Source organism: Peromyscus californicus, unplaced genomic scaffold (genome assembly GCF_007827085.1).
Source record: "Peromyscus californicus insignis strain IS unplaced genomic scaffold, ASM782708v3 Scaffold_7__1_contigs__length_154581171, whole genome shotgun sequence".
Taxonomy (NCBI): domain Eukaryota; kingdom Metazoa; phylum Chordata; class Mammalia; order Rodentia; family Cricetidae; genus Peromyscus; species Peromyscus californicus.
In genome coordinates, this window is record NW_026294595.1 from 107,295,348 (window position 1) to 107,439,526 (window position 144,179).

At 42.1% G+C, this 144,179-nt stretch overlaps 1 protein-coding gene across 5 annotated transcripts; it reads right to left on the bottom strand.

Annotated features, from left to right (window-relative positions):
* Positions 1-60,322: 60,322 nt before the first annotated feature.
* Gpcpd1 (glycerophosphocholine phosphodiesterase 1) lies at positions 60,323-118,035 on the bottom strand. Of its 5 annotated transcripts, none has more exons than XM_052722596.1 (21): positions 117,866-118,035; positions 111,631-111,703; positions 108,318-108,414; positions 104,485-104,569; positions 97,696-97,771; positions 95,878-95,919; positions 92,816-92,939; positions 88,225-88,456; positions 84,415-84,577; positions 83,784-83,916; positions 82,013-82,067; positions 79,778-79,870; positions 78,108-78,128; positions 77,297-77,374; positions 76,438-76,477; positions 74,943-75,004; positions 73,141-73,206; positions 70,785-70,921; positions 70,061-70,196; positions 69,351-69,511; positions 60,323-62,014 (listed from the first exon to the last, which is right to left on the bottom strand). In XM_052722596.1, the coding sequence occupies exons 2-21, from the start codon at positions 111,677-111,679 to the stop codon at positions 61,825-61,827; spliced, it is 2,040 nt and encodes a 679-aa protein (XP_052578556.1). In that variant the 5' UTR covers positions 111,680-111,703; positions 117,866-118,035; the 3' UTR covers positions 60,323-61,824. The 5 variants fall into 5 exon arrangements, with proteins under 5 accessions (XP_052578556.1, XP_052578557.1, XP_052578558.1 ...); XM_052722597.1 differs by having other exon boundaries at positions 111,631-111,706; XM_052722598.1 differs by lacking the exon at positions 78,108-78,128 and having other exon boundaries at positions 117,866-118,034.
* Between the last annotated feature and the right edge of the window lie 26,144 nt (positions 118,036-144,179).

The following is a 144,179-nucleotide window of genomic DNA, read 5'->3' on the forward strand; positions in this document are numbered from 1 at the left end:
TCCCCATGACACCATGCCCACAGGAAATAAAAGCTTCCAGAAATGTAATAACCCCCCACGAACTGAAGAGCCAGGATTCATACCCCTTCTGTAAAACCACCTCTCCACTGTGCCCCTTCCTTGGAACCAGGAAAGCCAATGCGGTCATTTAGTTTAAGTCCCAAGGACTAACAGTTAGGGGACAGGTGGTGTAAGTCCCCGATCTGAGGGTCCATGGGCACACCGATAAGATGGCTACCTTAGCTAAAGCAAAGACAGCAAATGTCCTCTTCCTTCACTGTTTTGTTCTCTTCAGACTCTCAGTGGATTGGAGGATGCCTACCATGTTAGAAAATTAAGATAGCAGAGCCAGGTAGTGGTGGTGAAACCCTTTCATCCCAGCACTTGGGAGGTGGAGGCAGACAGATATCTGAATTTGAGACCAGCCTGGTCTACAGAGCTAGTACCAGGACAGCCAGGGCTACACAGAAAAAACCTGTCTTCAAAAACCAAACCAAAACCAAAAACCAAAACAAACAAACAAACAGAGACCCTTTATTTATTTGACCAGTTCAAACACTATTCTCTTCCAGAAGCACCCTTACAGGAACACCCAGAAAAAAAATTATCAGCTACCTAGGCACCCCTTAGCCCAGCCAAAGTAACATAAAATTAAACATCACAAAGTTGCTGTGCTGAGCCTTTTGCCACTTCTGACGCTGTCTGCTGGACAGAGAATCAAGATCTTGGCTGGATAGGACACACATTTGAACCACACTCTCCCTAACTCTGCCTCTGGGCCCCTGGTCCTTCTCACCAGTCAGCTCATGTGACCAAGGCTTTGAGAGAGGCATCAGAGAAAGCTGTGCATCCAAACCAGAGAGAAGATGTCATAAGTTTCTTTTGCAAGGAACCATATCAAGAATTCCTGCCATGCTGCAACTATTCCACACCCCTGATTCCAACTTAAAACACAACGGGAGCCTCTGTCTGCTGCATCGGCCCTTGGCTGGTACACACAGACCTGAGCCATCTGTTGGGCAGTTTGCCCAAGTCTTATCTTGCTGCTGGCAGCCTGTGTTTATTTACAATAGGACTCTCTAATGTAAGAGTTGACTCTGCTCGAGACCAAAGAAATAGAATAGGAATTAGGCTAAGTCTCCTTTGATATTCCAAGATGTTTTCAAAGAGAATCCTCATTTTTGGACCCTCGAAGTCTGCAAAAAACTTCCCTTTTCCATACTGTGTTTACAAACATCAGAAGGGGGAGAATGGGAAACTTGAGAGTCTCTGGTAGCTGGGTGGGGGACGGGAGAGCTCATCTTGTCTGTCCTGTGATGGTGTACACTCACTGTAGTACTCAGAAGCAAAAGAGAGCTGGCCAGTTAGCTCCATATGCTGACACACAGTGCTAGAGCAGTATTTCTCAACCTGTGGGTCACGACCCCTTTGAGGGCTGAACAACTTTTTCACAGAGGTTTCCTATCAGATATCCTGCTTATCAGATATTTACATTACAATTTGTAACAACAACAAAATTACAGTTATGAAGCAGCAATGAAATGATTTTATAGTTGGTCACCACAACATGAGGAACTGGATTAAAGTGTTGCAGCATTAGGAAGGTTGAGAATCACTGAGCTAAAGGCTTAGAACGAACTTCCATGAAACTCTCCTTCTCTTCTTTTGCCATTTTCTTTATTGAGGCACACTAAGATAATGGCTTGGAAAACAAAACAAACAAACAAACAAACAACAGAGCAAATGTGAGGACGACTTCTGGTCTCACCAGAGTGTTACTGAAGTATTAGGGGCAGGATTCCCACTTTCGTCCTCTTTCTGTACCTCGATAGACACCCCACACTGTCGTTCCCATCCAGCCCAGCTGACTCCTCTACCATGGAGTAATCCCCAAATGTCCTTTGTCTAAAGGTCTGAAGAGGACTGATGCTATGGTTTAGCAACCCATTCTACCATGTCCTCCTCTGTCCAGACTCATCTTCACCAGGCCTCCACTGTCAACCAAATACATAAAACAGAAGAAGACTGAACTTTATTCCGTGTCTCACAGTGTTTCTCTCCTAGATAAAGTGGAAGAGAAGTAACCAAAGGAAAAGCCCATGACGAGATGGCATGGCTGTTGGACCCCAGGAAATCTGACACTAAGCACATACATCTCCTGTACCCAGTGATGAAGGATCAACACACGGAGCCCAGGGATGGAGCCTGGACATTTCTTTCCCAAACCATACGGGTATGGGGCTCATCCTTCCAGAACTGTGAAATCTGAGTACAGTTTTCTGGGTGCTTCCTCCTCCCCTAGCCTTACTCATCTCTATGAAATGTGGGAATTGCTAACAGCTTCCCTTTGTGAGGGTACATTTAAAATTGTTCAGTTTTTGAGTTTTGCATCTCGATCTAAATGTCACATTTATATTATGAAAGAGCCTTTGCTAGAGTGAGTCCTCCTCCTCCAGGACTGTATCTAAGAGCTGTCAGGATAAGCAACTCCATAAACGGTTGCTGCATCTTAATCTGGACTCTGCTCACAGTAAGCTACGAGAAACCATGGTAATGAGGAAGGGTTAAAGGACAGGGAAGGATAAAGGGCGATGGGGAGAAAAGGAAGCCCACTCCAGAATCTGGTTATATTCCCTGATGCCTGGGCATCAGACACTTCAACAGGACTCATGGTCCTCAGACATAACACTCAGTTTTCCTAAAAATGATACAAACAAGGATACTAAATGCAGCAAAGAAACCATGGTTACTCGGGGCCAGAATGGTTGTGATCTTACCTGTGTTTGTATTCCTCTCTCATCCCTAAATATAAAGACTGTACACCATAAAAGCATCTTAAAATTTCATTTACAGGAGGAAATTCCTTAAGATAAGAGAAATAAGTCTATTTGGTTGTATTTTTTACTTGATATTTCAACTTTGCTTAACCCTTAACTTGGGGTAAATTCTATCCTTCAAGCGGTGTAAATGAGAAAGCCACAGATTCATATATTAATGTACAGCCATTTTGAAGACATCTGTGGCTTGCCCTCCTTCCCTCCTTCTCCCCCCTCTCTCCCTAGCTTAAAATTATCTCTACTTAAAAAACAAACAAAAAAACCAATCACTAATTTTAGTTTACTCTGACTTGTCCTGAAATTCTTTTCTGAGATGAAGCCAATCAACATTCTAGTATGGATAGGAGAGGAGCTCATGAGTCTGTACCCCTAACTGAGAAGATATTGAGGATTCTGGGAGAGAAGTGATTTTCTTTAAGAGTGTGGCCACCAGTAGGTTGCCCAAGCTCTGGTGGATGGTGCCACACCCATGGACACAAAGGCATCATTAATTGGACTCATGTGTTACACAAAAAGAAAGAGGATCTTAAGGGAGGGGGACATATTGGAGGGACCAGGAGAAGTGGGAAGGGAGAGTTGGAGATGTCTATGATCAAGGTACATTTTATACATGTATGAGACTGTCAAAGAATACATTGTAGAATTCTAATATTTCTAATAATACTAATAATGGGGTTTTACTTTTAAAACTAGTCAAAATACCTAGATAAAATATTTACTGTTAATATAATCCTAAACTTTCCATTCACATTGACACACCTAAAATCATTATTAAATGTAATTCAATGATCCTAAAATTCATATGTAGGTGGTGTATGAGAATCTTCTTGGGGGAGATGGCAGACAAACACACGCTCACCATGGATAGGGCACCAAAGTAATGATTCCTCCAAAATCCAACGTCTTAAACCAATGAGTTTTTGAGATTGTTTATAGAGTGTGGGTAAGGAGTTTCTTACACAAGCAACTTAAAGATAGCTGCATTACCAAAAAGCCCACCTTAGCCTGGGCCATTACTCATGAAAGCCACAGCCCATTCTGGGCAGCTCAGATGGTTAGAGAATCTCCTCCCCTAATAACTGTCCATTACTTCTATAACTTGGGGAGGGACTTTGTGAATCTTGATAATTTCAGGAACTTCCTGAGATTTGTGAGTTGTTTACCTCCAGATATTCATAATCCTTCCTTCCTAGAGCAAATGTTTCAATTAGGAGGAAAAATGTTACACAACAGTAGGATGGGAAGTTTTCTGTTAATAATTAAAAGTTAACTATTAATGTTAACAAAAAAGAAAAAGGTTCTATCGTAAATGCCATCAGTAAGCTTTCCATACCTCAAATATTTTTATATTAAAAAATCATGCTTGTCCAATATTGTTTATACAATCCATCAACTATAATCCATGTTAGGGCCCACCTCCTAGGGAAATGTTTGGTTTCTGACCACTGTTCTTGCATCTCTACATTATTTTTTTTCCTGGGAAAACATAACTTTAGACATTTGCACCACACTAATCCTCCTCCACCACCTGCAGTAAACCCCTCTAAAGAGTTGTCCCCTGGCTGAATCTTCTTCCTTAGGAATGCACTGCTTTTCAAAACTTACACATTAAAGGTTTCCCACCTTGTCACCTGCATTTACAAAACTGTACTAGTATAATCCACAACGGCACGAATCTCATTCAATCCAAATTATGAGACCATTGCCAATGTTGTGATAAAATCACATTGGAAAGCAAGCACGGTGGCACTTGCCTGTGTTCTCAATACCTGAGAGGCTGAGGCAGGAGGATTGTTAATTCAAGGCCAGCCTGTGCTCCATGGTAGAACCTTGTTTTAAACAAAAAACAAACAAATAAATAAATAACTATGTGGCGGGGGGTTGGGTGGGGGTGGGATTCTGGCATATATCAGAGCAACAAGGTCAAACTTTGGATGCATTTTTCTCTAAGCTGGGTTTATGCTTTCAATCCCAGTACTTGGGAGACTGAGGAAGATGTGTCTCCAATTCAAGGCAATTCCTTTCTGAAGGAAGGAAGGAAGGAAGGAAGGAAGGAAGGAAGGAAGGAAGGAAGGAAGGAAGGAAGAAAGGGAGGGATTTTTAGCTCCTGATAGTTAAACAAAATTAAACTTTAAATAAATTGAATTTTAAAAGGCATCCCTCTGATTTCCAGGAATACTAAGGATTTTTCCTGAGAAGAGAAACTGCAAGCTTGCATGAAAATGTACTTGAAAACATTCCTTATGTTTCTAAAATGTGGACCAAGTGGCTTGGATGCAGGTTGCCAGCTACCTCTGCTCTTTACAGGGGGATTTCTGAGGATATTTTCATAAAGTGGTAATTTTGCAGACAATATAAGGTTCAAAAACACCAAGGAGGTGCTTGGCACAAACATGCCAACCGTGTAGAAAAGCTTCTGGCAGTTTCTCCTTGGAGGCCTCCTGTGCCAGCATCATTGAGATAAAACAACAGTACCCTTCGCAGCAATCTTCTTAAATGCATTAATTTGACACTATCTGAAAGTGATACTTAAGCTGTGGCAAATCACATTTAATTGCAGCAGTCTGCTCTCTGTTATTTGCTATCTCTTCCATTTCTCCTTAAACTCTCAAAACCCCAAAGAAAACAAAATATTCCTTAATTCAAGTGCTCTCATCCTCAGTGACTTTTTGCCCATCTCTGTCATCATTTTGATATATGCAAAAGCAGTAACCGTCACATTAAAATGTCAAGGAAAGCTAAACACTGCAACTGGGTTCTAAGAACTCAGCATTTGGATGTCTGTTCAGAGGCAACTTCCTGAAGTCTTCATCTTGTCTGAGTCACTCTGTACCTATACAGTTCCACAGCCAGCAGGGTTTGAGTAATGAGTTCCTAGAGGGGCTATGACCCATGTGGAGTTCTAGTGGCTGAGAGAAAGGCAGGGAAGGCAGCAGATGGTTAAGAGAAAGGCAGGGAGGTCACCAAGTCATAAGGCAGTTGGCCAGGCCACCAAGTCTTAAGGCAGTTGGCCAGGCTACAGAGGCTCCTGTTTGCTGAGGGACTTTGTGCTGGAGCTCAGGTGGCTCCTCCATGTTCATTACGTGTGTGGGGAGGGGAGGGGGGAGCCCACGGGGGAGGGTAACTTGGGTTAAACCCAGGTCATTGCATATAATTGGCAAACATTCTCACACTCAACTGTATCCTTAACCCCTTCTTCTTCTTTTTTTTTTTTTTGTTGTTGTTTGAAAACTTTTAAGACAGAGTGACAGTAAGTTACATAGATAGGGTCACACTAAGTTACCCAGATTGACCCTGAACTTAAAAGTAAATTTTAGGCTTTTAGCTCACTCTGTAGCCCACGAAGGGCTTTAACTCATGACTTTCCTGCCTAAGGCATTTGAGTATTAAAGGCCTGTGCCACCAGATCCAACTTCATAACCTGTGGTGATATTTTATTTATGCTTTGATAAATAAAGGTTGCCTGGAGATCAAGGGGAAAAGGCCAGCCATTTTAAGTAAACAAAGTCCAGCAGCACATGCCCTTAATCTGATCACTTAGGTCTCTGTGTGTTCAAGGCCATACTAGGGAACAGAGCCAAGTATGGTGATATTTTATTTGTATTAAAATGTTATTTGTATGTTAATAAATAAAGTTGCCCGGGGGTCAGAGCTATTAGCAAGCCATAGGAAAGCAGGGCAGTGGTAGCGTACGCTTGTAATTCCAGCACTTGGTAGGCAGAGCTGGGTAAGTCTCTGTGTGTTCAGGGATACAGCCATTATTGGATACACATGCCTTTAATCTTAATATCAATCATGGAAAACCTGGAGGCCTATACAGACAGGCTGTGAGGAGGCGGTCATGTGGTTGGGTTTACAACCAATGAGAAGGCAGGACAGGAACTCTATATAAAGACTTTAACACAGGGGTAGCTCTGGTTCAGAGAGGTAGGACCACCGCAGGAGGAAGGGTAAGGTTTTAGCTCTTAGCTCTGACCTCTTGGCTTTCTTCTTTGCATTGGTTCTGTGTTTCTTATTTAATAAGAAGGTTGGATACATCTACAGCCAAGTGTAGTGACACATGCCTTTAATCCCAGTACCAACCACAGAGACCTGGAGGTCTGTACAGACAGGTAGTGACAAGGAAGTGAGGTACCTGGGCTAAGAGTCAATAATAGGATAGAAAAGCAAGGCATATAAAAGCGTGGGTAGACAGGAAGGAACTCGCATTTGGAAGCTACAGAGTTGGTGAGGTAAGGTTGGCTGGTGGCTTTTCTATTTCCCTGATCTCTAAGGCTTTCATCCCTGTATTTGGCTCTGTGTTTTTTATTTAATAAAACCACTTAGAAATTCGTCTATAATAACCATTCTTCCTCACTTTATCTCTCTGTTGCAGAGAGAGATGAAAAGACAGAGGTTCAGAGGAGTTAGTGGATTTATTCAGATTTTCACAGTCTTGACAGAATGTGGAGGTATACAGCAGAAGAGAACAGAAGTGGATAGAGGGCAGAAGTTGATATGGCAGCATAAGCAATCTAGAAATTATAAGGAATCAAAAACTCTTCTTAGTTGTAATAATTAATGCTTTTCTTCTTCTTTGATAATCAAAATGATATTAAAATTGGAAGGAATCCTAAGTCACCTGGACCATCTTCTATGCTTTGTACCATCAGCAGAAGTTTGCTAAAAATCATTCTTCATTGCCTTCAAGGATAGTGCTCACCCAGTACTTGGGCTGGGGACCCTTGGCAAATTCTGCAAGCTATGGGGTCATTTATCCAAATCAGTTTGCAAAGAGGAAGCAGAAAGCACCTAGTTGCCTGAGTGTGAGGATTTCAACACAGACTTGAAGAAATAAGGTGTTCCAGGTGGCATCATACGAAGTGTGGTGTCCTGACCAGCTCTCAGAGCCACCAGAAAGACCCATTGTAGACACCTGTGAGGAAGAAAACAGTGGATGTTGGAACTGGGGTTGGAAAGGAAAATATAGAAGATGTAGAAATGGTGTCCAGTGGAGGCCTATTTATATGACTGGGCAAACATTAGCTCAGTGGAAAAAAGTAAGTGCCAGGCAGTCTGTGACACTCTAGACATCAAGATCATGGGAGTACATGACAAGACCTGTGTGGCAGAGGGATGTAGAGAGAGGCTGCGGGGCTGTGGACTGTAGGTGGGGCTCACTCTCTAACCTTCTGCTTCTAATTCCCAATTCTTAACAACCTGTCACACAGTGAATTACAATCTTACTTCACAGTATTTCATGGGGAAAGTGGCCCTTCTTTGTCCTCTCCCAAATCTGCTGTGGCTGTTCCGAGTCTCCCTTCTCCTGGCTGTGGGACCCTTTCCCTCTATTTAGGTATTTCAGGAGCCCCTGAATCTCTAACAGCAAACATTTTTCAGGGGAGAATGGCCTGTTATCCAGGGCACTTTTATCTCCTTACAGGTCCTCACTTCTCACCACTTTGAAAATGCAACCTGACTCATTTCCAGCCCAGTTTGTGAACAGCATTTCTGGGAAAAGGATGTGGAGACTGCTTCCCCAGCTACTGTTAATTCTAAAGATGTGAGGAGGAAGACCACTGACCCAAATCATCATGACCAAGTTAATTAAAGCAAGCTTTTCTATTCCTGTACACAGACTGCCTCCCCGCAAAGTGGGATTCTAGAGGTCAGCATTGGATGTGAGGAAGACAGGCATTTATAGATGGGGGAGGAGAGTTTCCAAATGGGGGATTTGGTGGAAAAAACTAGGCATGGTTTAGGAGCAGAACATAAGCATAACAAGTTAGTCCTACACAGGCTTCTGAAACAAAGACATGGAGCAAGATGGGCATAACAAGGTAGTCATAACAACAGGTGGTCATAGAACCTTTTGAAACAAAGGTAGGGTTGCAAGATGGTTATAAACAACCTTTTGAAATAAAGACATGATTTTCATGCCTGGAACAGGAAGTACAGAGCCATTTGTAGTTAAGGTTACAGGTGGGACATAGCCCAGTCCTTGAAAAACAAGAGGTTTAATCATGAACAGGAATACACCTAACTTGTCTTTACTGTAAGATGGCTTTTGAGCCTAGGATGGGGGCATGCTGATTCTTTATTCCCCCTTTGTCTTGCGTGTCCTTGTCAAATCCTTGATAGGGTCTTATATTCTTTATCTGTGGGGAAATAACATTTTTAATGCATCAGAAGATTCGTTACTCCTTCATAAATTATATCTGTTTGGTTATCATAGATAGAACAAATATTTTAAGGTCATATAATCTTGGTATGCCCATAGGTATGATAGGTAGCCATTTTGTCCCCTTTGCCAGGGAATTTCCTTGGACCTAATATTCCAGCCCTTTGTTGAGGACAAGGGGCAATATATTCTCCTCTGTAACTTCTTCCTGCTAATTTACGATGTTGTTGTCAGGGCCCAGGAAGACTGGAATATTAGCCAAAGGCCAGGAGGAAATTAGGGCAATGGGGCAATCATCAGAAGCATCTGGCTTGCTGACCCAGCTGAAGAGACAGGGAGCAACCACATTGACTGGACTGGTTTATACCAGCTTTCAGCAAGTCTAAGGCTTTCTGATCTTGTAGGACTACTTAGGACGGGCATGATTGAGATCACCTTTGGAGCAGTTTGTAGTCCACGACTGATTTCTGAATGGTGTCTACCAGCTGAGTGACACTCTGCCAAGACAGATACAGACTAGGGACAGAAGTTAAAGAACTTAAAGGAAACTTTTATATTTGGAGCTTTTCCCTCAGGGATAGGCAATAGGCAAGGAAGCTTAGATTGTTGATTGACAGGAGTATGTATCTGAAGACCATTTGACCTGTGAGAAGCGGATCCAAGTCTTATGATTTTTTTTGACTCCCTGAAGCTTACATTCCCATTGTTAGTAATTTGTATTGAAATCTGTATTGTAGAAAAAGCAGCCAACAGGTATTTGTAAAACAGCTGGAGTAGAGTCATGCCTTTGAGTCACAGCAAAAGCTATGCTTTGGGTTAAAATCATAAACAGTTTTTTTCTCTGTCCAGAGAGCTGAATATATAGATGAGAAACATCTTTAAGTCTATTTAGAAGACAATCAGAGGAAATTTAAAATCTTGAGCTTGTGGCTAATAGTAGTAGTCAATGCTTTACCAGTTTATCAGGACTCCATTGATTAATGTTAAAACTTTGAGTTTTTGAAATCTTAGTATTAAAAACTATCATAGAGTAGTTTTGTATTTATATACCTTAAGTCATTTTCTTAGATCTTCATAACTTATTTAGGCTTTTTATATCCTTAGATGTTTGTAACTTAAATTATTTTAGACCTTTGTAATTTATGTAAACCTTAAACTTTTTAACCTATTATTTATCATTAAATATACATACATAAGTGGTTGATAACTGAGAGCAGTCTTTGCAAAGCAAAGTTTAAATAGTAAAAGTTATATCTGTTGCTAAATTGATGAAGTTATAGTTAGCCATCAACACTGTCAGAGATCTGGGAAGGATAAATTATAGCAAGAAGTGTAATCCAAATGTCCTATGTATGAATTAAAATGACAGAGACTTACCCATTACCTAGATGGTTGCCCTAGGTTTCCATGGTCTTGATGGCTTCACTGGGGGCAGTGGTTGTAGGTCTTTGGTGGTCATACAAGGCAGCATTAAATCTTCAGCTACCATATGGGACAGAATCAGCCTTTGGCTGTCAGGCACACGTCTGAGAGATTTTCTGTAGAAGAGTAACCTAGGGGACTAACCTTACTTTGACAAGGCAGAGTGGAGCAGTCAACCCACTATGCGAGCAGAGTCCTGGCAGCAGGAGAGGCATGGGGCAGTTTTGCTCAGTAATTAGCAATCCACGTAGAGTTGTTGTATCCCATTTATCTCCTTTGGAGACCTTAGGGTCACTGCTAGGAGCTGGGGTCTCTGTCTGTCACAGTAAGATTTTCCCATTAAACATTTTAAATGCTATATTCAGTAGATCTCTAAAAATTTTTGAGGGCCATTTATTAAGTATACCTGATTTTAAATAAATTTTACTTGTTCTAGGTTTAACCCTGAAAACATATACAGGAAGCTAAATAAAGCTTGTCCTTATAAATAAATTATATTTGTAAATAATTTGATCATTTATAAGGTGACTATTAATCTGCATGTCTTAATTATCTTTATCAGTTTATAAAAAGTTAGTAGCTTTTTATAAGATTAGGAATCTACAGTTTCATCCCCATTAAGCTTAGCCTTAAAAAAATTACAATTCTTGAGTTGAAGCTCCTTTTATTATCAAAATAAAACTTTAAATCATAAATTCAGTCCATAGGAAGACTAGCAGCTTTACTCTCCTGGTCCTCTTATAGTGCGCCATTACAGAATGTCATAGGTTTTTTGTTTTTCTTTTTTTGTATGACTTAGTTTATCAAAATAGCTAAAGCCAACCAAATTAGCAAAGACAAGGAGACTAGACATACATTCTTAAATGAGTCTGTGAGCTTGAACAGACCTGAGGTAAGACGAGACATGTTATAGGCTCTCTGTCAGACTGCGTGGGTCATTGTCTTGCTTCATCATAAGATAGGAATACCCCAGTTTCTGGTGTTTAGTAGTTGTGCTCCTAACTTTAGTTGGCCGGTGACTACACTGGTTGTTTGGGATTCCAGTGTAGCCTTGAGCCTTTTTCAGGGCAAGCCTTTGAGCAAAACCGTGTTTTGAGTTGACATATTTCAGTTAACAGAAACAGTCAGGAGCAAAACTACAGGGGTTAAAAAGCAAGGTTGGCACATTTGAATATTTGCCCAGAACTATAGACATTGATGGATTAGGTCTTTGGTTTATGATTATCTATGTAGCCTAATTATTAACTTTGTGTTATAAGTTTTAAGTCAACTTTTGTTACAGATTCTACAGATTTTCACCCATATCCAATAAACTTATAAATCCTGAAGTACAGAAAGTTTATATAATAGTCTTACAGAGACAAGGCCCACATCCCAGCAAAATTTTTAGGCATCTGAACCAACAGTTCAATCCTCCCAACTGCTCTGCCTTGTCCTCTTCCTTTTTTTTCTGCCACAAAGTCAGGTGGCACCCCCAACATAAGACAGAAATCTTCCAACTCCAGAGACAGCTTTTCAATATAACAGAATAGTATAAAACAATATTTCAACACCACCCATACCCAAAAGATATTTGCGTCCTTGCTAAATTGAATCCAGTGACCACAGAGCTCAGAGATGAAGAATTCTGAGCCTTGGCTATCAAAGCAGCCATGGTTAAGTGGTAGTAGATTTGGGCCTGGGGGTGGGGGTGCACAAAGGGTACATACAGGGTAGCATGCTGGTGTATGTATGTGTGTGTGTGGGGTACCTGCATTGCCCCACTGTGGCAGCATGGGTGTGGCAGCAGCTAGAGCTTGGTCCAGCTCCTAAGTCCACTTGTAACTGGCACAGAAACACATACAAGAAACAGAGAGTAAAAACAAAACCAATACATAGAACTCACCCCAGGAGGAATGCATAAAGATAAGCCAAACCCAAGACAAGAGCAACATACCAGCGACAATGACAACTGGGGTCATTCAGAGGTTCACCAGTTTGACCAAAGAAACATTCGTAACAAATAGGAGGCTTTTTTCAGTTGCCTCCCCACACAACCCAGATGCTGGGAACCCACCAGAGGCTTCCTAAGTGCCACATTTCCCTGGTTCAATTAGGCCAGGCCTTTTCAAGATCCTCTTGACTCAGTCATGCCAGACATCCTGCTCTGGGCCTTTCCAGACCCTAGGCTTGGCCCCTAGTGTCATGGGAGTTCCTTATGGTTCCTCAGCTCTGTTGTGCAGCCTAGGCATTGGAACCCTGCCAATGGGCACTCAGATGCCAGGCCTCTCTGAATTTCTCAGCCCCCAAATATCATCAGGGCATCCTCAGGGTCCCAAGACAGGTCAGAAAAAGAATTGGTGACTCTGGCCGAACTCCCAATTAACCAGAAATAACCAGAGGGCTATGGGACGTCCCCCTTTGCCCTGGACAGAGGAACGTCGGGCCCTGTCAGACCCCCTATATCCCAAATCAGGATCCCACAGAACCAAAAACCAAGGTCATAGAAAAAAAAATGTAAGCTTCTATGACTTACCAGAAGAGGCCTCCATGAAAAAGAGAAAAGGTACTTGATGTTTTTCTCTTTCTTTCTTTCTTTCTTTTTTTTTTTTTTTTTTTTTTTTTTTTTGATATGGCCATTAACTCAGGCAGTCTGATGGACTGAAGGTGTGTGCCTTGGGGCACTGGAATATCCCCTAGGTGCACACCCCCTAGGGAGCAGCTCTTCAGTCCCAGAGGGCTAGAGGGAAAGGTCCAACTTCTGAATTTCTGAATTTGGGTTGGGGTCTTGATCTCGTTGAGGAATGGAAGAAGAAGGACCACTGAGCCAAATCATCACAGCCAAATTAATTAAACAAGCTTTTTTTATTTGTGTACACGGGCTGCCTCCCCTTAAGGTGGGGTTTGAGAGGTCAGCATTGGATGAGAGGAAGACAAGGCTTTTCTAGCTCAGGGGTAGGGGTTTTCAAATAGGGAATTTGATGGGCATATTAAATAGGCAGTGTTACAGGAGCAGAATATAAGCATAACAAGTTAGTCCTACACAGGGTCTTGAAACAAAGATATGATTGCAAGGTGAGCGTAACAAGCTAGTCACATTCATAACAAGGTGGTCACAGGTGGTCATAGAACCTTTGGAAACAAAGGTACAGTTGCAAGATGTTTATAAACAACATTTTGAAACAGAAACATGATCTTTACCTGGAATAGACAGTGCAGAACTATCTCTAGTTAAGGTTACAGGTGGGGCCTAGCCCAAACCTTGAAAAACAGGTTTAATCATAAACAGGAATGAACCTAGTTGTCTTTACTATAAGATGGCTTTTAAGCCTAAAATGGGGGCAGGCTGGTTCTTTACTACCTTATAGAGGTTCAGCTTCCTCTGGAGAACAGCAAGGTGAGGGAGTTTGATCTCCACAATTCTTAGAGCCAGGTCAGATTTGGTAAATGCCCCTTTCCTTTGGCCTATTTATGGATCTTCCAAGGTTTGACTCCCCCAACCCCACATACACACTGAACTCACTGCTACCATCTGCATAATGCTTCTCTGGTATAAGCCCAGGGTGAGGGATGCCTTCTAGTTAGCAAAAAAATTAGCTTTTGCCTATCTATGTGTGTTTCATTTTGATCATGTGCTCAATATAACATTTGTAAACTATCCGTTGAAGTTCTTTGTGTCCAAGATTGTTACCTTCTTTGGAAGAAAATTTGCTTTGCTTTGGGGAACAAAATCTAGGTTTGAATTAATCTAAGAGGGTTTTTCCACAAACAGCACAGAAATATTTTAACACCTGGTACAGTTGTACAGACAGTTTCCAAAGAGTATTGTCCCTGAATGCTTCAGATGCCCTTGTTAATATCTATATAGAACATTTTATCCCGAAATTTAGGTTTTGAAACAATACCATTCCCTCATAGTTTGAGTAGGTTGGAAGTCCAGATGGAGTCCAGCTGATTGGCTCAAAGGGGCATGGGTCATTGTGGGTTATGTGCAGACATTAGGATTCAAATCCAGGTTCATCTTTTGGTAAAACTCTTGTACTGATGGAGGAGAAACGGACAACAATAAACTGATGTTGTAGAAAATCAACTACACTTGCTTAGGAAATAGTAAGCTACACAAAGCAGAATTTAGTTGAAGGAGCAGTCCTGGTTCCCTGATTAGGAAGAGTGGAATTCTGCCAGGCAGACAAGACCACCCTGTTTAACAGCTGTCTGGGACGAGCAGCCCTGGTCTCGGGATAACTATAACAATATTTTACATTGTGAATCCCCCATCTGTTCAAACAACCAAACTCTGGGATTTCAGGCTCTATGTTTAATTCTTCAAAGTGTAACCTGGGGCCATGAAACTACATAAGCTGGTTGGGATTTCTGTTCAGGGCCAGTTCCTTTTAGTGCATCAGCCAGAACCAGTAGTAGCACACTAGTATTGAAGAGTTTTTCCTTTATTCATCTCCAAGTGGAGGAGTGATTGATTTCTCACTGCAAAAGCATATTAATTCTATACTAGTACTTCATCCAGCTCCCCAGCCCCACACCCGAGCCAAGGCACTCTTAATTCGGTGGTGGTTCTGTTGAGTCTGTTTGATGGTGATCAGCAGAGGCTGGGACCTTTGAGCGTGGTATGAGGTGAGGAATCTGGGTCAGTGAGCAAAGGGTGGGTCCGAGAGAAAGAGTGGGGGACCAGGTTAACCGCCGCCTACATTGTGCATTTAGTTTGCTACCGCTGGCACCAGCAACCAGAAAATCTCTGTGGGTGAACTTCTGAGTACTCCTTTATGCTGCTAACAATCCTCCACAAAGCTTCCCTCGGATGGGGCTAAGTTTTTCTTAGGCGGTGTGAGGCTGGCAGAATGGAAATTGACTTGTTCCTGTCCCAGAAAGGCTGCAACCTACTGAGTTTAACCTGAGTCTCAAGGAACCATCCAATCCTGCCCGATCCCCCAGGGTTTGCAGAACAGAGTCTCAGTGGGAGGCTCTGCGGCAAGGGAACAGTGTGCCGCTCCGCTCTTTCTCAAGGTTGATTCTGTACCGCTATTTAATAAGTGCTCCTTTGGTGGTGTCTCCGGGTCCATTATTTAAACTTGGAAAAATCAAAGCTCTGTGCCTTCTGAAGAAAGATCCCTTGACTCGCCGTGGGAAACCGTATAAATATTGATTTACATTCCCATGACAATGGCCAGGGGGGCTGTTTTTCACCAAGTTCAGTTTCCATTGCTTTGAAAGACAGCCCTCAGCTGAGGCTCCGGGAAGCACAGCTATTTTTCTGGCTACCTGCAGACCTCTCTTCATTCTTTCTTCCTCTTCTTCCTCCACCCTCCTTTCATTCCTCTTCTTGTTGATGCTTCTGACACTGTCAATAAATGAAGCCCCGGCTCAGAGCTCAACAATAACCCCTCTCTACCAGCTTGCATCCTTTGGTTGTTTTCACAAATGTTGTCTAATTTGACACAAGTTATAACTCCAAGGAGCAGATAGGACGAAAGCTTCTCCCCACAGAGGAGAAAACAAAAGCCCCCTACCAGGACAGTCCTCTCTCCCCTTAAGAATTGCCCTACACTTATGGAGGACATTTAAATCTGCTTTATGAACGCAACACTTTATTTATGGAAAGCTCTGCTAACTAAACTGCTGTGAGGCAGGGGCTCAGTAGCAGAGAGCTCATCTAGCATGCCAGAGCTTCTGGGTTTGAACCTCAGCACCAAAGGGGAAAGGAAGGAGGGAGGGAGAGAGAGAGGGAGGGAGGAAAGGAAGGAAGGAGGGAGGGATTGCCATAGACCAAACTGGTGCTGAAAAAGTCTGGCTTTTCTTTTTGATTAAAACACAGGTCAAACAGAGATGACAGAAAATAAGTTAAGAACGAAGCAGCCAATGAGGAACCTGCCTGGTTCCATTTTGAAGGCAGGAGCCATTATGCTGTATTGTTAAAAATACGTTTCTATTTACTGAGTTGCTCTCTGTTTCCTGGAACCTGACCTTCCCCAACCAAGGAACTAGGAAGCCCAGACAGGAGGGAAAGGGCTGTGACCCCAGCAAACTTGCTGGGAAGCCCGTGTCTGAGTTGTCAGGAGAAATGAGACTTCCGGGGTGGGGCCTGGCCAGACAGAGGACAGGGCTAGCGCAAGTCTGCAGGTCTGCACTCTGTTTCTCCTCTTGTGACCTCTGCCCTTTCCCACCTCTTTCTCTGCGGTCCAACTGTCCTCACTGTTTACCAGAAACACCCACCTTCCAGACACAGCTGGGGCTGGCCCTCCACCTTGAGCTGAGCAGCTGGATTCCTGACTGCTGGTGTACAGTCTGGGCTCTGTGCTGGAATCCAGCTCCAGTGGGGTTCGGGTTCCAAAGAGGAGGTGTGGAGGAGACTGACACAATTTGAGGGCGAATCAGGATGGCTGTCACTTTATTGAAAAAAGGCTACACCTTTTATACCCTATAATTGCAGAATAGTTTAGGAGACTCAATGATTCAGGGACGAAAGTGGCCATTAACTTCTTTATATAAATTTATTTCTTTATTTATATCCCGGTTGCAGTTTCCCCTCCTTCCTCTCTTCCTTGTCCCTCCCCCACCCTACCCCCATTCCCACCTCCCAGTCCACTCCTCTTCTGTTTCTGTTTCAAAAAAGACAGGTGGTCTCCCATGAGTATCAACAAAATATGGCGTATCAAATTGTAGTAAGACTAAGCACCTCCCCATGTGTTAAGGCTGGGCAAGGTGACCCAGTATGGGGAGTAATAGGTTTTCTAGCACCCCATCCCCCTGTACCCCATAATAGGTTTCTCAGCCGATGCAGTAAACCCAATCAAGCTGAATTGAAAAAGTATAAGAACAGGTTTATTTGGGCAAAGCAGCTCCTGGTGGGTTCTCCAGTCCCAGAGATCGAGGCAGGAGAAGCCACGCACCTGAACTAAAGCAGGGAGATTATATAGGTTGTCGGCGAGGGGTGATGATGTGTCTGTCAAAAGCTGGGTTTGTGCCCAAGTATGGTCAAAAGCTGAATGCTTTGGGTGGGGACTTGGGTGGCCGGCAACTTCAGGGGAGGAGCTGCCATTGCTGCCAGGAATGTGTGCAGAACTAGGCTTTCTGGTGCCTTCCTTTTGTTTGGAGATTCTCTGAGTTGGTGGGGTTTGGAGAGACAGGATTGGGGCTTTCCAGATCATGCAGGGGAGAGCTGGAGGTTCCAACCAAACAGGGAGTAGGGTCACAAAAGCCGGGAAAAGAGTCAGAGATGGCCCCTCTTCCCACTGTTAGGAGTCCCACAAGAAGACCAAACTACACAACTGTAACATATATGCAGAGGGCTAGGTCAGTCCTCTGCAGGCTCCCAGGTTGTTGGTTCAGTCTATGCACGTGGCCATTAACTTTATTACAGAGTTTCTCCTGAGACAAAAGCTTTAAGTCCAGCAAGTGTCTAAATGCCTATTGTTCTCTAAGGTTCAGTAACTCCTCCAGGCTCCCTCTTACATCAATGAAAGGATCACAAGTTCCTCCTGCCAAAGATAAAGAGAGTGACTCCCTTTAGCAAGCAGGAACTTTCCTCAAACCCCTGAAGGAATGGAGGCCCCTATTCAAATGCCTGACCTTGGGAAAAGAACTTTCTGTGAGGAACAGACACTCCACTATAGAATATTGCAGTTTTGTGTATGGCTTGGTTTATCCAAATATCTAAAGCTTAAAGTAAGCAAAGACAAAGCTAGACAAATATTATCATGAACCTGAGTAGACCTTAGGAATTTATAAATCTTGATCAAATCTACTGTATTTATTAAACAAATCTTATGTTGGGCTGGAGCCTCCAGCTCACCCCTGCACAGTCCAGAAAGCCCATTCCTTTCTCTCTCTCTCTCTCTCTCTCTCTCTCTCTCTCTCTCTCTCTCTCTCCAGACCCTGCCCACTCAGAGTCTCTGAACAAAGGAAAGGCGCCAAAAAGCCCAGTTCTGCGTTCTTGGTGACTATTGTGACTCCCTCCAATGATGCTGCCAGAAGCCCAAAGTCCCCACCTAAAGCATTCAGCTTTTGACCACACTTGGGCAAAAACCCAGCTTGTGAGCATGTCATCACCCCTCGCCTACAAGCTATATAATCTCCCTGCTTTAGTTCGGCATGCAGCTTCTCTGAGAAACGAGAACCAGCCTGGGGGTTGCTTTGCTCAATATACCTGCTGTTATACTTTTTCAATTCAGCTTGATCTGGCTTACTGCATCAGTGAGAAACTTATTATGGGGTGGGGGAGAGCATAAAACCTATTATCTTATTTATCAAATATACTTTATTTATCAAGCATATGTTACTTATCTAAAATTTCTAGCAGCCTGATATTAACTTGTATGGGAGTAGGCAGAGTTATTACGCTATATGGTTCTACGGTGGTGGGGATTTTTTTCCGAAGAATTATTTTGTTTAAAGATGCTGCCATTTTATACATTTAAAAAAAAAGATTTATTTATTATGTATACAGTGTTCTGCCTGCACATATGCCTGCAGGTCAGAAGAGGGCACCAGATCTCATTACAGATGGTTGTGAGCCACCATGTGGTTGCTGGGAATTGAACTCAGGACCTCTGGAAAAGAAGCCAGTGCTCTTCACCTCTGAGCCATCTCTCTGGCCTCCATTTTATACATTTTGTCTTTCAAATCCCAGAGGAAAAGGTGTAAGGGACAATCACTAAAAGTAAAAGGGTGCTGGAGAACTGTGATCCACAAAGTCAAAATGCTGGCACTTTGTCAGGCACCAGTGGTCACCACGTGGTCCAGACCGGCTCTGGTGCAGCAGCAGGGGGAACCACCCCATCCACAGGAGCTTCCCAGAGTTGGAAAACCTTAAGGGAGCCAGAGAGAAAAGTGCTCCATGGAAGACTGTGAGTCTTTCTACAGGTCAGTCTGGGGCCTCAGTGGCAGAAGCTGGAGAAAGAGGGACCAGAGGTGCCTAGCAATGACAATAGAATCCCAGTAACTGGAGCTGGAAGGAAGAGCTGGGGGAAAGGCAGGAGTGTGGGGGGCGTATTTAAAGAGAAGCATGAAGCTTGTCTTTCCCGGATTAGGGTTTGGGTAGAAGTTCAGGCCGCTGACATCAGGGAAAGTAGTGCTGTAATGTGTGTGTGTGTCTACATGTGAGTGTGTATGTGTGTCTATGTATACAAGTATGTGCTTATTTGAGTGTGTGTGTCTATGGGTGAATGTGTGTGTGTGTGTGTGTGTGTGTGTGTGTGTGTGTGTGTGTGTGTGTGTGTGAAAGAGTGTGGGGGGTGGTGGGGGGTGGCTGGAGTTAGGATGGTAAGGGAAAGTTTCTACATAAAGTCAGAAGAGCTCCAGCACATCCTTGGGTGAGATGAGGGCAAGCATGCTCTCTCGATGTAATCGGTGAGTGATGACGGTGCTGAAGGGGAGGCAGAAACAGGAGGCAGTTGGGGAAGTGCCGTAGAAGAAACAACACCCTGACAAATCATCAAAGCAGAGAGGGGGGACTCGGCCACAGTTCCAGGTCCATTACTGTGGGGAAAACAGCAACAGAAATTTGAAGCAGCTGTCAAGAACAGAGAGAATGAGAATTGTGCTGTGTGGCCTCACTCTTTGCTGAAGACGGGACTAAGGCTGAGCCCTTTACTATCTAGTCTCCAGCCCCCAACTCCTACACTCCACGACTCCCTCATGCAGCCCTCCCCATCCCAGAAGCTATGGCTGCATGGACCCATACTTCCGGATGCTTTTTGTTTTCAGCCTCCCTGAGCATTTCAGCCTCAGGCACTCTGTGGTTTCAGGATGTCACAGTGTCTGGGTTAGGGTGTCTATTGCTGTGAAGAGACACCATGGTCACAGCAACTCCTGTAAAGGGAAAACATTTAATTGGGTGGCTTACATTTTCAGAGGATTAGGCCATTATCATCATGGTGAGACATGGCGATGTGCAGGCCAACATGGTGTTGGAGAAGAAGCTGAGAGTCCTACATCATGACTTGCAGCCAATGGGAAGTGGTCTGACTCACTGGGAGTGGCTTGAGCATTTATGAGACCTCAAAGTCCACTTCCACAGTGACATACTTCCTCCAATAAGACCACACCTACTCCAAGAAGGCCACACCTCCTAATGGTGCCACTCCCTTTGGGGGCCATTTTCTTTTGAACTGCCACCTTCCACTCCCTGCCCTCCTGAAAGGCTTGTAGCCATATCATGATGCAAAAAAATGTATTCAGTCCAACTTCAAAATTCCCCATAGTCTATATAACAGTCCCAAACTTATTTAAGAGTCTAAAGTTCAAAGTCTTTTCTGAGATTCATTGCAATCTCTTAACTGTAATCACCTGTAAATCAAAATGAAAAAGCAGATCACATACTTCCAACATATAATGGCACAAGATATACATTATCGTTCTAAAACATAGGGAAGGGAGCATAGTGAGGAAATATTGGACCAAAGCAAGACCAAAGTCCAGTTGGGCAAATTCTAAAACTCTGTATCTCCATGTCTGATGTCAAAATGCTCTTTAGATCTGCAACTTCTTTCACCTTTGTTGACTACAATACACTTCTTTCCTGGTTCCACTCCCTGTGAGCAGCTCTCCTTGGCAAGTAACCCATGGCTCTGGCATCTCTAACATCTTGGGGTCCTCAAGACAATCCAGGCTTCAACTTCATAGTTTGACACAATGGCCTCTCCAGGTCTCCATTCAGGGAACATCCCTGACACACGCCTGGTATCAGTGGCTTCCTTAGTGTCAGAGGCAAATTCCACAGCCCCTTTCTTCTGTTCTTAACTCTAAAGCCAGAACCACGTGGCCAAAGCTGTCAAGTTCTGCTGTTTGCTGGGGTTGGAACATGGCCCCCCTCGTTCAATTACGTCTTCTCCAGCTTTCTGCTTTCAATGGTTACCTTCACTGCCCAAGCTTGGCCATCCTGAAACTGAATCTATGGACCAGGCTGGCCTCAGAGATCTGCCAGCCTCTGCTTCTAAATGCTGGGATTAAAGGTGTGTGCACCATCACACCCAGCTCTAAGTTTTTCTTTAATTCCTTTTCACAAGTTGGAAACTTGGCTGGGTAGGATCTTGCCCTGAGGTCACCACTCCCTTTATTCCATTTCTTAATGTTTATCTCCTTGAACACAGGATTTAGCTCCAGTCCACTTTCTGGTGCTCCTTTTCTCCTCAAATGTTTTTCCTTGCCCTGATTGCTCCTTTTCATCATAAATCTTCATTAGAGTTGACACTAGTAACCACACATACAACAGAGTCTATACTAGGCTGTTTTGAAGTTTTCTCTGCCAAGGGAATTAATCTAAAACTCTTCACTTTAGCCTCAGGCAGACTCTTCAGACAAGGGCAAAAAGCAGCCACATTCTTCTCCAAACTATCACAAGACTAGTCTCTAGGCCACATATAACATTCTTCTCTGAAACCTGTTGACCCAGGCCCCACAGTTCAAATCACACTCAGCACCACTGTCTTCCATGTTCCCACTAGCATGACCCATTAAACAGGACTTAAAGCATTCAACTGCTTTTCTAATCCATAGTCCCTAAGTCCACATTCCTCCAAACAAAAATATAGTCAGATCTATCACAGCAATACCCGACTCCTGGTACCAACCTCTTCTTAGTTAGGTTTTTCTATTACTGTGAAGAGACACCATGACCATAGCAACTCTTATAAAGAAAAAACACTTAATTGGGTGGCTTACAGTTCAGAGGTTCAGTCCATTACCATCATGGTGGGACATGACAGAGTGCAGGCAGACTTGGTGTTGGAGAAGAAGCTGAGAGTCCTTCATCTTGACTCGCAGGCAACAGTAAGTGTTCTGACTCACTGGGAGTAGCCTGAGCATATATGAGACCTCAAAGCTTGCCTCTACCATAACACACTTCCTCCAGCAAGACCACACTGCCTAATAGTGCCACTCCCTTTGGGGGGCCATTTTCTTTCAAACCACTACACCTGGGTACGACAGAGGAATGCAGTGTATCAAAATGGACTTCTCCAATGTCACATAGATGCCATTCTCACAGCGCAGCTCCCAACTGAATTTAAAGCTTGTTGGGACTGTGGGTGTGTCCTGAGCTAGGACCAACTGCCAGTCAGAGCAGCCCTGGCTTACTCCGTGGAAGAGTCTCTGGTTCTCCCCCTCTGCCTCATAGCTGGGTAGACTGGTTCCTCCATTTTTGCTGCTTAGCTGTCTGTTTCTTTGGACACTCCACTGTCCTGTGATCTTGTCGGATCTCTTCCTCTTTCTGTTTTTGGTATAGACTGTGTCCTTTGTTTTCTGATTTTTATCAACCCCTGTCCACACAAGCACACAGAGGCTGCTTCTAATTTGCCGTCCTCATGTGATCCCTGGGATAAAATGTCCTGCACAGGCTTGTGTGTTTCAACACTTGGTCTCTAGCTGATAACATGGTTTTGAGAGGCTGTGGAATCTCTGGGATGTGAGACCTGTCTTGCTGATGTAAACATCCAGGGGCAGATCTTAAGGTTATCTTACCTCTGGTTCAGTCTAGATCTCTGCTCCCTGACCTGTTGAGAAGTCCGGCTACAAGCTTCCACTGCCATAGAGCAAGCTGCTCCAACCACCAAGTCTTCCTGATGATGCCCCAAAGCCGTGGGCCAAAATAAGTCCTCTGTTCCTTTAGTCACCCTATTAGGTATTTGTCACAGCTGTGGGAGAAGTCACTAATCCATCCCCTCTCAAAGTATGGCTCCTACTGAATACATGCTGCTTTTTATTTTCAACCTACAATTTAAAAAGGGTTGATTTCATCCCCTGGATCCTACAGAAACCAGACTCTCCTGCTGGTGCCTTCGTCTTCTGCTGCCCTCTAGTGGTGACTCCTTTGGCTTCCCTGTCCCTCATGAGCATCCCAGGGACTAACACTGCAGGGATGCATCTTTTTAATTACCTTTTCTGCTTCTGGATGTTCCCTAGACCAATTAATTTAGTGATATTTATCTGAGTAAAGGAAAAACAAAATAAAGCAGAAATCAAACCTCAAATTAAGCAGTTCTTAGAATCAGGGCAAATTCAAAGAACTCTAGAGAGCAACATGACCAGATAGCATCTTAGAAAACTGGAGGCGAGGAACAGAACGCAGCTTAATGGGGGTACAGCTTAGTCAGCCGCTCAGCTGGTTACTACTCAATGAATCAGCTACAAGACCCCCTGCACTAACCACTGCACAATGGCTGTGATTAAACTGAACATCAATTGGGTTTTTCACTGCTTGGGTGAGAACCTAGGCCAAGTTCCAAGGACTCCTTGTGAATTTTATGTAATACCAATAAGTTACAGTGTCTTACTTTTAGCCCAGACTGGCATGGAACTCACCACAAAGCCCAGGCTGACCTTGAACTCTTAGCAATCCTCCTGCTTCTGCTTCCCAAAATACTGGGATTAGGTGTGTACATCCAACTCCCAGAAATATTTTTCTACTTTGTTCCTGAAACCCACAACTTTGACTATCATGTGATCATATTGTGCATTAGTCAAGCTTTTCATTGCTGTGATAAAAACTTCAGCAAATCCACTTGAAGGTTTTTTCAGTTCAGGGTATTAGAGCCAGGGACAGGCTAGCCCAGCACTGTACCACTGTGCCACATCTCTAGGTGCTAGAGAGCGTGTCCTTCTGGACTCCCTGTTAGAGAGAACATCATGGGAGTGGGAGCTTGTGAAGGAGGAGGTTATTCACCTCATGGCAAACAAGGAATCAGGTACAACCTCCACACACCTCCTGTGACCTGCTTCCACCAGCTGGGTTGCCATCTATTTAAGTTTCCAATCTCATCCCAAACAGCACCATCAAATGAAGACAAGCCATTCAACACAAGAGCCTACAGAAAACATTTTGTGTGAAATCCACAACAGAATACATCAAACCAAACCCACTTGGCCATCTCCTACCCCTGGAGAGGTGTCATTCTTTGTGGAGTTAAACCTCTCAGCTCTCTATTTTCCTTGGCACTGTTCCTGTTTGGCTGTTTGGATACTTCTATAAATAACCCTCCCAATATTTTAGCCTCTTATTCCTTCCTCTGATTTTGAACTTTTTGTTTGTTTATTTTGGTTTTGTTTTTTCGAGACAGAGTTTCTCTGTGTAACTTTGGAGCCTTTCCTGGAACTCACTTTGTTTTTTTTTTTTTTTGGTTTTTCGAGACAGGGTTTCTCTGTGTAGCTTTGCGCCTCTCCTGGAACTCACTTGGTAGCCCAGGTCAGCCTCGAACTCACAGAGATCCGCCTGGCTCTGCCTCCCAAGTGCTGGGATTAAAGGCGTGCGCCACCACCGCCCGGCTCCAATTTTGACTTTTGCCTTTACTTAGCCATGCTCACCCTTGGTCACACCAGAGAACTTATTCTCATGACTTCCATCCTTCAAGACTTCTGGTCTGAAATGTCTCCCTCTTGAGAACAGATGGTTGGACCTTTTGTTGGGGAAACCAAGTCACTGTCGTGCAACACAGGTGAACCTTTAGTTTGGTGAAGGAAGGGCTTCCACTAAAAAAAGTCTTACAGGACAGGCATGGCTGCACACCCCGTTAGTCCCAGCACTTGGGAGGAAAAGGCAGGAGGATCCCTGTGAGTTCCAGGCCAGCCACAGCTACACAGTGAGACAGTCTCAAAATAAATAAAGAAAATGAACAAAAGCTTAAAGGAGTTAGCTCTAACTAAAAAGGTGACTGTGCGATTCTACTCAACAGAGGGAGCAGTGGGCTCTGTTTAATTTGGGGAAAGAGGCAAAATTCTGGTAATGGGCCTGGCTTCAAAAGATGTTTTTTCGGGCCTTTTTGATAGCTCTGTGGGCAAAAGCACTCACTGCCAATGACATGAGTTTGATCCTGGGAACCCATATGGTGGAAGGAGATGCCTCAGCACATGCATATGTGTACACACGCACACACACACACACACACACACACACACACACACACACACACTTGCATTTGTGTGCTTTAAAAACTGGGTTCTTTCTTGTAAACAATCAGGACCTTGAGGCTTGTAGACATAATGAATGGCAGCTTAATCCAGGAGTTGCCAGACCCTTCCAGTTGCTGCCATCATCTTGTGTGAGCATCCTGGCGTCATAGTTTGGTCTGGACCTTGTGCTTGTGTTGATGAGAAAGCACAAGACAGAGTAGAAGAAATGTGTTCATTGCAGTGGTCAATAGGCCAAATTAACCCTGTGGAATAGTCTTGAACAAAAAATTTCCCAAATAATCATGTCTACATGTGGAGCTAAGCAGGGCCTGACTCAAATGCTGAGGCAGAAATCGTGCAGACCTGATGTGTAAATGGATGTCAAGTCTTCCGTCAACTGTCCTCATCCATCAGAGATCTGTAAACCCTGCTGAAGAACGCTGTCCTTTAAGTTTCTGTGGTCCTTATAACCCAAACATCAGCGGTGGAATCAATGCCAGTGGGGCATTTATGATGTGTCGTTCAGCTGTATGACCTCCCAAATCAGCTGGTTTTCTTTTTTAACTTAATTAAGAGCAAATGAAACTGGAGGATTTCTTTGGTAACAATTCTCCCTTGCTGCTCATCACTATTTGCATAGCCATGCCAGCGTTAGCTTGGCCTAGTCATAAAAGGCTCCTAACCTGTGGATGCTCTGTGGCCAAATGCTGTGGGATGGTCTTTCTGTATGCTGTCAATGTGTTGCTACTATTGGTTAATAAAGAAGCTGTTTTGGCCTATGGCAACACAGGATATAGCCAGGTGGGAAATCCAACAGAGAATTGGGGAGAAGAAAGGTAGAGTTAGGGAGATGCTGTCAGCCACCCGGGGAGCAAGATGTAATAAAACACAGGTAAAGCTACGAGACATGTGGCAATACATAGATGAATAGAGATGGGTTAATTTAAGATGTAATAGCCTGAGCCATAGACCAAATAGTTTGTAATTAATATTACGCCTCTGAATGACTATTTTATAAGCTGCTGGGGTGGGGGCAGGCAGGACACAGAAAAACTTTGGGTTACATTTGGTGCCCAACATGGGGCGAGAATATCCACATAAAACCTGATAGCTTAAAAAAGGTTCTAAAACAGAGCCAAGAGCAGTTTCCTAGTTCCTGTCTCTCATTATGGGCCACAGTATAGAGCCAAGTCCCCTGGCCGTGGCCTCAGCTGAACCTGGAAGCTCCCAGCAGCTCCCTCTTTCTTTAATGTTGCCCCTGGAAGCTTCAGAACCTGGCAAAGTCCCTCCATCAATGCTGGCAACAACCTATAGCATAATCCGAGAGACCTTGGGAAGATCTACTGTGTGGCTCCGCCCTCCACCTGTGTCTTCCAGTTCACTCTTCCCCATACACAGCCTTTTCACTTCTTCCTCTCAATCAATGTCACTGCCAGGTGATACCCTGCTTCCTGTCTCTCAGATTCCAGAAACAGAAGCATAAACCTTCCTTCTACCCACTTCAACGCCTCCCAGGAAGTGGCAGAGATCTGCTCCCTGGGGAAGCACAGCTCCTTCCTATGGGGCTTACACCCTGGAAATGGGTTGTGCTCTGAGGCCAGCCTTCGACTTCTGCTCCAGTGTTTTCTCTAGACTGTAGCCTATACCCTCCATCCCTCTCTACTCATCCACATATAATCATACTATTAGCTTTCTCACATGACAAAAAAAGAAGTAAAAGCCCATGCGAGGGTCTGAGGAGGTGGCTCAGCGATTGAAGTATTTGATGTACAAGCATGAAGTCTGGAGTTCGGATCCCCAAAACTCAAGTAAATGTCAGGTGGGCATAGCAGCCCACCTGAAATTCCAGCACTCTGAAGGTAGAAAGATGGGATTCCAAAGCAAGCTGACTAGCCAGACTAGTCATCTATGGGTTCACTCAAGAATAAATAAGGCAGAGAACCAATGAAGAGTCCTGACATCAATCCCAGGCCTCCACATACAGGGTAACCATGCACGGGCATCTATACACACACACACACACACGCACACCACACATACTCATACAGGAGAAAAGAAAGCCCATGTCTGTACTTTTCACAGTGACCATCCACCTCATTGCTCTGCACAATTTGACATTTGACAGCACAATTCCTTCAGAAAATTATGTGTGTGTGTTGTCTGTTTCTCCTCATGCTAGTCCGTATTGACAATGCGTTGTTTTAATTTTATTGAGATGTTATCCATATACGTGACTCACATATATAGTATTATACACACAATTGCCCATATCAATCATAAAGGTACATCTTGATGGATTTTCACAAACTTAACCTACTCATATAACTAGAACTAGAGTTTTTTAAAAAATGTACAAAAAGCCAGTTCTCCAAACTCAACAATAGAAAATCCCAACAGCTCTACTCAAATCCAGGCAAGAACCTGGATATTTCACCAAAGAGTATAAAAATGGCCAAGCATCACATGAAAAAGAGCTCAGTAAACCTTAGGAAACCGTAAATCAAAACTAATGAGGCTAAGTTTGGTGGCGCAGCTTGTAGTCATAGCATTGGCTGAGGCAGGAGGATCACCAGCTCAAGGCCCTGGGAACCCATTATAAACTCTGTGGTATAAATCATGTCCTGCAGGGAAGCAGTCAAAGGTTCCATTTCTCCACATGCACGTGGGTATACAGCCCTCTCCTTCCTTAATAGCATGCCAGACTGAGGGGCCTTAGCCTGAGCTGAGATGCAAAGCCATCACCCTCCTGGGAGGTCTCTACGCACATGAAGGAGACTTGTTCCTCACAGCAGCTGCTTTGGCAGGGGAAGTGCTTAGTGAAGGTGACTAAGCTCCAACTGAAGCTCAGAGTGCCTCCCAGATCCTCCCCTTCCTGCCTGACACTTCCGGGTCTTCTCTGCCTGAGGTGTCTTTAAGCCACCTTGCCTTCTTGGGGGCAGGAATGGAATGGGGTTTGCAGAGATTCCAGCACCTTCCTGAGCTAGTACATGTCCTCAAAGAGTAATACCCAACATTTAAAAACTCTTCAGTTGGTAATTTTGAGGACAGGGTAATAGCTGACGTGATCTCTTCTCATGCAAAGATGGAACCTGGTGGTTTATGTGGAACTCTGCAAGAAGCTTTTAAAGATAGCTCTGACTCTGGACACTGTATGGCCTTGCAGAGAAGAGCTGCATGCTCTCTAGGTCCAGAGACAAGTCTATCAGGCATCTACCAGACAGCTTCCACCCCTCTCTTCCTCCTGCAGTCTTCATGGGCCTTCCAAAGAGGCAGCTGGTGACCAGTTGCTGAGCCCATCAGAATCATCTGGCAGTTGGTTCCTTGGAAATGGAATCAGTTAAACTGTCAGAGCCCCCATTAGACTGTCTAGTGAATCTCCTGAGCCAGTCTAGACACCAGGCTGAGGAAGATAACCAGTGATGAACAGGCTCAAGCCATCCAGGCACACCATGTGAGTGTGCCCAGCGCCTTTGGGGAATGAGATGGGCTGTTGGCAGAGAGGCTTCCCTGGGTGGGAAGCCACTGTGCCTGGTAAGAGTGATACACCACAGTAAGGTTGCAGCATGCCAGCTCCTTCTGGCTCAGGCCATGTCCCAAGGATAGATGTTTCTGAGCAGCCTGCCTTTTTATTTATTATTATTATTATTATTATTATTATTATTATTATTATTATTATTTAGAGCAGTTGGAGGCAGGTTGTAATGGGGAGGAACTGGGCATTGGGAAATGCTGGAATCTGAGCAGTCAGAGAGCAGAGGACCCCTGTCGCCCAGACAATGACGTCAAACCATCAGAGGCTTATGCTGCAGTTCAGTGTCTAGACCCTGACTTTGCATCGTGGCCTCAAAGGACAGACAGCTGGTGCTGAACTCAAGTTCAACCTTAAAGGCACAAACTGCATGTAAAGATACAGTCAGACAGATATAGCCAGCCAGACACAGTCAAACAGACACAGGCAGCCACAGCCACAAGAATACAGATCCACTGTACTGTAGCTGAAGTTTTCCTGCCTGGCCCACGGTCAGGGCAAATCTCTCTCACCTGCCAGTCCCACAGCCGCTCAGACCCAACCAAGTAAACACAGAGACTTATATTGTTTAAACTGTTTGGCCATGGCAGGCTTCTTGCTAACTGTTCTTACAGCTTAAATTAATCCATTTCTATAAATCTATACCTTGCCACGTGGCTCGTGGCTTACCGGCATCTTCACATGCTGTTTGTCATCGTGGAGGCTGGCAGTGTCTCTCTGACTCAGCCTTCCACTTCCCAGCTTTATTCTCCTCCTTGTCCCGTCTATACTTCCTGCCTAGTCAATGGCCAATCAGTGTTTTATTTACTAACCAATCAGAGCAACACATTTGCCATACAGAACATCCCACAGCACTTTCCTGTGCAACAGAAAGCAGATGTGGCAGGCCCGCCTTCAGGAAGCTCTGGGGATCCATTTGGAGTCCCATCCACACTAGAATGAGCTCTTGGGAGCTGGGTAGTTAGGAGGGCAGTACGAGAATCAGAGTTGCTTTAAAGCTCAGACTCAGAGTGTATGTGAGGCTAGGACAATATGCGAGCTGGAAGAGGGGATCTCACGTGGAAATGGGGCTCATGACTCATCTGCATCAGGAGGCTGTGAGCATATAAGTCAAAAACACTGCCCCGCACAGAGCAAGAACTCATGCCCTGCTGCCCAACCCTCATGTCCCTGTTTCCATATAGATTAATGGTATAGATTAATGGAAATGGATTAATTTAAGCTGTAAGAACAGTTAGCAAGAAGCCTGCCACGGCCATACAGTTTGTAACCAATATAAGTCTCTGTGTTTACTTGGTTGTGTCTGAGCAGCTGTGGGACTGGCGGGTAAGAGAGATTTGTCCTGACTGTGGGCCAGGCAGGAAAACTCTAGCTACAGTGCTGCTCAGCAAAGTGATGTCATATTTTCCTGCAGTCATCGGCTGTGGCTGCCTCTTACGTTGTCTGCACTTACAGCCAGGCCTTCCTTCCTCTAGGACGGCTGCCCTCTGCAGTACTTTTTCAGGGACTGACACCTTCCCCTTCCCTGTACCTCTCATGAGGTTCAGATGAGGACAGAGGTCCAAATCCACAGATGATGGGGACTTGGGACCAGAAAGGAAAGCCAGGTACAGCCATCTGGTCCACCTGGGTAGAGAGACTGGGAAGGTGGCGGGACTAGGGGAAACTGTGCTGTCCCACAAGTCATCAGTGTCCAAAACCCAGCAGCCTTCTTAGATCCCAAGGACAAGCATGCTAAGAGAGAACTCAAGGAAACAATTTGATTTGCAATTGCAACAACAACAAAAACAAAACACAACAGCAGCAACAACAACAAAAAACCACTTGACATAAAAACTCAGTCCCTAAGAAAGTAATAACATCCAGGAGTGATGCTGCATGACTTTAATCCCTACACTCAGAAGGCAGAGGCAGGCAGATTTCTGAGAGTTCAAGGCTAGCCTGGTCTACATAGTGAGTTCTAGGACAGTCAGGGCCATGTAGAGAGACCCTGTCAGTGACCTGATGGAAGGTTGACTATGTTGGACCACTTCCTCTGTGGGAAGGACAATGCTTTGTCTTCACTGGAGTAGATACTTGCTCTGTTTATACATTTTCCTTTCCTGCACATAATGCTTCTGCCAAAGCCAGCATCCACAGACTTACAGAATACCTTATCCATCGTCACGGTACTCCGCAAAGCATTGCTTCTGACCAAGGAACTCAGTTCACAGCCAGAGAAGTTTGACAGTGGGCCCAAGATCATGTAATCCACTGGTCTCAGCATGTTTCCCACCATCTTGGAGCAGCTGTGCTGATAAAAAGATGGACTAGCCTTTGCAGTTAGAACACCAGGTAGGTAGCAGCAGCCTGGAAGGCTGGGCAGGGTTCTCTAGAAGTCAGTATATACTTTGAATTATATATATTACCTATAGCATTCAATGTATGGTACAGTTTCTCCCATAGCCAGGATCCATGGATCCAGGAATCAAAGAGTGGAAAGGGGAACAGTTCCACTCACTGTCACACCTAGTGACCCACTAGGGGTATTTTTTTGCTTCCTATTCCCACGACCTTAAGTTCTGGTTAAGGTTTGGTTCCAGAGCAGGGAGTGCTTCTGCCAGGAGACACAACAAACATTCCTTTGAACTGGAAGCCCAGACATCCCCCTGGACACTTTGAGCTTCTAATGCCCTTAAGCCAACAGGCTAAGAAAGGCATAACAGTGTTCAAAGGGGTGACTGATCCAGACTACCAGGGGGAAATTGGACTGCTTCTTCATAATGGAAGTAAGAAAGATTATGTCTGGAGTGCAGGAGATCCTTTAGGGCAGTGGTTCCCAACCTGTGGGTCACGACTTCTTTAGGAGACCAGTAACCCATTCACAAGTCACCTATATCATTAGAAAATATAGATATTTACATTACGATTCATAACAGCAGTAAAATTACAGCTATGAAGGAGCAACGAAAATAATGTTATGGCTGGAGTCAACACAACATGAGGAACTGTATTAAAGAGTCACAACATTAGGGAGGTTGAGAACTACTGCTTTGGGGCATCTCTTGGTGCTGCCATGTCCTAGGATTAAAGTCAGTGGAAAACTACAACATCTTGATCCAGGCAGGATGACAAAGGGCACAACCCCTCAGTAATGAGGGTATGGGTCACTCCTCCAGGAAAAGACCCAAGACCTGCTAAGGTGCTTGCTGGGTGGAGGAAATGCAGAATGGGTGGTGGAGGAAGGTAATTATAAATACAAGCTAAGGCCATTTGCAGAAAAAGGATTATAATTGACATAAAATATTTCTATCATTTTTGTTAAGAATGTGTTTGGGCATATATAAACATTTTAAGTAGATATTTATATTTTCTTCCTCAATTTCTTTATCAAGTAATATGAATTAAGATCATATTAGTGGTTATCATAAAGTTATGATACCCTAAAAGAATGTCCCTCAAGGGACATTGATACCTATTCTAACACACACACACACACACACACACACACACACACACACACACACACACACACGATGCATTTGAGGTCGTACATGGTATAGTCATGCCATGTTATGATCTGGTGAGGCCTTGTGGAGTGTGGCCTTGTTGAAGAAAGTGTGTCTCTGTGGAGGTGGGCTTTAAGGTCTTATATGCTCAAGTCTGGCCAGTGGGACACAGACTCCGTCTACTGACTGCAGGTCAAAATGGAGAACTCTCAGCTTCTTCAACACCATATCTACTTGCACATACATGTCCCATCATGAAAGTAATAGATTAAATCTCTGAAAGTGTAAGCCAGCTCCAATTAAATGTTTTCCTTTATAAGAGTTGCCGTGGCCAGGATGTCTCTTCACAGCAATAAAACCCTAAGACACATCCCTTGATTTCTTTATCATGTAATGTAACTTCAATTAAGAGAATATCAGTGGTTAACATATTTAATTTTGAGATATTAAAGAAATGTTCCTTAAGAGACATTGTTAACCAGTCTAAATTTATAATGTATTTGTGGTTGTATGAGGGATAGTTATATCATGTTAGACATAATTATGACCTGGTTATTGTTTTCATCTGGAAATTAAGCATGACATAAGAGATATGATTTTGTGTGGTGTTGACAACGAATGCACTTGTAATGGCCATTCTTGGTTGTTAACTTGACTACATCTGTAATTAACTAAAACCCAAAGGGCTGGGCACACCTGTGAAGGAATTTTTTCTTAATTAAATCATTTGAAGTGCGACGACCTACTTCTATAAAATCTAGATCTTTGAGGTGGAAAGACCCACCTTTAATCTAGGCCACACCTTCTGCTGGCAGCCTGTATAAAGGACATGGAGGAAGGAAGCTTGCTCTCTTTCCTGCTTGCTCTCATTCTCACTAGCAAGTCCGTTCCTTCACTGGCATTAGAGCCAAATTCCTCGGGATTCAGTGTAGACTGAAGACCAGCTGAGACATCCAGCCTTTGGGCTGAACAACTGCTAGATCCTTGGCCCTTCTGTTGATAGGCAGCCATTGCTGGACTAGCTGACCACAGCCTGTAAGCCATTCTAATAAATTCCCTTTACACACACACACACACACACACACACACACACACACACACACACACACACAGAGAGAGACAGAGACAGAGACAGAGACAGAGACAGACAGGGAGAGACAGAGAGAGGAGAGAGAGATTCATTCTATGAGTTCTGTTTCTCTAGAGAACCCTGACTAATACAAATAGAAAAGTGTGTGACAATTACACAGTGTACACACAATAGAACATTTTTCAGCCATAAAGAATGAAGTCATGCCATCTGCTGGGAAATGAATGTAACTGGAGATAACAAGAGTGAGTGGATTAAACCAATTCAGAAAGTTGGTGTGGTTTTTCTCCCCTCAGTTTCTAGATTTTATCTAAAATATGTGATACATAATCATGTATGGAATTCAACAAGAAAGTAGAAGTAAACTGTGTAGGGGAGAGTGTGAGAGATCTCAGTGGTTAAGAGAACTTACCATTCCTGCAGAGACCTGGGTTCAGTCCTTAACCCCTCCTCAGTGCCTCACAGCCATCCGTAACCTTAGTCCCAGGGGATCTAATGCCTCTGGCCTCCACAGGCATTCACCCATACCTTTGGCGCACAATACCGCATGCAGGCACACATGCACACAGACATTCACACAAATAGAAATAAAATAAATGTGTTTAAAAAGTAGAACCATCTGGGGGCTAAGGGAATTAATGGAAGGGAAAGAGATGGGGGGAAAAAGGAGAATAAGGGGTTATGAGAGTAAAATATGCTAAACATGCAATTTATCCACGCATGAAAACCAAACCTAACCTGCCAAAGACCATGAGCTCTCCCTGCCTTTCTGCAGCCCTTTCTGCATGCAGGTAGGGAGGCCTAGCTTTTCACCCCTAACCTCATACACACCCACCAGAGCACACTTGTCCCCATGCCTAGCTGGTTCACATCTTGGCAACCCCCCTACCTTTCTGCCACTGGCCTTGAGGACCATATGTCCTGTCCTACACCTGCCTTACACCCCGCCCCACCCTCTTCTTTATGTAGGCCATCCCAAATTCTTATGGAAAATTCCACCAGTGCTTGTTAACATGAGGGGAAGCCCTGAGCACCTCTCCTGACTCCTGAAGATTGAGTGTGATGATCCTATCACTCTACGGAAGGTCTGCTCCTGGGATTAGAAACCCCTGAGCTGGGACTACTCCTGAAACCCCATTTGAACATCAACACTGAACCATCCAAAGACTGAACCTTAAGCGCCAGAGATCTGGTCAACCACCTGACAAGTTAGGAAACAGCCTCACTCAACAAATGGAAGACATGATTCCATATCAAGAAACAACACCAATGACCTAGTTCCAATTGCTTAGGTCCTATCCCAAATATACAAACTTAAAACAAGTCTGCACCAAAAACTAGTACTCTCATAGTAACGACCTCCTGCTGAGAAAAGCTACTTAGATGATGTACAAGACGATTTTAAGATAGCAATAAGCATGATAAAAAAAAGAACTCAAAGAGGATATTAATGGATGCTGAAGTACAGATGCAAAAACACAGTTGGATGAAAAAACTACAATGTATAAAAACAAAATTTAATGAAGAGAATCTCTCAAAAAAGCCAAAATGTACGCTTGCCCCAGCAGCACATATACTAAAATTGGAACAATACAAAGCAGACTGCCCAAGGATGATGTGCTGGCTGCTTTTATGTCAACTTGACACAAGCTAGAGTCATCAGAGGAAACTCAGTTGAGGAAATGCCTCCATGAGACCCAGCTGTAAGGCATTTTCTCAATTAGTGAGCAATGGGGGAGGGCCCAGCCCATGCGGGTGGTGCCATCCATGGCCTGGCAGTCCTGGGTTCTATAGGAAAGCAGGCTGAGTAAGTCATGACAAACAAGCCGCTAAGCAGCCAGCACCCCTCCATGGCCTCTGTATCAGTTCCTGCCTCCAGGTTCCTGCCCTGCTTGCGTTTCTGTCCTGGCTTCCTTCAGTGAAGGACTACAATGTGCAAGTGTAAGCTAAATCAACCCTTTCCTCCCCAACTTGCTTTTTGGTCACGGTGTTTCATCACAGCAATAGTAACCCCAACTGAGACAGATGACATGCAAATTCATTAAGTGTCATAAAGGAAAAAACTCGAAAAATCCAGGAATTCAGATAAAATACTCAGAGGAACTTCTCACCGATAGATTGGGTGGAACAGAAGAGAGAACACTGGGTCTTGAAGACAGGGTGTTGGAGGAATTGAACTACGCAGGTCAAGAAAATGTCAAATCCAAAAACCTCAAGCATAGAACATGCAGGTTCTGGGACACTAACTACAAAAGACAAAGCCTGGGAATAATGGGTGTCAAAGGAAAAGAGACCCAAGTCAGAGGCAGAGAAAATATTTTCAACAAAAATCACAGAAGAGAATGTCCCTAATCTAAGGAAAGAGATGCCTATCAATATCTAAGAGGCATTAAAAACAAAAACAAAAAAACACCAAATGGACAAAACCAGAAAAAAAACTCCCCACGTCATAGTCAAAACACTAAATGCACAGAACAAAGAATATTGAAAGCAGCAAGAGAAAAAGATGAAGGCACATAAGAATCCAGCCAGCCCAACTGAATCACAACAGATACAACAGATGTGAGGCCTGCCCTTTCCTGAAGAGAAAGGAAGAGGAGTGGAGGGGGGTAGTAAAGGAGAGGGGAGGTTAGGGGGAAGGACTTGGAGGAGAGGAGGGAGGGAGGGTGGGAAAAATATTATAATTTTTAAAAAGATGAAAAGGGGGACATTACAACACACCCTGAGGAAATTCAGAGAAGCATAACATACATAAAAAATCTCTTTCACAAAACTAGGGATTTTTAAAAACTGGACTAATTTCTGGATATATGCAACTTACCAACATTAAATCAAGATGAAGTAAATATTATAAACATACCCATAACACCAATTAACTAGAAGCAGTAATTAAACATCTCCCAACCAAAAAACTCCAGGTACAGACGGATTCAGTGCAGAATTCTACCAGACTTTCAAAGAAGAACTAATGCCAATACTCCTCAAACTATTTTGTTCTGCAAAATAGAAAAAGAACAGCCCAAATTTCTGAAGTCAACATTACCCTAATATCAAAACAAGACAAATATTCAACCAAGGAAAGAAAGAAAGAAAGAAAGAAAGAAAGAAAGAAAGAAAGAAAGAAAGAAAGAAAGAAAGAAAGAAAGGAAGGAAGGAAGGAAGGAAGGAAGGAGGAAGGGAAGGAAAGAGGAAATTACAGGCAAATATCTCTGGTGAACATGTATGCAAAAATTCTAAATGAAATACTTGCAAACTGAATTCAAGAACACATCAAAAAATTATCTGTCACAATCAGGTTGGCTGCATCCCAGAGATGCAGTGTTTTACTGTAAAGAAACACCATGACCAAGGGAACTCTTAGAAAAGGAAGACATCTAACTGGGGCTTGCTTACAATTTTAGAGTTTTAGTCCACTATCATCATTGGCAGGGAGTACAGTGGCACACAGGCAGGCATGGTGCTGAAGAAGTAGCTGAGGGTTTTACATCCTGATCCACAGGCAGCAGGCAGAGAGAGAGAGAGAGAGAGAGAGAGAGAGAGAGAGAGAGAGATAGAGATAGAGATAGAGAGAGAGAGAGACTGTTCCTTATGGTGATATTTTATTTGTATTAAAATGTTATTTGTATGTTAATAAATAAAGTTGCCCGGGGGTCAGAGCTATTAGCAAGCCATAGGAAAGCAGGGCAGTGGTAGCGTACGCTTGTAATTCCAGCACTTGGTAGGCAGAGCTGGGTAAGTCTCTGTGTGTTCAGGGATACAGCCATTATTGGATACACATGCCTTTAATCTTAATACCAATCATGGAAAACCTGGAGGCCTATACAGACAGGCTGTGAGGAGGCGGTCATGTGGTTGGGCTTACAACCAATGAGAAGGCAAGACAGGAACTCTATATAAAGACTTTAACACAGGGGTAGCTCTGGTTCGGAGAGGTAGGACCACCGCAGGAGGAAGGGTAAGGTTTTAGCTCTTAGCTCTGACCTCTTGGCTTTCTTCTTTGCATTGGTTCTGTGTTTATTATTTAATAAGAAGGTTGGATACATCTACAAATGGCGTCCAACGTGGTGGCAAGAGTTTCCACCTAAAAACTGAGAAAAAAAGATTCTAAAACGGAGCTAAAAACAGCTTCCTAATTGTCTCTCTCAAATGAGCGGCAGCTGCCGGTTTGAGCTACTTGTGGGTTTCTGTTGTGCGTGCTCGACCTGCAGTTTGGCGGGAATGAGGCCTCTGCAAGTGGCACATTAAGCTGCATGGTGGATTTAGCCTTTGCAGGTACAAAACAAAAAAAAAGAGGTTTCTGGGCTACACGCTGCTTGGATAAAAGCATAGAGACCCACGATAGCTCCCAGAGCTGGTGGAAAATGCCATGTTGGGAAGCTAAGGTGGGTGGAGCCAGCAGCTACAGCTGCTGCAGTTTAAGGCAATAGATTCACAATAAGACAGATTCAGATGTAATAGTTTACAATATGTGTAAAATATACGTAGGCTTAAAAGAGACAAAAAAGGTGATATATAGAGTTATAGAAACAAATACATAGTTTTAAAAAATAAAGTCTTTAAAGAGACAGTAAAGGTAGTATAAAAAATAAGCCACGTAAAAATGGATATTACACAGAGAATCTGCATTGTCTTGTCTTTGGGACTTTTAACTGCAGAAAAACATTTCATTGTAAAAGCTGTTGAGTTACGCCAAAATGTATATTTTAAAGGTATCTTGACTTCAAAATTTGAATATAAGGATATGTTACTTTGGAAAGGAGACTCTGCTTTTGTTCCCACAGAAAGCCAGAGGCTATGGATTTGTTCCAGATTAAGATACATCAGGTTTGACCAGCCAAGACCCCCTGAAAGGTCTCCGATGACACCATGGCCCAGATGATCCAACATCCAGAATGGTTTGAAGGCAACTGGCTCAGACGATACACCCTCATGGACTTTTCCATGATCCTAAAATTTTCTTTGTATCCCCATAAGATACAGCGCCCCCCTCCAGCAGGAAGTAGTAAGAGAAGCTACGCCCAAATTCCCAAATTATATGTAATTTTACTTTGTTAAGGTTAAAACCTTCCTTTTTTTTTTAAAGAAAAAAGGGGGGAAGTGCTGTGGGATGTTCTGTATGTCAAATGTGTTGCTGATTAGTCAATAATTAAAACACTGATTGGCCATTGGCTAGGCAGGAAGTGTAGGCGGGACAAGGAGGAGAATAAAGCTGGGAAGTGGAAGGCTGAGTCAGAGAGACACTGCCAGCCGCCACGATGAGAAACAGCATGTGAAGATGCCGGTAAGCCACGAGCCATGTGGCAAGGTATAGATTTATAAAAATGGATTAATTTAAGCTGAAAGAACAGTTAGCAAGAAGCCTGCCATGGCCATACAGTTTGAAACCAATACAAGTCTCTGTGTTTACTTGGTCGGGTCTGACGGCTGTGGGACTGGCAGGTGAGAGAGATTTGCCCTGACTGTGGGCCAGGCAGGAAAACTCTAGCTACAGTTCCTTGTATGGACTTTTGAAACCCCAAAGCCCATCCAGGGACAAACCACACCAACAGAAACATACCACTTAATCCTTCCAAACAGTTCACCAACTAGGGACTATACATTCAAATATATGAACGGGGGGGGGGGGGGGGCATTCTCATCTTAACCACCACATGCAGGATGCAGGTATGTATGGCTCAACATACATAAATCAATAAATGCAACTTACCACATCAACAGAGTAAAGATAAAACTCACATGATCATCTCATTAGATGCAGAAAAGTCCTATTCATTTTAAAAACTCTGAAGATAATAGGGATACAGGGGACCTATCCTAACATAATAAAGACAATACATAGCCCACAGTCAATCTCATCCTAAATGGAGAAAAACTCAAAGCATTTTCACTAAAACCAGAAACAAGGATGTCCACTCCTTCCCCTCTTTTTCAATATAGGCTTGAAGTCTTAGCTTGAGCGATCAGACAAGAAGGGTACAGCTCAGAAAGGAAGCCACTCTGTTTGTATTTGAAGATGCTATAATTCTAGACACAAAATACTGTAAAGTCTCCGCCAGAAAACTGCAACTGATACATTCCACAAAGTAACAGGATACAAAATCATCACACAACAGTAGCCTTCCTACACACAAACAACAAACCACCAGGAAAGAAATCGGGAAACAGTAACATTCAGAGCCACCTCAAAAATATTTGTGGGGACTCGGGCTGGAGAGATGGCTCAGCAGTTGAGAACACTTGTTGCTCTTGCAGAGGACCTGGGTTAGGTTCCCAGCACCCACATGGTGGTTCACAACCATCTGTAACTCCAGTTCCAGGGACTCCTGTGTCCTCTTCTGACCTCCACGAGCACCAGGCACACACATGGTGGACATACATACATGTAGGCAAAGACTCATATACATAAAATAAATCTGAAAATGTATAATTAAAAATATTTTTAATTATATTTTTAAAATAGATCTAACCAAAGAAATGAAAGACTTTTACAATGAAAACTTTAAGACACTGAAAAAAAAAATGAAATGATACCATAGGATGGGAAGGTCTCCTACACTCATGGACTGGCATGATCAATATCATAAAATGGCCATCCTACCAAAAGCAAACTGCAGATTTAGTGTAATCCCATCAAAATTCCAACTCAGTTCTTTCACAGAAGTTGAAAAAAAAATCTTAAAATTCATGTGGAAATACAAAAGACCCAGAATAGCCAAAGCGATCCCAAACAACAACAGAATCATTAAAGGTATCATCATCCCACATTTCAAGTGATACTGCAGAATTATAGTAATGAAAACATCATGGTAGTCACATAACAATGGACATGTTGGTCGATGGAATAAAACTGAGGATCCACAAATAAACCCACACTCCTACACTCACCTGAGTTTTGACAAAAAACCAACAATATGCTTTGGAGTAAAGATAGCCCCTTTAACAAATGGTACTGGTCAACCGGGGTACATATACATAGAAGAATGAAACTCGATCCTTACCTCTCACCCTGCACAAAATTCAACTCCAAGGTATTAATTGTAGAGAGCCGTGCACGGCCGTGCCTCAAAGATGGCGCCGGCGTCCGGCTTCTGCCTTCCCGATGGCAGGTGCTCCTTATTTGGCTAAGGCTAGGATCTGGCTTGCTTCCGCACACCTGGACCTAATCTGGCTTGCCTGCGTATGTCTGACCCTATCGGCATTGTCCACGTGGCACTATGGGGTTGATTGCCTAGTGGCTATAAAGGGCGTGGGCTGGCTTTCCCCAAGAGAGATCGGAGGAGGTGGGGAAGAAGATGGCTCTCCCCGGGGTCAGAAGATTGTTTCAAGGTTCCTGAATAAACTGCTTGGAGAAGAGCCTGGTGTTGCGTCTTCCTTGCTGGTCGAGGCGGACGCAACAATTAATATCAGGCCTGATACCCTGACTCGGTAGAGGAGAGGAGAGACCATGCTTGGAGTCATCAGCAAAGGAACAGACTCTCTGAACAAGACCCTGGTAGTCCAGGCATTAAGACCAACAATTAATAAATGGGACCTTATGAAACTAAAAAGCTTCTGAACAGCAAAGGATATCATTGCTCAAGTAAAGAGGCAGCCTAAAAATGTTTGTTTTTTTTTTAACCAGTTATATGTGTGACAGATGATCATTGCATCTCTCAACCCTCATTTGAGAAGCTTGTATTTGCAGTAGGTGGTGATCAGCACAGAAACCCCCAAGGGGCCGAGATGCAGAGAATGAGAGACTGCAGAGTTCTCAGTGCTAAAGGGAATGTACTCATCCCATTATCCCTTTCGAGACAGGGATCACTGTAGAAGACAGGTGGAGACAATGTAACACCCAGAGGCAGTGGACGGCTACAAGGAAATATCTTCTGCAAGGTGCGTAGTTTCACTAAGAACCCACAGCAGTTATGATTGCATGCACAAGACCTGTATAAGCCCAAGCCAACCCAAATTCCAGTATGGAGCAGTGAACTGGGCATGTAGTCCTACCCCTAGCTGAGGAGTGATTGGCAATTGTTAGCTAGTAAAGAAGCAACCATTCTCCAACGTGAGACCACACACCCAGGAACATCCGGGGTAGCACAAATTGGTGTTGAAGGGTTTTGGGAAAAATAACACAAAGCTGGGAGAATAGGGGAAGGGGTGGAGCTAGGAAGAGTTGGGGTGAATATAATAAAAACATTCTTCAAAATTCTCAAAGAACAACTAAAAAAAGAGAAAGAAAAATACATACATGTACATATTCCACCAGACCTACCATTCCCTAGCCTTTAACATGTGGGCCTTTGCAACATACCACAGATCCAAACAAGGACAGCATGCGAATTAGAGTGAATGCTAGCAAAATAATGAACAGTATAATCATACACTGGCTTAAGAAATGAAGCACACTGGGCATGGTGGCACACACCTTTAATCTCAGCACGTGGGAGGCAGAGGCAGGCGGATCTCTGTGAGTTTGAGCCCAGCTTGGTCTACAGAGTGAGTTCCAGGACAGCTAGGGCTGTTACACAGAGAAACCCTGTCTCAAAAAAACCAAGGGAAAAGAAGAAGAGGAGGAGGAAGAAGAAGAGGAGGAGGAGGAAAAGGAGGAGGAGGAAGAGGAAGAAGAGGAATATGAGCAAGAAGAGGAAGAGGAAATGGAGTGCTGTCATTAGTCTCCAGGGTCTCCGTGCCCCTTTTCCACACTGAGGCAACTATTATCCTGAAGTTATTTATGCTGGTTGGTCATGTGCTTTTTTCATAGTTTTACAACATTTTGGGTATATCGAGAGAATTCATGAACTACTTCTGCACATCCTCGAACATTCCCTGTCAATGATTTACTTGTCTTTGTTCCGTGATATACACTGAAGTATCTCAAGTCTCACTGGGCTGTGAAGTAAGCATTTATTCATTTCACAGTGTGAGTGAGGCTGGTGGGGATCAGACAAGCTTGTAGCCAGGATCCAGGCTGTGCTGGAATCTGCTCCACAGGCCTCTGATATCTCTGTATCTATGGATCCCAAACACATGGTCTCTGAGTGGCAAAGTCAGATTTGTAAAGAGATTTCAGACCCAGCACGCAATCATATTTTAGCTGGTTTGGTTTTGTTTGTTGTCCACAAAGAAAGTTCTGTGACTGGCTGAGGCCAAATCGTATGTAGTTTATTCATTTCCATCAACATACGGTTTTTAAATTTTATTTTTATGTGGATGGTTGTTTTGTCTTGGATGTGCACCCCATGGCCTCACTGTCTGTGGAGGCCAGAAGAAGGAGCTGGATCCCCTGGAACTGGAGTTATAGATGGTGTTGAGCCGCTATGTGGGTGCTGGGATCAAATCCTGGTCCTCTGGAAGAGCAGCCAGTACTCTTAACTACTGAGCCGTGTCTCCAGCCCCAACACATGACATTTTACTGACATCACTACACTGCACTGTAGTTTTCCTTTCTCAATAAACATGTGGTTTTAAGTTTTGCTGTTTTAAAAATCATGTGACTATACCCTTCAGCAAGCATGCAAGAACTGCATAAGTACCTAGTACAATTAAGAATATTTTGAAGGAGAAAAGGGGATGCATGTGACACCTGTGTATTCCAAGAGGACTTTTAGTTAAGTGCACTTGCAGGTCATTTCGTTCTCGTACAATGAGACATTGTTAACTTAGTGTTTTCAGTTGATTGAACCAACATTTCAATAGCTCTCTAATGCCGATGGCCAACTTATAGAAAATTAGCTAGTTGTGTTTACTTTTTAAAAGCTAATTGAGCAGACGGGCGATGGTGGCACACACCTTTAATCCCAGCACTCAGGAGGCAGAGGCAGGTGGATCTCTGTGGGTTTGAGGCCAGCCTGGTCTACAGAGCGAGTTCCAGGACAGGCTCCAAAGTTACACAGAGAAACCCTGTCTCAGGGGGAAAAAAAAAAGCTAGTTGAGCAAAACCTAGTAGACATAAAAATGCCAAAATAAACAAAGGAGATAACGCCAAGTGTTATTGCCCTCTGGAGAGAGTAGTCAATTTCGTATTAGATGTAGCAATTAAAATGTTGCAGTACTTTTTCACACATTGTATAAACACCAGTTCTCGTGTCCTCATTTAGATGATTTGCCTCCTTGATTGACACATAAAATCTTGGGCTTGTGAGATAACTTGGTAAAGTGTCCACTGCACAAGCATGACGACGTGAGTCCAGATGCAGTGCCAGACACAGTAGTGCATGCTGGGTACAAAGTCCAGATACGGCAGTGCATGCCTGCAACTCCAGCCTCAGCAGTGTTAGGGACCAGGGTTTCACTGCAGCAGCTCTTCACATCTTGATGCATTGAGTTCCTAGGATAAACCCTGAGTAGCTAACTGCCAGATCTCTTCACTATCACTTTGTTCAAGAGTTTTGCATCTGTATCAGTAAGATGTGTCGGCCTGTGGTTTCCTGTTTATGTCTTTACCTTTGGACACCAGACTGAGCTGCTTCCTGAGCCTAAGGCAGCTCTTCAGTGCAAAGCCGCACAGCATTCAGAGTCAGTGCTGCCTCAGGAAGCTCCTTTGGTATAGAGACCAAGTTCCTGCAGTTCCAGAGACTCAGTTCCTGTGCCCCATTGCCTGTGATTGACATGAAGGATGGGGAGGTGCTTCATGCAGCAAGCACCTTCCAAATCCTCCAAGTCTGGAGGTCTCAGAAGCCTTTCAGTGGGAGGTTCTAAGTGAGAGCCCCCCTCCCTCCTGGGACTCACATTTTAAAAGGTTGGAGAAGAGGCAGTAAATAACATCCCGCTGTGAGAACTGCTTCCGCTGTTCTGATGGAGAAGAAAAGTCTTGTTATGAATGGGCTTACATTGCCTGTCGGTGGGTGAAAGTCATTCATACAAAGATCTAAAGCGCTTACATGGAAGGAGAATCGTAGTAACCCGCTGTCACTTGGGCGTGGGAGTGGGGAGCAGGGGACATTAGCTAGTAGGATCACTTTGGTCGTAACTGATGAAGTAGAACCTGCAGTTTCACAGCCAGACAACTTGGCATGTGCACCCGAGAGGATGGGTGAATCCTGCTCTGTAGCTAGAGTTTTCCTGCCTGGCCCACAGTCAGGACAAATCTCTCTCACCTGCCAGTCCCACAGCCATCAGACCCAACCAAGCAAACACAGAGACTTATATTGCTTACAAACTGTATGGCCATGGCAGGCTTCTTGCTAACTGTTCTTACAGCTTAAATTAATCCATTTCCATTAATCTATACCTTGCCACATGGCTCGTGGCTTACCAGCATCTTCACATGCTGTTTGTCATGGTGGTGGCTGGCAGTGTCTCTCTGACTCAGCCTTCCACTTCCCAGCTTTATTCTCCTCCTTGTCCCGCCTATACTTCCTGCCTAGCCAATGGCCAATCAGTGTTTTACTTATTGACCAATCAGCAACACATTTGACATACAGACCATCCCACAGCACTGCTCAAAACAGCAAAGCTGTATGTTAAGGGGAGAAATAAACAGTAAACTACGCATTGACAGAGGAGATGAAATATGGTAGAAACAGTTTGAGGGGACGCTTTGTAGCAGTAAAGATGTGCAAACCATGGCTCCATGTTTCAACCTAACAGAAAGTCCCTGACAAGGGCTGGAGGTCCAGAGGGGACACACCACTTAAAAGATACTAAAAAACTATTCGATGCAGCCTGTGTCAATGCAAAGAACTGTAGGCACGATGTAAAGAAGGGAACCGATGGAGAAGGAGGGTGTTCTAGTCAGGCTTGCCAAGGGTGGTGGTGGGGGTAGGAGAGAGGAGCTTGCAGAAATAGTCATCGGGTCTGTGTGCAGAGGTGCGGACAGCTGAGCTGGGGTGGATTCTGTGACCAGCTATTCTCTGCATCGTGTGCACGATTTGTATGTTCTTCCAGATACAGAAGAAAAAATTAAACCTTGATTTTAGATGATTTTAGCCTGGGCCACTGCTCTCCCTCCAGATGAACTTCACGTTAAAAATTGAGTGAAGCAAAAACCTCCCTCAGAGATAAGTCAGCAGGAATGAGCCCAGGGGACTTAGAGATGTTCTGGAGAAGGAAAATATGCCAAGCAAGGCATGCTGGGAAGCCACTGGCAAAGTCTCCCCGAGGGGAGGATAACGTGACCTAAATTGCTGCAATAAACTACAGTCCGACCATCCTGAGATCCATGTCCTCACAGAACAGAAGGGAGACAGCAGGATGCCTTGGCAAGAAGTTGGCAGAGCCGGAGACATGGCAGGTGTGAGGGGGTGCAGGAGAGATCTCTGCTCAGCTCAGAGAGAGAACTTAGCTTTCTGAGAGGCTGTGATGCGGACGGACAGGAGCAGACGTGGCTGCTCCAATTGGAAGTTATTTGGCTGCTCAACTCATGCAGATGTGCAAGTGTGATAAGAAATAAAAATAACTGACACCGAGAAGCTTCTTCCCTGAGCTCCATCTGCAGGAAGCTGGGGCCTGCACATGCGCGCTGTGGGGCTCTGTCCCAGAGCAACCTCTCCGCACATGGTCTTCCAAAGATGGGACCAGAACTGGTCTTAGAGCTAGCTGCCTCGGACACCGGAATATCCGGACTTCCTCAGCCTCGTCTCCACCTTTTGTTACCAACTGAGGCTATTTGGATCCTAGTGTCCTGTGCTCCCAATCACTGCTGCAGTGACTCCCTGGTCCAGAGCCCCAGGCTTCAGTGACTCACCTTCCTTTGTCAACACCTCCCTAGCCAGGGGCTCTGTTCCTACTGTCTCTGCTCAGCACGTCTACCCTTTGTACCGCTGCACTTGGAAGCCTCTCCTCTCCTCCCCTCCCCTCCCCTCCCCTCCCCTCCCTCTCCTCCCCTCCCCTCCCCTCCCCTCTCCTCTCCTCTCCTCTCCCTCCTTTCCTTCTCCTGTCTTCTCTTCCTCTTTTAAAAGATTTCTTTGTATTTTACATATACGTGTGAACGTCCGCATGTTGTGAACGTCCGCATGTATGTGTGTGCACCACATATGTGTCTGGTGCCTGTGGAAGTCTGAAGAAGGCTCGCATTGATACCTCTCTTGCTGAAGGAAAAACCCGCGAACACAGAAAATGCTAGCAATGGGGAGGGGCAACCAATCTCTCACGTGATGCTGTTGGAAGAGTAAAATAGCACTACGGAAAAGTTTGTCAGTCTCTTTAAAAAAAAAACTAAACACGCAGCGGGCAGTGGTAGCACAGGCCTTTAATCCCAACACTTGAGAGGCAGAGGCAGATCTCTGAGTTCGAGGTCAGCTTGGTTTACAGAGTGAGTTCCAGGACAGGCAGGGCTACAGAGAGAAATCCTGTCTCAAAACAAATGAACAAACAACAAAAACCAAACAAAAAACTGAACATGTGACTCCAACCTGGGAAGCAGATCAACACCTTCTCAGCCACCATCAGAGAAGCTTCTTCTGCAGCAGATGGGAACAAACACAGAGACCCACAGCCAGACAATGTGCAGAGTGAGAGACCTTGGAACACTCAGAAGTAAATGTGATGTCTCCATCAAATCCTTCTCCTTGGAGTTCAGGGAATCCCTAAGAAGAGGAGGCAGAAAGAGTGTTTAGAGAACCAGAGAGTGTGGAGGACACTAAGAAAACAGGACCCTCTAAATCAACATGAGCAATGCTCATATGAACTCAGAGACTGAGGCCATGTGTACAGGGCCTGCGTGGGTGTGCACCAGGATGTGTGTGTGTAATGGCTTCCAGTTTAGTGTTTTTATGGGATTCTGAGTGTGCAAACAAGTGGCTCTTTGTTCTTGTGCCTTCTCTTGGGCTCTTCCTGTTCGTTTTTATCTTTTTTACTTATCCCTTGGAAACCCATTTGATACAAACAGGGAATGGATCCAGATGGGAGGGGAGGCGGGGAGGAACTGGAGGAGTAGAGGGAGGGAAAGCCATAATCAGGATATGTGAGGGAAAAAAATTCAATTAAAAACCCAACTCGGTAGAATGTGAATATGAGGATAAACAAACCAAATAATGAACATACAGTAATCATAGGACCTGGTAACTGCAGTCGAGGGGATTCATGCAAATCACATGTGCACAACACTAGTGCATGGATGTCCACAGCAGCTTCCTTCTCACCAGGCCAAACTGGAGAGCACCCAGATGTCCCTCCGGAGACCAGTCAGAGCACGTGGAGGCCAAGTGCGTCCAGGTTCCACAAAGTCCCGATTCACCGAGGCTGGGGAAATCCTAACTTAAAGCTGATGCACGCTTTTTACAGTAACTCACTGCAAGCTCATGCAGCGTTTCTGAGCTTAAAAGACAACAAGCGATCGTGTAGTTGAAATTCTTCCCTTTTCAGTCAAGGGGGTGCACCTTACCCCTGAAGCCAGCTGCTAGCCCTCATTGCTTTCATTCATTTATGAAGAATTTCGTCTGCTGTCGGGCAAGAGTCAGTGGCTGACGTACCTCATCACACCGCTGCAGCCACCTGACATAGTAGTGCTTACTTTAGTTCTACAGATGAGTAAGTAAGGATTCGAATTGTTAGAAGCCTTGATAATGGAACTCTATGCCCTTTGCCTGAGGCGCCGCAGTGGCCCGGTGCACGAGGTGCCCGTAAGGTGGCGCTCATGTCTAAGATTTTATTGCTCCAATTCCTGACAGACCCCCCACCACCACACCCACCACCGCAGCTACCGTTCTAAAATGAAGTAAAACCTCTTCGGTGGAAATATGTTTTGCAACTAGTACAATTATTTAGCTATCTAATGAGAATATTCCTCAAAATGGAATCAGTGACACTAGTGATCAGCAATTCATGAAGAGAGAAATTCAAAGCCAGGCACGGTTGTGCACACCGTGATCTCAACATTCAGAGGCCATGAACAGAGGGCTGCGGCAAGGTCCAGGGCCCCCTGACTATGTAAAGAGAGCCTGAGAAACAAAACAAAACCCTACAGAGTCTGGCCATGGCAGAATATGGCTGCAGTCCTATTATTTGAAGGCAGAGGGAAGAGGGTCATTACAGGTTCCAGGCCAGCCAGAGCTACCTAGCAAGAAGCATTTTCAACAACAGGAGGCACCAGACATGAGTGTGGTCCACAGGCACACTGCAGGCACTCGGGAGAACTCATCCACGTGGACTAAAACAGAACAAAAGGATGTGCCTGGGCAGGCGGGCAGGTGAGCGCTTTGGGTCCTTCAGAAGAGCACCGCGTTTCCTTTTTGCCTTTTCTTTTCCTTTCCTTTCTTTTTCTTCTTTTTTCTTTCTTTCTTTCTTTCTTTTTTTTTGTTGTTGTTGTTTTGTTTTCAATTGTAGAACCAATTACTTGGATATCCTGTAACGGCTGGCACCATGAGCCTTGCAGGTTCCCAGGGAAGTCTCAGACGCCTGGACCTTCGGTCTCTGTTACTGTCGGTCCTCCTCACTTCAATCGATCTGTCTTCTCTCTTCAGAACCGTGGGAGACAGATCCAGATCTTCTCTGGCTGAGGCCTCAGCCAGACCCCTGCAGCAGTAGTTCTCAACCTTCCTAACGCTGCGACCCTTTAACACAGTTCCTCATGTTGTGGTGACCCCCAAGCATAAAATTATATCGTTGCTACTTCCTGTGATTTTGCCACTGTTATGAATTGTAATGTAAATATCTGATATGCAGGATTTCTGATACGTGACTCCTGTGAAAAGGCCCATAGAGCCAACGGGTCGTGGTCCACAGGTTGAGAACCACTGCTCTAGAGGGAGCTGCATGCCCTCTCCCAGTCTCCTCACCCTCCTCCTACCTCAGGCTCCTCAGGCCCGCTGTGTTTGCCCATTCTGTCACAGCTAAGGTTGCCTTAGAAGGTGGTGGAATGGGATTTCCCTTCCAATGTTACAGGCAAAGAAAGGGAATGAAGCTAGACCCTAACCTGAGGCAGAATGGAGAGCAGAGACTGCAGCCTTCCCTCCCCTCCTGGCCCTCAGTGTCTGCCCTGGCTGAGCAGACCCTGCTAGCCATGCTTTAGTGATCCTTGCTAGGGAAGTCAGGAGACCGAAACCTCTAAGCTCACAGGGACAAGAGGCACAGCTCTGTGCTCTCTGCCATGATTCACAGTGACCTGCAGACCTGACATGCTAGTTCACCAGATGCTTTTCCAGTCATCCACGAGCAAATGCCAAGCGAGGAGTGGGCAGGTAGCACGGAGGAGGGTGGTTCCTATCCGGTTTTCTCCAATACTGCCTATGGATGCAGGTCCCACGCTTTCCAGGCAAGGGTACTCCCTCAGCTACCCAGCCCTATTTGCCTTCCACATGCCCCATCCTCCCCTAAAAACAGAGAACAGAAGAGTAAAATTATTCTTTAAAATGAAAATGGACTGTTCATATGTTTTGTTTTGCTTTTTGCAACAGAGTCTCTCCATGTAGCCCTGGCTGGACTAGAATATGCTCTGTAGATCAGATGGGCTTGAATTCCCAGAGATCCCTCTTCCTCTGCCTCCCCAGTGCTGGAATTAAAGGCTTGTGCCACCTTACCCAGTCCAATTTATTCACGTTTTAAAGATAGTCCTGAATACTGTTCTTTGTTATAGTTTTGGACACAGCATGTTAAAACTAGCTTGTTAATATTCCATTCTGTAACACAGAGGGCCAGGTTGCAAATAATAGAATTGCAACAGGCTTTTTTTTTTTTTTTTTTTTTTTTTTTTGTTTTTTGTTTGTTTTTTTTTTTTTTTTTGGTTTTTCGAGACAGGGTTTCTCTGTGTAGCTTTGCGCCTTTCCTGGAACTCACTTGGTAGCCCAGGCTGGCCTCGAACTCACAGAGATCCGCCTGGCTCTGCCTCCCGAGTGCTGGGATTAAATGCAACAGGCTTTTAAAAACTTATTTGATGGCCGGGTGGCGGCGGCGGCGGCGGCGGCGGCGGCGGTAGCAGCAGCAGCAGCAGCAGCAACAGCAGCAGTGCACGCCTTTAGTCCCAGCACTTGGGAAGCAGAGGCAGGTGGATCTCAGTGAGTTCCAGGCCAGCTTGGTCTACAGAGGGAGTTCCAGGACAGCCTGGACCGTTACACAGAGAAACCTAGTCTGGAAAAACCAAGAAACAAAAACAAACAAACAAACAAACAAAAACTTACTTGATGATTTCGTAAACGTGTAAAATGAATTTTGGTCATTTTCATCTCCTTACCCTCATCCACCTCCATCTCCCACTGAAACCTTTCTTCTTTCTAACAAGCCCCCACCCCATCCCATGCCTGTTTCCTCCCCCTCCCCCGTGACCCACTGAGTTTAATTACAGCTGCTTGCATGAGCATGGGTAGGGAATTCCTCACTGCAGCATGGGCGACTTATCCGTGACTGCACTACTGAAGAGACACCCCCTCTCCCCAGCAACCATTTCTGCTAACAACTCCTTGGCATGGGGATGGGTGCTGTGGGATAATGCTTTTGTACACTGGTTTAATAAAACACTGATTGGCCAGTAGCCAGGCAGGAAGTACAGGCGGGATAAGCAGACAAGGAGAATTCTGGGGAGAGGAAGACTGAGTCAGGAGTCATCAGCCAGACACAGAGGAAGCAAGATGACAAGGCAGAACTGAGAAAAGGTACCAATCCACGTGGCTAAACATAGATAAGAATTATGGGTTAATTTAAGTGTAAGAGCTAGTCAATAATAAGCCAGAGCTAATGGCCTGTCTCACCTTACTTTCTTATACAGACCAGGACTATATTCCCAAGGGTAGCTCCAATGGGTTGGGCCCTCCCACACCAGTCATTAATCAAGAAAATGCCCCCGACCTGGCATGCGCATGGGCCTGTCTGATGGAGGCAACTTCTAATTGATGTTTCGTCTTTTTTGGTGTCTCTAGTTTGTGTGAAGTTGACAGAGACTAGCACATGGGCCGGGTCTAGTGGCACACACTTTCAATCCCTGGAAAGGCAGAAGGATCTCTATGATTTTGAGGTCCAGCTGGTCTACATAACGAGTAGTAGGTCAACCAAGTCAGGATCTCAGTTGCCAATCTATCTCTTCTGTTTGCTTACATCACCAGCCCATTAGCCAGCTATGAATCACTACATTAAAGGAGAAAGAAGCCTCTCTGGCCAAGGCTGACAGCAGTACAAACCTATAGGAAGAAACATATTTAGAGGGCAGCTTGACAACATGTCTATTTAGCAAAACAACAGTGGTAGGCTCCCCCAGGGCCTGTTATCTCCCAACCTCTGAGCTCTTGGCCAGGTTTACAGTACTGTGCATGCATTCCCTCCTATGGTACCAACCTCAAATCCAGTAAGAAAATGGTTGGCACCCCTCTAACAGTCATGCTAGTATTGTTCCGGTAGCCCCACTGGCCTGGAAGGTCATTTTCATGGCTTATATAGGGTTCACATCTGGGTAAAACATTTGACTTTCTCTTCCAGCAGCCTGCACAGCACCTTCCAACACTATGAAAACTAGCCCATGGGGAGGAATGTTCCAGCTTGGTTCCAGCTTTCTTTCTCCATGTCCTGCAACTGAAGTGTGGTGTCTTCAGCAACAGTGTCTTCAGAACCCTCCAGCTCTTCTGGGCAACCAAGAGCAAAGGCAGTGGCCTGTATTGTTTTCATGGCCCCTGGGGCCTCTCTGACCAACAGCTTGTATGGAGGCATCCCACTCCAGGAGCTGATAGCTTCTGAGGGGAGCATTATACACCCACGCAGGTATCTCTAGTCCAGTCTCTCTTTAACATTACAAAGTAGTAGATTTCCGTATGGTTCCTACATCCTTAGTTTTGGCTATCCCTTGCCTCTCTGCAGTCTTCCCATCCCCAATATTCACCTCTATCCCTACCTTGGTATCACACGTGTTCTGCTCTCCTCTCCCTTAATTCCTCTTTTTCTTCCTTTTCCTCTAATGGCCCTTTTCTAGTTTCCTGGCCATGCTACAAGCCCTCCAAGTTAAACACATTAATCCAACAATTCAAAGTTAGAATCCACTTGTGAAAGAGCACATTGTTTTTCTGAGCCTTGGTTACCTTTACCTCAGTCTAATATTTTCCAGTTCCATCCATTTTCCTGTTTTATACTTTCATTGTTCTTTGTAGTTGATTAAATTTCAATGTGCAAATGTACAATTTAATTTTCCATTCCTCAGTTGGTGGATGTCTAGGCTGGTACCATTACCTGGCTCTTGTCAATAGAGTGGAGATGCAAATCTCTCTGCTGGGATAGTGTCTTTAGGGTACGGAGCCAGGAGTGATGTAGCTGGGTCATATGGCAGCCCTATTTTTAATTTTTTTGTGAGAAACTTCCGCAATGATTTCATAGTTATTGCCAGTTTACACCATTTTTCACTTCTACCAACAGCGTAAATGAGTGCTCCCTTTTCCCCACAGCCTCATCCATGTGTGTTATCGTTTCTTCCTAACAGACATTCTGACTGGAGTGAGACAAAATTTCAAATTATATTTAGCTCGCATTTTCCTGATGGATAATATTCTGGTTGGTTTTAATGTTAACTTGCCACAAATTAGAATCCCCTGGGTAGGAAGTGGCACCTGAAAAACTGTCCTGTTGCCTTTTATGTGTGCGTGTGAATGCCTGCATGCATGTGTGTACACCACATGCATACCTGGTGCCTGAGGATTGCCAGAACTGCAGTCATAGGTGTTTTTGAGCCGCCATGACTGCTGGGAATGGAACCCAGGTCCTCTACAGGAGCAACTACCCCCCCCCCCCAGCTCTATAAACCCCATCCTTATTGTCTTGATCAGTGTGGGAAGACCCACCCCGATTGTGGGCAGCACCTTCTGGTAACAGCCTAGATAAAAATCGTGTGGCAGAAGAAAGGCCATCTTGCCTTTTGCTCACTCCGCCTTCTCTCTTCCTGCAGAGTTCATCTCCCAGCTGCTGCTGCTGAGTCCTTAGCAGATGTCAGACAGCGTTTCTAAGCTTTTATCATTGACTAGAGACCAGTGGCTCGTGAGGAAGCTTTAGGCACCAGATTGGGACCACTGAGGCCTTGTGGACTGATTAAGTGCCAGCTGTTGTCCCCTAGTTCAAGACAGCTGATACGAGACTCCTCCACCTGTTGAAGCTCCCAGCTTAAAGCACAGAGTACCAGGTCTTCAGCTTCTCAGGCAGAATCTAGCTGTTATTTTAAAGCTGACTTGTTTTGCTGTGGTTTTTGAGACAGGGTCTACTATGTAGCTCTAGCTGTCCTGGAACTTGCTATGTAGACCAGGCTGGCCTTAAAACTACCTGAGATCCTCCTGCTTCTGCCTCCTGAGTGCTGGAATCAAAGGGATGAGGCACCACAACCAACTTTAATACACACACACACACCCCATTGGTTTTATTCCTCTAGAGAACCCTGATTAATGCAGCTAGAGGTCGCTTTAAAAATTTCTTAGTCATTTGTCTTTCTTCTTTGAGAACACTTTGTCCAGCTCCACAGCACATCTTTAATTGGGCCATTTGTTTTCTTGATGTTTAGTTTCTTGAGTTCTTTGCATATTCTCGCTACTAATCCAATGTCAGATGGCAAGGCTTTTTCTCTCATTCTAAAGGCTGCTTTTCACTCAAATCAATTTCTTTTGCTGTACAGAAACTCGTGAATTTCATGAGGCCCATTTGCCACACTTCCTGTGTGATCAGAGTCCTATTTAGGAAGTCCTTACCCCAGGTTTAGAGGTCACTGAGAAAGAGGGTTGTCTTAGTTTCCCTTCTATTGCTGTGATAAAACACATGATCAAAAGCAACTTGGGGAGGAAAGGGTTTATTTGACCTGTGTATAGTGGGTCACAGTCCATTGAGGGAAGCCTAGGCAGGAACCAAGAGTGGAAGCCATGGAGGTATGCTGCTTACCGGCTTGCTATTCAAGGTCTTCTCAGCCTCTATTTATATCCCACCCAGGACCATCTGCCCAGGGGTGGCATCAGCCACAGTAAACTTTGCCCTTCCACAACAATCAAGAGTGGAGAAAATGTCCTAAAGACTTGCCTACAGTCCATCTGATTAAGGAATTTTCTCAATTCAGGTTCCTCCTCCCAAGATAACTTCAGCTGTGTCAAGTTCACAAAAATCTAAGCAGGACAAGGGGTCAGATTGAAGCCAGAAGTAGTGGGTGACTAGAGAAACAGTATTTTCCAGGCACCACAGGACACCACACTTGCACACATGAATTCATGACTTTGACAGCATGCATAAGACATGTGCAAGATCAAGCCATTCCAAACCCCAGCATGGATGGGATGGGGGAAATCATGAAACCCCACTCCTAGCTATTGTCAATTAGTGGTTTCCAGGAGAGGGAGAGTCCTCTGATAGGCTGCCACACTCCGGGTGTCCCCACACTCATGCACACGCTGCCAGCACTAAGTGCACTCAGTGGGATTTTTTTTTTTTAAAATTAACACAAGGCTACAGTTTAAGAGCACTTTCTGCTTTTTTTAGAGGATCTGGGCTCAGTGTCTATGGAGTGTCTACCTGGTAGCTCACAACTGTTTGGAACTCCAGTTCCAAGGGATTCAACACCTTTGTCTGGCTTCTGACAGTACCAGGCAGGCACATAGTATACACACATACATGTAAGCAAAACACTCATATAATAAACAAAATTGTAATAAATAAATCCTTAAACAGTTTAAGAAAGAGCACTCAAAATTGAGAGAGAGAACACTGAGGGGAATATGAGGTGGATTTGATCGAAATGCATTATACACATACATAAAATTCTCAAATAATAAACATTTTAATTATATACTTGAATTAACATATGCTTATTGGGACTGGAGATCACTCAGCAGTTAGGTCACTGCTGTTCTTGCAAAAAACCCAGCTCAGTTCCCAGTACCTACAGTGGCTCATAACAACCCCTAAGTCTGGTTCCAGGGCATCCAATGGTGGCTTCTGACCTCTACAAACACCAGGCATGCACATGGCACACATATATACATGTAGGCCAAACACTCATACATCAACCTAAAACAATTTTTAAAATGTTTATTAGTGCTAAGTACATAATTTATCTTACTGTGAGAATAAAATACAAGCTGCTAAAATGAAAACCTACACAAAATTATGTTGGAGCATTTTACAAACCTGTATTTTCATTCGCAAATATGATGAAAGGCCTCAGAACAGCTTAAACTGACACTAGAAGAAAGTGTCTAAGAAGAAATCTCACTGAATGAAAGAAAGGAATGTCCAAAAACACCAGGTCAGAAGGACTAAGAGCTAGACTTAAGGAGCCCTGCACACCTGTCCCAAGCTCTGTCGCTCTAAATAAGATAAGACAATCCAGGAGTCTGGCCGGCTCAACTCTGCTCCCACGCCCTTCCCTACCTGGGAGAGGGTTGCGGGAAAGGGCACCTTGTCTTACAGCCCAAAGACTGCATTCAGCTGGCTCTCAAGAGTAGATGCTGGGAAGTGCAGAAACAGAGACCTCCACTACACAAACCACATTCTTAACTCTGGTCCCCTTCCTCTTCTGGCCATTAACTACCAGGTATAAATGGTGTACTTGGGTTCACACTGAGGAGCTCTCAAGGGATAAAACTACAAGACCACTAGATGTTGAAAGAAAGAAACGAGAAAAATATGCTCACTTAATTCCAAAGCACATACACATGCACACATGCCCACAGACACACACACACTCATACACACAACCCCTCCCCCTCACATAACTAAATGCTAAGAAAAAGCAAGCCGCCACACAAACAGAACAGGTGTTCATGAAAGAACACATTGGAAAGTATTTTGAAATCAAATAGATTGAGACCATTATGGTTGAGACGGTTAAGCTGGTAATCCCAGCACTTGGTTGTAGAAGTAACCAACCGTCTTACTGAATAAGAAACACAGAGCCAATGTAAAGATAAAAGCCCAAGAGGTCAGAGCTAAGAGCCTTACCGTTCCTGCTTCAGCGATCCTCTTCAGCCAAGAGAGACCTACTTCCTGTGTGTTTGTCTTTATATAGACTTTCTGTTCTGCCTTCTCATTGGTTGTAAACCCAACCACATGACTGCCTTGTCACTGCCTGTCTGTACAGACCTCCAGGTCTTCTATGGTTGGTATTGAGATTAAAGGCGCGTGTCTCCAACGCTGGCTGTATCCTTGACCACACAGAGATCTACCTAGCTCTGCCTACCAAGTGCTGGGATTAAAGGCGTGCACCACGAACGCCCAGCTCTGCTATGGCTTGCTATTAGCTCTGACCCCCAGGCAACTGTATTTATTAACATACAAATAAAATCACATTTCAGTACAAATAAAATATTACCATATTTGGTGGGTTGAGACAGAAAAAAAAAATCAGGAATGAGGCCAACCTAGGCTAATTAGTGAGTTTTAGGCTGTCCTGAACCAAAAGCAAAATTCTGTCTCTAAACAAGTAAAATAATTTTAAATTGAGAGTATTCATAGAAAAATGGAAGTTATACTTCTATTTAACAACTAAAGCATAATCTAAAAAGGGATAAGAGTGAAGTAAGATCAGGTGTACATAAGTGAGAATCAGTTGGAAAATTAGAAAAGAAAAATATGGTTTAATACTTAAGATGTAATAAACATATTAATCTACACATAGTAACCATCAGTAAGGAAATTGGAACACCCCCAAATGCAGCACAGATGTGCACTGCTCACTGATTTCCACCTGTTCTGAACTCTTGTGACAAGAGTCTTTACCAGGTTTCAGCAAGGAGGGGGCAGGTCAGGGAGATGGGGTGAAAAGTAGGGGGATGCATAAAATCAAGGCTATCTGATAAGGCCTCAAGGAAACCTGTTACTTTGTAAGCTAATTAAAAAAAAAAAAAAGTCCAGCATGGTGGTGGCCCACACCTTTAGTCCTATTACTCAGGAGGCAGAGGCAGGCAGATCTCTGAGTTCCAGGACAGCCAGGGCTACACAGAGAAACCCTGTCTCAAGAATCAAAAACCAGACCAAAGCAAACCCTTTCAGTGGTAAGCTGTGTGGGTGATAAACGCCCAGAAGCCCCAGGTTATTAAATACCAACTGCAGTAAACCTGGCCCTGTAAGTAGCCTTTTCTGAAAACTCTTAAGTGTGGGGACAGGTGGGAGACATGCTCACAGGTCAAGGGTGAGTAGGCTGCACACATTCAACTGTAGTCAGCATTACATAACAAATGAAACTTACTCACTCCTTCATCACATTACAACTAAGATGAAAGAAAAACCAGGACTATTTGCTAAACCTCCAAAAACACATCAAATTAATTCAACACCTCTTATTGGGGGCTGGTTCTCCCAAAAAAGGAGAAGAAACTGAGTTTTGTTTTGTTTAATTCTGGCAGTCATCTGTTGGTAGAGTTCAGCATGCAAACTGACATCCCCACTGACAGTCAGAACAAAAATCCAGGCTGCCTGTGAGTGCACTAGCTAATAAAATGTACAGGATAGTTCTTAAAACTAGAAAGGAGAACTCGCTTTAGTTATGACTAGGTACTTAGGAAATCCGAGACTAAATAGTATTCCTCTTTCCACCCACTCATGTCAGAGTACTCAAACTATTTTGACTAAATGAATCCATGAGTCAGCTACAGCTATGATCAATGAACAAAAATTAACTGCTCACCACTGAAACAGTTGATGAACAGAGGGAATTTGTTTAAAAGCCCATTTATGGGCCAGTGAGATTACTCAGATAATAAGACACCCATCAGCCTGATGGCCTGAGTTCAGTTCACAGAACCCACATGAGCACTGTGGCGTATGAACATGCCTGAATGCACACCCACATGCAAACACAAAATAAAATGTAATAAAAAAGCACTGTATTAAAAAAACCTCAGAGTTAAGATCTATCTAGGAATGAACTTTTAAGTGCACAAATGCAAAAAGCAAACAATAAATGCAAACAAACATTTTGAGTAAAGTGTTATAGTTAGAATGACTACTTTTAAAACATTAGTGTCGCATACATCCCGCCTCAATATTTAAATGTAGCAAATCAACACAACACTGTTTCAAATGCTGAGTGGCATGTGATAAGGTTATTCTCGTGTTATTAAATATATGGGAGAAAGTTAGCTGGAAACAACTGGGCAGCTGCCTTATCACATAATCACATGGGTTCAGCAAGAGAAAAGCCATGGCAGGGGATCAGGGTTAGAAGGTAGCTTAGAAAACCTCTGTTGAGGTGCCCTTCACTTAACTAAACAGAGACTGGACAGGTTACTCTGGGGAAGTCTGGGCTGCAAGGATAACCTGGGATGCCATTGAGCTTGCCTAAGCATTTCTGCATTAGTTCACATCTCACCCTGCTTTCCATCTGATGTAATAAGGAGAGATGATACAGTGACAGCTATGGGGGGAAAGGCAGGCAGAAGAGACAACGATTGTTCATCACGCCTAGCAAGCTGGACTGCACCACACAGGCACAACAAACTCTACTTTCCCAGACAATACTGCCTTCAGGAGGGAACTGTGTGCCTTGGTCTGCACTCAGCAGTGCTTGTACATAGTTCCAGGGAGCAATGCCAGAGAATCATCTTATAAAACTTTCCAGAAAGTATAAAAAAATTTAACATTAAACCTTTCCATGTAAAAACTGACATCAGATGGGCATAGTGATGCATGCCTTTGATCCCAGCACTCAGGAAGCAGAGGCAGTCAGATCTCTGAGTTAAAGGCCAGCCTGGTCTAGAGAGCAAGTTCCAGGACAGCCAGGGATACGCAGAGAAACCCTGTCTCAGAAAAACCAACAACAAAACAAACAAACAAAAAACCCAAATCAACAACAACAAAAAACCTGACATCAATAAGCTATCCCATAAGCTATACATAAGCCACTTCAAAATGTACATTCATAGCAAGAACATTTCATGCATGTGGAAATAAAAATAAGGTAAGTAGGATGAATGTCAACTGTGTGGGGGGATATTTTTATGGCACTCTAACAAATAAAGCTTGCCTAGAGATCAGAGAAGCAGAGCAGCCAGCCACTAGAAAGATTTCTTAGCTCCAGGAATCCTCAGACTGAAAGGGAGCTGAGCTCCTGTCTCCTCCTGCCTTATATTCCTCTCTGCCCAGCCATATCACTTCCTGTCTCTATCTCTCTAGTCCTGGGATCAAAGGCATAATATCCCAAGTGCTGGGATCAAAGCCATGTGCCACCACTGCCTGGTTGTTTCTTTTTTAGACTGGATCAATATTGTGTAGCCCAGGGTGGCCTTGAACTCCTGATCTTCCTGCTTCCTCCTCCCAAGTGCTGGGATTAAAGGTGTGAGCCACCACTGCCTGGCCTCTATGGTTAACTAGTGGCTAACCCTGCCCTAACCACTGTGTCCCTCCGGAATGTCCCAAGGCTCTCAGTAAGATCACTGGCAAACACAATAAACTATGGGTCCCTCCCTCTCAACAGTGCCAGCAGTGGAGAAGGTTAGATGGCACAGACAGTATGACGGCAAAGTGATTGGGAGACTTCCAAAGGACACCAGGGTGCAGGGCTGGTGCAGGGCTGTTCACAGGTACAGCGTGGCTGAATAGAGTGGAAAGGTAAGAGCTAGTGATATGGAGGCCTGGGTTAGCTCAGGTAAACAGTCTAATTATCCATTAACAGGAAGAGAAGCCAGGTTCTGTGGTATTGTCACCCCCAGCTCTTCTCTACAAACTAAACCCACGCTCCATATCAACTCTTTTCCTTCAACTCTCTGCTGCACCCCTTTGCTTCCCTTCTGCCCCGGAAACCATCATGGAGCCAGAAGTGGAAAGCCATGGGAAGGACCACAGAACAAAACTAGAAAAGCAAAGGGAGTACTCACCACATGGTGCGCAGGTCTACAGAAAAACAGTTCTGTTTCTGAGGGTACCAATTACGTGAAAGCGTTAAATATCCATTGACGTGGGAAAGGTTGTAGAAGCACCCTTGCAGAAGGCCATTATCTAAACTGTTCCATTAAACGTACGCTACAAATACAATGCCACAGGACTGCAGAACCCATCTTCCCACAGTGAAGAGCTGACCAACCCCATTGCTGCACCGTTAAAAACAAACCAGGAAACCAAAGGTGGTGGCGCACGACTTTAATAGCACTCAGGAGGCAGAGGCAGGCAGATGGCTCTGAGAGTTCAAAGCCAGCCTGGTTTACACAGTGAGTTCCAGGACAGCCAGGACTCCACAGGTCATCTCAAAAAAACAAAAAACAAAACCAAGGTACACTTTGTCATTTCAAATCTTAGGTTCTTGGCTCCTGTCAAAATCTGTCAATACATGAACAACTTGCCTCAGTAGGAACACACTGAGAAAGAGGAGTGAGCCAGTCTGTATGATCAGAAGGAAATTCCTATTTGTCAAAATACCATTATAAACCATTCTATAAAAGTAACACCTTCTTGAAATTTCATTTTTAAGATAAAGAAAAAAAATAAATCTGTCATTTTATTTAACATTCATTCTGAAGTTACAGTTTTATCAATACAATCTGCTTTCTAATGAAGAAATCTTAGTATAATCCTAAAAACATGCATTTATACACAGTAAAACATTCTACATTACTAAATAAATTACATACATGATATATATATTAAACAATAAAGAATACCAATTTGAGAATTCAGGACATTTATTTTTCTGCATAGGAATTTAACTACTGTGTAACACACACAGAGCAATTACGTTTACTAGGTAGTGAGACACTAAATAAGCATATTCAAAGTGTCTACAAACAGACTTTTTTTTTAGGTGACAAAATATTTTCAGTCCTTGACATCTTCTCACTCACCTAGCACCAGATGCAAGGACTTACGAGTAAACATGTACAATCTCATGCTTAAAACCTAAAGCATGCATTGAGTCAAATTTATATATTGTGATCTATACTACTATATATGCAATATATACTTCTTACTAACATTTTATACATTAAGTTACCCTGCAGCATTCTTGAATTTTAACATTTATGCAAAACAGTTTTGAAAGGTTTGTGAAACAAATGTCATGGTTCATCTGCAGGCTGGTTTGGGTCAGTGGGGAAATGGCAGCAGTCTGAGGTTTATACTGAATGAAAACGGTGCATGTCCATATCAACTCATGTAAAGATACCTATGTACACAGATGACACAGAGATCTGTACAGCTGGAGCCACCAGTGCAAACGCATGCATTTGAGGTACTTATTTTTTCCATGGTCAGGTATAATTATGCAATCATTTTTCTCAAGCACTGAAGATTTAAGACCTAATTAAATGAAAAGCCTGAACTTTAAATATCAGATATTTATATAATTAATTTCTAAGTATTATGCTTTTAATGAAGATTCAACATTATAGGCTTAGATATCCCATTGAAAATATTAACAGTACATTTTCTCATTGTACAGACTGATTGGTAATTATACCTGGCCAAGTGATAAATAGCATACTTGATATTCTTGCAGAAACTGTAATGAAATAGTAAAATACTTCATTATTGCTTCATTGGACTGAGAAACCTAAAAGGCAGAGAAGCAGTGCTCAACGATGAAACATCAGAGCAGTGGTGTATGCCCCCAAACGTCCTCTGCGCACTACAAACTAAGCGGTCTCCACATTATCAATGCCGTTGGCGTCTACATGGATATCAGGCTCCCCGCAGAAAGAAGAAGGGACAAAGTGGCTAACGGGGGGACACAAACAGCTCTTAAGCTCCGGCACTTCTTGCTTCAGGCGCTCCAACTGCTCCACTTGGAATATGTTTGGCTGTTCAGGCATCCAATCGTATATCCTATGGTGAAACAAACATACACAGAAAGAATGTAATTCCAGGGTTATTAAAGGCTGCATGACTTACTCTTTTCAAGAAATCCATTTTTAAGTGCCTGGAATATCCTCATTACAGAGATTTTTGCTCTGCTGTATGATAAAGACCACAGTGTTTATAAAACTGTTCTTTATAACCTTGGTTATAAAGTAATTCTTTAAATCAGAAAATGGAATCTGTAGTTTTCTAGTGTATGCCTCCAAGTCGATTTATCGGTGATGCCTTATTTTACAGGAGGAAAAGTTTCTGAGAGCTGAGACTTGTCCCCAGTGACTTAAGTCACAAATGATCAATATCTAGTGTGGAAAGAGCAGAAAGAGCCTCTGGTGAGTGAGGCATGTCCACAGCAGAGACCAGCTTCACATGCTGCCCTGTGAAAGCCCAGGAACAACACAGGGCCATAAGAGAATCTTATGTGTCACAGGAGGGAAGACAGTCTTCAACAGAATATACACACATTCTAACTCTATGAAATACCTGTGCACAGTAAGACAAAGATCTGAGATCTAGCTCTTCTCTAGCATGAATGACACTCTAGGTTTGGTCCCCAGCACTGAAAACCATCCATCCATTCAACCAACCAAACAAAAAGACAAAATTGAACATATGCAAAAGGATGACAAGCAGCTTCTAATTTCACAACCTTCTCACATCCCATTAAAATTTAAGGAAATTTTAAAAGCACAGGAATATGCCAAATAACAAAGCTGTGAAATTGTGGAAACTGGGTGGGGGGGGGGGGAGGGGGGCGGAAGCAAACGGCTGTAGTATTAGTTAAAATATTTATGTAGTTACCAAAAAAACCCAAAAATTTCAGTTAGCAAAAATATGAAAAGATCAATCACCAGCCATTCACAGGAAAATAGCTTTTAAAAAAGTAGCACAAGTTCCCCTTGATCTGAAAGTGAAGGGGAGGGGGGAAAAGATGAGGTGGAGTCTGAGCATCAATTAAGTATCTCTCTCTCTGGCCACAGCTGCCCCTCCCTGACACTGACTTTTGAAGTGAATAGATGTCTCTTAGAATGGAAATTGAGGTCTGGGGGAGGGCTTGGTATTTTAGAAGACCACCACCGCTTCTACCAGCAGCAAAAGAACACGTAAACTAGTCAAACACAGAGGCAACCCTTCCGTCCTCAGTTGTCCTCTCGGATGACCACAGTGGCAGCCAGGCAGTCCCCAGGTATGATGCAGACATTCTCTTAGGAAGGATCCGATCAGCCGAACAGGAAAGCCCTAACCACTGACCTCCGCGGTCTGAACAAGCAGGCCACCAGGACCATCCATAACGATGCCCCTGTCAACACTCTCACTTACTCACCCAGAGCTTCTAATAATTTCCTAGATTTCAAGCTCATCTGGGAGGCCAAGAATACTTTTAAACATGGAATATGAAAAAAAAACAACTTAAAAAAAAGACAAAAACGAAACCACCATCATGACTTGGGAGAATCAGTGCTTTCATCAATGGGAAGAGGCTACTCTGTGCACTTTCAACACAAAACAATGTCTTTAGAAACTCAAAACACAATAGCATACATGGAAAACTCCACAGGAACAGATGGGAAGGTTCAGTCTTCCAGAATAGGATGAAAAGAGAAAAACAAAGAAAGGATCTCAAGTCTGGTCCAAGAGCTAATATAGAGGACTTACACAAAGAAAATAAATCCAGAAACATGTAAAGCACAGGAACCTCAGAAATGCTGTACTACACCCCCGATTTTCTCCAGCACCCACTCTATCACTGAGCTACACTCCACCCCAAAGTTTCACATCTCTACAATCCCCAAAACAGGGTCTCATGCCTGGCTTTGGAATTGAATTTCTGGTCTTGTGAATGTTTTGGGTTACAGCCATGCACCACCACACCAAGTCTGTGCTGTGCTGGAAACACACTGGGTTTTTGTGCATGCTAGGCAAACACTGTACCAACTATGCTACATGCCCAGCCAGGTCTTTAATGACACACACCAACAGGCTAGAAGGTGTACTAAGTGCTCAGGACAAGGGAGAAACCAGACTTACAAAGTCCATCTCTGGGATTTCAGAACACTGGTAACAAAGAGTAGATTCTCTGAAGCCTCACGGGGAAAACAAATTATACTTGAGGAAACGGTAACCAATGTGACTTCACAGTTTTCAATGATAACATTGAAAATAGAGCAGTGATGGTGAAGTGTTAGAAAATCCTAGTTAGAAATGACTTCTGATACAGTAACATGAGCCTGGACAAAGAAAACATACAAATACGCACAATTCCATATCCTCCTCTCTCAGGATGATGGAAAGGCTGTGCTCCATATCAACGTTAGTAAACACAAGAGGAAGAAGAGCTATGGCTGTGGGAAGACACGAACTGTCATCAAGTGGCTGCTCTCGGGACGGCGCCTGGGCTCACAGAGGACAGCTGGTCTGTACTAGCACAGTCCTAGTGACAACAGGACATCCACTGCCACTTCAGTGGTCCTGTAATCTAAGAAGTGTCCCCTAGTCTCAACCAAAACTTCGCTAAAATACATTATGTCTGGACCACGGGCCCACTTCAGTGGTCCTGTAATCTAAGAAGTGTCCCCTAGTCTCAACCAAAACTTCGCTAAAATACATTATGTCTGGACCACGGGCCCACTTCAGTGGTCCTGTAATCTAAGAAGTGTCCCCTAGTCTCAACCAAAACCTCGCTTAAATACATTATGTCTGGACCACGGGCCCACTTCAGTGGTCCTGTAATCTAAGAAGTGTCCCCTAGTCTCAACCAAAACTTCGCTAAAATACATTATGTCTGGACCACGGGCCCACTTCAGTGGTCCTGTAATCTAAGAAGTGTCCCCTAGTCTCAACCAAAACCTCGCTTAAATACATTATGTCTGGACCACGGGCCCACTTCAGTGGTCCTGTAATCTAAGAAGTGTCCCCTAGTCTCAACCAAAACTTCGCTAAAATACATTATGTCTGGACCACGGGCCCACTTCAGTGGTCCTGTAATCTAAGAAGTGTCCCCTAGTCTCAACCAAAACCTCGCTTAAATACATTATGTCTGGACCACGGGCCCACTTCAGTGGTCCTGTAATCTAAGAAGTGTCCCCTAGTCTCAACCAAAACCTCGCTTAAATACATTATGTCTGGACCACGGGCCCACTTCAGTGGTCCTGTAATCTAAGAAGTGTCCCCTAGTCTCAACCAAAACTTCGCTAAAATACATTATGTCTGGACCACGGGCCCACTTCAGTGGTCCTGTAATCTAAGAAGTGTCCCCTAGTCTCAACCAAAACCTCGCTTAAATACATTATGTCTGGACCACGGGCCCACTTCAGTGGTCCTGTAATCTAAGAAGTGTCCCCTAGTCTCAACCAAAACCTCGCTTAAATACATTATGTCTGGACCACAGGCTCGTGTAGTTTCAATCTCACTGGCAGGGCGTCACCCTGAGAACCGGTAGTAGGCTATGACACTCCAACTTACTTGTCCTGTGATACTTTCTGAAAACGTCTGATCCAGAGGTGGATGCCTGATTTTGCTAAGCTAGTAGCTGAGTGGGTCACAAAGCCAACAAAAATCAAGATTTGAACTGAACAGTACATAACACATAATGGAGAGACTCTCAGGAACCTTGTTTTTAATATTACAGACATGCATTGGTATGTGTATTGTGAGTAAGTAAAGTTTTGAGTCACTGCCCTGGAGAAATTTATCTTCCAGGAGACCTGGTAAATAACATTCATATTAACACTAACAGCCTAAATTTTCTTAAGTAGTAGAATAAACAATAGAACATTATATAGCCAGAAACAAAGAGATTTATAGCTTTATGCAAAAATGGATTAATTTAAGACCATAATAAAGTATAAGGATTAAATTCATACCAATACCAAATGTCCTATTATTTAAGGATTGAAATAAGATTAAAGTTTTTTCAGAGGAAAATTAAGTGGTTGATGAAAGGTGAGGGAGAAACTGGGATCACACAGCACATGAGGACTTAAAATCACTTGCCTTTAAATTCACTACAAGTATCTGTTGTATTTTTCCCTCTTCTCTCTTGCTCCCTCTCTTCTTTGAAGTAGGTGGTGGTGGTGCTTGAGGCTGAACTTAGGCCATTCACAAGGCCACTTAAGTGCTGTCACTGGTCTATGTACTCCCAGCCTCTAGAACGGGTCAAGCCGGGCACTGGGAGGCATGCCTACAATCTCAGAGCTTGCATAGCGGCAGGAGGAGTTGCACTTCAAGGCCAGCTTTGCTATACTAGACCCTGTACTGTCTGTTGTACCAAAGCCAGATGATCATTTGATAAAGCTATAAAGGCCATCCTAAATTAATCACTCCCAATGAAATGATAGAAAATAAAACGCAACAGTTTTACATCACATATCGGGGTTACCTGTCAAACTGTGCTTGAATGCTTTTGTAGAGAAACAGTTTTTCATCATTGAAATTGCATACTTAAGGTTGGGCTGCAGGTGAGGTACCCCTAGTGTTTACTTAGCACGCACAAAAGGCTGGATGCATCGCCAGCATCATGTATACTGGGTATGGTGGCCCATGACTATAATCCCAGCATCAGGTGGAGATAGGATTGTAAGTTTAAGGTCAACTTCAGCTGCACAGGAAGTTTGGAGACCAGCTGGGACTACAACAAAACAAAACCTATACACTCCTATCACCCCTCTCTCATAAATGCCCCAAAGGCTCCAAATCACTAACCACTCAAAACCTTCTAAATTTGTCCATTTAGAAACATACAGGTAGCAGGCGGTGGTGGCGCACACCTATAATCCCAGCACTCAGGAGGCAGAGGCAGACAGATCTCTGTGAGTTTGAAGCCAGCCTGGTCTACAAAGTTCCAGAATAGCCAGGCTGTTACAGAGAAACTCTGTCTCAAAACCCCTCTCCCCTCCCCCAAAAAGCATACAAGTAAACATAAAAGAAAAAAAAAAAAAAGACAAGGACTTGACCAGGGGCAACTGAAGAAATAAAAAAACTGGTGGGTTTTGTTTTTTTATTTTTATTATTGTAAGCCTTAGACAACTATTAGAATCGTTATATTATATGCACATATTTTCACACCTTGTCTCTCAGACCCTAATTACAGCCTATGCCAGGCTAGCCCTCCAAATGCCAACAGTCCTGCCCTGCCTCATTCATACTGGACCTGGGCCTGAAATGTAAGTCCTATCAAAGAAAATCTGCCCATCCCAAACTTCCAACTCTGCTCTTCCTCTTCAAAGATGCTGAGCCAGGAAGAATCTTCCTCAGCACTTGTTATAATATTGACCTGCTATTACATGTCAACATCCAGCTCCAGCCATTTAAGCCCTTGAGAGGAAGGAGCTGTCTAAATTATATTCCTTAGCAAAGTCATCCATGGAATTACCTCACACCATCTTTTTCTTTGCCTCCAAATATCAATATCAATATCTATCTATCTATCTATCTATCTATCTATCTATCTATCTATCTATCTATCTATGCAGTCATTTCTTCTTCTGCATACTCATGGATACACATAAAATCTTCCAACATTTGCTAAAGCCAGTATTTTTATAAAACTGTTAATATAAAATTAAAATTTTTATTTTGTTAATTGGAAACATCTATTTAAAAAAAATGGCCAGTCATTCTGTTTTAAGCAAAATTAACCAACTAGTTTAAGAGATAGGCAGACAGGTAGGTAGCATGTAGGCAACCTTTTAAGGCAGCAGACCAGCTAGGCATGGTGGCATTCAATTTTAATTCCAGTCTTTGGAAAGCTGAGACAGGAAGGTTGCACAAGACTAAGCCAGCCTGAGCTACACACTGAAATACTCCCTGTTTCCAAAACCAAAATAAATAAATTAAACAAGTAAGTGAATAAACTAGACCAGTTCAGACAAAATAGTGGGAGTAAAAACTTTATTAAAGAATGATAGAACTTAGCAGGACAAAGAGTACTACGTAATAAATCCAAGGAAAGTATATTTTTGTTTTTTTAAGCAGGTCTGGTGAAAACTTTATCATTTCCTCCAACAACAAGTCAATGTTCTTTTCAACCCCCAAACATCTTTCTACTAAAGCAACCTTGAGTATCAGCAGCTATTAAACTTGCATTTTAAAAACAATTCCTAGGGAACTGTTTCTTACATCTAGTCAATAAATATTTGATCCCACAGCTTTGATTGCCCTAGCCTCTGAAGACAGTAAACAAAACAAGCAAAATGCCTTGCCCTGTGCAGCCAACACTCTGTGTCTATGCATTAGGGAACAGGTAGGTAGAGAGTTTAAAGAGGCCAGGAAGGAAAGTAGACACATGATATAATACATTACATACATGTTGTGTGTCAGTCATTGATAAATGATATTGAGCAAAGTAAAAGAAGTGCCCTGTGAACAGAAGCTACTAACTAGTGTAGTCAAAGAGCCCCCATGCAAGTGACATATCAGCATACAGGAGTTTTTCTCCGAAGCAAAAAGAAATAGCACATAGAAGGAAGTTGTGAGAGGAAAGATCTCAGAGAAAAATAGGATCGAGAGGTTAAAGAACACTGTCATGGAAGACTTCAAGGATTTAGACTAACAAAGTGGAATAAGCAGAGTAGCCATTTACAGTGAAATCAAGATGATAAGAAGGGACCAAAGTTTTAAAAGGTCAAGGAAATATCCTGAGTTGGATACATACCTCACTTGGGAATGCATAACGATATAAAAAAACTATAGAATTCAAATGAGATCACTGTAGTAGTTTGAATGAGAATGTTCAGTTCCCAGTAGGTAGACTATTTAGGAAGGGTTAGGAAGTATGTCCTTGTTGGAGGAGGTGTGTCACAGGGGTAGACTTTGAGGTTACAAAAGCCCATACCAAGCCCAGTCTGTTTCTGTTTGTCTGTCTCTCTTTCTGCCTCCTGCTTCTGGATCAAAAGTAAGCTCTCAGATACTGCTCCAGCACATGTCTGCCGGCCTGCTTGCTGCCACACTTCCCACCAGGATAGTTATGGGCTCACCCTCTGGAACTGCAAACAAGCCTCCTACTAAATGCTTTCTTTTATAAGTCACCTTTGTCATGGTGTCTTTTCACAGCATAGAAAATAAGACAATCACTGAGAAAGTTCTGACAGACAGAAAACAGGTGTGGGACAGGCAGCTGTCTTCAACCCAAGACAACTTATATACTTGGGTTAAGGCTTTTCAAGTGGCTTTGACATACTTCAACATCTGGAAAAAGCTCACAAAGTATCAACTACATAACTTTAACCTAACTACATTTAATAGTTTAGAAGATAAAAGCTACACTTTTTATAACATTCCATGGAGATTTTTTACAAAAAACAAATACCTATCATATATTAGACCATTTACTCCAAATTCTTTCAGTTTCCTTCTGTTTTCAGGGTCATTGGTATCATCACCCCAGCAGAAAATGACCAATCCCTTAGCTTTTGCCTCTTGGACATAGGATGGGTTTCTAAGCAGGTCTTCAGTATGAGCATTTATCCCCTGAAGAAGAAAAATTCATTGTTTACAAAAAAGAAATGAGTCATTACAAATGCTAAATGATCAGACTCTAGGTTAGTGCTCTCTAGGAGATGTAACAGGGAAAAATAGGCAGATTTTTTTTCTTATAATTTCCCTTATTTAATGGATTATATACATTTGTGTATATACACAACATATTATTAATATCTATATGTAATTGATAAGCACACTGAATGTGTAGTCACTATGATTTCTCTACTTGACATTAGTTAAACCTTTAACCAGTTGTTAGACTAGGAAATATTATTTAATACTGTATAAAACAAAACAAAGTGAAAACTTACATATGAGCAACATTTAATAGTCTTAGCAAACTGTGCTTATATATTTATTCTGTGTGTGTGTGTGTGTGTGTGTGTAACAATAACAAAGAAAAAGAGGACATGCATTTGGGAGATTTGAGAGGGAGTGGGGAAGGTATGTGAGGGCTTGGAGGAAAGAGAAGGAAATGATAGAAATATAGTGCATACATTAAAAAAAAAAGAAGAAGAAAATTGAAACATAACTTACCAAAATATTTTCAAACTGTGCAAAGCTCATAGCAATTGGTGTTGTCCTAGATCTGAGGTCCATGAGTTCAGGGTAAATATCAGATTTCCCTTGGGTCAAAAATAATATGGGATATTTGTTTTGCTTTTGCCGAACCCTAAAGAGACATGATAAAGAGAAAAAAAATGGTAGGAAGAGAATTACTTTGAAACTTTAGAAACTACTAAAAAGAAAACAAAACAGAGAGAAACAGAGCTAGGCATCATGGCTCTTGCTCACAATCCCAGCTCCAGGAGGTTGAGGCTGGAGAATCACTGTATGCTCAAGGCCAGCATGGGCTACACAGTGAGTTCATGGTCTACAGATTGAGAAACTCAAAGGCCGAACAAACAAGAAAGACCAATCCCATTACTAAGATACAACCAAGTCAAACATAAAATTTTAAAGTTTTTATATACAAGAGTTAAAATAATCTCAGAAATTGAAAATGGGAAACCCTGAGGGGCTTCCATCTGGTATGGGGGACAAAATGCCAGACGTGGGGTTACATGACCCAGTACAGTACAGACATCAAAGGAGTAGTGGGGGCACTTGAGAAAGAAGTGCCCTTCTTCAGGAGGAAAGAAAACACAGCAACTAAGAGGACAAACAAGGGTACCATCTGGACAACCTCCCCATACTGCCTCCCAAATCCTAGCTATAACAGAAGGGTACAGAAACAAACAAAAACCTGAACAGTACTCACATTGTACAAATATCTGCATCGAACGAAGAAAATACTATTCTCCTTTTCCCAGAATTTTCTAAAACAGTTTTTAAAATTATATCCAAGAACAGATTCATGTCAAAATATGTTGATAAATTGCCATCCCATACACCATCCTATATGGAAGGAAGGAAACGAGAGGCCGTGATACATGCTGGAGCTGCAGTGGTAGACTAGTGCCAAGAACAACTAGCCCAACGCTTAAAAATGTACTGATGTGTTTCCCAAAGGCACATAGGGTATTACAGGATACAGAGAATAAACAGACTATTAAATAAATCAAAGCAAATATTTGTGTCCATCTGCTTACATGGTTGCCCCCCTTTGGTGAAAGGAGCAGATCAACTAACTTATTTAACACACATCTCATGCACAGCAAATGACCCATAGTCTTCACCTGTATATGAATCTCTATACTTATCTTACATCTGTTATTTTATATTCTTTGACCTCTGATTCCTTTACTCCCTCACTGCCAATCAATAACTAGTTCTGTTCTCTTTATTTGTAATAAAAAAAATTTAGATTCACTATATAAGTAAAATCATGCAGTATTTTCCTGTGGCTGCCTTACTTTTACTTAGCAAATAATTTCCACAAGGCCCATTTAATGTGTGGCAAACAGCAAGATCTCATTTTTTCTCATTTATATACAGCTATTTCTTTGCCTGTTTGTCCAGTAATCGACACTTAGGTTGTCTCTATATTTTGCTTATTGTGAACAAGTAGGCAATAATTACCATTACAAGGTAGTAATTTCATTCCTTTTGGGTAAATACCCAGTGTTTGAAAGAAAATGGCCCCCATAGGGAATGGCACTATGAGGAGGCGTGGCTTTGTTGGAGTAGGTGTGGCCTTGTTGGAGGAAATGTGTAACTATGGGAGTGGGTTTTGAGGTCTCCTTTGCTCAAACTATGTATGCTCAGTGTGGCACCACAGTTGCTTCTGCTACCTGCAGATCAAGAAGTATTAACTCTCAGCTCCTTCTCCAGCACCATGTTTGCCCGCATGCCACCATGCCACCTGCCATGATGATAATGAACTAAATCTCTGAACTATAAGCCGGTCTCAAATGTTTCCTTTATAAGAGTTGCCATGGTTATGGTGACTCTTCACAGCAACAGAAACATGAGGACACCCAGGAAGAGGGCTAGAGACAGCTAGGTCATATGGTAGACTTCTATTTTTAATTTCTTTAGAAATCTGCTTTCCACAATAGCTGTACCATCTATATTCCTGCCCAACTGTGCTCAGGAGATCCATTTTAATCACATGGTGTCCAGTATTTGGTTTCTTCTAACTTTTTTGACAACCATGTTAAAGACATGAGGCATGACACCTGCTGGTGGAACTAATACTTATTTCACAGATGAGAAGCTAAAGACCACATGGTTATCTAGTGATAGCACAGCAATAATAATTCAGGTACTGAGACAACAAGGATTGATTAAACAACCAATAGACTTTGACTTTAAACTTAACAAAAGATACATTTCTAGAAACTTGCAACTTACTGTGACTTAACTATTTTGATATAATCTTCACAAACCATAAGATATCAGTCATTATCAAGTATTAATTTTATTACAAAATACTAAACGTCTTAAATATTAGTCAAAATAATTCTCAAATCCTCAGCAAAAAAAGAAAAATTACATATTAGGAAAATCTTGGTAAAGAACCTGCCACCTGAACCAGGACTACCTTAGCCTGATTTGAAGGCAACTACAGATTTCCTAAATGAAACAAATCTAGGCTGTTGGTCCAAATGGCCAATTATGACTCAATACTTCAGGACTCCACATTCCAGGCAACCTTTTACCATATATACCTTCCTCCAGCCCCAGATGCATTCAATAGTTAGCTCTTTCTTTAAAAGATTTATTTTGTAAGTTTTGGGTTGATATGTGCACATCAGAGCAGGTGCCTGGAGGCCAGAAACATTGGGTCCTCCTGAACTTTGAATTAAGGACAGTTCTGAGGACCTGATGCTTAACTGAACTTGTATGTTCTGCAAAAACAGTTAAGTGCTTTCTAGTCCCAATAATTAATTAGTCCTTGTTTTCCTCAACTAGCATAAAACTTTAGGGAAACAGGAACTTATTTGTTCTTATTCTGCACATGGTCTCAGCACTCAGAAAATGCTTGGCCTTTACTAACTTTTCAGTAAATAGTTATAGATAATGAATAATTAAACCTGGGAATGATTTAAAACATATTTCCAAAAATTTCTTCTCCTGTGTTGCAAAAAGTGCACTTCAAAGAAAGAAACTATAAGACTTCAGTTTTACTCAATGCCATTAAAGCAAAAGAGAGTAACAAAACAATTACTTACCCTGTGTTGGCAAATCCATTTTATTTCTATATTAAATCCTACATCTTCCGGCAATGATTCTAAAACCTACAGTGTTGTTTGTTGATGATGAATTGTGTTAGTTTGGGTAAGATGGATGCAAAAGATGAAAAAAAAAAAAAGGAAAAACAATTACAAAAATCAGTAAGAATATATTACCAATATGTTTTTTTGTCATTATAATCCATTAACTTTTCTAATACTGAACTGAAAACATGGTAGCTTGTTGTTGTTAAATAAGAAAGTCAAAAGGATTTTTAAAAAGCAGCAGGTTCAAGTAGTATCTTTGATAACTCAATTATCACCATAAAAATAGACCCTGACCCTAAAATATTTTTCATCATTCCTTTAAAAAATATCTAAAGTGAGTTATAGGAAACAAAAGTTGAGGAAGACCCTAACCCTTACCTAAGTCACACTTTTTGAATTATATTTAGATATGGGAATATACTAGGATAAGATTAAATGAAAGCCTCATTTTTAGCTTTTTTTTAATGATGTTTTTGTTTAACAAATGCCATGCTGATTGATAACCTCCAGAAAATACACAATGCTATTCTGAGGTCCATAAATCAAAAAGGCTAACACACACACACACACACACACACACACACACACACACACACACACACACACAAATAAACAAGTTGTTCATTCTTTCTAAAAAAAATTATCTGGACACATGGCAATCAGATATTTTGGCAGTTGTAACTGGAAAATCAAAATTAAAAATATGATATAGAGTACTTGCTTGTCTGAGGTCCTAAGTAAATTCCTACCAATACCACCCAAAGCAAAAACAGAAACAAAACATGAAAAGAAGCTTAGTTACTAGACAGAACTACAAACAACTGACTTGAAAGAGGAGATCATTATGAAAGTATACTAGAATCTCTCTAGCATCTATATGAACTTTCTTGAGGCTGTACAAATTGTCTCCAGTTTTTTAATTATTATTATTATTATTATCATTATTATTATTATTGTTGTTGTTGTTTGTTTTTTGAGACAGGGTTTCTCTGTGTAGTTTTGGTGCCTGTCCTGGATCTCAAGCTGTAGACCAGGCTGGCCTCAAACTCACAGAGAACCGCCTGGCTCTGCCTCCCGAGTGCTGGGATTAAAGGCATGCACCACCACTGCCTGGTCTATTACTATTTTTAAGACAGGGTCTCAAATATGTAGCCCTACCTGTCCTGGAACTAACTGTAGATCAGGCTGGCCTCACAGAGTACTGTGATGAATGGTGTGCACCACCACGCCCAGTCAATTTTTAAAATCTTTATACTAGTTTTTGCTTAAACCTTTTCATAATTAATTTCTGAAATCTCTTCTTTTAAATAATGAAGCCTCTTACGTTCAAAATACTTCAAAAAGGCCTCTTCCACCATCACTTCTACCTTCCACCTCTTCTATTATCCTTTGTGCCCTCTCCTTCTCTTTATACAGAAACTTGTTATTGTCACCAAATTAGCCCAATGAGGGGGAAGTCTTACTCAACAGGTAAGCTCTTCTTAAAAACCTGCACAGCCTCAGGGGTGATAGCCAGCACCTGCAATCCCAGCACCTGAGGCAGGCAGGAAAACCAGGAGTTCAAGAAGCCTAGGCCAGCCTGAGCTATGTGACATCATGTCTCAAAACCTCCCTAAAGCACGCATAATAATAAACTTATATTGATGGTGACTGACACAGCCCTTTTAGTGCCCGTTTAAAAGAGTAAAACAAATCATTCATGCAATCAGATATCAATGAGATAGCACTGTCCAGGTGTACCTCAAGGGACTTACCATCTTAAGAGAAGGAAATGGTTGGTTTTCAGAAAAGAAATTTTCTTCCTCAGCCAGACATTCTGAAATTTCAAATTGAAAAGCTTGGTAAGTAAAATGCACTAAAACAGACCTCCTAAACCCTAAGAGAGCCCCTGCACTAAAGTAATGACCACATCTTCTAGGCTTAGTATTTCTGAAGGTCCTTGCACTTACTGTCTTTAACTATTAAGAACCCCATTTTCTAAATAAGCATCTAGCAACAAGACTAGTCCATAATACTTCATGTAAAAATCATCCTATGTGGCCCCTAGAAGTGATTTTTTTAAAAAAAATTAAAAACTGTTAAGATGATTCTCTGAATAGTAGTCAGAAGCAGTAATTTAGCTCTCAGTAGAATTTAGAGTTGTATCAAAACCAGCTCAGAAATTACAGATTAAGAAAATCTAACAGTTGGAGCATAGCTCAGCTGGTAAAGCACTTGCCTAGCATGGATGAAGCCCTGGGCTCCAGCCTCAGGACCAAATAAAAGTAGGCATGGCATACACCTATAATCTCAGCACTTGGAAGATAAAGGCAGGATAGTAAGTTCAAAGTTATCCTTGGATATATGGTAAACTCAAGGTTAGCTTGAACTACGTAAAACTGCCTTAAAAACAAACAAGAAAATCTATGGCTACTTTTGTTATCAGAAACTTCTAATCCAAAATAGATTACATTTTAAGAAGCATAGAATATTTTCCTAAAAGGAAAAATAAAATACCAATTCATGTACATTATAAATTTATTTTAAAATTAAAATTAGGTAAAAATCTGCAAATTAATAATTAAAGGTAAAATTCAATTTTTGTTTATAGTCATAAAGTATCTATAAGCCTATGAAATCCTATTTTGAGATAATCTTGGTGTCTAAAGCATCTCATAAGCCTTCACAAAGGCAGTCATGTGGTTTACACAAAGCACTTGCCCTTTGCAGAACACTGTGAAAGTCAGTCTCTGCGACTATGAAACCACTGTCCTGCCTTTGAGAGATAACATATTCTAGCTAAAGAAAAGGAGCACAAAAGCAATGCATTTCAAGGTTTCAATAAATGACTGAGATCTGCTAAGAGAGGAATGTAAAGTGGAACTACACAGCAATGTGGCAGGCAGGACAATGTGTGAGGACATTGAGACACAAAGTAGTTAAGTAAAGTGACCTGCTCACAGTCACTTCGAGAGAGGATAGGGCTGATTCAAACTCCTTGCATTGGACTCTGTACCTGAGATGCACTCTACTTTGTAAAAGAATGTCTGGAAAGAACTGATATAAAACTAAGGGAAATATTGAAATGCTTACTATGCATGCAACATTCCAGTTGAAAAATCAATGTAAGAGCTACACATTTATGAAATTACATTCAGATGGACCAATACTGTAGTCATTAAGATGATCAAGGATACATTAAAATGGATGGGGAATATCCTATCAATACCAATCATAAAACAAAAACAGTGTTTCCAAACTGGCACATACGTTTCCGATCTTTGGCTTTTAGTGCAGTCACGTGAGAAAGCTAGAAAACATACATACAAAATGCAATTAGAAAAAAATCCATAGTTTATAAAAGCAATTAATTAAAAGTAACTTGAAAAGCTAGCAAGCTAGAACAGACAAAATGAGGAATTACAAGTTTATTAATAAGCACTCACTATTACGGGCATTTTCTCTATGTATATGTGCACATGAAATCATTACCAACTGCTCAAGGGGGAAAAGAATAAAAATACTCCTGAGTTGCCTTCAGGATTTTGATCCCAGCACTTGTGAGGTAGAGACAGGAGAATCTCTGTGAGTTCAAGACCAGCCTGGGCTAAAGAGTGAGTTCCAGGACATCCAGGGATGCACACAGAGAACAGTCATGAAAAACCAAAAACCAAATCAAAACAAAAACTCCTAAGTTAGGAAACTATTTGTACTTAGCCATTTACTTAAGTATCTAATAGAGATGAGATAAGGAATCACACAAAATAACATAGTAAAACAAAATATACCAAGATCTGAGTATGTATAAACAATCACATAAAAGGCCTACTACAAAATAAAGACAGTTCTATAAAGAGCTTCTGCAGACAGAAGCAACCTAAAACTGTGAACATGCACTCTATAGCTAATTCTTGTAAGAATGCAAAAATCAATGGGACCGATAACAACACAACAGCAAAGAAAATTGGAGATGAGCATAAACCTATCCCTTAATTAGACCAGAAGCTAAAACATACTCCATGTATGTTGAATGTAGTCATTCTTATGTGCAGAGAGTATTACTAAATCAGACAAATGTAAATTATACTAAAGCTGAAGGAAAATTCATATTTTGTGTCACTGTTAATACCTTCAACAACTGGAGCTGGTCAAATGTTAATTCTTTTACTGGAATTTCAAACAATTCAACGGGATCAGCTTCAAATTTCTATTAGAAAAGAGAAGGGACAGAAATGAATCTCTTTTACTATTTCTGAATGTTTGTACTACACAGATCTACAACCCCAATTTACTGAAGACAAGATAGCTCTTAGGTAGCCATCATGGCCCCATTGTAACCCCATGCAGAAAAGACCTTTTCACACTACAAGAGCTCTTATACTGGCTCCCCACCCTGTAGACTTAGAAGAGCCCACAGTTTGCACATGCTAGGCAAAAGCTTTTCTCTCTGAGCTACATCCCTAGCCCCTGGCTTTTGTTTTTACTGCAGGCATTCAGTGTCTGGAAGAAGGGGTGGAAGCATTGGTAACAGAGCATGATGTCAGGCATTATTTTTACTGCCTCCATGCGGTATTCATGTCATTTGACACTTATCCATGCTACATGCCTAGGAAATCAACATGCAAGTACTATAAGCAAATTAATGCTGCAAATAAGTTTCTAATGTTTCTAAGCTTTTTAAACATCTAACTTGACTAAAAGTAGCAGCCATACAAAGAAACTTCCATGAAAATATGTCTGATTATCTATAAGCAATATTTAAGAACCATGATTGAGCATGTATCCTCCACAGGCAAATCTAGATTTTAAAGCCATAACAACTATTATGCTGTAGAAGTACACCACTCTCTTAAGGGAATTAGTTAAGGTACCACCAATAAATTAACTAAACATTAAAAGCCATTGCACAAATATATTCATTCATGAACACTGGTACAAACCTGTGTATGCACAAATTTTTTCTGGAAGGACACACAAGAAACTATTAAGAGTAAGGGAATGAGATCAAGGGAGGGGAGGGAGATTTGTCATTCATTTCATCTTCTGAACTACTTGCATTTTTTAATGGATATGGATGAACTGTTTTTACATGAAAGTGTCAACTTTAAAAAATAAAACTAAAAAAAAAAATAAAACTCAAGGTAAAACTATATACAATTCATTACTTTCATTCATCCATTAACTCAATTCAGATTCAACTTCACAGGATGGTCTGTTGAAAACAAGGGATCAGTAATACTCTTCAATAAGCTATTTTAGAAATAATATTCTCTTGTGGTAAAAACAACATTCACTCTTGGTCCTTAGTTATTTATTCTGCTTCTGTCATCATTTGAATAGATGAATCCTTTTTTCACCCTCCTGAAACGATTTCACAAAGACAGAAAGTCCTTATCTAGGTCTGTGGTGGGCAGGTGGAGTCAGCTATTCTGTCAGACTCTGTTATAACACAGCAGCAAACTGGCCTTAACTTTAAAGCAGCTCACATGAAAATGTACTCAACAGTTCTTTAAAAATGCATGAAGAAGCCGGGCGGTGGTGGCGCACGCCTTTAATCCCAGCACTCGGGAGGCAGAGGCAGGCGGATCTCTGTGAGTTCGAGGCCAGCCTGGGCTACCAAGTGAGTCCCAGGAAAGGCGCAAAGCTATACAGAGAAACCCTGTCTCGAAAAACCAAAAAAAAAAAAAAAAAAAAAAAAAAAAAAAAAAAAAAAAAAAAATGCATGAAGAACCTTCCTAATTTAAGTCCCTGAGAAAACACTTGGTTCATCTGTATACTCCAGGCCAGAGTATATAACACTGACAATTATGTTTTTGCAACAATTATGATAAGTTTTAAGATTCTACGTGTATTTCCAAACCTCACTATGGACTCTTCCCTGTGTCATGCCTTCATCTCCATTCTTTCTACCTCTACTGCACCTATGTCTCACTGCTCTGCAGCCGTGAAATTCCCGTATCAGTCACTAGACATGAATTGGTATTGAAGTTTAGCTCTGAACATTTCTTTTCTCAGCCAGACTTTCCTTTCCCCCTAACTCTCCCATCTAACCTGCCTTGACTGAGGCCTTCTACATACTCACTCCACACCACTCCACTGTGGTATCTTGTAACTTTGGCTAAACTGTGCCAACTGATTAATTTGAGACATGAAGCAGAAAAACAGGATCCTGGAAAAGAAATTCTCCTCATCTGCCTCAATATTATACAGGAGACAGCGATACAGAAAATACTTGGCATGTCAGTAATATCACAAAGACAGAAAGTCCTTCTCTAGGTCTGTGGTGAGCAGGTGGAGCCAGCTATTCTGTCAGACTCTGTTGTCTAACAGCCATGTCAGCTACAGTGCTCTACTCAGCAGCAAACTGGCCTTAACTTTAAAGCAGTAATATCAAAAAGCAAAATTACCAACCCTGATGCCTGACTCAGGGAAATCATTATTCCCATCAAACCTATGTCTTAATATTATAAGGGCTTAAGAAAAGAATTGGAAGTAATTCACTAAGAATGAATTTACTAATAACTCTAACAAGTAACTAAACATGTAATAAAATTTCTTGTTTTTAAACATTTTATGACATTAAGTATAAAATACAAGAATTTCAACATACCTTTTTCATAGTCAAACAGCAGGTGAGATCATGATATACCACAGGCACAAAGTCCTTTGAAAGGTGAACATCAAATTCTACAAATGCTGCACCCTGACAAAAGAAAAGGAATCAAGTGTTTGAAACAAATTTCTGATAGACAACACATTTCTCAACACAGAATAAACATTTTTTTGTTTAGAGTATAATTATAATTTTGTACACAAAACCATAAAAATCTCTTCAAGAATATCTCACTTCAAACTTCTCCAAAATGGTTAATTAGTCTCCTACAATTTTCTCTTTTGCAAAGAGCACAATTTTTTCCTGGCCAAAAAAAAAAAAAAAAAAAGTGTGTGTGTGTGTGTGTGTGTGTGTGTGTGTGTGTGTGTGAGAGAGAGAGAGAGAGAGAGAGAGAGAGAGAGAGAGAGAGAGAGAGAGTGCGCTGGGGTGTCCTGATCCATTTGCAAACACAGCAATTCAGAAGCAGTGAGACAACCTTCAGGATATTGCCTCTGCCACTGCTATGAGCAGAAATGGAATTGAACAGGAGCACTGTGTATATTTCAGCTAAACAGCTGAGCCTCAGGGAGAAGTAAGGAAGAGTACACTACAGAACCTCTTCACTCTGCTCCTGGGTTCACCTGAGCAGTACAATTCAAAAGCTTTTCTTAGAAAATGGACATCTGTTAGAGAGGTAGCCCAGCAGTTAAATAGAAACTATCCAGGTTTCAGTTCCCAGCTCACCTATCAGATCACTTAGAAGTATCTGAAACTACAGTTCCAGGGGAGCTAATGATCTTTTCTGGCCTTTGCAGACACAGGCATGCATATGGTGCACATACACACACTCGGACCCAGACACATACACGCAAATTAAAATTCTTTAAAAAAGAAAAAGATGACAATTGAAGAAGCTACAACTGTTGTACAATAGTCAGAGAATGAATGACAAGAATGATACACATGTAGAATTCTAGACAGAGGCCTTAACTGATTAAAAAGTGGACAGGGATTGTAGTTTAAAAAGTTAATTTTAACTAGGCATAGTGACACATGCCTTTAATCCCAGAAGTCAGGAGGCAGAGGCAGGCAGAGCTCTGTGAGTTTGAAGATAGCCTGGCCGACACAGTGAGTTACAGGCCAGCCAGGGCTACATAGTAAGACTGGTTCAAGAGAAAGAAGAAAAAACAGTATTAATTTTAAAAGGTACCCATGTCTTACAAACTAACCCAAGTAAAGGCCAAGAAAAGAATGAGATGTCTTCTTATCCCCCACCTAAGTTTAGAGTCTGAGTCTCTATGGTCAGGTGGAGGAAGCAAAATAAACTCTAATATTTTATGATTGGATAAAAGAAGAAATTTAACAATATCAAGTTTATTTTCTTTTAAGAATACAGAATAATGTATTTCAACATGGTATTTCACACATGTATTGATACATTTTTTAAAAAGTGTTAGAGACAGCCAGCCAGATGATAGTGTGAGTAAGGACACTTGGCAACAAGCCTGATGACCTAAGTTAAATCTCCAGGACTCACATGGTGGGAGGAAGGTGCTGAGACAGAATTCCTACAAGTTGTACTCTGACCTCCACATGTATGCCATGTCATGTAGATGTATGCCGGCGTCCCACCCCCAATAAATAATAAAATGCAATGAAGTGTTAAGCATTATTTCTAAAGTAAAACCAGTCATTAGGAACTTTTTAACCTCAAAAATAGATGGAAAGGGGGCATGGTGGCTCATACTTGTAATGGGCTAAATCACATAATTTAGGTCAGCTTCTCCTATTTTTGAGACAGAAAGACCCTGTCTCAAAAAAAAAAAAAAAAAAAGAAAGAAAATATGTGTAGAGGAGTTGGAGAAAGTGGTTAAAAGCTCTTATTCACTTGTTCTTTCAGAAGACCTGGGCTGAGTTCCCAGCACCCAACAGGATGGCTCCCAAAGGTTTGTGACTCCAGCTGTAGGGGATCTGACAACTCCTGGCCTCCAAGGAAACCAGAAACACATGCAGTGCACTTACACACATGTAGGCAAAACACTCATACACATAAAATATTTTTAAAGGCTGGTTATTAATCTGTTATTTACATGTGAATCTTCACCACAAACCTAAACTAAACACCAAAAGATATTTTATTTTCACTTAGAAACATTTTCAGAACGAGGAATAGTTTTCTTTATTAGTACAAACTGGAAGAGCTCCTTGTCTCCATCTCAACAATCTAAAGTTGTTTAAAGAAATGGTACTTACATGACTGGCGGCATTTCTTAAAGAAGCAATAGTATTTTCCTGTACTTTAGCCAGCCTGAAATAAAGAAATGTAGTCATCAAGGACTAAAGAAAAGAACCGCTGCAGTAAAAACTGCCTCTCATCTTCAACAGTGAAAACAGTTCTATGCTGAGGCTAATTTTCCTATACTCAAAGTGTGATAGTGAACAAATTTAGCTGGTATGTGCACTTCATAAATACAAGCCCTAACTACTACTAATAATGATAGAGGTATTCCACATCACAACACATACCTTCCCTGTACTTGGATTTTTTTTTTCCTTAGAGACAAGTAAGGTGGCTGATTAAGGAAAGCAATCCTTTTCAAGGGCATGGAAAAACTGAGACAGAAGACATTTACTACTTGTAATAAAGCCTCCAAATGTCTTCATATTGGCAAACCATGGGGAACTGGGAATGACTGACACACCAAGGGGTAGATTTCATTAAGAAAACGAAGGAAAGAAAGGCACTACCGGGATAGCTCAATGGGAAAGAGTACTTGCAGATCAAGCATAAGGACTTGAGTCCAGATTGCAGCACCCACAATGTCAGCAACCACATTAAAAAACAAACAGCCGGGCAGTGGTGGCGCACGCCTTTAATCCCAGCACTCAGGAGGCAGAGGCAGGTGGATCTCTTTGAGTTCGAGGCCAGCCTGGGCTACAGAGTGAGTTCCAGGACAGGCTCCAAAGCTACACAGAGAAACCCTGTCTCGAAAAACCAAACCAAACAAACAAACAACAATTAAAAAAAAAAAAAAAAAAAAACCCAGGCATGGCCATATATGCCTAAACCCTGGTGTTGTGGTAGGCAGGCACTAGAAAATTGCTGGGGCTTGCTGGTTGCCAGACCAGCTCCATATTCAGTGACCTGGTGTCAAAGGTGGAGAACATAGACATACAACACACACACACACACACACACACACACACACACACACACACACACACACACACACACACACACCGGTAAAGAGAGAACTTATTAACATGGAACTTGAAAGTACTTCTTACTTAAATGTAAGATGATTTGGTTTGAAGATCTGTAAGATCATAATGATAACCACAAAACCCAAAGCAACCTCAGAACCACTCTTTAAAGATATATGTGGGGACTGGAGAGGTGGTTCAGTGGTTGAGAGCATTTGCTGCTATCCTAGAGGACCTGAGTTTGGCTACCAGTATACACTGGATAGCTAACAATCTGTAACTATAGCTCTAGGTGATCTGACACTCTCTAAATTCCATGAGCATTGCACACACATGAACACACACACCACCAACACCACCAACACACACACACACACAAAAAAAAACCAACTTTTTTTTTAAAGGTAGGACTCAATTTTATACTTAGAACCATGGCTATGCAGCTAAGAAAGAAAGAAGCACTAAGGATAACCTTGACCAAACCCTTCCACAGGTGAGGAAATTGAGAGCAGCTTGCAAGAGCAACAACCTTAAGAGTGAGAACAAAGAGACCCAAAAAAGCTTTCTGCATCAAAATTTCCCTCCTGGCTTTCAATTTTTAATATCCTTTTCATTATGCATTCAGTACATCAAAAACATTGAACATTATCTCAGGAGAGACTTGGTTTCTATTGAAAATAGTAAACCCTTGTCCTTATCACCGCTTTTATTTAATTCTAAAGGTAATAAAAAGGCATCTTCTGATATTGAGCAGGTAAATCTATTAACCTTACCAAAAATGGGCTACTGAATGGTAATCCCACCCAAATATGCAACTTACTGGGCAGTTGTTGTTGAATTCCCTGCGCCACGATGTCCAACATCCAGTGGTATTCTTGGCTTCCAATACTTGGAAAATGAAGACTGCATAGAACAACTGTATCCTGGTAACGGCTTGATGATGATAAAATCAACTTCCATAGGGGAAGAAGGGAGGGGGCATGATTAAAAAGACCACTATGAGCTAAGTGGCATCTGAATACAATCAGCTTTGTTAATCTCTATCAAACAAGAAAAGATCAAGGCAAAATTGATTCAGAATAAACCCAGAAAATCCAGTAAGTATGCCCCTTATAGTGTTATTGTCCTAATAATAATGAAAGTAAACTGTTTATTTGATCTTCATCATTTGCAAATACTCTATTTAAACTAATAATTCTTGGGCTGGAGAGATGGTTCAGAGGTTAAGAGCACAGGCTGCTCTTCCAGAAGTCCTTAGTTCATTTCCCAGCAACCACATGATGGCTCACAACCACCTATAATGAGATCTGGTGCTCTCTTCTGGTGTGCAGGCATACATGCAGGTAGAACATGGTGTATATATAATAAATAAATCTTTTAAAAAAAACTATAAAAATTCTAGCATAACCTTAGGTTAGTTTTAAGGGTCTATCTGCTTCTCCTCAACTTACCTCTGACTTTGCCTATAGTTTTTCTGGAATTTCTGCTCATGATGGGCAGAGTAAGGACTCCAGCACTCCTCTCACCCTCAGCAATGGTAGATGACAGGAGGCATGCTGTGCCCACATGTCCAGGAAGTGCATCACCCTGAACTACATGCTCACTGAGATCTTCCTAAAAAAAAAAAAAAAAAGTTCAGAATGTCCTGAATTTTTATTTATATTTTTTACATTTTAAAAAAGTTTTGTGTGTGAATGAGATTTGGCATGCAAATGCCACTGCATACATGTAGAGGTCAAAGGACTACTTGCCATGGGTCTCTTCTTGCATCATGTGAGTGCCAGGATTGAACTCAGGCCATCAGGCTTAGCAGCAAGCACCCTTACCCACTGAGCCATGCTCTCACTGGCTCCATTGAAAAAATTTTTTTAAATGGATTTAGTTCTTAAATTGTGTGTGGGGGGTGGGAGATATATACCTATAAGTACAGTTGCTTGTGGAGGCCAAGAGAGGAGATCAGAACCCCAGGAGCTAGAATTACAGGAGGAAATGAGTTGTCCCACCTAGATACTAGGAACTGAGCTCAGGCCATCCACAAGAACAGAAAAGGGCTCTTAACCACTGAGCTGTTGGGGAATATTTGTGTACACTGTAAAGATGTGTCTCTGCCTAAGGTGCCTACTGATTGATTTAATAATGAGCTGAACAGCCAATAGCTAGGCAAGAGAGAATAGGTGGGATTTCTGGAGAGAGAGACCTCTGGGAAGAGAGGTGGGGATCTTGGCAGCAAGGTGGATGTGCCGTACTAAGAGGTAACTGAGTCACGTGGCATAACATAGATTTAAAAAGTATGGGTTAATTAAGTTATAAGAGCTAGTTGGAAAAAAGCCTAAACTAAGGCCAACCTTTCATAATTGAGACTAAATCTTTGGGTCATTATTTGCAGGCTAGCTGTCCAAAGACAGTCCCACAAGAAAACCTGTTACACTGAGCCACCTTTCTTGACTGCCCTTAATATTTAAACACTGTCAATTTTCATCCCCAAAAGAACTTTGAAGTGAATTTGGAGTCTATGGAAGACAACTAGTGAGAAAGGAATCTAGGAACACATGCTCAATTGGTATGATACTTGCCCAGTATTTATGAAGCCCTAAGTTTGATCTCCAACACACACAAAACGAGATATGGGGGTACATGTCTATAATCTCAGCACTTGGGAAGAGGAAGCAAGAGAGTTGGGCTCAGTTCAAGGTCATTTTTAACTACAGAACAGTTCAAGCTAACCTGAGCTACATGATACCCCACCTCAAAGGTAATTGTACACATGATGTAATTAAGCATGGTGACACATATCTGTAATCAGCACTCAGAAGGCAAGGGTGGGAGTATATTTATAGTGAGATCTTAAGGTAGGCACTTAAGTAATTAAACAAAATATTCAACCAAATCTTCATACTCTATTTTTATAAATTCCATCATCTTAAGTTTAGATCTATAATTTTCACATTAGATCTTATAAGAGGTAGTCAAAAAGACATTCACAAAATATCTAAAAATACCATCAAATTAAGTAATTTAAAGATTAAAAAACTTTTAATATGTAACAAGTTTCACTCAATATGTTTAAGTCTACCTTGATTCTGTTGCTATCAAGAAAATGTAGCTAGGTAATACCACTGTCAAAGCATGTTCTCTTCCCTCAAAAAACAGAAATCAGCAGAGGCGGCAAAGAAGCTAGAGGTTAAGGAAGCAGTACATATAATTAACAGGACAGGCACACTGTATAAGGGCATTAGGGAAGGATCAAGCAAGTATTACTTGCAGGAAGCAAAAGAGCAAACAATTTCTATTGCAAGAGTCATTAGGTTGGGACCTTAGCATAGATTCTTTAAAACCTGACATAAATTTTACTAGCTTTTTAGACCAGCAAGATGGCTGAGCAGGTGAAAGTCCTGCTATGCAAACCTGATGTCTTAGTTACTTTTCCACTGTTGCGATAATACACCATGACCTAAAATAAAGCAACTTAGGGAGGGAAAGGGTTTATTTTAGCTTACAACTTATAGTTCATCATCCAGGAAAGTCAAGGCAGAAACTAAAGAAGAGGCCATACAGAAGCACTGCTAGAATGCCTCTCTCAGTTTGCCTCTCTCAGTTTGATTTCTTTCTTTTTTTTTTCTTTTTTTTTTTTTTTGGTTTTTCGAGACCTCAGTTTGATTTCTTATACCATCTAGGACCACCTGCCCGAGGGTGGCACAATGAGCTGGGCTCCCCACATCATTAATCAAAAAAATACCCACAGATTCACCAACAGACCAATCTTATGGATGCATTTTCTCTATTAGTATGCCCTCTTCCCAGATATGTCTAAGTTTGTGTCAAGTTAACAAAAAAACAACCAGTACATCTGGAAAACTGGGTTCAAACCCCAGACCTACATACAGATGGGACCAAATTGCTAAGTGTCCTCTGACCTTCACACGAGAATGGGCATGAACATCCCACCAATACACACAAACATCATGTACAAACATACACACAATAAAATTAAAATTTTTATTAACTTGTTGCTAAACATATTAAGTTATAAAATAAATCTACCATCACACTGAATTGTCATAATTAAAGGTACATTTGAAGCTGAGGGTGTAACTCAATTGAGAATGTTTGTCTAGCATGCATAAAGCCCTGGTCCCATTTACAGCCCCACAAAAACTGGGCATAGAGGTCCATGCCTATAATTAAGATCATCCTTGACTAACTGAGGCCTGCTGAGGGAATTCCGCCCTTCAGCCCAATAACCAATTGGATGGAATGTTTTTTGGCATTATGGGTGTGGACTGCTCTGAGGCTATGTGACACCTTAAAAACTGTGGGGCAAGGGTCGCAGGCTCTCTTGGGTGGACAGAGCAGGAGCCAGCTGCTGAGAAGTGTGGCTTAAAGTTTGGTTCTCATCGCCTTTGAGCAGAACAGCAGGACAACTGGATCAACTGCAGTGTCTACCTTGTTCTGTGTTGTGAACGTACCTTATAAATCTCATTCCTTAGTAACTCTTACCAGGCACCTTACCTCAATGTCCCTCATTATCTGGTGTCCAATGTGGGGCTAACCCAACGTCCACCTGAAACCCTCGTGGCCTGCCTGGGTGCTTGTACATGGCTACCTGCACGGCTAGCTGCATGCTCAAACTCCATCTTTTAAAATCCCCACTCTGTCAGACATACACCCGGGATGTGTGGTCATCCCCCCTCCACCCACCTTTGTTCCACAGCCTGGTGTCCAAGTTCTGCAGCCTGGAGAGTCCCGCCAGCATTCAGGCTTTGGTCCAGCAAGCAGTTCATGCCAGCTCCAGGAGCACAACACCTTTCATGCCCAAACCCAGGTTTTTAAAATCCCCTCTGCTCCTGACCTGGAGCCACTGGACCCACCAGAGGCGGAGCCTGTAGCAGACTGTTGCCATCACAGGTGCTACTTAGGCACAACCCTGCCCCACTCTGCAGTGCCCACAGCTCCTGCCTCTGAGCTGCCTGCAAGGCCTCCTGTCTCCCACCCTGGCCCCTATGAATGGGCTACAAAAGGCCTCATTAGGAGAAGAAAAAAAAAAAACTTCCACCCTCTCTACTCAATCCATGGAAAGTTCTTTGAACGTTTTATATTTATATTACTTAATAGGCATAGACACCTTGTCCTGGTTTAAAATAGAATTCTACTGAAGTTGCTTATTCTGCTCCACTAAGTTTTTCTAAGGAGCAAAATCTAACCATTTACAAAAATAAGTTCATGCCTGAATTCTCTAATTCCTCACTGAAATAACTACTCACCTCAAAAAAGTCAAAGATTAGTTCCAGGTTATCTGGCTCCATTGTCTGTATGCTGTACTCAGTCCAGCGATCAGGCTGTAAGCCATACCCGCATTCTGGCTGTGAGTGCCTGCACTTGAACTCATTGTCACTTATTAAGGATATCTCCAGGCTGTTGGACATTTTGTGAAGAATAGTGGGAGATACCTTATCATCATCATCTTCCTCCAGACCCTCTAGTGTAAGCTTTACCCTGTATTGACAGGAGAAAATAATGAAACACAGTAAGGGAGGGAAAAAAAAATCATAGAATATACATAAATACAAACAAAGTGTTTTGCAAGGAACAAAAATAACATATTAGACAGACTATCCACACTGCAGGTTTATTTACTGTAATACTAATTATAGCTAGCTCTCAATTTCTTAGCCTTGAAAGAACAAGAACAAGAACTCCTTTTGGGAGATCTCATTTTAGGTAGACAATTTGATAGATGGATTGATCTTCTAAGCACAAACTAAATCAAATTCTACTAGAGCATTTTTAAATGTACATTAGAATTGGAGGTTTAAACTGAACACTTGTGGAATATTCCTTTATACTGTGTGAAAATATGTCACTGTGATTGGTTTCATATAAAGCTAAATGGCCAATAGCTAGGCAAGAGTTTCGGGGCAGAAAGAACGCTGAGAGGAAGGCAGAGAGATGCAGATGTGAACAGGACAGAAGATATGTGGATGACGTAAACAAGCCTCAAGGCAGCACACAGATGAATAGAAATGGCTTAATTTAAGTTTATAAGAGCTAGCTAAAAACAAGCCTAAGCTATTGGTCAAGCTTTCATGATTAATAAGTCTCTGTGTGGTTATTTGGGAGCTGGCAGGCAGGACAGAAATATCCACCTACAGAACACTTGCCACATTCCTCTCTACCACAGTAATAGTCCAGGAACCTTATAAAAAAAACTACTAAAGAAAGTATTACAGCAAACATCACTTTGTATATGTATAAATATTGTCTTTGTTTTTTATTTGGCTCATTTGTTTTAAAACAGGGTCTCACACTATGTACCTCAGATGGCCTGGTATTAGCTATGTAGCCCAGGTTGGCCTCAAACTCATAGTAATCCTGCTATCTCAGCCTCCCCAGTGCTAGGATTATAGGAATGAGCCACAACTTGAGGCTCTATGCATAGATATTATTTGTACATATATGTAGCCACTTTTTTAATCGACCCAAGAATCTGTAATAAGCCTCATAGCAATGAACACAAAGATCAGTTACTCAAACCATAGGGCACAAGGACTAGTCTACTCCTAAAGATAGGCAATTAGTTGTAGAAACTCTGTTTTTTTTTTTTGGTTTTTCGAGACAGGGTTTCTCTGTGTAGCTTTGCGCCTTTCCTGGATCTCACTCTATAGACCAGGCTGGCCTCGACCTCACAAAGATCCGCCTGCCTCAGCCTCCCAAGTACTGGGATTAAAGGCATGCGCCACCACTGCCCAGCTTGTAGAAACTTTTAATATCAAGAAGTATATCGAGGTCAGGACTATTTAATGTAAAACCAATTATAGCTAGCTTTCAATTTCTTAGCCTTCAAAGAACAAGAACTTCGGTCGGGCAGTGGTGACCATGCCTTTAATCCCAGCATTCGGGAAGCAGAGCCAGGCAGATCTCTGTGAGTTTGAGGCCAGCCTGTGCTACAGAGTGAGTTCCAGGAAAGGTGCAAAGCTACACAGAGAAACCCTGTCTCGAAAAAAATAAAAAAAAAAACCAAGAACTCCATTTGGGAGATCTCATTTTAGGTAGACAATTTGACAGATGGATTGATGGTTTTTGTTTTGAGTTATTGAAGTTTTTTAGGGTGCAATACCAGAACAGTATTATTAATGAGTAATCTGCATGCCTGGCCTGTCAAAAACCATCATCTCCTCTCAGAAAGAAAACTCTAGGAATAGTTCTGGACAACTATTAATCAGCCAGAGAGATATATCAGGAGAGGCAAGAAATATACAGAAATGAGCAGACAAGAGAACCATTTAAAAGAGGGGGCAAGTCTAAAGGAAAGGGATCTGTAATGGAACAAAAGATAAAAAAAAAAAAAATCTTCAAATAGCTATATGATGCTGTAGTCCGATACAAATATGAGTAGAATAAAAAAAAGAAAGGTTTCTTTAGAACTTGGTACTACCAGGTTGGGGATTTAGCTCAGTGGTAGAGCGCTTGCCTAGCAAGCGCAAGGCCCTGGGTTTGATCCTCAGCTCAAAAAAAAAAAAAAAAAAAAACAACAACAACAACAACAAAAAACACTTGGTACTCCTGAGATACATGTTCACTGCTATACTTAAAATGCAAATGCTATGCCAAGTTTTAAAATTACTGAGGCCATTACAGACACATTTGTTTTCTAAACCATGATGGCTAAGTCTATCATTAATAATAAATTTCAGTGAAAAAGATGACCAGAACAGACACCTATTTCTAGCTATGCACATTTATTTCAACAAGAATCAAATCTTTTATTGTAGAGTCCAACTACAAAGTTATAAGAAAATATTTTGGTTCAAGTCTAATGAACTAAGTAGCAATCAAAACCCTCAAAATGATTTCTATATAAACAAGAATGGCATAAGATACAGTACTAATTTTCATTCAAATCAGACCCCCCAACTATTATTTCTTCAATGCAGCACAGGAAAAACATCCTAAAGTCTTACTCTAATGAGACAATTCACTAAACTGCGCAGAGTAGTGCATGTCTATAATCTGTGCACTAGATTTTGACATTGCAGACTACACTTCTCCAGCATGTTTTTACTTTTTTTGTTTTGTTTTGTTTTGTTTTTCCGAGACAGGGTTTCCCCGTGTCGTTTTGGAGCCTGTCCTGGATCTCACTGTACACCAGGTTGGCCTCCAACTCACAGAGATCCGCCTGGCTCTGCCTCCCGGGTTCTGGGATTAAAGGCGTGCACCACCACTGTCCAGCTTTACTTTTATTTTTAATGATTCTCACTATTAATGCCTTTCCCTTTGGGAAATTTTGAGTGGGCCTTGGTAAAAGACGAAAATGTGTACAATGGTAGCCTCTCTAAACAAAGTTAATTCTCTGGAAAAAAAATATCTGACACTTTGGAGCCAGGAATCACATTGTGTCCTCTTAATTACACAAAGAACAGGAAAATTAGATATTGACTAGACACAACTGATGCCAAGGATGAAATGCCTACAAGTCAGGTCTACAGCCTGAGGCCATCAGGAGCAAGAATTCAGTTAATAAGTATAGAGAAATCAGAATGGTATGGTATAACGGGAAAACAGGAAGACATCAGGACCTTCCCTTTCAGGAGTGCATGAGGGGAAACAGGCCCTTATAAAAGACTAAGACACAAAGGGACACATTTAAGGAACAGCTCAGTGCTTATCCCCTGGAGGGATGAAAATAGCTCTTAAATTGTAGTGGAGTGTCTAGTCCTAGAAGTCCTTTACCCAAGGTCAGGCATTTGGATAAGGGTCCCCATTTCCTCAGGGGCTTGATAAAAGTTCCTGCTTGCGACAAAGAAAGTTGTCTCTGGAAAGAGGAACTTGTGGCCCTTCATTAACATATGACTGTTGCCCATTGTCAAGATCAGTGCTAGATTCCTCAGCTGCAGATCTCAAGCCACAGCCCAGCTCACTCGCCCCTTTTCTCCACTTTAATCCTATGCAACTCTTGAGTATAAAAGGTTTAATCATTTTTCCATAAATGCTGCTGGCAATCATCCAGATTCACCGAGATCATGTCAGCCCCTCCCCCCAACTCCACACATCATCTTTGTTACCTGAACACCCACCCACCACCCACCCCTGCTGAAGCAGGTCTCTGGCAGTCACTTTTTCTTGTGATTGGGATATGTTTTATAACATATTTAGGTAAGTATAGTAAAACAACTAAAGATTTACAGGGTATAATATCATTATAAATTATATTAAAAAGATAATATCAAGGTCTCCAGTTACTGCAAATGGACATTTCTACCCAGCCTTGATATACCAGAAAAGCTTGCTTGTTATATATCAAAACTTAGAATTCTTGATTCCAAAATCACATGGTTAGAAGCCAAGAGTCAAGGTAGGCTACATCTTAAGGAAGCCAGCTTACTCAGATTTATGTTCAAAACTAATTTAACTATCTTTGCAAAGCTTTTCCATCTATCCCTAAAACAGGGAGTGGGGAGGGAGGAAGAGGAAGGAAAGCAGACTCTGGAGTTGCCAGGATAACTTTTACCTTTCACTGTCAAAAACTTTAAGTCATAACAAAGTTGGGACTCTAAAAGCCATTTCTGACAATCATTTTCTGTTCATGCCATTTTCCTCTCTCCATAAAATTACTTATTTTATCAACTTTAAAGCAATCTCTACAGTATGAAAGGTTAAATGACAGAAACTACTTGTTTTTATAAAAGAGAATTTTTCTGGTTGCAAATTTAGAGATTAAGACTAATATAAATATGTGTAACAGTAGCATTTGAGGGAGGTAAACAGTTCATCCTAGAATCCTATCATTTTAAAGGTCAGAAATCTACAGTAATAGCAAAAATAAATGGCCTAAGTAATAAAATCACATGGTCATACCTAAATCTAGACTTTTTGAATTTTTTCTTGGTAATTGAGACAGGAGGTTTCTCAGAATAATGCAGACGTAATCTTATTTCAGTCTGACATGTGAGCCATCCAGAATCCAGTGTTTCAACACCATCTGGTGGGATAAAAAGGATAATATAATTACACAGTTGTAAGCAATCCAGTTAAGTTTAATACATATTAACAATTCTAGTTCACATTCATATTTCAATACACTGAGATTATATAATACTGGTCTCTTTCCAACATTAAATGTAATTAATACATTAACTATAATTTAAAAAACCTTAAATGTGTCGCTGAAAAAGAACTTTCATTTTAAGTTAGAGAAACAAAGCGAACTGACTACTAACAGTCAGCTACTTGGAACTTTGAGTAAATCTGTAAGAATTGCCATTATAGGCTGGGCATGTCTGTACACTTTTAATCCCAAGACTCAGGAGGCAGAGGCAGGTAGGTCTCTGTTAGTTCCAGGCCAGCCAAAGCTACATAATAAGAGATCTGTCTCAAACAAACAAACAAGGATTGTTGCTGGGCATGGCACCCTTCCATCTCAGCTGGGCATGGTACCCTGTTAGTTCCAGGCCAGCCAAAGCTACATAGTAAGAGACTTGTCTCACAGATAGATGAATGGATGGATGGAGGGAGGGAGAGAGGGAGGGAGGGAGGGAGGGAGGGAGGGAGGGAGAGAGGAAGGGAGGAAGGGAAGAAGGGAAGGGAAGGAAGGAGGGAGGAAGGGAGATAGATAGATACATACATACATATATATAAGGATTGTTGCTGGGCATGGCACCCTTCCATCCCAGCACTCAGGAGGCAGAGGCAGGAAGATCTCTGAGTTGAGGCCAGCCTGGTCTAAAAACAAACAAAAAACAAAACTTGAAAGTCTTCATATCCAACTACATCTGACTATGGGACTAGTATGAAAGACTGGAGAAATGAGAAGAACTAAACTGTGTCAGCTCTGATTCTCATACTAAGATGTGCCAGCCACCATAACAAATAGTGTAATCACATTCTGTTAATACTACTTAACTTGAAGTTGCCTACCAATGAAGATAATAAAATTTTCAAATACCAGTGGTGCTGTTTTAAACCTAACCTTTTAAATCAACAGGACTTAAAAAAAAATCAAAAGGTATAACTTATGAATGTCTTAAAATCTTCAAATTTCAAACATTATTTGTAAAATGGATAAAGTCAAAGAAATGCTTTTCCACCCTGAAAACTAACTAAAGCTGAATTTAAAATGCACTGGGAAATGAAAAAGATAGCAACAAATACAGAAATGCTACAATTTATAAGCGTAAAAAGTAATTAACATGACAGATATTATAACATACATTATAGCTGAAGAAAAATCTATTCTCTGGGGGCTGGAGAGAGTATATCTGCTCTCACAAAGGACCTGAGTTCAGATCCCAGCACCCACAGTAGACAGGTCACAACTACCTGTAACTCCAACTCCAAGGGAATCTGTCACCCTCTTCTGGCCTCTGTGGACACCAGCACTCAGGTGCACAGAAACATACACAATTAAAAATAAAATGATCTTAACTGGGAGCAGTGGCACAGAGGCAGATAGAGCTCTATGAGTTCCAGGCCAGCCAAGGCTACATAGTGAAACCTTGTCTCAAAAAAACAAAACAAAACAAAAAACCAAACAAACAACAACAACAAACCATTCTCTATAAAGTTTTAAAAAAGCATAAATAGCCGGGCGGTGGTGGCGCACGCCTTTAATCCCAGCACTCGGGAGGCAGAGGCAGGTGGATCTCTGTGAGTTCGAGGCCAGTCTGGTCTACAGAGCGAGAGCCAGGAAAAGGCGCAAAGCTACACAGAGAAACCCTGTCTCAAAAAAAAAAAAACAAAACAAAACAAAAAAAAAAGCATAAATATATTTTGTAAATAATAGTACAAGACTTTAAAAATAAGCATTAAAGCTATTCAAACATTTTAGACTATATTATTTTTTCAATATAATACTTCCTAATGAAATAGTGGGAAATGTTCAATTCCTTTTCAAATACTGCCATAGCATATATACTGCCTCTGTGTTTAATGTATATAGTAAATCCTTTAAAGAGCATTCTTGCCAGGAAAGCACAGTGGTCACCAGCAACTCATCTCTGGTTCAGAGTCAGACCACTTCTGACCCTTAGGTACAGCACTTAGGATAAGACAAGGCAGCAAGGCAGTCTTCTAATGGACTGGGAGACTTTCAACCACTAGAGAAAGTTTGATTTTTTTTTTTTTTTGAGACAGGGTTTCTCTATGCAGCTTTGTACCTTTCCTGGGACTCACTCTGTAGCCCTGGCTGATCTCAAACTCAGAGATCCGCCAGGCTCTGCCTCCCAAGTGCATGGATTAAAGGTGTGCGCCACCACCGCCAGGCAGGAAGTTTGAATTCTGAGGATAAAGTACTTACTGGAGCAGAAAGGCATAAAAACAATTAACATTTTAAGCATATTTTGAAGATATGTTTCTTCACTATAAATTAGTTTTTGAAGAGTTAGCCAGAATTACTAGAACATTCCAGCTGTCTGGATTTATTCTAAACACATTATTTAAACATATAAAATCTACAAATTTAGCCCACAAGCAACACTTAGCTCTTTAAATGCTTAGAACCATTATATTTTCAATATAAGTGTTAAAAAGAAATGGTAGGCTAACATTTTAATACTAATATATATAATTTTAAAAATATTGTACCTATTTATGGGTATGGTATCATTAATTTAAAATATATATTCCATGTGTAATCAAATCAGAGAGATTAGCATTATCTACCTCCTCTACCAGGTATACTTCTTTATAATTATATAAACTCCTAAATCTGAAATGACCAAACACTAAATGCAAACCTTGAAGCTATTTATGATTTAACAGAATATACTTGTCTCTATTTTCTTTCTTTCTTTCTTTTTTTTACTTTTCTCTATTTTCAGTGTCGCATTGTGTTGTCTCAGTATATTACGTATTTCCAATGAGATGTTAAGGCAAAAGGTTAATCATACCATTAAACGTTTTCAAAATTCAGTCTCACTTACTGTGGATTCCAAATTGTCCATCATCAATAATGATTTCGCTTTCTGGAATTCAAGGAAAATAAAAAGCCTAGTTAAAAACTCATGATGTCTACAGAATGAATGAACAACTGAAAATTTACATTAAGTACTGTTTAAAATGGTAATTGTATATATAACGTAAAGCAGCCTACGTGAATAAGCATGTTTATTGTGGCCCTGGATAAAGTATTCCCTTTCAAGAGGCCAGCAAGCAATGTTGGTCCTACAGACTTGAGTGATTGTTCACAAGGAGAGACAAGGTCCTGGGAAGTTGCTCTAGGATGGGACAAAGCTCAGCACTCACCATGCATGAGCCTACCAAGCTCCTTGCTTATGTCTCAAACCAACAGTCTTGGCACAATTAAAATGCTTATTCTTATGTGGTTCACATCCAGAACTTGGCTAAGTATTAATGTCCTCAAACTCCAACATTCTTGCAGCCAGCCAAAAGCTTTATAAACAGCATCAACTTACCTGTGCATACAGAGCTGTGGAGAGCTACCAAGAGTAAGTGCTAGCACAGCCCTTCACTAACAGTTCAAGATCATGAAAAAAGCTGCAAAGCTGTATCTAGTAAAACATGAAAGACGTTTCCTTCTTGGTACTCTTCTCAGCTTACTTTTAAGCAAGCCTGAAGCCATCTGTTAGAATAAATGGCGTGTTTTCCTAAACACTGTCCAGCAGACTGCACATCGCCTTTAAGTTTACATCACCTTCCCCCCCAAAGCAGAACATTAATTTCTATGAGAACAGAAATAAAGTCATCCCACTTCTCACAATGCAAAAATATATTTAATTTCAAGATGCATCCAAATGCAAACTGTGTTTTAAAATACTTAATTCCCATTAAGCTCCAACTTCAATATTAACTACTATAATTCTAAAGATGCTGCTGTAAAATCTATCAAAAATATATTAAATGTATTACATATATTATATGTAAGAAGAAAATCCAATAAGGAAGATGGAATGAGACATCTATTTAAACAACATGTGTCCTTTAAAGAGGGCAAAGCAGAAACTCCTACCACTTCCTAATCTAAGCTACAAACCCCACAACCAGTTGTTATTCCTCAACTTTGATTTTCTGGAGGAACTAAAACATGTTCTTCTCTGACTGATTCACTTCACAATTACAAGTGAGTAGTTTCATGTATGTAAAATGAGTGTCAAGATCTATTTTCAGCACAGACTTGTGAACTAAAAAACACTTGTATGAAGAGAATTGCCATTTTTTTTTTTTGGCACAGAAAATTGAATTAAAAAACAAAAAACCTCTGAATATAAATAATAGCACAGCCAAGAGGGAGTTTAAATGAATTAGAATATGTCAACTATAACAAAGAATTGTAAATTCATTTGTTTAAGTATTTACTAGTATTTAAAAAACAAATATGATAACTATTAGCATTCAAAACTGAACTTTTGAGAGTTTTTGTTTTAGATCAATTCTTTCTTAAAATGTTCTCTAAATTTGAGCAAGAAAGCTAATAAAGCCATGAATCCTCAGTAAAGATTATTATTAACTTTCTAACAATTCCAAATTTCAATGTCTCATAATAATCTAAAACCCCCAAATAAAAATAAGTAGACAAGCATTTCTAATCGTTTATAAAAAGAGGCTATAAAAACTGTTTAGTTTTGAAATAAGATCCATAAAATGTTAAGTGATTATCTGTAGTACTGACAATGCATTGATTTTAAACTTCAGAATAAAAATGCACCAAGTCCCTAAGCCACTGTGCAGCACATTAGTAACTTTATGCATACGCCTCAAACAGATGCAGTTAATGCCCATACCTAAAGGGGTTATTGATCGTGGTTGTAGATGAGTCTCCCACTTGTGAACTATGACTTGACATGGACCACCGATAGTCTGCAATTTAAAAGTTAAACGTCTGCAATAATTTCTTATATCTTATTTCTACCCATGGTTTCATTAGATGTTTGTGGCCTAAGTCTTACACTAAATATGAGACCAAGAAACAAGAAATTCATCTTGCTAATTATCAATACTATTATGTCCCAAATCAGACATGTACCCAGGTCACAAAACATGATGAAATACTACAAAAAAAAATGAGTTAAAGCAATAAATAAAAAGAACTGAGATGAACTGGCACACAAAACTCTCTTTAACCCATTTGCAAATTTATCTACAATACTTTGGATTTTTTTTTAAAGAAAAATTAACTTTGCACCAATATTAATTCTATTGTAAGTTAAAGTTAACATCAATTATATTTCCTTTGGTATATCAAAGGGGTGTTTCTAAATATTCCCCTACATGTTTAGGAGACAGCCTAAACAACCTATGAGAGCAGGACAAGAGCAAGGACAAGATCACTTAGCACACATTACTGCAGGTAATCACTAGAGGTATAGCAAAGTCTTCTACTTAAGAATACTGCTTATTACATTTCTCATATTATAGTAACTCATGTTTGCAAAGAGCACAAGAAATCCTAGAAGAATACATAAGTGAACAGCCAAGTCTGAAGAATAACTGTGGTAAAGGGAAACTAAATTAACACCAAATTTGAGATTTACGCTTTCAAATTTAAAAGCCATAGTATAATAATTTCTAATGTTGATATCATGTTTCCTTACTAGTAAAGAAAATTATGTGCTGTTGCTGCCACACAATTTTAGAACAGGAATGAACCAACAGCAAAGGCCCTCTGAACAAACACAAGGCAGACTAAAGAAACTTACATATTTAAAATCATATGCCAAAAAAGTACTTATACATTTTAAAAGCAGACTTTGAAACTGTAACCCTATAAGATAGAAATTTTTGTATACTCTCTGACGATTTAAACAAAATATAGAGATGCAAAAAGGAAATACAAAAATTACTCACTATTACACTATTTCTGAATAATTACTACCAACATAAATCTTTGAACTTGGAATATATAAGCGTCTCTGTGTAAATTATACACTTTAGATGGCTCTTCCATAAGAGTATTCCACAATCTTATTGGATTTAATTGTTGATTTAATTTGGTAAATGTGCCAATTAATCAGTATCCAACAAAACAGGCATAGTATTAAACAACATAATTCCAGAACTTAAAACAAACAGGTAAATTCTTTTCTAAAATTTATAAACAGTTAAAAACTACAACAGCACTGGAGGTTACTCAAATCACTAACTCTGAGATACTAAATGACATGTTCTTTCACAATACCTCTTTGCCATTACATTGGTCATCTAAAATATGGTGAATATTATAATTTCCAATACACTAAAAAAAGTACATTTAATCCTGCAATACTTGCTATATGCTTAAAACTGTTTGTTTTTAAATTGTTTTTACATTAATTGAGAGTGTGAGTGCGTGTGTGCGCGTGTTCCTATGCTCACACATGCAGGCATATTTTCATCTGTCTTTTATTTTAATCTTCAAAAGAGGCAAATATACACATTAAAAACAGGTATGTTTCTTAGTAATGAAAGCAAAGAATTACCTAATCTAAGCTTTTTCTCATTCACTCCACCTCTCTTACATCCTTCTACCTCCTGGCAGGCAAACTATCTTTCAAAGATGGTATGGATTTATCAGTAATCAAATGTGAACTAAAAGAGTGCCATGAATAGAACTATCAACAGGGATAAAACAGGAAGAAAAGAGTTTGTTTTGCTTTGGTGTAGTTCCAGTGTCAGGATAACTCCACGGAATGATGACTACAGTACCTCCCACCTACGAACAGTCTTGTGAATTATATATTTCGTAGGAAAACTATTTTAGTAATTATTTTAATACCTTGACTTTCATCAATTAGTGACAGATCTATTACTCACATAGACAACTGCCTAGACTTGAATAATGAGGAACAGTTTAATAGGTGACTTTCTGTCTACAAGCATTCCCACTATAGATACGTGTTGGCTGATGCAGTATTAGAGTAAAGAAACAAAAACAACACACCTGTAATCCCAGTACTCAGGAGCCAGAGGCAGATAGATCTCTGAGTTGAGGCCAGCTTGGTCTACATAGCCAAGTTCCAGACCAGTCAAGGCTACATAGTAAGATCCTCATCTCAAAAAACAAAACAAAACAAAACAAAAAACCTAGTTTTAAAATAAGTACATTGATTTCTAAGCTGTTGACTATGACTTTTACATTAGAGAATATAATCTTAAATTTAAATTTCACTGATGGGCTTAAAAAATAACACTGAAATATTAGGAAATTTAAAATCTCAGTAATGATTAAAAAATACATAATTGGCTGGGCAGTGGTGGCACACGCCTTTAATCCCAGCACTTGGGAGGCAGAGGCAGATGGATCTCTGTGAGTTCGAGGCCAGCATGGGCTACAGAGTGAGTTCCAGGACAGGCTCCAAAGCTACACAGAGAAACCCTGTCTCGAAAAACCAAAAAAAAAAAAAAAGGAAAAAAAATCCTTTATGCTAATATGCTAATCTATAGGCTAAATATAATCATCCATTCTTTAAAATTTTGAGAAAGAACAGTTTTATTTCTGCAAATGATGTGATAACTTTAAGCTTTTGGAATACAGTAGGTTATTTTTGAAGAAAAAGGAGCAAACATTTTGTTAACATAAATACCTGCAGTTACTTCACAATTTAATATATAAAATCATGACTATAGAAATATTTCTAAACATTACTAACAAAAATGTTTGCATTAATTTCTGAAAAGATTTACTTATTGCTTTCTCTTTAAAAACTTATTTTTAATTATGTACAGGTGTGTCTGCATGTGGCTGTGTGGTGCAGGTGCCCTTGAGGCCAGAGACATCAGATCCCTAGAAGCTGGAGTTACCCACCATTGTGAGCTAACTGTTGTAGCTGTGGGGAACTAAGCTCAGGCTCTTGGATAGCAGCAACAGCCCTTAGTCACTGATCTGTTTCTCTAGCCCCATTTGTTGGCTTCTAACACCACTCAAGTACAACAAGCCACAGGAGAGAGAAAGGACACAGAGATGAGTCTGGTGTATGTTTTTATACATCAGCACACACCAAATTCAGAGTCAGGTAAAGGCACTGCTTAAAGACAAACTTTACTGATTCCTTTCTTCCCACAATTTAAAAAACAACCTGCATGTATGAAGACAGGATTTTTTTTTTTTACTCTACAATACCAAATACAATATTATGTAACTACATTTCTACTAAGTCCAATAAAAAATGATCATCCTGACATGATTCAAATAAAGGTAGGTGGACCTCAAGTTAACAGAAAAGCATTTGGCATCCAGAAGAATATTATTATATCAAGAAGCCACTCTAAAAAATAACAAGTTAGCCTATTGTAAAAATGAGCAATTATCTTATAACTGACTGACTTGTTAAAGCATTTTAAAAATTAAGAGAGACGCCGGGCAGTGGTGGCACACGCCTTTAATCCCAGCACTCGGGAGGCAGAGGCAGGCGGATCTTTGTGAGTTTGAGGCTAGCCTGGTCTACAGAGCGAGATCCAGGAAAGGCACAAAGCTACATAGAGAAACCCTGTCTCGGGGGGGAAAAAAAATTTAAGAGAGATGATAGTCAAAATAAAAGTTAACAATGAATTAAATTATGAGTGTTAGCATTATAAAAATTATGATACTTTTTTTTAAACGTTTATTTATTTATTATGTATACAGTGTTCTGCCTGCATGTGTCCTTGCAGGCCAGAAGAGGGCACCAGATCTAGTTGCAAGTGGTTGTGAGCCACCATGTGGTTGCTGGGAATTGAACTCAGGACCTCTGGAAGAGCAGTCAGTGCTCTAAACCACTGAGCCATCTCTCCAGCCCAAAATTATGATACTTTTAAAACATAATGGCTTGTTTTCACAAAAAAATTAGTTTTTCAAAAAGTATAATAAAAATTGGGTACATTTCACTCTAAAAAAAAAATTCACCAACTCCTTAAATTTAAATTTTAATTCCTTAAAAAAGTAGTTTAGGGCCTGAACATATAGGTTAACAGGTTAATTGTTAAGACACTGGCTGTCCTCCCAGAGGACCCAGGGTTCAGTTTCCAGTATCCACACAGTGGCTCACAGCCATCCATAATTCCAGTCCTAATTGTGATCCCCTCTGGGATCACAATTCTTCTGGCCTCTGGGGATACCAGGCACACACATGCTGCACAGGCATGCAGACGCACAGGCAAAATACTCATAAATGAAATAAATAAATCTTTTTAAAATTCATTATTTAGGGAAGATGTGAAATCAAAAGACTCTATGTGGACCCACAGAGTTTCCATTCCAGGAATGTCCATCACCTTTGTTTGCTATATTTAAATAAAGGAACAATTGCTTCCTGTAAAATTTATCAAATACCTTACTCTCACTTTACAAAGCCTATAAGAATAAACACAGCTTTGAGAAACTGAGAAAAGGGAGGAGGAGCTCACAATACCCTCCCTTTCCAGTGCTCCACAGATCATCAATTTGCTAGGGATAGACGTTTTCTGCAGTGGTCTAGAGATTGGCAAGTTGTTTATTCTCCTATAAATAACCCTTCACCCATGCACCTGTAAGAAATTGCAACCAAACTCACTGGTACTCGAGCACATACTCATGGATGTGTGCATGCACGCACGCACGCGCGCGCACATACACACCCCAAGGAAGAAAAAAGGAAAATAGAAAAGCTGAGATTAAAAAGGACTTTACAATTCTAGCAAACTAAAAAGAACATGTCAAGGAGAAGAAAAGTATGGAAAAACATGAATTGTGACATTGTATTTGCTTACAATAAAATTTAGTAATGAATGGAACCCAGGAAGCCTGCATTGAAGCCCTTCATCTTACAGATAGAGCTGGCATCCATCTAAAGGAGAAGAGCAATCACAAGCTCATCTGCCTCACGTTCTATAGATGCCTAACTAGACCTCCTAAAACTCCTGTCCAGTGACCTGCTTATCTTCCACTTCAGCTTTCCTATCAACCATAATATTTATAAAATATGGATTCAACTCATTCATGTATTTTCATTATTCAAGATTCCTTGCATAGGTCTATCATTTGGCAATACACTGTTAAGACAAAGTTTTGTGATAATTATAATAAAAAATGTTTCATTTTAAAAAGGCTACCAACTTTTAGAAGTGTCATTTTATGCTGGCATGAGGGGAAAAGACTGTAGCCATATGCATGGGATTTTATGTAGCTATTTACTCTAGTCCATGAAAAACATACTTACCAGGGCAGCCCCTGCATCACACGGTACATGTGTACACGATACAGAGCAAGCACCTACTTAAAGAAACACACTCACCAACATATACTGTAAACTTTTGCAAGTATTACAAGGGAAAACTCAGTTGGTTACTGTTAGGCAGATTTCCTGCCAATTTTCCAAGAGGTATCAGTGGACTAATCTGCTGCTTTTGGTTACATTTTTCCATGAAAATAACCACACTACAAGTTGGCTTATTGTGGCCTGTGTTGACAATAGTTTTATGTAACTGCCTAAAGTACTCACTTTCACTGTCCAGATCCTCTTTTCCAAATAAAATTTAATTTCCCATTACACAAAGTTTCTGTATACCAGGACTCTCATACATCTAAACCCGAGTGCCATGGTTTGTTTACTCATACATATTGTTCAATTTGTACTGGAGGACTGGACCATGAGGTACAACCCCTAGACCAACCAAATAAGCAGATGCTCTTTGTTGTTACACTATTGTCAAGATAAGCCAACACCATAATTACCCACAATGTAATTTCAGTTCAGTTACTGAGTGCTTACAAAATATTCCTGGAATAAAAAACGTAATAGGTGCAAAAGACAGCTAGAGTGGATTTGTCCGTTTTTATGACAGCTGAGAGTGAGATAACAGTGGTTGCTAATATGTTCATATATGAAAGTATTCTATAATTCCCAAGGGAAATACATTTTTTTCCAAAGGCCTAGTCCATGTTTTGTTTCCTACACCCCTGCTAAACCCTTGTTCACATGCACAAGTGTGGCAAAGGTAAAAATCCAAAGGGAAAGAAAGAATCCTTTCACTAAATAAATCAATGTCTGTAAATTAAGGAAACAAGTTAACATTTTCTTTTCTGAAAGTTAAACAATCCTGAAATAAGCTGTGAACAGGTAGATTTAGAACCAACAGATGCTCAAAACTTTTGGAGAAGACCCTGACTGATGAGCAGCATCTATGTAAAGCTCTAAGAGGAATCACTCTGCTTTTGGTAGGTGTTAAACAATGCAGTCACTAAGAGACAGATGACTGCCATGAAATAATTTTTAAAAACAGTAACCTGCTTAAAGTTGGCTAACGTACTTCTCTAAATGTATTTATACCACATATTAAAAACAAATGAAAAAAATTCTAATTGATACTAGTTTACAAAGTTACAGAAAATCCATGCATTAGATTAACACTGTAGAACATACTTACTATTTATTAGTCTTTCAAAAATCCCATGACAGACAATGTTTGTCTGTGAAGTAGGTACTTACTTGTTTTTCTGTTTTTGTTTTTTGGTACGAAAATGTTATTGACAGTTCTATTCCTTTTTGACCAAAACATACTCATTTAACTTCTAATGTTTTCAACTTAAAGTAGTTGCTTTTGAAAGTCCTAAAGAAATTGGAAAATAAAGAAAAACATACCTTTGGTTCTAAAAAGCACCCTCTGAAGTAGCGGTACTGAATTGATATTCCTCTACTGAGAGCAATCGTTGCTTTCCATAACATACTGATGGATTGGGGACAAAAAAAACAAACAAACATCAACATCAACGTAAAATGTATAAAGAACTCACAATTCACAAAACTTCTCAAATAAGGACCCTACTGCTGTGGGATACTTGTACACTATGTGAAGATGTGCTCCTGTGATTGGTGTAAGAGAAAGTTAAATGGCCAATAGCTAGACAGAAGACAATAGGTGAGACTTCCAGGCAGAGAGAGGAAGTCATAGGGCTGAATGTATGCATGTAAGATTCACCAGTGAGACACCGAGAGGAAACAGGAGGTGCAGGATGAAAGAAAGGTAACGCCACATGGCAGAACGTAGATTATTATAAATGGGTTAATTTAAGTTATAAGAGCTAGTTGAGAACAATCCTAAGCTGAGCCCAAACTTTCATAATTAATAAGTCTCCGTGTCATATGTGAGCTGGCGGCTCAAAGAAAAATCCAACTACGCCCTACCCATGATTTTACTCCAGGCTTGTCCAGCAGGCAGTGAGAATGCAGTGGTAACCCCATCCTCAAGGAGTTTGCTTTCCCGTGTGGGTAAACAAATACATAAGCAAACTACAAACATGAAACTAGCCGGGGGATGGTGGTGGCGCACGCCTTTAATCCCAGCACGTGGGAGGCAGAACCAAGCAGATCTCTTGAGAGTTCCAGGCTAGCCTGGTCTACAGGGCGAGATCTAGGACAGGCACCAAAACTACACAGAGAAACCCTGTCTTGAAAAAAAAACAAAAACAAAAACAAAAAAAAAACCAAACACTAAACTAACAAGGCCAGGTAGGGAGGTGTAGGTCTGTAATATCAGTACTTGGAAGGTTGAGGCAGAAAAATTCAGAGTTCTAGGTCTGAGTGGACTGCATAGCAAGTTCAAGGCAAGCCTCGGCTACATGGTAAGACCCTGTGTTTAAAATCCCAGCACTCGGGAGGCAGAGCCAGGCGGATCTCTGTGACTTCAAGGCCAGCCTAGGCTACCAAGTGAGTCCCAGGAAAGGCGCAAAGCTGCACAGAGAAACCCTGTCTCGAAAAAACAAAACAAAACAAAAAAAAAAAAAAACAAAAAAAAAAAGAAAGAAAGACGCCTTTAATCCCAGCACTCGGGAGGCAGAGCCAGGTGGATCTCTGTGAGTTCGAGGCCAGCCTGGGCTACCAAGTGAGTTCCAGGAAAGGCGCAAAGCTACACAGAGAAACCCTGTCTCAAAAAACAAAACAACAACAACAACAAAAAAAAACAAAGAAAGAAAAGAACAAAAACACTCCAAATTTGGGAGGAAGCTTTGGAGCAGAATCATCAGTGAGAAAATATCTGACTGAGAGCTAAAGAATGAGAAGGAATCAGCTACACACAGAACCACAAGAATTCCAGACAATCAAATCAAAGCAATATATACTGTCAATCTTCTCTTGTCTTCCAACTGACCACTAAAAGGTTTTGGCCATAAGTGAGCCATGAACACTGGCAAGTTACAGTCCCAAGCCTAACTGTCCTTTGTCCTTTAACTTAAAATCACCCCGCTAGTATTTCTCATAGGGACACTGGATGTTTACATACAATATTTAGGACAACAGTAACACAAATGTTCACAATTGAAATAAGTGCCATCTTTGTTGACATCTATCGATTCTATCCTAACCACTCTGCCATGAAGATTAGAAAATTAAAGCCTGGATCCATGAACTCTGCCCAAGATTACAGTTAACTGCATACACCTAGATCTGCCCTTTCCTAGTCCACTGCACTAACAACAGGCTTATACTGAACTTAATGCTGTTAATGGCTACATTATTCTTTGTAGCTAAGGAATCAAATTAATCTACTCATTAATATCACAGACATCCCAGAAAGTAGTTTCAGCCAAGCATAGTGACACACACTTGTGATACCAATTGCTTTGGAGACTAACACAGGAAATTTGCAAGCTCAAGATCAAGTTTGGCTTAGACTATAGTATGAGTTCAAGTATATTCTGAGTAACTTAGTTAAGATCCAGTCTCAAAATACAAAGTAAAAACAGAAGCTAAGCCAGGCATGGTGGTGTACACCTTTAATCCCAGCACCCAAAAGAGCAGATCTCTTTGAGTTCAAGGCCAGCCTAATATACATAGTAAGCTCTAGGCCAGTGAGAGATACATGGTGAGATCTTGTCTCAAAAACAAACAATTTTTTTCTTATTTTTTTAAGAGCCCGCAAGGTGGCTCAAAGAGTAAAGACACTTAGCCAGGCAGTGGTTAAAAGAATTAAGGAAACCCAGCATATAGGAGGCAGGGGCAGGCTGATCTCTGTGAGTTCCAGGACAGCCAGGGCTATACAGAGAAACCCTCAAAAAATCAAATAGAGTAAAGACACTTGCCACCAAGCCAGATAACCTGAGTTTGATCCCCAAGACCCACATGGTAGAAGAGAACCTATTCCCGAAAGTTGTCTACACATGCCGTGGCATGGGTTAATTCAGACACATATATACACATAAATAAATAATATATACATAAACAAATACAATTTTTAAAAAAACAAGGGGCTGGAGAGATGGCTCAGAGGTTAAGAGGACTGACTGCTCTTCCAGAAGTCCTGAGTTCAATTCCCAGCAACTACATGGTGGCTCACAACCATCTGTAATGAGATCTGGTGCCCTCTTCTGGCCTTCAGTCATCCATGCTATATACATAATAAATAAATCTTTAAAAAAAAACAAGAGAGTGAAAAAAAGGACAAGTAAAGAGCTCAGTAGGAAAACATTCCTCTTGCATGTACAAAGGCCCTATGTTCAATCCCCCATACTTCCCCCCAAAACAAAAATAACTTCATATACCAGGTGTGGATGCATGTGCCTGCAATCTCAGCACTCAGAAAGCTGAAGCAGGGGGGGTCTCAAGTTCAAGAGAAGTCTCAAAACAATACTATAATAGTAACAGTTCAATGGCAGTATGCATGTTTAGCATGTATGAGGGCCAATATTTGATCCCACGAAGATGCAAGCACGCACTCACGCACACAAAGAAAAAAGCAGCAATGGCCTGAGAAATCTAGAGATAATACCTAGATTTTGTTTTAAATGAGAAAAGCCCATTTAGAAACATAGTGGTTGGTAAAGATAGTCTAGTGGCCCAGGCCTGCCCGAACAATTGAGGAAGCTGAGACAGGTCTCAAGTTCACGGCTCAAGACCAGCCCTGGGTAACTCAGCAAGATATCATCTCAAAATAAAAATGAAAGGAAATGGCTGTGTATGTAACTCAGTGGTTTAGCACTTGCTTAGCGTGTGCAAAGTCTTAGATTAAATTCCCAGTTCATCCAAAACGGAGGGGGGCTCTCTCAGGAGAGATGTGTTTTTTGGGATGGACCGGTGAGTAAAGGTGCTTGCTGCCAAGCCTGCTCATCTGAGTTCTATCCCCAGCACCCAGATGGTAGGAGAGAGCTGACTCCTGCAACTTGTCCTGACTCACACACACACAGTGGCAAGCAAACATACATGTATACATATATACATGTACAATAAAAAATGTAATTAATAAAAGGGGGTGAGAATGATAAGAGTCAAAGGATGTTAAGAGTTTTGAATGGAAGTTAAGGAATCTCTTTTTCCACAAACTTTTGTACAGTGATTTTACTCTTTGAAATTGTGTACACGACAACTTTCATAAAAATTAAACTAAAAGAAACATTATATACAGACTACCTCGGTAGTCCCTAGTTTGTTTATAATACAAATGACACCATTATTCGATAACCTGGCATTTCTGCACTCACCTTTCTCCTGTCTCGTTCTCTGGAAGAAGAGCCACAGCATTTTGAGGATTCCAGTTTCCCAGGGCATCACAGCTTCCACATATTGCAAAAACCTCTCCTAAAGAAATCAGAGCTGTCAGGCTTTTCCAAACAGGAAATTTTCCAATTTTAGGAAGCAAAAAGAGAATAGTCAGCTATAACTGTCTTTAGAGTCTCCTTGAGTCAAGAAAGGGGAGCCTCAGGCAGGGCTTCTGACCCACTGGCCATTCTATCATCTTGTAAGTTAATTTGACTCATCTCTCCAGAACCAGAGGCAGCAAAAAGAAGTAGGCACAGGAACAAGATTTTCTTCATTTTGTTCACCTACTTAGTAAGCAAATAACAAGCATGCAAGTAGCAAAATGATCAAGACAGTCCCTTCACTGACGCTTCCAATTTCAAGAAATAAACACCAAAAAGGGTTTTTGTTTGTTTTTTGTTTTCTTATTTTGTTTTTTGGAGACAGGGTCTTACTATGCAGCTCTGGCTGTCCTTGAACTTACAGGGAGCCACCCATCTCTGCCTCCAGAGTGCTAACACTGTGCTCCCAAAAACAGACTAAGAATTCTAGAGAAATATTAATTAATAGCTGTTGGGGAGTCTCCTCCGACACCTGCCTCTGCTCCTCTACCTCCCTTCTCATCTAGTCATGAGTATCAACCATCTCTGCTTCACTCCCTAAAACTGAGTGCCTGCCCATTCACAAAGTTAGTTCCTTTGTGGTTACTCTGATCAGTTCATCTGCGTGATGTGGTCCGTTTCTTTTAACTTAACCTGCCTCCTTACAATTCCCTTCAAGAGTACAGTATGGGGGCTGTGGAAGTATAAGAGCTCTAGCCTTGATCCCTAGAACCTGTAATCCCACCACTTGGGAAATGGAAGCACGAGGACCCTTGGCTACCTAGAAAATTCAAGGCAAGCCTGAAATACATGAGACCCTGTCTCAAACAGAGTACAATTTAGTCTGCAGTCTCTCTAAGGAGGCTGCACATGGGTCCAGGTGAGCAACGGCCAGTGAGAGCCACACCATCGTTGGCAACCTGCAGTCTGAAGAATACCGCCCAGAGTAAAGGAGTAAAGCTGTACTAGGTTTTCTGGCTGAGAACATAACCTGAAATGCACGTGCACACAGGAGAACACATGCAGGCACATACACACAATCAATTGCTGTGGTGGTTGCTAGAACAAGCATGTTAGCTATAGAATGACTCATTTATTCTTTGAAGACATTTACTATGCTCCTCATCTGTACCAAGCTCTGTGCTAGGTTCAGAAATTTAGCATCAAGACAAGATCATGTTGTCATAAAGCTTACCATTTGTCTATAGGGCAAATTACTCAAGTAATTCTAAAAATCTCTAGAAAATGCTGCAAAAATAGTGCCAGAACCTAAGGAAATGTCTTAGAGACTCTCACCTTGAAAAAGGTGAGAGTTAAGGGTCACATATCAAGGCAGAGGAAAACAGAATTTGAAAAAAACAAAAACTCACAAAAGAGGAATGGGGGAGGGGAGAGCAGCAGATTTGGAGAACTGAAAGGCAGCTGATATGAGCAGAACAGCAAATAGCAAGATTCAAACCCAAGTGTGGCAGTGTTTTGGTATGATACCTTACAACAAAATTACTTCATGGTACTTTAACAGACATTAGAAAATGATATAAAGAAAATTCACAAGTAGCAGAATTTAAAATGAGAGACACTGAGGGGCTGGAGAGATGGCTCAGCAGTTAAGAGCACTGGCTGCTTTTCCTGAGTTCAACTCCCAGCAACCACATGGTGGCTCACAACCATCTGTAACAGGATCTGATGCCCTTTTCTGGCTTGCAGGTATGCAGAGTACTCATACATAAAATGTAAATAAATAAAATTAAAAAAAAAAAAAAAAGACACCTGTGTGTCCACTTGCAAAAAAAAAAAAAAAAAAAGTGACATTGACCATTGACCAGGTGGGGTGGCACACACTTTTAATCCAGCACTTGGGAGGCAGAGGTAAGAAGATCACTGAATTCCAGGTCAGCCAGAGATACAAAGACCCTGTCTTTAAAAAGAGGCAGCCAAACTGGGCAGTGGTGGTGCATGCCTTTAATCCCAGCACTCAGGAGGACCTCTGTGAGTTCCAGGCCAGCCTGGTCAACAGAGTAAGATCTAGGACAGGGGCTGGAGAGATGGCTCAGCGGTTAAGAGTACTGGCTGTTCTTCCAGAGGTCCTGAGTTCAATTCCCAGCAACCACATGGTGGCTCACAACCATCTGTAGTGAGATCTGGTGCCCTCTTCTGGCCTGCAGGGATACATGCAGACAGAGCACTGTATACATGATAAATAAATAAATCTTAAAAAAAAAAAAAAAAAAAAAAAGCCGGGCGGTGGTGGCGCACGCCTTTAATCCCAGCACTCGGGAGGCAGAGGCAGGCGGATCTCTGTGAGTTCGAGGCCAGCCTGGACTACCAAGCGAGTTCCAGGAAAGGCGCAAAGCTACACAGAGAAACCCTGTCTCGAAAAACCAAAAAAAAAAAAAAAAAAAAGATCTAGGACAGGCACCAAACTACACAAGACCCTAGGTTCAGTCCTCAGTTCCGGGATGGGGTGGGGGGAAATAAAAAAAAGAAAGAAAGAAAGAAAGAAAGAAAGAAAGAAAGAAAAGAAAAAAAAAAGCAGGGTCTTTGTGGCAATTTTTTTTTGTTTTTTGTTTTTTTTTGTTTTTTGTTTTTTTTTGGTTTTTCGAGACAGGGTTTCTCTGTGTAGCTTTGCGCCTTTCCTGGAACTCGCTTTGGAGACCAGGCTGGCCTCGAACTCAGAGATCCGCCTGGCTCTGCCTCCCGAGTGCTGGGATTAAAGGCGTGCGCCACCACCGCCCGGCTTCTTTGTGGCAATTTTTAAAAGAGGAGGGAAGCACAGGACGGCACCAGACTGGCATGCTGCTGTATTCTTCTATGTACGTGCCAAGAGGAGCACAGGTATCACCTGAGAAGGTGCACTGATGGACAATGCTGAGAATACCAAGAAGGACATTCCTGGGGCAGATATGATCTCTGCTTCAATAGAGCAGAAAGAGGGGCTGCAGAGATGGCTCAGGTTAAGAGCACTGGCTGTTCTTCAGAGGTCACAGTTAAACTCCAGGCACTCAAACGTTGGCTCACAACAGTCCCAGAGGATCCAGGGAATCTGACACCCTCTTCTGGTCTCTATAGCAATTATATTCACCTGGTGCACAGACATACATGCAACCCATACATATAAAGGGGGAAATTTTTTAAATGATTAATTTTTAAAAGATATTCTAGAGTAAAACTTTACCTGGTAAAAGAGTTCCTCTTATTTCAAAGGTGACCTGAGAAGGTGTCATTCTGATGGATTTATTTTAGAATTTCTGCTAGAAAAGAAAAGAAAAATAGTCACTAATTGTATACAAAAACAATAGTATTTTACTGGCCGGGCGGTGGTGGCGCACGCCTTTAATCCCAGCACTCGGGAGGCAGAGCCAGGTGGATCTCTGTGAGTTCGAGGCCAGCCTGGGCTAACAATCGAGTCCCAGGAAAGGCGCAAAGCTACACAGAGAAACCCTGTCTCGAAAAACGAAAACAAACAAACAAACAAACAAAAACAATAGTATTTTACCATCAGTACACAATGGGGTTAGGGGTGTTATTCAGTTGACCAAGAGCACAATACCCTGGATTCAATCGCCAGTATCACATAAACCTAGCATGGAGGCTGTGAGAGATCAGAAGTTCAAAGTTATCCATGCTACACAGTCAGTTGGAAGCCAGCCTACAATATATGAGTCCCTGTCTTAACGAAGAAAGGGGTCAATGAGATGGCTCAGAGGGTAAAAGCCCCAAGCCTGATGACCTGAGTTTGATCTCCAGGACCCAAGTATAAGTGGAAGAAAATTGATTCTTGAAAGCTGTCCTTGACCTGTGCTCTATACAGACATACACTTAAATAAGTGTTATTTAGAAAAAGATTTATTTGGCTGGGGTGGTGGTGGTGGTGGTGGTACATGCCTTTAAGCTCAGCATTCAGAAGGCAGAGGTAGTCTTGATCTATAGAATTCAAGGCCAGCCTGGTCTGAGGAGTTCCAGGACAGCCAGAGCTATGAAGAGAAACCCTGTCTAAAAAAAAAAAAATAATAAACAAAAAATATTTAATTGGTTCACACCTATAATCCCAGCTCTCGGGAAGCAGAGGTGGGGGGAATCTCTGAGTTCCAGGACAGCCAGGACTATAAAGAGATCTTGTTTTAAACAAACAAAAGATATTTAATGACTTTGCAATTCTATGACAATTTTTTAAAACTTTTAAAATAACTTTTTCTTTAAAAATGTTTATACAAGGCCGGGCGGTGGTGGCACATGCCTTTAATCCCTGCACTTGGGAGGCAGAGGCCAGCCTGGTCTACAGAGTGAGATCCAGGAAAAGCACAAAGCTACAGAGAAACCCTGTCTCGAAAAACCAAAAAAAAAAAAAAAAAAAAAAAAATACAATTTGATCATATCCACACCCCACTACCTCACTCCAGCTCCCCCTAGTGTCCTCTATCCCAACTTTATTTTATGCCTTCATCATTAAAAAAAATAAAAAATAAAAACTTTGATAAGAAAAGTTAAAAAGAAAGAATACAAACAAAATATTCAAGTAGTCATTTCAAAGTCCTTATATACAAATTGATTGCATTAAGTAGGAAGTATCCAGCTAGACTTACAGTTTTGTTACACTCTTACTTTCCAAAAATCCAAGAAGGTGTGGACCAGAAATATTGCAAAACAAATGTGTCCAAACATTTTATTTTTAGGGAGTCAAGATTCTCTTGCCACATACTTTCTCTTTAGATAAGCAGCTGTGCTAAGTCAACCTATCTTTCCTAACCAGGCCCAGGTTAGGGTGGAAAGGAAAGAAAACCTATAAACAGAAAAAGCTCAACTAGAGACTTCTATTTTAGTCACAAAAAAGCAACTGAAGTCCTTCAGCACATCTTACAGAAACTAGCTGTTTGGTAAAAAGCTTATGAATCTGTTTCTAATATATAATGTTAACTTGCTACCCACACACATCCTTCCTCAAAATTAAGTCTTTTCAGATTTTTTCTTCATAGGACTCTGATTCTTTAAATTTAGTTTAACTGTAATCTATTATCAAAAAAACTCGATCTGCTGTTCATGTGGCTACAGCATTCTTTCCAGTCAGCATCATTCAAAATCGCACCTCCTGGTACTCTGGCTTCTAAATCTCCTCTCAGCACTATGTCTTAACCAAGTAGAACATTATTCCTCACTGCACAGATTTTATTTACAGAAATCTATACTTCTTTTTTAAAGATTTATTTATTTATTATGCACACAATGTTCTGCCTGCATGCCAAAAGAGGGCACCAGTCTTAATTTTAGATGGTTGTGAGCCACCGTGGTTGCTGGGAATTGAACTCAGGACCTCTGGAGGAGCAACCAGTGCTCTTAACCTCTGAGCCATCTCTCCAGTCCCCAGAAATCTATACTTCTAAGGCTAAGATCCTTTGCCTTTTTATTCATATTTTCTCTCTAATTTTTCCTTCCCGCCTCCAGACTTACCTAAGTACATTTGTTCACCATAGCCTACCTTAAATAACTAAGGGAAGGCAGGAAATTACTTTTTAAATATATACATATGCATAGACACATACATCTCAAGATAGTTACTAAGTTTAAACGAAGAACACATTCTTCATATGGTTTACATAACAATTCAAATAATTATTCAACTATCCAAAAACTAGACTTTTGTGCAGAAATAATCCAGGTCTCTAAAAGAATTTCAGTAATATCTTTACTTGGCATCATATCCCTTAATCTACCAGCTAAATTTCATTTTATTTATGAATAGGGATGCTTCTAGAATCTAGTGGGCAGAGGCCAATAGTGTTGCTAGCATCACACAGTGACTGAGCAGTCCTCCACAGTTCAAAACAGCAATAGGTCTGAGAACCAAAAACCTTATCTATATATAATACCTAGAGAGGACTGGTAAGTAATCAAGAGTCCATAATTAATATTAGCTACACACTATGGATGCATCGTCACATTTATGCCAATTAGAAAATATAATGCTGAAAGTTATTTTATAAATGTACAATATCATATATATTTTTACATACATAGGTAAAACAAAATTAATAGTGTGGTATCATGCTGTACTTGGACAAAGAGTCCCATATTTGGCAATACTGTTTTTGGTTAAAAAGTCCAAGACCACACAGGAGAAAACTTCTCCGTGAGCAAAATAATTTATAAAAACCTTATTTGATTTTCTGTGTCTAAGAGTAAACAAGATCTACTCATGTGAATATATCCTGTGCTAGAACTGTTAAAGAACATGTTCATATAAAAACAGTTCTAGATCAGCCTGCTACCTGCACACTTCAACAGTTCTTTTAGGATAACTGACAAAAACCTGAGTATGATCCTGACCACACAAGCGTTTTCTAGTAAGTAAAATGTTCATTGAACCACTGCAACCCTCCATTTAACAGATCCAAATTATATCAAGAAAGCCCTAAACCTAACAAAAAAAGATTTAAAGTTACTGATTTGGGGGAGGGGGGGCTGTTTTTCGAGACAGGGTTTCTCTTTATAGCCCTGGCTATCCCAGAACTCACTCTGTAGATCAGGCTAGCCTCCAACTCTCAAATCTGCCTGCCTGCTTCTGCCAATCCAGTGCTGGGATTAAAGGTTTGCTACCACCGCCTGGAATACTGAATTAATTTTAAGGAACAGCTTAAACCCATAACTCAGCAATATGGTTGAATATATTCACATGCTCAATTTATTTGCATGTATGCGAGAAAAAGAGGAAGGCAGGGAGGGAGGACCAAGGTATACGCGTGAGGGTCAAAAAGATAATTTGCAGGAGTCAGTTCTCTCCTACCATGAACGTCCTAGAGATCAACTTTAGGCCTTCAGAAATGGGGCTTTTCAGCAATCATCCCTTTCTGCTGAGTCTAACCAGCTTGTCAATTTTTAACAGTAACTTGAGCTTTTACCAGGTGTTTACAATTCTAAACTTAAGGACAATCTTATATAGAAGACTGCAGAGTTGGTATTCAGCCAACTATTCATCAATTGGCAATAACCAATTCAGTCTATGTAAAGTAAGTCACACGTAATTATTCTCACGTGTTCAAACCAACAGCGGTACAAACTTAGCTCTAGACACCTACTACATTAGGACAACCAAGAACAGTCTGTATATTTAATAAAAGAGAAACCAACAAGCTTTCAGTCGTGAATGAAATAGCTATAGCAAGTCGGCAGTGACCAGCTGCAGTGCATGCATCTCACACACACACACACACACACACACACACACACACACACACACACACACACACACACACACACACACACGGAAGGAAGCACAGATCCACCCCAGGAGACAAGTGCCATCATCCACTTGAACTGTCAAAAGTCAGCAATCTAGTTCAATTGCCACCTGGGAAGCTGCTTCAATGGCAGCTTATTTGACGATGGACAGAGGCCAAAATTTTGGTGCAGGACTGAAGCATATAGCTTGGCACCCAACCGCCTCCAAAACAACAGTGACAGTTTTAAAAAGTACCTTTCTACTGAGAATCTCAAAATTGACACATCTACCTTTATTTTTTCTACTAAACAAACAAAAATATCCCAACTTGGATGGAGGTCTTTCAGATATAAAGTAGTAAAAAAATGCTAGTCACCTTGCATGCTTCGCTAATCAGATAACCAGCTTACCAATCACCTTACTACACACTACACTTCTGGAGAGGTTTTTGTTGTTTAGGCTTTGGTAATTTCTTTTCCAATACAACCTCCAATTTGTACTGTCTAGAGATAAATACTACACAGCACTTTCAGCTGAATTTGAGCAGTTATTTAACTTAATTTGCTTACTTATTTTTGAGGCAGGATCTCACTCGAAGCCCTGGCTGGCCTTGAATTCAGAGATCTGCCTACCTCCACCTCTTAAGTGCCTGGATTAGAGGTGTGCACCACCAGGCCTGGCCCATTTTAACGTTGTTATAAGACTGGGAGGTTTCTTAAATGCCACTGTAACTTGTTTACATGAAAACTTTTCAGTTCGCCCTACCTGGCAAAATAAAGTTTACTTTTTGTTACACGTTCAAAAGTGGACCTAACCAGTTTACCAGCTTGAGAAACAAACTGGAGATTTAAGCTAACCAAGGGTACAGGAACATTTCGTTTACAGATGAAGTGAAAGTGGGTATTTTTAGCTAAAGCGTGTATTTCTGGCCAAAGGAACGTCTCTGTTTTCCTTTAAAACTAAAAAGCTGTCTTTAATTCTCCTCGCTCTTCTCTTGATTCTAACAGCTTTGATCCTCATAATATCCTATAATCAAGAAACAGGTTAAGTGACCATATTGATTTCTGCTCATGTTGACAGGGGATCATTATGGCCCCACTTCTTAGACCTCCATATACTTTAAGCCAATATTTTAAACAAGAATGGATTTTACATTAAGCAAGCAATTATGGAGATTTCATTACGCCAAATTAACATTTTCATCAGCTTTAGACTTTAGACATTTATCCATTTCATTTTGTGTTGATATTATTTTCATATGTATTTATCGTACAGTTTTGTTATATACAAATAGTTGATTCACCCACCAACTTTTTGTACACACCAAATATTACTCAGTTCTCTTTTGTGTTCATTAATTCTGGGTCCAAGTTTCCTGCATCTTTCTTGGCAGGTTTCAATTGTGTTTAAAGCACTGATTTCCCCTAGTACTTAAAACAGTGCATGCGGTTTACCTGTTTTCTTTTGGGCTGTTTGTTTCTGGAACATTGGGCAATGGGGGGGGGAGAAAGACTAATAGCTTGTATCTATTTCATTATGTAAGTGTTAAAAGTGTAACAAGCAGCAGCTAGAAGGGTGGAGTAAGTGGGCACAAGCAGGGCGACAGGGGACAGGGGTACGGGAGGGGTCCACTAGCCCCAACCACCCGGCTCGCCTCGTCAGAGAACCCCAGGATCCCGGCAAACTCCCGGCCTTCCCTCCGCTTCTGGCCGGACCCGGCTGGTGAAGCCGGCGACGCCGAGAAAAAGAGGACCGCAACCCTAAAAAAGCGTCACCGACGACTGAGTTCCGCAGCAGCCCTGGGCTCTACCCACCCTCCCGTACTGCTACCCGGAGTTTCTTTTGTGGGCACTAATTTTAGGCAATTTGGGAAAATAAGCAGCTGTCAAAACGGCGCGAGTCACCAGTGCCGGCGCGAGGTGGCTGAGGTGGCGCCCAGGGAGGGAGGGAGGGAAGGAAGAAGGAGGAGGGAAGGCACGGAGGGCTTCGGCTCCAGCTCTGCCGTTCCTTTGTTCCCCAATTTTCCGCCCGGTATTTCCGTGGCGGTCCTGGGTCACGCCGCTCGGAGGGACGCGGCGGCGCGGGGCAGCCGGGGCTCCAGCCGCTGCGCGGCTCCGGGACGCCAGGCCGGCCCGCCCGCCCGCCCGCACCTCGGCACGAGCGCCCGCCCGCACCGCCGCCCGCCGGCCCCCCTCACCTGCCGAGCCGCGCCGCGCCGAGACCTGGGCCGCGGCCGACTGAGCCGAGCGTCAGCGCCTCGCCAGCGCTCCCTTAGGTGGCCCGGGGCAGCGCGGAGCCCAGCTACTGCCGCCTCTCAAACCGGTTTCAGCTGCCCTAGACGAAACTGCCAGCCCACCCCCCACGGGGCGGGGTCGAAGGGCGGAGGGGCGGGGCCTGACGTCACGCCCGGTCTCGTCCTGGCCAATCGGCGTTCGCGCGCCGGGGCGGGGGCGGGGGGGTGGCCGGGCTGCACGGTCCTGGAAGGCGGGCCCAGAGAGCTGAGGGTGACCAGGGTCCCTTGCCCGCCGCCGCCGGGTCTGGCTCATCTAAGGACAGGAGGTCATGAGGGTGCGGCTGAAATCCCAGCCTCCGGGAGGTTGATCAGGGCAGGGAGATAGCGAGTTCAAGGCCAACCTGGGCTACGAAGGGAGCCCCTTGTCTCAAAAAGAAAGATGAGGGAGCTTGGTGTGTTCTGGAAACTTGCTTGCTTTCTTTCTTTTTTTTTTCTTTGGTTTTTCGAGACAGGGTTTCTCTGTGTAGCTTTGCGCCTTTCCTGGAACTCGCTCTGTAGACCAGGCTGGCCTCGAACTCACAGAGATCCGCCTGCCTCTGCTTCCTGAGTGCTGGGATTAAAGGCGTGCGCCACCACCGCCCGGCTGATAACTTGCTTTCTTTACAAAACAATCACACTTAGATCAAAACCCTAAAGCTGCTGGGCGGTGGTGGCGCACGCCCTTGATCCCTGCACTCAGGAGGCAGAGGCACGCAGATCTCTGAGTTCAAGGCCAGCCTGGTCTACAAAGTGAGTTCAAGAGCATCCAGGGCTGTTACACAAAGAAACCCTTTCTTAAAAAAACAAAACAAAAATCATTAAAGCTGAAACAAGGGCCTTGAGATAGCTCAGTGGATAAAGGTTAACCACCAAACTTAAGGACCTGAGTTCAACTCCTGGAACCAATAGGGTGGGAGAGACCCAACACCCTTTGACTTCTATAAGCCCTGCTGCCACAAACATCAAATAAATAAACCAGAGAGACCTTCCCTCTCCAGAGTTGTTCTTTGTTTTCTAAAACTATACTTCCTTCCCCCTACCCCTCTCCTTCTTGTTTTCCTCCAGCCCCTAATCAACCACTTAGGTAACTTGTAATGTAAAATGTAACCCGGTTTCACTTCAATTGAGACAGTAAACATCAAACAACCACCTTTTCCTTTGAAGGGCTGTACTTCATTTCTGTTAGTCATACTTCAGTGATGAAGCTTTTCAAGAGTCTACTTCCTTTAAATGTTTATATAGTAGATCTCTATTCTTCTGTAATCACCATTTAGTCAAGCTACTGTTGTGGAATATTTATGGCTAATGAGGGCAGACCTAACCCATGCCCCTCCCCAAATCCTCTTGAATTAATAACAACAAAACATCTGGGTCTGATGCAGTTCTGTAATTCCAGAATTCTGGAAGTTAAGTCAGGATTGCCACAATTTGGAGGCTAGCCTTGGCTGCATAGTGGATTCCAAATCAACTAGAACTACAGAACAAGACCTTGTCTCAAAACAGCAACAAAAATGGTTGGCCCAACACATCCATGAGTTCCACACTGGCAGATTCAAGCAATCACAGACAAGAAATAGGAAAACATGCATTTGTACTAAGCATAGCCTTTTTTCTAGCTAGTACAGTACAGGAAATACTTAAGAAGCATTTCCATTGTATTAGGTATAATAAGAAACTAATAGATGATTTCAGAATATAGGAGTATGCTGGGCTTGAGACACGGTTCAGTAGTTAAGAGTGCTTGTTCTTTAGTTACCAGCACCCACATGGCAGCTCACAACCTTCCTTAACTCCAGTTCAGGGGCTCCAATGCCCTCTTCTGTCTTCCAAGGGCACCAGATATCCATGTGATGCACACATACACATACATGCATACAACACACACACACACATATAAAATAAACCTAAAGTAACTTTTTAAAAACAGGGGATATGCTTTAGTTAGATGAAGATATTGCATTAATCATATAAGGAACCTGGGCATTTGGGCATCCTCGTTGAGTCCTGCAACCAACCCCTACAGACTCTGAGGAATAACTGCATACACATTTGAAGGATGGCCTAGAGCCAGAAACTGAGGGATTCTGCAAGATAACTAGCCAGTAACAAGAGATGATTTACAAAGGAACCTGAATCCACACAGGTGAGGAAGGGGTTCCTGGGAACGTTGTATAGTCCTGCTGAAATGAGTGATAAATGGCGCTAGTTACCACGAGAAAAGGTTATGAGGCCCGGCCACGACTACTTAGTAGCAGAGAGCTTAATTAGGAAGAAGAGGGGTGGGGGGAGAAGAACCAGGCCTGGGGGAGAGAACAGAACACAGAGAGAGGGTGGAGTCTGAGTCACTGCTCTTTAAGGCACAGGTGGACCTACAGAGCTACACCACGCATGCGCTGATTGCGTGACCACGCCTCAAGCATGTAGTCGCCAGTACACACTGATGACATAAGACGCAAGACCTTTTGCTTTACTCCTGAACTGCGCATGTGCAGTCATGCAGCTGGAGTGAGGGCAGAATTCTAACACCTGCCTTGAAACTCTTTGATAGCATCATTTATTCCAATCACAATACTAGTCTGCCACCATCAATCCTAAAACAAGACCTGGCAGTGTGCTCCCTCTCCATGTGAGGGACATTATAATCCCACGAACACATTTTTCATGAGATTAATTTGAGGATTAACTTTATTATTACCAAAAGGGCACTGAGCACGTTACATTTCACAAAAATACTTAACATTTCCCATTTTACTTGATTAAATAATGAAATGTATTTTGGATTGTCTGGAATACACACACAATCTCATTTTGCATGTTCATTTTTAAACGTGTTCATGGGAAAAGTTCTCAATTTAGGAACTAGGCCTGGATTTGTGTTCTGCCCATCTCTGTCTGTGACATTACAAATATAAATCTTCAGTAAAAGATTTATTGCTACTAATGAATTTTGACTGACAATTCCAGGAAGCCTGTTTACTCTCTTAATTTCCTAGAGGTGGGGTCAGGCTGTTTGGTGCTAAACTGCTCCAGTTTCAGTTACTCAAATCAGTTTTATTTGGTTCAATTTTTCATATGCATTTTAACATGAAAATAACTTAATGTTGACACTAGCTTTAAACAAACCACCAATTATTGCTCCTACTATTGTTAGTGGCCTTTTGTGGCTACTATCTTACTGAGTTTAATATTGCAAGACTGTATTTTTGTCACAAATACTGATTTTTCAGATGTGTAAGTATGTATGTGTGTGTGCCTGTGTGTATGTATTGTGTGTGTGCCTGTGTGTGTGTGTATGTACTGTGTGTACCTGTGTGTGTATGTATATATATATATATATATATATATATATGTGTGTGTGTGTGTGTGAGTATGTATTGTGTGTGTGCCTGTGTGTGTGTGTGTATGTGTGTGTGTGTGTGTGTGTATGAGTGAGTATGTATTGTGTGTGTGTTTTTCTTCCTTGGCAGTTATGGTTACTATCATCTTTGTTTTGTGTGCATTTTTTTCCCTAGAAGTATTGTGGTTTAGATATAAGACTGATACTGTCCCACATTCCACTATAGTTCTACTATCAGCATATTTATCATGCTCCACGTTATCAGTTAAGTGGTTTGTGTACCTCGTGGTGGCTCTGCTACTCCAAGGAGTCCTAAATCATAGCCTTCACTGTGGAATGCGTCTTGTAGGTCAAGGCCTTTTGAACTTCTAATGCTCATGACCTATGCTTACTTAAGAGTTTTACAAGACCTGGAGTATAAAATAGGTGAACAGGTTCTGCCAATGTGTAGGGAGGTAAGGAGTCCAGCCACATACTCCCACCACCCAGGAGCCACCTACCTATGGCTTTCCTCTATAAGGGGCTGTATCCCCTCACATTGCAAGTCAAAACAAATCCTTCTTTCCTAAAAAAATAAAATAAAAACTGGACAGTCGTGGTGCACACCTTTAATTCCAGCACTCTGAGTTTGAGGCCAGCTTAGTCTACAGAGAGAGTTCCAGGACAGCCAGGGATACAGAGAAACCTTGTCTCAAAAAAAAAAAATAAAATAAAATAAAATAAAATAAAATAAAAAGTAAAGTAGCTATAAAAATCAAACATTTATTGGCAATAAAGCATAAAGTAATTTATTTTAAAATAACTCTTTGGTATACATATATTTTTACTATTTATGAAAGACAGGTGAAAATTTGTTTATTTTTACATAAAGATTTACTCTTGAGCTGAGCATAGTAGCACACACTCCAGAGACAGGTGGATCTCTGTGAGTTTGGGGCCAACCTGGCCTACATAGAGAATTCCAGGATAGCCGGATCCAGGTAGAGAAACCCTAGCTCAAAACAAAACACAACAAAAAACAAAAAACAAACAAAACCGAGAGAATTAAATTTTGCCCAGGCCTGATAGCACAATCTTGCTACTTGGGAGAGTCAGCTGAGGCAGGAAAATTCCAAGATCAAGGCCTGAGGGGCCTGTAAAGTAAGTTCAAGGCCAGCTTGAGCAACATAGTAAGACCTTGTCTCCAAAGACTTCAGGAGACACAGCTCAGTGGTAGAGTGCCTTCCTAGCACATGCATGGCCTTAGGTTCAACTCTAAGTACCACAAATAGATAACCCCAACAAAACTTGGCTGAACTTCGAAACCACAGGATATAGAGTAGCTTAACATTTCTCAGAGTTTATGGATATTTTAATTTTATTATTGCCCAGCTGAGAACACTTTTCTTAGTATGTTTACATGTGTGATATATGTGATATGTGTTTATAAGTATGCATATATCATAGCACACGTGTGTAGTTCACTCTGCTGCTAAGCTGTGTACTCCAGGCTAGTTGACCATAAGCTTCTCCACCATTTTTCTTTCTCTTCCATCTCTCCCTAGAAGTACTAGGATCACAGATGCCAACCACCCATCTGGCTTTCTTTAATAAAAAAAAAAAAAAAAGAGTATCGAAGATCAAACTGAGGTTACCAGGCTTGTGCAAGGCCACGGAGTCATTCCCTGGATTTGGTCAGCTATGGTGGTACACTCTGTAAGCCTAGCACCTGAGAGGCTGGGGCAATAGGATCAGAAATTCAAGGCCATTCTTGACTACTTAGGTATTCGAGGCCAATCCAGGTTATAGGAGATCTTATCTCAGAGGAAAAAAAAAAAGTTACAGTTCAATAGTAAGTAAAGTGTGTGCTTAGCATGCACAAAGCCCTGGCTTCAATCCCCCGCACTTTGAGGGGAAACACTTTTTATTTATTTTATTTTGTTTTATTATTATTATTTACTTATTTGTTTATCTGTTTAATATTTATTTATTTATTTATTTATTATTTTTGTTTTTCCAGACAGGATTTCTCTGTGTAACAGCTCTGGCTGTCCTGGAACTCACTCTGTAGCTCAGGCTGGCCTCGAACTCACAGAGATCCACCTGCCTCTGTCTCCCGAGTGCTGGGATTACAGGCATGCACCACCACCACCCAGCCAGAAGACACTTTTTAAATGATTCAGCAATTGACTAGTTCTCATTTTATTTTATGGGAAATACTGATAACTTTCCTCAAAGTGAGCTACTGTTTTCAGAATGTATCCTGCCTGTGAACAAAAGAACTCTTAAGAGTGTTGTTACCATGCACTGGGTTTAAATACCCAGTTGCCAACTGCAGCTTGACAGCCAGCCAAAGCGAGCTGGGACTAGACCCAGGGAGGCAGGGTTTCTTGGCAAACGTGGTGCATTAATTATGTGCATGTTTTTGATGAGAAGATTAGAGGCCATGTTTCTGCTCTCTATCTATTCCTGACATACAGATTCCCACCCCTCCTTTATCATTTTACCTATAAAACAAAAATGAGAGTGAGAACTGACACCGCTCGGTGCCTATCTGCTGTATCTGCAGCTGGGCCCTCCTAGAATCAGGCTGCCAGGGAAAGAGCTGGGACATGGATCATCACACCCCAGCATCAGGCCTGACACATAGCAGTTGTAAATGCATGTACAGAGAACAGAGAAAAGTTCAGGAGACTGCTAAGGAAGTGTGTTAGTTCTAACTGTCATTATTTTATTATCAATGATAAAATAATGGTGACTGGATCTACTGGATTTTTTTCCTTCCTTCCTTCCTTCCTTCCTTCCTTCCTTCCTTCCTCCCTCCCTCCCTTCACTTCCTCCTTCCTCCCTTCACTCACTCCTTTCCTTCCTCCCTCCTTCCTTTCTTTGAGACTGTATCTCACTATGAAGCTTTAATTAGCCTGGGACTTCCTATGTAGAACAAACTGGACTGGAACTCAAGGTGATTCACTTTCCTCTACCTTCTGAGTCCTGGGATTAAAGGCTGGCTCCACTATACCCAGTTCATTCCCTGGATTTGGTCAGATATGGTGGTATACTTCTGTAAGCCCAGCACCTGAGAGGTGGTGGCACCAGGATCAGAAATTCGAGGCCATTCTTGGCTACATAGGTGTTCAAGGCCAATACAGGTTATATTATAGGAGATCTTGTTTATATATATATATATAAAGAGAGAGGAGGGCGGGGAGGGAGGTTCTCTCTACATATCCCTGCCTCTCCTGGAACTCATGCTATGTAGACCAGGCTGGCCTTGAATTCACAGAGATCTACCTGCTTCAGCCTCCTCAGTGCTGAGAATTATAGACATATACCATCACACTGGGGCTGGTATGATTTTTACACTTAATTTTATTTTGTGTGTGTGTGTGTGTGTGTGTGTGTGTGTGTGTAAATAAATGCACGGCTCCACTTAATACAGGCCTCCACTATGCTGTGTGAACTCACTGACTATCCTAATCAAATATTTCATACTTCCTGCTTGTCCCCGCTAGGCCTTTAAGTTTGGATTCTAAGCTAATGAAACAAATTCCTGGTTGTCCTTGTACTGATGCGTCAGAGGGAACCTCATCTCTGGACTATGTGAGCCTTGCTGCCATGTTCCTTATTGCATTTTCCTGCTACACAGCAAATGAAGTCCGGGTCCAAGGACCACAGAGAGTAGAATCACCCAGACCTCTTAGGATTCATCAGTGCTCCCACACAATTTATTCATGTGGCTATATAATAAAAATACGACATCAAAAAAATTCAAATATTGTCCTAAAGAAAAAGAAAAGAGCCAGGTCTAGGGGTACAGCTGTTGGAGGCTAAGGGAAGAAGATTGGGAGTTCAAGGCCTAACTGTGCTAAGAGTGAGTTTAAGGCCAGCCTAGTTAACTTGACAAAACTGTGTCAAGACACAAAGTGGGAGAGCTGGTAGGAGAGCACTTATCCTACTTCAAAAAAAAATACCAAGCAGCTCAGACTCTCAGCACACCAAGGCTCAGCCAAATCCAGACTCCTTCAGGGCTGTGCCTTCCACCTCTCATTTAAAAATCTTCCTGGAGCATACCCTTTGTTCTCTGTATGTAAAGAAAGGACATGTCTACTCCAAACTATGCTGTCAGGGGCTCTGTGGTTTCAGAAGGCTAACCCATTGCTTGCTTCCAGTAATTTCCCATTGTTAGGTCCCTAATGTAATACTATGCTGGAGAGGGAGAGCAGGAAGCTGTGGTGAACACATAGTCCCACTGTACACCCTGCAAGAGGAGCCCTGCAGTCCTTTCTGCTTAGTGCTCCAGGGAGCACCCTACAACAGACTAGACTTAGAAGAAGTACATCTGCACTTCCTATTTAGTTATGAATTTGCTCATCTCATTTTTCTCCCCTGTCTCCTACTCATGAGAAGTATTCAGACATCCTGGTGTCCGTGTGTGTGTGTGTGTGTGTGTGTGTGTGTGTGTGTGTGTGTGTGTGTGTGTATGTGTCCGCCCACATGGTTATTAAATGGTCAGGGCCTTAAATGCACCACTTTTCCTTGTAACTCTCTCCAGAGAGAACACGATCGCACTCTAGCACATGTGAGTGACACTGACTTTATTATTCCTGCTTTAATTTATTTTTAAACGCAATCTGCATGCATTGGGACTAAGCTCCCGTTATGGTGCAAACAGACTTGTGGTCAACAATTGCTGCGGTGCTTAATCATAGAGAAAGTATTTCAGGGCAGATGAGATGGTTTGGCCAGTAAAGCCTGGCTTGTCACCAAGTCTGAAGACCTGGGCTGAACTTCCAGAACCCACCTGGTAGAAGGAGAGTGCTGACACCCAAAAGTTGTCCCCTGATCTCGACCTGCACCTCTAACATGAATCTTAAAAGTTCTTATAATAAAAAAAATCCAGAGTGAGATATCAGGGTGAAAGCTGAAAGATCAGAGAAGCAGAGCAGCCAGCCACTAGTTCTTACCTCTATGAAATCCTCAGCCTAAAGAGCTGAGTTCCTGTTTCCTCACGCCTTATATGCCTTTCTGTGTCTTACTTCCTGGGATTAAAGGCGTGTGTCACCACTGCCTGGTTCTATTTCTCTCATTTGGCCCAGGGTGGCCCTTGAACTCAGAGATCCACATGGATCTCTGCCTCCCCAGTGATAGGATTAAGGGTGTGTGCCACCACTGCCTGACCTCTCTGTCTAATTTAGTGACTGGCTCTGTCCTCTGATCCCTGTTGGAGCTCGCCGAGTTTCCTAGTAGCTTTACCCAGCAGGACTGCATAAGAGGATGAGTGGGCCATCAGCCTGTGTACCAGGTATTTGGAAGGGTCTACATTTGGTTCTATCTAGCAGGGGGAGGTCTTTTTGCCTTGAGCCCCTTGACATTGTTATAAAAAGCTCCTCCCCCTTTTTTTTCTTATTACCATGAAGAGACACCATGATCATGGCAACTCTTTTTTATTTCTTTTTTTATTTTTAATTATTTTATTTTTTCTCTATTATCAGCTTGATACAGTACAAATTCTTATCCTAATAGTTAAGTGTTTCACTGAAGTTTGCCCAGTGATTGAGTAAAACTAAAACTTATTATAAGCCATGGTCATCCTAGGGTCCCCCCTGCTATGTAGCCTCCCTGGTTCTATGGGTTGCAGTCTGATTGTTCAAAAATGGTAGGTGATTTTGGTTTTGTTTTTTGAGACAGGGTTTCTCTGTGTAGTTTTGTGCCTTTCCTGGAACTCACTCTGCAGCCCAGGCTGGCCTCGAACTTACAGAGATCCACCTGCCTCTGCCTCCTGCCTCCTGAGTGCTGGAATTAAAGATGTCCGCCACCACTGCCTGGCTAAATAATTTATTTATTTTTATTTTATGTGCATTGGTGTTTTCCCTGCATGTATGTCTGTGCGAGGGTGTCAGTTCCCCTGGAACTGGAGTTACAGACAGTTGTGAGCTGCTATGTGGGTGCTGGGAATTGAATCCGGGTCCTTCTGTAAGAGCAGGGGGTGCTCTTAACCGCTGAGCCATCTCTCCAGCCCCGACCCTTTCTTTTCAAGCTCAGAGCTTAGACTCTCAGCAGTGAGACCAGAGAGCCTGGAGCCCAGGCAGGGTGTTTTTTTGTTTTTTTTTTGTTTTTTTTTTAATCAGAGGTTGGGGTGAGGGGTCATTCTGGGGAATGTTTGGAATGTCATGTGTTTCCTCTTAGATGCAGGCCCCACTGGGTGGGATCAGCTTATGGCTTTTCCTGGGTCCAGGTGTTGCCTGCTACAAGCTGTATCTGGGCTTCTAAGCCTGTCATGGCAGCTGTGTGGTCAAGCTGTTTTGCACCCTCCCCCCCTCACTTACTGAGACAGTCCCTCAGTTGTAGTACTTAACAAAAGAATTCTGGCTGGGCGGGGGTGGCGCATGCCTTTAATCCCAGCACTTGACAGGCAGAGGCAGGCGGATCTCTGTGAGTTCAAGGCCAGCCTGGTCTACAAAGCAAGTTCCAGGAAAGGTGCAAAGCTACACAGAGAAATGCTGTCTCGAAAAACCAAAAAGAAAAAAAAGAATTCTGCACCAAAACCATTAGTAGTTAAGAACCATATTTTTTTTTTCTTGGTAGATTAGTATTTTCTAAGAACATTTATATTACTTTATGTTTTAAATTTTCAATTTCTGGCTTTTTGAAATAAGATCATTCTGTAGCCCAGGCTGGCCTGAACTTGCTGTCCTCCTGCCTCTTCCTCCCAAGTGCTAGGATTTCATGTGTGGCTCTTTTGTCTTCAAATAGAGAACAGATGCATAGGAGACATCTTGGAGGCATGATCTTAATAGTCCTCCCAAGCATCCTTGAGATGGCATTAGCATTTCTGAAAGGAATGAAGGCCAGTGAGGTAAATACTTTGCGGCTTCTGTCTGACTGACTGGCCTTACACAAATTCCTTGTTCTTTTCAGGTTTCTTATTGATCTAGAAAATCAAGATAGAAACTGCCTTATCAAATGCAGAATCAAAAAAAAAAAAGAATGTCGAGTGTGAAGGAGTTCTTGTATAAAGCACCTGGTCTAGGGAAAACAGAAATTAACATTTCTTTACAGGCGTTAAATACAACTATAAAAGACACAATAGTGTGCTGGAGGTAGCTTAGGGACTGGCTGAATACCTCTCCTCTGACCCAAATTCAGCCTTCTTGGATTGGGATCTTAGAGTTGGCCTCCATGGGGGGTGGGAACCAGGAAATACTACCAATCAGGGCCCTTCTTCCTGAAGAGCCTGCTGTTCAATATTTCGAGGCCACCACACTTCCTAGACTGAGGGACAATGGATTTGCTGCGCTGGCTAAAATTCAGATTTTTCTTTTCTTTTATGAGATGCACTGATTCATAACTTGGCTCTGCATGCCATGAGACCTGTTCTCCCCGGCTTTCATACACAGTAATTCCAAGCATGGGAAAGCAGCCCCTGAAAAGGATTTTCACTTTACAGCTGTTTCAATCTGATTAGGGAAACATAATATACTTTACACAATATATGTGGGTGTGGATGTGAGCTTTGAAACAACAACAAAACAAAACCTCTATGCTGCCAATTGCTGCCCAAAAGGACCCAGACTGATGATTTTTAACACGATTTTGTTTGTCATGCTTATGCCTTGTAGTAGCTGTCTATTTACCAGGTACTAGTCTTTCTTCTACAGGACCATGTTTTGTAAGAATGGTTGACTTAGAGAAATTGAGATATTTTATTAGAATAATGCAGTATTAGCCAACATTATTTCCGTGGTTGACATCCAACCCCTGAAAACTCTCCACTTCCTCTTTTTGTTGTGTGTTTGTGATGTTTCAACCCATTCCCCTAACACACACATCTTCAATCTTCTGACCACACCACTGGCATTCTCCAGTGGTTGCAGCCTACAGCATCCGACATTGTAGGTCTGAAGCAACAACAACAACAAAAAAAAGCACTGGCTTCTAATTGATCACATAATTAGCCATGTGATCAACAGGCCCCCAATCAGCTTATCTCCACAAGTACTGACTGCTCAGTGGTTTAAAATTAAAGAAATGAGTTCTGTCCGCATTCTAGAGGCTGAGAAGTTCAAGTCACAGTATAAGGCGCAGGTACTCCCTCCAAGTGCTCTAAGCACACAACTTCTCTAGGCCTGTGGTGTAGCTTCGGATAGTGTAGGTCAACAATTTGGGGCATTCTTTGATTTGTAGAAGTGTCACTTCGATCTCTGTCATTTGGCAGCATTCTCCTTATGTATCTGTCTTTGTGGTGTCATCCCCCAATGTGTGTCTATCTGTTTTCCCTTTTTGTAAAGATAGCAGCCATATTAAATTGTGATCCACTCTTAGTGGTCTAACCTTAACGTGATTACATCTGCAAAGACCCTGTTTCCAGGTCAAGGCACATTTACAGGTATGGGAGTTGGGACTTGAACAGGACATCACTCAACCTGTAAGAGATACTAAGAGTGTATATAAGAGACTACACACTAAAAGCTGTATAGTCGGGGAGGAGGTTGTAAATAACTAGGCCAAGTCCATCATGAGTCAAAAGGAGACACAATGAGAACATTCATGTTGTGGAGAGCAGACAGTGAGCAGCCCCTGAAAGCTGGAGAGTGTGGTCTGCATTGCGTTGCTGCCAGTGGCTCCCTCCCTCCCCTTTTACTGCTCACCTGAGTGACATTCTCTTTCCATATTATAAACCCCCTGGGCCTTGTAGTAAAATATTATTTTAAGGTGTGTTACTTTTGTTTATGTTGCATTTGTTTAACTCCGTGAAGCTGTGTTACTGTGCCTGTGTAAAACACCTGATGAGCTAATAAAGAACTGGCCAATAGCGAGGCAGGAGAAAGGATAGGCAGGGCTGGCAGGCAGAGAGAATAAATAGAAGGAGCACTCTAGAAAGAGGGATTGGAGAGCTAGGAACCAGAGAAAAAGGAGGACTTCAGGGGTCAGCCATCCAGCTACACAGCGAGTCACAGAGTAAGAGTAAGATTTACAGAAGTAAGAGAACAGAAAAAGCCCAGAGGCAAAAGGTAGTCGGAATAAGTTAAGGAAAGCTGGCAAGAAACTAAGCCAAGCTAAGGCCAGGCCTGGATAATTAAGAATAAGCCTCCGTGTGTGATTTATTTAGAAGTTGTGTGGCAGCCTCCCCCCCCCAAAAAAAAAAGAGAAAAAAAGAGCCAAACAACAACCTACAATAAAGGGCCTTGCATTGGTTTCTTCATGAGTCACCGTGATCAAAATACCTGACTAAAAACAGCTGGAGGGAGGAGAGCTTTGTCTTGACTCCTGGTTTCAGAGAATACAGTCTGGTATGATGGGGGTGGCTGAGCGGAAGCAGAGGGTCTGTCAGTGGGCTGATGCAGAGGATTGGTCCTCTGTCCAGGAAGCTAGAGTAGGGCCAGAAGTAGGCATAACCTTCCAAGTCTCAGTCCCAGTCACCACCCAGTCTCCATCCTAAGAAGCTACAGTATTCAAAACTTCTGTTGGAGACCTGAACCTTCACAACATGGGCCTGTAGGGGACATTTCAGAGTCAAACCTTAATAGTCTTTGACTAAAGGAATAACCTCCCCGAAGTCAGTGTTCAAACAGGTGGTGAGACCAACAGACAAGTTCACCAGCCAAGGAGAAAAATTAGGATTCGCAAGAAGGATAACGAGTCATGTATGTGGGTGTGTGTTGGAGGGACATTCATATGCCATACTGGACATATGAAAGTCAGAGGACAACTCTCAGGAGTGGGTTTGGGGATCTGAACTCAGGTTGTCAGAGTTTGTGGCAAGCACCTTTAACCACTGAGTCAAGACAAATATACAGCACTGAAACTGGCCTTTGATAGATGTCATTTATCTCCGTATTTCTGAGGGGGTCCTTATTTGCTTTGAGAGACAGGGTTCCACTATGTAACCTAGGCTACCCTTGGACTCATGATCCATCCTGAAAGATGGGAAAATTATAGAACTATGCCACAATGCTTGATTTATCTCTGCTTTTTTGGCAAGGTCTCACTCTGTAGCCTAGGCTGGTCTGGAACTCACTATATATCCCAGGCTAGCCTCCAGCTCACAGCAATCCTCCTCTCCATGCCTTTTAAATGCTGGGATTACTGACAGGAGCTACCATGTTCTGCTATCTCCACTTTTATTTTCTATTTTATTTATTGTGGGAGTCTGTGAGAGTCCAGCTCTGACCTGTCCCCACCTATTGAAGGAGGAGAGAGGAATTAGGAAACATTAGGTAGAAAGATAGAAGGAGACTATAAAAAAGAGAAAGACACAGAATAGCTTAGGGAGGGCCTGGGTCAATACTCAACAGCCTCAGGCATTTATTCAAAAGGGCTTTTTATACAAATGCTGAGGGGAGAGGCAAAAAACCTCCCCCTTACAAGATCAAAGTACACTGTACAGCCATGTGTAGACCCAAACACCTGGTAATGCCTGTGGTCAAATCATCCCATTATACAGCCCTGCTCGGTAAAGCAGACTCAGATTCTCTGACCCTGAATAAGTTCTCACTAGGAAGTCTCTGTGGGGGGTCTCCACAATTTATTTATATTTTATTTATTTTGCTATCTCTACGTTTAAAAGAGTAAAATGCCCGTTAAAATTGTGATGAAATCCCATGATGATAATGTAGGCCTATAATTGTATCTACTCAGGAAGCTGAGGCAGGAAAACCGTAAGTTCAAGGCTAGCCTGGGCCACAGAATAAATTTAAATCCAGTTTAGAAAACTTAGTAAGAACTTGTCTAAAAACAAACAAAAAGTAAACCAGGGTTGAGGATGTAGCTCAGTGACAGAGCACCAGCCTAGTGTGTGCAAGGCTGTAGGTTCAATTCCCAGTCCCCCTCCCTTACACACACATACACACACACACACACACACACACACACACACACACACACACACACACACACACACCAGGGAAGAGAGTGCTCACACTTAAAATAAAGCTAGACTTGGTAACACACACCTGCTATCTCAGCATTTTCTGTCATTCTGGCTATAAAGGAAGACCCTGTCTTAAGAGAAGAAGGGTGGTGGTGGTGGTGGTGGAGGAGAGTGCTGGGGATGTCTTTCTGTATGCTGTGAGTGTGTTGCTCTGATTGATTGATAAATAAAATGCTGATTGGCCAGTATCCAGGCAGGAAGTATAGGTGGGATAAAGAGAGAGGAGAATTCTGGGAAAAGGAAGGAAGGCTGAGTCAGGCTGAGCAGCTGTGGACCTGAGTGGGACTGGAGAAAACTCCAGCTACAGGAGAGGTTGCTTTTAAACCCAGTGTGGTGATACACACCTGTACTGTCTGCATTTGGGAATGGAAGCAGGAGGATCCAGCATTCAAAGTCATCCTCAACTATACAAGTTCCAGGCCAGCCTAGGCTAAAGACCATGTGTGGGGAGGGGTGGGGGGTGGGGTTGGGAAGAAGCTGGGCATGGTGGTGTGCACACCTTTAATCCCAGCACTAGGGAGATAGAGACAGACAGATCTCTTTGAGTTTGAGGCCAGCCTGATGTACAGAGTGAGTTCCAGGATAGCCAGGACTACACAGTGAGACCCTGTTTCAAAAAAATAATAATAAATAAAAGAAAGTGTGGAAGTCAGTGGTGTGATGGTACATGTTTAAGAATGGGCTCCAGAACATTAAAGCATCTGAAGTGTTGCATGTGCCAATCATCCTGGTATAAATATTCCCCACAGCCACCAACATGGCATCACCGAATGCTGAGACAGAACAAGCTGCACAACAGAGTATCAGATTTTCTGAAAAAGCAACTGACTCTCGTGAGCATGTAAGCTGGAGCCATGTAGAGTAAGCTGGGAGGCAAAGAAGTTGGGGCATTTATTTCAACTCCAGCTCTTATTGATAGAGGGCTAATTCCAGGGGCATAGAAATTCCACCTGCTGGCTTGCCTCAGTCAAGGCAGTGACCCAAAAATACTTGCAGATGACAGAAGAAACAGGAAACCATAAACATATAAAAGAATTATGTGCAGGTGACTTCCAGGGCAGGCGGAAGGGAGGAATATACTTCCTGAAAAACATGGTTCCCCTCCCCAAAATGGTACTGGGAACAGAACCCGGGGCTTTTCACACATTAGGCAGGCAATGTACCATTGAGCTATGCTTCCAGCTCCAAAATCTGGAGACCAGAGTCAAAGAACATTTGTACTAAGTCCTCCTAATGGGGAGCTCTGACTGGGCTGTTCCTTCAACTCCGGGTTCTACAGTTCTGAGCATTCCTCAGAATTCTGAGTACAGCTGTTTCTCTATAGCTAGTTCTAGTTCCTTGGAGACTCTGATACCTATCTATTGGGGTGACTATAATAAGATACAATGGACCAGGTGGCTCACAAACAACAGAGTTGCTCCTCATAGTTAGTTCTGCAGGCAAGAAGTTCAAGATCAAGGCACTGCTGGCTGATGAGGGCTGCTTCCTGGTTCCTAGATAGTTGTCGAGAGTCTCCTATTATAAGGGCACTAATACCAGTGCAAGGGCCCCTCCCTCGTAACCTAATAACTTTCCCAAAGTCCCACCCCCTACTATCATCACCTTTTGGGTTGGCATTTCAACCCAAATACTCTTCAAATTGTAGTTTGCAGGGCCATCAGCTGGGAAGTCCTGTTTGATGTGATTGTGACTTGATAGTCCCAAGGACTTGTGATTCTACAGCTTTGATGAGCTCCAAGTGATATCTTCGGCATCTGTGGTACTGTCCATTCCATGAAGTTCTTTGGCTGGAGAATGTTCTCAGCAGAGCCAGGTGTGGTGGTGAACGCCTCTAATCTAGCCAGTATTTGGGAGGCAAGGGCAAGGAGATCTCAGTGAGTTCTAGGCGACCCTGGTCTACACAGCAAGTTATAGGTTAGCCAGGGCAACAAAGAAGATCTCTGGTTTGCCTCTTGCACAGATTCACTGGGCTGCAATCCGGGATTTTAAATTTGTTCGCTACAGCTTTACCTTGTCTTACTTCGAACCCTCTACAGTTATGAAGTCACTTTCAATCTCTGGGACAATATTTACACAAAAGGTGACCATCAAACATCAAGACTGTATTCAGCACCTTTGGTTCGAGTTTCCTTGCTTTAGACACGTCAGCTGTTGAGTCTTGCCCAAGCTGGTCTTTGACTTTCAATCCCCCTGCCTCAGCCACCTGAGTGCTAGGATTGAAGGCATGTACACCAGAGTCTGGCCTTTGGTTGCAGTTTCACTGTCCTTTCCCCACATTACATCTGTGGAGACCTTGGATGAATCAGCTATTGTGGGCTGGAGTTCAGACAGCAATACCCCGAGGTGAAGGTCTCAGAAGCAGCCTCAGAAGCTTAAGGTGGTTTCTGCCCTCCCCTCCCCTCCCCTCCCCTCCCCTCCCCTCCCCTCCCCTCCCCTCCCCTCCCCTCCCCTCCCCTCCCCTCCCCTCCCCTCCCCTCCCCTCCCCTCTTGTTTCTCCTTTCCACCTCCAGGAAGACAAGCCACAAAAGTCTGAATTCTTCCCCCCAGGCAGGTCATAGAAGCCACAGGGCTCAAATTCTCTGTGATCCTCTTGTGTCAGCCTCCTGGGTGTTGGCATTACGGGAATGCACCATGATGCTGGGCTCGAAATTGGTACTTTTAAAAGAATGTGAAAATGGCCTTGGTTCTCTCCTTCTCCAAGAATAAAATCACCACTGGTTCCAGCCCAGTGGCTCCAGGCTTTCTGCAGAAAGACTTAGGTGTTTACCTTTCTTTGTCTCTGTCCTATATCTGTCCAGAGGGTTCTGGAAACACTTGGTAAGATTACTGGACCCCTTGTGCAGGCATCTGTCTGCTCCAGTCAACACATTCTCGAAGCAGATCTTAGATTCTGTTAAACTTACTCTTCACACTCTGAAGTCACAGCTGCTGATCATGCTGGATGGCTTCAGCTGCTGTGGCTTGGGAGTGGTGACTCTGCTGCCTGCCATTTTCAGCAAACATTGAGACTTTTACTTAATGTGAGACATGGACCACATGCTTATTTCTCCAATTAGAGCAGCTTCAAAATAGTGAGTGGACGGAGACTGCAATTAAAGGGACCATACTGACACCCCTGGTGTCATCTTGTTTTCTGAAAATAAATGTCTAAGTCTTAGCTGTTAGTTAGGACCCTCCACTTGCCCAGCCCAGGGTTATTCAGATGCATTCACAAGTGCATCTCCTTGTTAGCCTCAGGTCCTTGCTGGAAGCTTACATTGAAGAAAAGCATCCTGTGCTTCTCCACTTACCTGAAGAGTAAACTTTCTCATCATGACTTGAGATCATAGATTAAACTATACGACAGTGGAACTCTTTACCAAGTCAAGAACTAGCCCAAGGATAGGGGTTTGATCTGACCAAGAGGGCACATCAAAGTGACAGAATACCAGGCCTGGAGGTGTAGCTCAGTGGTAAAACACTGCCCAGCACATGTCAGGCTCCATGTTCTACTCCCCCACCACATACACACACCACAAAACAACATAAACAACGACAAAAGTCATAGTGGGCTGTTTCGAAAGTGCCCAGTACTGTAGTGTGAATTCTAGTTGGTCTTAATAATAAAAACCTAGAGTCAGATATCAGGATGAAAGCTGAAAGATCAGAGGAGCAGAACAGCCAGCCACTGGAAAGACTTCTTACCTCTAGGAACCCTCAGACTGTAAGGGCTGAGTTCCTATCTCTACCCTGCCTTATCACTTCCTCTCTCTGCGCAATCATATTACTTCCTGTTTCCTCCTTCCAAGGGCTGAGATCAAAGGCATGAGATTCCAAGTGCTGGGATTAAAGGTGTGTGCCACCACTGCCTGGCCTCTAGTGGCTAGGTCCACACTCTGATCTCTAGGCAAGCTTTATTTGCTACAGCACAAACAAAATATCACACACAATATTGTTTCGTGCTCAAGAAAAAAAGTTAATCATAAAACCAGTTGATATTTCTTGACAGAATTTCTCTGTGTAACAGCCCTGGCTGTCACTTTGCAGACCAGGCTGGCCTCAGACTCACTGAGGTCCTCCTCCCTCTGCCTCCCAAGTGCTGGGATTAAAGACGTGCGCTACCACTGCCCGGTGATATTTCTCCTCCTCCTCCTCCTCCTCCTCCTCCTCCTCCTCCTCCTCCTCCTCCTCCTTCTTCTTCTTCTTCTTCTTCTTCTTCTTCTTCTTCTTCTTCTTTTTTTAATTTTTTTTATTTTTTTATTTTTTTTTTTTTTTGGTTTTTCGAGACAGGGTTTCTCTGTGTAGCTTTGCGCCTTTCCTGGAACTCGCTTTGGAGACCAGGCTGGCCTCGAACTCACAGAGATCCGCCTGCCTCTGCCTCCCGAGTGCTGGGATTAAAGGCGTGCGCCACCACCGCCCGGCTTTTTTTTTTTTTTTTTTTTTTTTGGTTCTTCTTTTTTTTAAAGATTTATTTATTATTTATACAGTGTTCTGCCTGCATGTATGCCTGCAGGCCTGAAGAGGGAACCAGATCTCATTACAGATGGTTGTGAGCCACCATGTGGTTGCTGGGAATTGAACTCATGACCTCTGGAAGAACAGCCAGTGCTCCTAACTGCTGAGCCATCTCTCCAGCTCCCAATATTTCTTCTTAAATGTCAGTCATCTACACATTTTTGATAAAAAGCTTTTCTGGAGTGTTGGAATTCCTGGCCACTCCCGCAGCTACATGACTGCTGTGCCGTCCAGTAGTCAAAAGGCTTAGTCATCCCAGGGCCTTATGTCCTGTGTAATCTGCATGTTGCATGATCACGTAATCTATGCACATTCGTGGTGTAGCTATGTAAGCCCATATGTGCACAGGGGGTGGGGGGGATCCATAAAAAGCAGGTCACAGACTCCTCCCCACTCTTCCTCTCTCTCCCTGTGCAATCTCCATAGGCCTAAGCACACTCTCTTCTGTCTCCTTCCCCTAATAAACTCTTATAGTGGGTTTTGTTGTGCCTCTTGGCTTTTCTAGCTTGGTAAACAGCGCTGCTTAATGAACAATGTTGTGCACATGGAGCACTAAGCAAAGAACTACAAGATGTTCACAAGAACACGGTCGCCCCTGTGCTGTTGGATGCCACCATCTCAAAACTGGGACTCAGTGCAGCAGTGATTACATTGAAGAGACACAACTATGGATAAAACAAGGTGGTTGGGAGTTAAGAGGAGGAAACACTCGTGACCAGTCATTAGCTTTTGTTGGTAATGCCCCTGCTGGTCCCAGTTGTGGTTACTGTTCTTTGACAAGTGAATTTAGTTAGGTAACGTTGTTCTAGGCAAGTCTTTAGGAACCACGCCTCTATTCTGGACTCTTGTTTGCCTTTAAGATCAAATCCAGTCTAATGTAGCTTAATGGTGGTGGAATGCTTGCCTTATGTGGGGGCGGGGGGAGGAACCACTGAATTCTACTCCTACCCTACAAGTAAATGAGTTAAAAGGCAAACAAATAAATCCAACTTTATTAAATGCCTATTTATCACACTCCTTGGGTGCTTGATGTCTCTTCATGCCCTGTGGTAAAATACAAATCATGCATAAGCTCTACTGTTCTCTTACTCTGTTCCTGGCCTTGGGAAACAAAGCTACAGAAAGTCACACAGCCAGACAAACAGCTCCATCACACACAGAAGCCCAGTAGCCTTTACAAGGATTCCTACTGTTCCTCTGATCAATTCCCTCTTTCATTTCTTGGATTAATTTTGCTGCAGAACAAACTCTGAAATGTAGTGGCTTCAAACAACCATTTCATTATCTCCCCCAGTGCTGTGGCTGGCCAGGCTCAGCTGGGAACTCAGGATTTCTCACCGAGCTGATCCTGACTGGACTACATGCTCATGATGGCTTCTTTGCTCATGCGTGGCTTCTTAGCTGGAATGGCTAGAACAGGAATGTATTTTCACCTTCCTTTCTACATGGGCTTCCTTACAGCATGGTGCACTAAAGAAAGACATCTCACTTGGTGACTAGCTTCTGCTGGAGTGGCTATTCTAAATTTGCCGCAGTAATCTAGTTCAATAAAAGAGTGGGGTTTTTGTTTGTTTGTTTGTTTGTTTACATCTAGGGAGGAAAGAGGCTCTGACAAATACAAACTAAGGGATGTTTTGATTCTAAAGCAACATTGGGACTTATTCAAGGACATATCAGCATCTTCTGCCTTTCCTACATCTCAGAACACATTTATGTACACAATAGTGATTTCCCTTCAAACCCAGTACATGTAATCCTAGCATTTAGGAGACAGAGGTAGAAAGATCAGGAGTTCAAGGCCAGCTTGGGTTCCATAAGCTTTTCTCTGCCTGCTCTGGTCCCTCTGCCACTGTTAAAATAATCACTCAGAGGCTTAATATTAATTACAAATGTTTGGCCAATGGCTCAGGCTTATTACTAACTAGCTCTTACAACTTAAATTCACTCATTTCAATTAATCTATATTTTGCCATGTTGCTGTGGTGTTTCTGGTCTGTGGGCATCTTGCTTCTTGGGTGGCTGCTGGCTTCTGCCTTGACTGTTATTTATTACACAGCAGTGCAATATTATTCATTAAGCGGCTCTGTTTACATGTGAGAAAAGCTATGAGGTACAATGAAACCCACTATAAGAGTTTATTGAGTGAAGGGAACAGAAGGGGTGTGCATAGACCTATGGAATGATTGTACAGGAAGAGAGGAGGAAGGATAAATGGAACCTGCTTTTATAGGTTCCCCCTGCATGTGCGCATATGGGCTTATGTAGCTACACCATGCATGTGCCTAGATTACGTCACTAAGATGCTTGAAGATTACATGATCACAAAGCACACAGATTATGTAGGACTTAAGGCCCTAGGATGACTAAGCATCCTGCCTGGCTACTGGACAGCACATATACAGTCATGTAGCTGGGGGAGTAGCTAGGAATTCTAACATGGACTCCTCCCTTCTTTCTCCCTCTATTCAGTTTGGATTTCCTGCTGCCTTGCCATAGGCTAAAGCAGAATTTATCAACCAATGAGAGCAACACATATATACAGTGTACAGAAGGACATCTGACATCACATCTGTCTCAAAAACAAACAAACAAACAAAGCATGCTCATTACCTATGCCTTGGATCCCTCACATCTATTTTTCTATTTTCTAAAATGTACCTGTTTCATACCTGAGTTTGAAAAAAAAATCCTCATTAATATATACAAACTTGTCTGGGAGGCTATAACACTGTTCCTAGCAATTCAATCTCAGTGAAGCGCTCTGTATCTACCAAGTTTAAGAGCTACTCAGTTTAGACTCTGGCTTAAGATCTCTCAGGAGACTGCACTCAAGATGGCTGCCGGGCATCTAGCTATCTGTAGCCCACCTAGGGTTGGAAGATTCATCTCCATGATGGATCTTGGTCCCTGGGAGGAAGCTTGATCTTCTTTCTGGTCACCTCTCCACAGATTGTTTCAGTGTTCTTTTGACATGGTGGCTGCCTTTCCCGAGAGCACAAAATCCAGAAAAAGCAAGTGAAAGGCCACTGTGGATTTTGTGGCCCAGTCTTGGGAGCTGTTCTGTATCATTTCCGCCATTTCCTATTAGTCGCCTAGGTCAGCTGCCGTTATGACAGGGACGAGACAGTTGAGTGACTAGTCCAAAGGAGACACGACATTTAGGGGAGAGAATGATGCAAGGATGCAGCATTAGATCCAGAGCAGTCAGGAAAGTGTGATTTAGTTCCTGGATCTGGGAACAGGGAGAGACAACTCAACCGTGGGAAGTCCTTGGCATGGCTGCAGAGGAGAAGCAAAATCAGAGGGGACGATTCCTCCTTTTTCTGTTATTCCTGCACGAACAACAGAAGCAGACTGTCCATGCTCAGTCATTCTCTATTTCTTGGCTGAACTACAAGGAGAAGGATATTTCTCTTGAAATATTAATTGGTTTTCTGATGACAGAAAGGTATTTTCAACTTCTAGCAAGAAATCAGGGTCACCAGAATGCTCTCCTCACTCAATAAGGACGCAGCCAGGAAGCTCACGTGTGCCAATGTCATTAAGAGGTAACTTTGTGGAACAATCGTGCCAGGCTTCGTGCTGGGATGAAAGGAGATGATTTTCTAGTGAGGCCTAATTGGAAACTGGAGCCAAGTGGACTCTGTGATCAAAACAGGGAGGGAACACACCAGGTTGCAGTCTGACAACAGCCTTAGAGCTTTGTTCTTTCACAACGTGCAGAGAAGCAAAAGACCTTAAAACTGCTTTCATCTGGGCCCGAGCTTTTGGAAGGGTGCGCTCTCCATTCAGTCTCCACTTCCCTCTGGCCGGCTCTTCCCCGTCACCTCACCTAATCTGCTTTCATCATAGGCAGCCAGGATGTCTGTGTTGCCCAAGCCCACGCATGTTTCTGTTTTCGAGTTTTCTTATCTAGGCAATCCCAGTCAGTCGATGATCACCCACTGTTTCTGGAAATGTTCTCCTGGTACCAGGAATGTCCCTTTCTCACTGTTTGCCACATCTTTGGCTATGTGTGGTACCGTCACTATTCGGCCTCCGAGTGTCGAGCACTTTGGGTCCTATCTGTGTTCTTCGGTGTGATCTTTTCCGGTTCAATAGCTTTGATGGCATCAGATGCCACATGCTGAGATTTATGTCTCTAACCCTGATCTTTCCCTGCGGCTTGAGATAACTAGATCCAAACTGTGTTGCTGATGTTTTCTTTGGGGAATCCACAGCCATCCAGACGTGCTACCTGCTGCCCTTGTTCCTTGCCATCCAAACCTGTTGCTCCACCCTAAGCTTTGCCTGTCTTGAAACAGCACCATCTGTCATTTAGATGCCCCACCTAGGATTGTCTTCCCCCTCACTCTCTGCATCCAAGACATCCAAGATGCTGTCTATTCTCTCTCCAAAGCCCACCATAAACATGGCCACCTCTATCACTGCCCATCTCCTGCTCTGGTCAACCTATTCTTATCACAGAAAATTAGATTATAGGAGAAAATAAAAACCATTTTACACTAGAGTCTACACAAAACATTTTAATGGATTCCTACTACACAAAGAATTAAAAATAAACTGACACATGTACATGATGGAACATATCGATAATACCAGCATTTGGGAGACTGAAGTCCTCAAGATACTGTCTCCAAAAACATTAGATAGGTAGGTAAGTAGGTAGATAGATAGATAGGTAGATAGTCAGACAGATAGATGATAGAAACTTGCAGAACCCTCTAAGTTACTGCAAAAAGGGATTCTTTTTTAAAAAAAACTTTGTTTTGCCCTCAGCACTCAGGAAACAAAGGCAGGCAGATCTCCGAGTTCAAGTCCAGCCTCATCAACATAGAAAGTTCTAGGCTGCCAGGGCTACATAGTGAAAATTAAAAAAGAAATTAATTTCTAAAAATTATGTATATGCATATATGTCTGTGTACATGAGTGCTGGTGCCCACAGAGACCAGAGGCATTGGAATCCTGGAGCTGGAGCTGCAGGCACTGTAAGCCACCTGATGTGGGTGCTGGGAAATCATCTTGGGTCTTCTGCAAGAGCTTTCAGCTACAGAGCTAGCTCTCCAGCTTCAGGAATTCTAGCCACCTTCCCAAACCCATTTCATGTCCCTATCTTTGGCTCACAACACTAATTCTGCCCAGCCAAAGGGTCTTTGCATATGCTGTTCCATCTTCCTAGAAATTCTTCCCCTAATTTTTTCTCTTCCTTTGGGTCTTAGCGTATTACTCCCTCGGAGTGGCCTCCCCTGCCCATCCTATCTGAAATAAGTCATTCTGTTCCTTTGTGACTTGACTCTTCTCTTTCCATCACCACAGTAAACCTCATAGTCCTAAGGCTAGCCCAGTTTTCCCACAGCTGAGCAAATTGGGTGTCTTAAGGAATATGTTAGATCTGAAAAAAAAAAAGTGGAAAACTGCAAGCCTCTTTCCTACCTGGAAATCCTGCTGCATGTATCTGCCTATCCACAATATTCAAATCTAAATGCTGATGATAAGATACATTGGTACATGACGATAAAAATGAGGATGCTCTTGAGACCCTTTCAGTGAAACCCAGTTCCTGTTTTGCTGTGGGCTGGGCCCTCGGTGACACAGCTGTACTCAACTGAGCATGTAGACCCTGGAAGAATGTTCTCACGGTAAGGCTCGTTTCCTGTGTTTCTCACTAGAGTCTGTTGTTAGTCTCCTTTTGTCCTTCTCTAAGACCAGGGTCCCAGGAGATGGACACAGGAACAAGAGAGGAAGACTTGAGCACAACTTAAATGCTATGTGAGTGCATGAATGAAACTCCAGATTAGGTTCAGACACTTAGAAATGATTACAGTTCCGGGAAATCCAGCGTTCTAGAGCCACACCAGTGCAGCGTCTCATTTAGGGCCTGGGAAGTCATTTAGAGTCCATTCAGAGTACAAGTTCTCAAGACAAGACCCTTCGTAATATATACTGAGCTGAAAACAGGTCCAATGATAATGCTGTTTATTTGCTTTTGTGTTTTGTGTATATTGCTTGCATTCCAGGCTGGCCTGAAAGTTGAAATCCTCTTGCCTCAGTCTCCCAAGTGCTGGGATCACAGGCATGCATCATCACACCTGGCATAATTACGCTTTTGAAGTCACTTGGCATAAATGTTGATCAACAGCCAAGTTTTCAGCAGAATTGAATTGCATGGGTACGCCTCACCTGCTTCCAGCATTCAGAAAAGCACAAATCACCTTTGTTGACTTTGTTGATCCTAAACCTCTACTTCACAGGGGAGCCCCCAGAGAACTGTTCTCCAAGAAAACACCCAATTTCACATATGTCAGTATAATCTTATGAGCTTGGGGTATGACTCGGTGGTAGAGTGCTTGCTTGCCTATTGTGTGCAAGGACTCAGGTTTGATCCCCAGCTCTGGAAAGAATTAGGAAATGAGAAAGTCATAAAGTGGTGAGTGGTCATATAAAGTTCCTTAGGAAGAACTGTATGTTTTGAGGAACGGAGCTGTGTCAGCAAAGCATTTTTACATAAATAAACTGACTTTTGCATCAAGAAAAAAATGAGTCACCAGATACCACAAGGTCAAAGATCCCGGGCTCCCACGTCCTTGAGGAAATGAACCCTGTTTATATTAATTTCTCTAAGGAAGAGACCTTAGTGTAGAGCTGAAATCCTTTTTATGTTTTTTCCTGCCATCTTTGTGAAGTTTTGATTCAGGACTCAATGGAAAATGCAAAAGAAACATTAGGACTATTGCTGTTATTAGCTTGTGGTACTGAGACCTAACCCTGGGCCTCAGCAAATTCTCTTCCATCAAGCTCCAACCCCAATCCAGAAACCTTAACTAATTAGTTTTCTTTTCTTCTTTCTTTCTTGTTTCTTTTTTCTTTTTCTTTTTTTTTTGACAGGGTCTCACTATGTAGCCGTGACTGGCCTGGAACTCAATATGTAGAGCAGGCTAGGCTCAAACTTAGAGAGATCTGCCTGCTTCTGTCTGCCCAGTGCTAGGATTAAAGGTGTGTGCCCCTACACCTAGTCAGAAACTTTAATTTTAGCATAAAGGCCAGGTTATTGAACTAAGAGATTTTTAGACTTAGGACTAAGAACTAAGAGATATAGCAGACTGTATCTCAAGACTATTTTTGTTTTTTGTTTTCTACTTTGTGAGAGGAATTATTTTTATAGGAGATAGGAGCTTCCCATTAACCCTTTACCTGCCCAGTTCCTCCTCTTCATCTTCATCTGCAGCCCAGGCTGCCCACAAGCTCATGACTCCCTCTTGCCTCTGTCTCCTGAGTGCCAGGGTTACAGTCATGAGGTACCCTGCTGGCTTTTGTCCCACTGAACTTCTCTGTGAGACGTCACATCAGTCCCATCTCTAACTCGAAGCATCTGGTAAACTGGAAGTTACAAAAAGCCATGAGACACAAACACAGCTCTCCTTTTGTTACTCAACAGTGGAGACAGAATGCTTGCCACACTGTGTGAGTCAGCCAGATTGGCCAATCCCAAAATCCAGCCT

Bases quoted from the DNA above. Each gene is read 5' to 3' on its own strand.
- Gpcpd1 (XM_052722596.1), bottom strand. From the start codon at position 111,679: ATGACACCTTCTCAGGTCACCTTTGAAATAAGAGGAACTCTTTTACCA. The intron at 88,457-92,815 runs GTATGACCATGT...CTGTCAATACAG, and splicing joins TTCAAAAAGTCTAGATTTAG to GGTAAAGCTTACACTAGAGG. The intron at 84,578-88,224 runs GTGAGTAGTTAT...TTTTTTTTTTAG, and splicing joins TAATCTTTGACTTTTTTGAG to GAAGATCTCAGTGAGCATGT.